At 38.0% G+C, this 131,670-nt stretch overlaps 6 protein-coding genes across 10 annotated transcripts; 2 read left to right on the forward strand and 4 right to left on the reverse strand.

Moving 5' to 3' along the window:
* The first annotated feature begins 253 nt into the window (after positions 1-253).
* Positions 254-49,612, forward strand: wdfy4 (WDFY family member 4). Of its 4 annotated transcripts, none has more exons than XM_017464088.3 (62): positions 265-550; positions 1,109-1,356; positions 2,600-2,711; positions 3,560-3,666; positions 4,154-4,288; positions 4,378-4,567; positions 7,808-7,997; positions 9,335-9,495; positions 10,266-10,727; positions 10,807-10,908; positions 11,483-11,673; positions 12,493-13,091; positions 15,123-15,213; positions 15,453-15,667; positions 15,778-15,881; positions 15,982-16,216; positions 16,347-16,423; positions 16,641-16,859; positions 16,995-17,173; positions 17,286-17,517; positions 17,666-17,814; positions 17,902-18,013; positions 18,110-18,300; positions 18,812-18,964; positions 19,083-19,156; positions 19,367-19,528; positions 20,208-20,299; positions 20,427-20,523; positions 20,606-20,808; positions 21,007-21,173; positions 21,692-21,811; positions 21,923-22,084; positions 22,215-22,382; positions 22,781-22,907; positions 23,153-23,304; positions 23,388-23,626; positions 24,526-24,647; positions 24,763-24,954; positions 25,128-25,231; positions 27,498-27,575; positions 27,719-27,910; positions 28,077-28,164; positions 29,491-29,663; positions 31,019-31,167; positions 31,794-31,914; positions 32,052-32,137; positions 32,234-32,296; positions 35,969-36,011; positions 36,119-36,238; positions 36,370-36,487; positions 36,650-36,759; positions 37,605-37,758; positions 40,250-40,341; positions 41,366-41,578; positions 41,975-42,107; positions 42,793-42,950; positions 43,051-43,209; positions 44,138-44,317; positions 45,662-45,844; positions 46,322-46,418; positions 47,154-47,274; positions 48,210-49,612. In XM_017464088.3, the coding sequence occupies exons 2-62, from the start codon at positions 1,129-1,131 to the stop codon at positions 48,274-48,276; spliced, it is 9,513 nt and encodes a 3,170-aa protein (XP_017319577.1). In that variant the 5' UTR covers positions 265-550; positions 1,109-1,128; the 3' UTR covers positions 48,277-49,612. The 4 variants fall into 4 exon arrangements, 3 of the variants coding, with proteins under 3 accessions (XP_017319577.1, XP_017319576.1, XP_017319578.1); XM_017464087.3 differs by having other exon boundaries at positions 266-550; positions 988-1,356; XM_017464089.3 differs by having other exon boundaries at positions 266-550; positions 988-1,356; positions 17,693-17,814.
* lrrc18a (leucine rich repeat containing 18a) lies at positions 32,724-35,015 on the reverse strand. Its single transcript, XM_017464093.3, has 2 exons — positions 34,731-35,015; positions 32,724-33,597 (listed from the first exon to the last, which is right to left on the reverse strand). The coding sequence occupies exon 2, from the start codon at positions 33,589-33,591 to the stop codon at positions 32,833-32,835; it is 759 nt and encodes a 252-aa protein (XP_017319582.1). The 5' UTR covers positions 33,592-33,597; positions 34,731-35,015; the 3' UTR covers positions 32,724-32,832.
* vstm4a (V-set and transmembrane domain containing 4a) lies at positions 48,637-61,756 on the reverse strand. Its single transcript, XM_017464092.3, has 8 exons — positions 61,228-61,756; positions 59,648-60,043; positions 55,827-55,880; positions 54,493-54,600; positions 54,295-54,328; positions 54,010-54,128; positions 53,445-53,509; positions 48,637-52,290 (listed from the first exon to the last, which is right to left on the reverse strand). The coding sequence occupies exons 1-8, from the start codon at positions 61,277-61,279 to the stop codon at positions 52,129-52,131; spliced, it is 990 nt and encodes a 329-aa protein (XP_017319581.1). The 5' UTR covers positions 61,280-61,756; the 3' UTR covers positions 48,637-52,128.
* A 7,077-nt stretch (positions 61,757-68,833) lies between these two features.
* Positions 68,834-81,411, forward strand: LOC108263861 (uncharacterized). Of its 2 annotated transcripts, XM_017465064.3 has the most exons (3): positions 68,834-69,133; positions 69,288-69,339; positions 70,766-81,411. In XM_017465064.3, exon 3 carries the CDS (start codon positions 70,889-70,891, stop codon positions 80,309-80,311), a length of 9,423 nt encoding a protein of 3,140 aa, XP_017320553.2. In that variant the 5' UTR covers positions 68,834-69,133; positions 69,288-69,339; positions 70,766-70,888; the 3' UTR covers positions 80,312-81,411. The 2 variants fall into 2 exon arrangements, with proteins under 2 accessions (XP_017320553.2, XP_017320551.2); XM_017465062.3 differs by having other exon boundaries at positions 68,834-69,339.
* A 1,617-nt stretch (positions 81,412-83,028) lies between these two features.
* drgx (dorsal root ganglia homeobox) lies at positions 83,029-91,200 on the reverse strand. The gene is made up of 7 exons (XM_017463217.3): positions 90,916-91,200; positions 90,593-90,698; positions 89,524-89,624; positions 89,117-89,218; positions 86,835-87,004; positions 86,612-86,724; positions 83,029-85,993 (listed from the first exon to the last, which is right to left on the reverse strand). The coding sequence occupies exons 2-7, from the start codon at positions 90,648-90,650 to the stop codon at positions 85,665-85,667; spliced, it is 873 nt and encodes a 290-aa protein (XP_017318706.2). The 5' UTR covers positions 90,651-90,698; positions 90,916-91,200; the 3' UTR covers positions 83,029-85,664.
* Positions 91,201-92,973: 1,773 nt separating this feature from the next.
* ercc6 (excision repair cross-complementation group 6) lies at positions 92,974-111,666 on the reverse strand. The gene is made up of 20 exons (XM_017464762.3): positions 111,549-111,666; positions 110,683-111,096; positions 109,261-109,381; positions 109,005-109,113; positions 106,386-107,073; positions 105,254-105,385; positions 104,681-104,839; positions 103,419-103,554; positions 101,704-101,874; positions 101,029-101,205; positions 98,784-98,900; positions 98,543-98,638; positions 97,477-97,695; positions 96,640-96,750; positions 96,423-96,542; positions 96,188-96,282; positions 95,553-95,698; positions 94,568-95,276; positions 94,258-94,336; positions 92,974-94,167 (listed from the first exon to the last, which is right to left on the reverse strand). Exons 2-20 carry the CDS (start codon positions 111,084-111,086, stop codon positions 93,727-93,729), a joined length of 4,230 nt encoding a protein of 1,409 aa, XP_017320251.1. The 5' UTR covers positions 111,087-111,096; positions 111,549-111,666; the 3' UTR covers positions 92,974-93,726.
* Between the last annotated feature and the right edge of the window lie 20,004 nt (positions 111,667-131,670).

The following is a 131,670-nucleotide window of genomic DNA, read 5'->3' on the forward strand; positions in this document are numbered from 1 at the left end:
GTTTGGGGCTCTCTCTCTCTCTCTCTCTCTCTCTCTCTCTCTCTCTCTCTCTCTCTCTCTCTCTCTCTATATATATATATATATATATATATATATATATATATATATATATATATTTATGTATATATATATATATATATTTATGTATATATGTGTGTGTGGGTGTGTGTATGTGTGTGGGTGTATATATATATGTATGTATGTATGTGTGTGTGTGTGTGTGTGTGTGTGTGTGTGTGTGTATGTATATAGGAATCTTCATTTGAGCCTAAAAATCTGGAGTCAACTGCAGAAAAACACGAGATCTTCACTTCTCATTTTTTTCTCCTAGTCTAGGAAGTGAGGCACATGACCATGTGCAGCTGATGTAAGAGTTTCTCTTTGTGCAAAGTTCAAGCCCCCAGTGCAGATTATTAACTGGCAGACAAGAGGTAGGTTCCTGACAGACATGTCTCAGCTGGCTTCTTATTAAGAGCTCAGATACAGAAGACTCCTTGCTTCTGTTGGACTATCCTGAAGGCAAAAGGCGATGCCTCCCACCAAAGAACAGGTAAGTTACAGAAACCTTTTAGAAGCTTTGGTAGAACCAGCTGCAAATGATCTGTATGGTAACAGTACAGTGCATATTGCCTGGCATGTGCATGTGATCTGTCTCATTTAGCTGGTGTGGAATGAGGTATACAACCCTACCCTGCCAGTTCTGCTGTGGCATGCGGAGGTAGAATTAGAGAAATCATAAACAAGGAACGTCAGAATGACTATAAAAGGCATATATTTCCAGCATGTGCTAAAACTGGGCATACTGTGGGAGTTCTCTATAGCTGCTGTTAATGAAGATCTTTTTTAGTGAAAATTATCCTCCATTCAGCATAAGAAGCATGCAACATTACAGGAATAATTGTCATCTTGTGAAATGAGGATTAACAAACAATGGTGCCTACAGTGTTAGGTTGTGTAATAATGTTTTTTTTTTGCGCTGTTCTCTAGGGGGAATGAATACTTCTTGAGTGTTTCTCTAAGCCTCCTCAGACAGAGGTTATTAACTCTTCAAACAGGAAGCAGTTTACAGAAGGAGTTGTTTGTATATGTGATCCTGTGACCTGTTCAGTGAAGGAAGCTGGTGGAGATATGGAGAGGATCAATAAGGAGACTGGAGAGTTGAGTGCCTCAGGGGAATGTATAGAGAGCATAGAGCTGAAGAGTGATGAACCTCAGATGGAGCCTGGGGATGAGGAAGACTCATGCACAGGACTGGATGCAGCCACGGCTCTTGAAGACCAACTCCTAGAGCTAGCCAAAGCATCAGCAGAACAGCGAGAGGAGCAACTCCTCCTTCTTCTGCCCATATTTATACAGGTAACACAACATCACACTAAGAGATGGAGAAGGTAATCTGATTACACACATCAGCTAAGAAATCCTTCCACTTTGTGAACTTTGGATTTAACATGACCTCCATAACAATATATTGTAAATAAAGCATAATCCAGTATTGATTGGATGTAACAACCCCGACCCTCATAAAAGCAAACATCCACTCAGATCATACAAATATTTCCTCTGTCTAAACCAGGGGTGTCCAATCTTATCCGCAAAGGACCGGTGTGGGTGCAGGTTTTCATTCCAACCAAGCAGGAGCCATACCTGATTCCACCTGTTTAATCAGTTGATCTTGGCTTTCAATAGACTCAGATGTGGTTTCTGCTTGGCTGGAATGAAAACCTGCACCCACACCGGCCCTTTCCGGATAAGATTGGACACCCCTGGTCTAAACTCTGGGTGTAAATGATCTTGTGAGCACCACTGATATGCCTTATTAACACTGATAAATGCTGAAGACTTTTAGTAATGTGCCCATAATATAGGGGTTAATGAACATCAGTAGTACTGGATTCTGCACAGAGAGTGCATGTATGGGCTTTAAGCTCCACTGAAGGAACACTTCTTTTGGAGAAGTCATGTGAAATCATTGATGGAAGTTGTTCATACAGTACTTGTGCTCATGTAATAGAGAAATGAAAGATCCATCTGTGTTTCATGGCTTGAATGCTTCTGCTGTTCCCTCTAAAATGAAAAAGTATTCTCCGGAAGTGCTAGGTTATGATTCCCCGAAGAGACAATAGTTTTAAGGTTTAAGATCAGGATAATTGGGCAACACTTACCCGTAATGAGGAATAATTTTGCTATATTATTCACTTTACGTGAAGCATTCAACTGTGTAAACATTTAGAATGTTTTTATTAATGTAATTATTCATAAATATTACAGTTGCTTTCTAATTATGCGCAGACCATTGTTAGTTATAAAGTGCAGTATACCATGTGGCTATTCATTATAATGAATCACAACATGATTATAAGTTGTCAAAGAAGTACTTTTAACACATTATTAAAGCTTTATGAGCCATTATTAGAGTTTATAAAAATGCTTACAAGGAATAATAACCAACTTAACCGTATGAACGTGAGCTTCATAGAAAGTGGAAATCGTTTTTTTGACATGACATGTTCATATGCTTCATATGCATTTTCATATACTGTATGTATTTTCACCAGGGTCCTCAGTAAAATTAATGTAAAGTGTTTGTGCTGTCTGTAAGGTGTATGAAAGCAATAGACCCACTGAGGACCTGGATCTCCAGAGTTTGGCTACTCAAGTCACAGAGACGCTGGTGTTTCACATACAGAAGAGAGTGGCAGAAAAACCTGCAGGTACCCTCAGGCTGCTTCCTTCAGCAGAGTTAGTCCTGATTAACTGTGTTTCAGCTCATCGTCACGCATGTGTTAGAGTGGGTGGGATTGAGGATGTTTATAGCATATCAGAAGAGTAACTGAAAGTAGGTGTTGGTTTATTTACAGAGAAAAGAGCTGCTTCTCTTTTTCATGAAGATAAGACTGTAAAATTTGTTCTCTACACAATCCTGAATTATACGATTGAACAAAGAGCATTCACTGTTCATGTTGATGTGCAAATTTCCATTCGTGTATATTACATAGTAGTATCCGTCAATTCAATTATGTGCAAATATGTGAGTTTTATTTTACAGTTTCCTCCCAAATTGTTTTATTCACTGTAAATCAGGGTGTCAGATTCCAGTCCTGGAGGGTTACAGCTCTAGAGTAATTTGCATTTTTTAGTTATCTAATGGGCGGTGGTGGCTCAATGTTTCAAGCCGTGGGTTACTGATCAGGCGGTTGAGGTTCAAGCTCTAGCACTGCCAAACTGCCATGTTTGGCCCTTGAGCAAGGCCCTTAATCCTCTCTGCTCTAGGGGTGCTATATCGTGGCTGACCCTGTGCTCTGACACCAACTTCCTATTTCACTGTGCTTCTTCTTCTTCTTCTTCTTCTTCTTCTTCTTCTTCTTCTTCTTGATGCAGCTAATTCAGTCCATGAATGCCTTCACAATCAGCTAGTGAGTGAAAAATGAATGAATACTAAATTAAAGTATTGTGACCTTGTAACACAGGAGTCTCACACTTTTGCTCTAAATTATAATATATTTTATAAAGTATAAAAAGGATTTACTCTCTATATTGTGTCTAATTTTGTTTCCAATAGAACAAGCACGAGCTGAGCTGGAGCAGTTTTTTCAACAGGCAGAACATGGCAGATGTAAAGGATGGCTGCTGTTGAAGGCCATATCTATTTTGTCTACCAGTGATGCTGTAAGTACTGTATACATCAGTGTTGGCTGAAATTTAGTGCTGGAGTTTAGTGCTGGAGTTAGCTCATGATAAGCCATGCCACATGACTAACCAGCATATGACAAGTTTCCTTCACTCACATTACCTTGTGTTCACCATGTTGCCCTTTAGTGGGAGATTATTTTTAATTCGGTCAGGGGTTTCTGGGAAAGTTAGTGGGGAGGTGTTAATAATTTAAAGCGATTAAAAAGGAGGTTCGAGAGATATTATATCACTGAAATATATAGGCAAGGTTTGAAAAGGAAAAGGTTTGTCCCAGTAGTCAGTAACCAGATAATTTTCAGATGTTGGTATTTTGTTCTCGCTGTAATTATCTGCAAGCAGTGAATAAAAAAATGCTGCATATATTGTTTAATGAAATTTAAAAAAAAAGGTTTTTATCTGACTGAAGTCAGAAATACTGTATTTTAGTTAAACAGCATAACTGATAATAGTTGGTTTTCCACAGGGAGTGAATGCAGCAATTGTCACTGGACTAGCTTCTGCTTTAGTGAAGTGCCTGTATCTGTTTGTAGCCCTTTCTGCCAAAAAAGCCAGCGATCAGGAGGATGACAAGTGCTCGTTCCAGGACGTATTAATTCAGGTAAATCAGTCCTGATCTTATAATAGCAAGCACATTGTGTATTTTTAATACAACATTTGAGCTTAGCATGCATGTGTGGTGCGCTTCAGGTGATCCTGCAGCTGTGCAGACAGGTGCGGTTTGTGGAACAGCTGGTGGAAACAGAGGAGCTGCAGTGTTTGATCATTGCTCTCACCTCCCTGTGGGACCAGTGTAGCTCCTCATGGAGGAGGCAGGTTTCCCGCGTGCTCAGGGCTGTATCAGCAGTCCAGGTTCCAAACACAGTTCCAGCACTGCAAGGTCAGTTCTCCTCCCCTATACACACATGTGCACTCACACATGCACAAACAATCTCATACACACATATACACACACAAGCACACTCACAGGCCACAAACTTGTAGACTTTTCTTTGTAGTTAATGCAGAGTGTGTGCTTGCTGAATTGTTTAAACACCCACACATTTTCACTTGTTGTGTCTTTGGGGGCTAATTATATTTCCATTATCTAATCTCTGAATAGATATAGGTTTTTGTTTTTTGTTTCTGTGTAGATTTGCATAGATTTTCATCCATCTGTGTGCTGCGAGCATCTTAATATTATTAGATTCAAAGTTTTCCAAACAAAGTAAGCTTTTTATCTGTAGAGGTCTAGAAAAATATTCCTGTTTTTCAGTTGTATATAGATGAATAGGACCACAGTCTCTCAAAACGACTATGTTAATTTGCCTTCACATGATGCTCAAATGATAAATAACTTAAATCAGCAACTTCACTGATTAAATGACGTCTGTTTGTGATCATATGCTTCCAGAGTCTATTTGATGTGCTCTCATTGCTAATTTGATATTTTGAAGGGAGTTTGTGTTTTATAGTCAGCAATTCCTTGTACTAAGTGAGAGATTTAAAACATTGGCATAAACATGGATAATGTTTACACGTGCATAGACAAATGCAGTATATACAGTATGTCTATGAACGGCACCATAAAGTGTTATCAAAGAGTGTTATGTCAGTAAAAGAAAGGTTACTTGGATGCTATTGCAAGACCAAGATTGACAAAAGCAGTCTATATGACAGCCAACGTCTACTGGAATTAGCCCTATATATATACAGTATATCACAAAAGTTGATTATATCTTTTCATGTGACAACACTGAAGAAATGACACTTTGCTACAATGTAAAGTGTACAGCTTGTGTAACAGTGTAAATTTGCTGTCCCCTCAAAATAACTAATCACACAGCCATTAATGTCTAAACCGCTGGCTACAAAAGTGAGTACACCCCTAAATGGCAAATTGGGCCCAATTAGCCATTTTCCCTCCCTGGTGTCATGTGATTTGTTAGTGTTACAAGGTCTCAGGTGTGAATGGGGAGCAGGTGTGTTAAATTTGGTGTCATCGCTCTCACACTCCCTCATACTGGTCACTGGAAATTCAACATGGCACCTCATGGCAAAGAACTCTCTGAGGATCTGAAAAAAAGAATTGTTGCTCTACATGAAGATGGCCTAGGCTATAAGAAGATCGCCAAGACCCTGACACTGAGCTGCAGCACGGTGGCCAAGACCATACAGCGGTTTAACAGGACAGGTTCCACTCAGAACAGGCCTCGCCATGGTCGACCAAAGAAATTGAGTGCACGTGCTCAGCGTCATATCCAGAGGTTGTCTTTTGGAAATAGAAGCATGAGTGCTGCCAGCATTGCTGCAGAGGTTGCGGGGGTGGGGGGTCAGCCTATCAGTGCACAGACCATACGCCACTACTGCATCACACTGCATGGCTGTTGTCCCAGAAAGAAGCCTGTTCTAAAGATGATGCACAAGAAAGCCCACAAACAGTTTGCTGAAGACAAGCAGACTAAGGTAATGGATTACTGGAACCATGTCCTGTGGTCTGATGAGACCAAGATAAACTTATTTGGTTCAGATGGTGACAAGCATGTGGTGGGAGTGTCATGATCTGGGTCTGCATGAGTGCTGCTGACACTGGGGAGCTACAGTTCATTGAGGGAACAATGAATGCCAACATGTACTGTGACATACTGAAGCAGAGCATGATTCCCTCCCGTCGGAGACTGGGCCACAGGGCAGTATTCCAGCATGATAACGACCCCAAACACACCTCCAAGATGACCACTGCCTTGCTAAAGAAGATGAGGGTGAAGATGATGGACTGGCCAAGCATATCTCCAGACCTAAACCCTATTGAGCATCTGTGGGGCATCCTCAAATGGAAGGTGGAGGAGCACAAGGTCTTTACCATCCACCAGCTCTGTGATGTCGTCATGGAGGAGTGGAAGAGGACTCCAGTGGCAACCTGTGAATCTCTGGTCAATTCCATGCCCAAGAGGGTTAAGGCAGTGCTGGAAAATAATGGTGGCCATGCAACATATTAACACTTTGGGCCCAATTTAGACATTTTCACTTAGGGGTGTACTCACTTTTGTTCCCAGCGGTTTAGACATTAATGGCTGTGTGTTGAGTTATTTTGAGGGGACAGCAAATGTACACTGTTACACAAGCTGTACACTCACTACTTTACATTGTAGCAAAGTGTCATTTCTTCAGTGTTGTCACATGAAAAGATACAATCAAATATTTACAAAAATGTGAGGGGTGTACTCACTTTTGTGAGATACTGTATATTTATGTACTCTAAAGTGTTATTATATACCCTAAAGTCTTACCAAACAAGGTAAATGATGGATACTGTATATATTGTTTTCAACAAAGCCATTTGTTACCATTGCCTTATTTGGGTATACTTTACTTCAGGGTATTGTTGATGCATCTATGTTTACTATGTCATATGTCATATATGTAGACTTTTTTATGTTAAGTTTATAGCACCCAAGTGACAATGATTTTTGATGATGTAACATTATCTTAATAATAATCTCATTTGCATTTTTAAAAAAATCCTGTAAGTAGTAAAGTAAAATTACACTCACTTCACCTAAGGGTCAGAGAAATTATGCTATGATCATGGTGTCAAAACATCACCATGGGTATTAATAAAAAAAAAGTCCTGTGTAACGATTGTCACTGTTAAAACCTTCACTGTGTAACAGCATTATACAATGTCATGCAGCAGATTTTCATGTTGCTGTTCCTACCAAGTTTGGAGCTCACACAGTGCATATTTATAATTTTTTCCTCATTGCTTAGATTTTCCGTTCAAGCTATCACTTCCTTATCATCATCATCATCATCGTCATCATCATCATCATCATGTGACATGGACATACCATAGATACAAACTGAGATACAAGATTAGTTTTCATGACATTCTAATGAAAGTGAGCCTGAAAAGCATCAGAACACAACCTTATGTCACCAAAATTTTTGCCCTATGTCATGAAAATATCAAAATTGGCAAAAGCAGTCTTTCTGTTCGCTAATGCTTACTGGAATATATTGTTATAAAGGTTTATGTCGGTTTATACAAGTGTTCGTGAAGGGGCTTTGTGGTTATCACGTGGCCAGTCATATGAAAACTGAGCATGTGTAAAGTGTTACCCATTGTTTTCCTGTGTAGCTAAGAACTGTGTGAAGATCTGCATTCAGAATATGCTGAAAATGAGCGAGCACGTCCATGGGCTGATTCTAGCTGAGGTTGCTGTGAATGTGTTCAGCTTTGTGAAGGACTCATACCCAAACAACCCTGCACTTTTTGAGGAGTTTGAGAACAATGATGGCTACACAGTCCTCCAGGCCATTATGGAACGGTTTGTCTCATTCCACTTCTTATAGATTCAATTCAATTCAATTTTATTTGTATAGTGCTCTTAACAATAGACATTGTCACAAAACAGCTTTAAAGAAATATATAAATTCTAAATATACATGATACATTTATAAGTTTATCAAGCTAGAGGTGATGGTGGCAAGGAAAAAAGCCCTGAGACAACGTGAGGAAGGAACCTTGAGAGGAACCAGACTCAAAAGGGAACCTATCCTCATCTGGGTGACACCAGATGAGGATGCAAGTGCAATTACAGTGCAATTATAAATAAATCCCTTGTGTAACTGTGCACTACATGGTCAACAAGTGCAATTATGTAACCAAGAAATTCATTATAGTTTTCACATGAAGTCTATTTTGTTGAAGTTATCAGTTTTTCACTGATGGAGACTTGAGTGCAAAACTGTTTGCGGCAATCATAGCTATCATAGCAATTGTAGTCCTAAACTATCGTAGCAAAGCTGTTCGTATCAACTGCGGTCCAAATCCATCTTCATGGATTTTTTAAGTGGTGCCATCCTCAGTAATCTCATTGATCTTTAGGCTGTCCATGTGGGGCCATCCTCAGCAGCAGTGAATGATTTCCAAGTGATGAGAACTCCAACCAGAAGTTGGGCATCAGGATGGATCAGGGAGGTCTGGGTCAGATAGAGGGCAACATTCTTTTAGAACAACCAAATAACCAATCTGTGAAGAAAAAAAAAAAAAAACATGATGCATTTAAATTTGTGAAATGACACATTGTAATTTGATTTGGGATTATCTCCATCCAAGAAAGTCCTCTCAGGAATAGAGCAGCTGCTATAAGAAAGGGCTCTAAAGGAAAAGTCAGGGCTTTCCATCCACCACAGTCTTCCACTCTCACTTTGTCTTACCAGCTCCTCTGAATACCACTGTGTTAAATAATAAAAGAGGTCATAATGAGATCATTGGTAAATTGAACTCAATCTCATTATGTTGGCCATTTTTCTGACTCTGAGTGTCAAATCATTCTCAATGAGGTTACTGCAGGATGAGACCTCCCACTACCACGGGACGTGGCCATTTACACAGCCATGTTCACAGTCACAGGGCACTAGATAAACATTGCATTTAACGTTTCATAATGTGAACGTTACTCTTTGCACCCAAACAGCATTTGCATAGATTTCAAGGTTGATTATAAATAAATAAACAAAATTCACTTTGACTTTTATTATTTCTACAAGCATAATGAAATACAGGCTTTTAAACAACACTATGAAAAAATATAGCGCTATTATGGCCTTTTTTTTTTTTTTTTTTTTTTTTTTTTAAAGCTGTTCTTTCCTTCTTTTACAGGTGTGAGGAGGAAACGTCAGAGGAGGACTTTTCTCCAGTGCAAGATCTCCTGGGTCTCATAGCCTCATTCACTTTATTTGGCAAAGCTGAGTTAAAGGTGGCCCTCTGTGTCAACAACCCCCAGCCACCAGGCTTTAAATTTGACCCACCTTTGATCACAGGTATGGACGCACCACAGATCCTGAACACGCCACTACATCTCCCTACCATCACCTCCCATTAACAGAAAGGCAAAGGTAATTATGTCCAACATGATGAAGTAGAACCCTCCTCACTAACCTACTTATGATGCCCCACATCCATTCTCTTCCTCCATACCACAATGCACCATTCATCACCAAGCAGAGCACCTCACTCCAGAGAGAATCAAACATGGCCCCCCCCTTTTTTTTTTAGTTTGATTCCATTTGGCCCTGATGTGATTTTAATTAAGGGTGAAATTAAATCTTATTACCCCTCCACTTATATATTTATTTACCCTTAACATCAGTGCATTTTGTGGTGTGGAAAAAAGCAGACTTTTTCATTTTATTTATTTATTTATTTGTTTATTTATTAACTTTTGACAGGATTATATACACACTTGTTTACAGACCTCCATAATGTTTCTTCGCATGTACAAAATAACATAGTTTCAGTCAATCTATGAGGTGTAATTTGATTTACATGCAGAATTTCCTGTGTATACAGGCCCAAAGGTGTTTGCAATGTCATGACACTCTCTGAGTAGATGTAAATCACTTTCTGACTGTACCCAAATAGCATTTATACATAGTAATAACATTACATCTTTTGAAAGCAAAGGCAACAGCGTGGTAAGATGCTGCTTTTGTGACATTCTCCGACACAGGGCTGCACAAACATTATGAATTTCATTCTTAAGAATTAAGCCTTAATAATTGTGTTTTTTTCCTTTTCTTTTCTTTTCCAGGAACAGCAGTGAAGAACCTCCGAGCTTTTCAGATCCTTCAGTCCTCTTTCTTGCGTTCAGGCAGTGCGCTGACCTGCAGTCAAATCTTGTGCACAATCCACACAATTTGGTCGTGGGACAAAGCCAACTTCTTCCTGCTGGAGTGGACACTGCAGTGTCTGGCCCAGCTGGCTGATAGTACATGGCAGAAGCCAGCAACTGTGCACAGCTTCTTTTTTAAGCTTCTAGAGACTGTGGTCTTTCAGCTATCCTATATTCCTCACGATACATTGCGGAAGGTGCAGGCTGTGCTAAAGGAGGGATCATCTCAGGCTTTTAGCATGGCTGCTCTGAAGTGTTTCCATGGCATGGTGATGAGCAGTAGCCTGCTGTCTGACGTTCTGAGTGATGGTGGGTTGATGGATCTGCTGTTGGTGGAGCTCAGACGGCGAGCCAAGATCCTGAGGAAGGCTAACATTTCAGGTGAAGCCTATAACGTGTAGGTTAACGTGTACGATTGTTAAAGTCCTCAGTGCTGATCTGTTATTTCCTTTGTGTATAGTGACTAAGGGGGAACTGAGAATGGAAGACTGTGAGAGGCAGCTCACCACCAATATGCTAAATGTAGTCGCTGCTCTGGCAATGAGATCCATCAGAAATTCAGGTATCCTGAAATATGTTTCGTAATGTTATGAGGTTGTTGATTTGGATAGGGTCATAGGCATGTTTTTGTCTTACATGGCACAGGCAAAATAGTTTGAATTTGGCACTGCAGCAGCTGAATGCAACATGGTTATGAATGAAGGAAGACTCAAGGGTGGGTGCTCAGCATAAGACTACTATTGTGGGCAATCCAGGAGTCATAGACAGTGTTCATGGTGGGAGACAAAAGTAGGCAATCCATAATCAATAAACAAGGCAAACAGGCAAAGGTCAAAACCAGGGAGTGCAAAGAACCAGGACTAGAAAAACAACGCTTGGATTTAAAGATACAAATATGCATGATGAGACTTCAGAGCAATGTATACATAGACAAACTAATCGATAAGACAAAAAAACAAGGACAGGACAAGGGTAGACACAGAACTAGAACAAAAACCAAAGCAAGTATGAGCCGTAGGAACTACGGAAGAAAAGGGAAATCTAGACAAAGAAAGCAAATCTACTGAATATCCCAAGTTCAGACGATATGCATGCAAATGAATAATTAAATATTCTTCTTCTCGTCACTATATCAGTGTTTATACGGGACTCTGGGATGATTCCCTACATAAAGATCTTCCTGGATGATGAAATGTACCGCAGTCCAACTCTGTGTATCCTGGAGCAGTTGTCTGAGATGAACCCAGAGGAATACATGAGCACCACTATAGGAGCTCTCTGCTCTTCCACTGAGACTGAACTGCAACTCAAACAAGACCTGCTGCGTGTATGGCTTTTACATTATTTACATTATTATCCCTCTGCGTTGTCAAGCCATTTTGTCCTCCTCTCCAGTCTCATTCACTTTCCCACATTTATACTCATAGAGAGTGTGAAATGTTTGTGTCCAGAATTGAGCTCAAAGTTTAGGGACTACATCCAGACAGTTTTTCTTTCTAATTGTAACAAATTATAATAAGTTTAGAGCATAATAGGTGTGAGAATTTATTACCATAGCCTTTGGGACTCTGATTGCATTACAGCTAAATTCAGATTGATTTGCTAATATACATTTTGCTGTTAACTTGAGCTCGATTTGATTAGGATCGCAGCCCAGCAGTGTGACACACTGGAAATTATGAGCAATATCAGATCAGGGAATGTGAAAGCAATCCAATTAAATGTAACCGAATTAACCAGTTACTATATATCCATATTTTACATTCAAGCACAAGAATACAAACTTACAGACTATTATAGTGTAACTATGTGAAGACGGATAATAATTCGATTCACCCTGACCATGGTGTGAAAAGTGTTAAAGCTATTCATATTACTTGTACCAGTGCTAATTGGTTTTGGCTTGGCTTTATGGCACATTAGCTCCTTGATGTATTAGGTGTAAACTGAATAAGCCTAAATCGATTTGGAATTATTCACATACTTTATCACTGTATTTTAAACACATCTCAGTTCCGGCTATTGACCTATCTGGAGAAAACGTAACTAAATTTCTATAACATTTGTGATCACAAGACAACATTTGCTTGAGCAAACTGCATCTTTTTTTTTTACTGATATCCATATATCTCTTTCTTATTCCCAGTCAATCCTGAAAGTACTTGACAACTCAAACAGCTGGAATGCTTTCCGCACAGCTGGTGGCTTCACCAGTCTACTCTCCATGCTGGTGGACATGGAGGGTGCTTTGCTGCAGCAGCCGGCAGGTGTGTGGGCTTCTCTTAGTCACCAAGGACTGATGGAGCTGCTGCTGCTTACACTGCACACAATGGCCATGGCTGTGCACCTGCATCCTGTCAACGCTCACTTCTTCCACATCACCAACCTCTATGAGAGGATGGCCGAGGCCCTGCTGCAGATCGGCTGCTTCCTTGGTGGTGCACCAGTCGATTTAGACACAACCAAAGACTACAGGACTTTCCAGGATTTTTTGAAGTTGACTGAAAGTTCTGGATGTCCCCTTCCTGCACCAATGCATGACTGCATAAGAGTACTGGACTTCCTGGAGCAGTTTGGGACAGGGATCAGCAGGGCTACAGATTTGTGCACTGAGCTAAAGGAGTCTACAGAGATTGAGGAGAATCAGCAGGAGGTCACGAGCCACAAGACAGGGGAGGATGACTTTCAGGGGCAGATCAGAAAAGCAGCTCTCTCTATCTCGTCTGTGACTGTAGAGTCAGGGAGGTAGGGGCTATCTATTGCTTTCATGATATTTACATTTGCATTTATTCATTTAGCAGATGCTTTTATCCAAAGCGATTTACATATGAAAGAATACAAGCAAAGCAATATATCGAGCAGAGAACAATACAAGTAGTGCTCCCATACAAGATCTATTAATTGAGTTCTAGAAGAAGCAAAGTGCGCAGAGTAGAGGTGTAAGTGCCAGAGTAAGGTGTTTTTTTGTTTGTTTGTTTGTTTGTTTTGTTTTTTTTAATGGGTTGGTTGGGTGTTCACGGAAGAGGTGGGTCTTTAGCTGTTTCTTGAAGATGGTGACACATTCTGAGGTCCGGATTGAGGTTGGAAGTTCATTCCACCACTGAGGGACAAATAGTGTGAAGGTTCTGGAAAGGGACCTTGAGCCACGCTGAGTAGGCACTACTAAGCGTCTGTCATTATAGTCGATATGCTTCATCATCCCACATATTGCAGTAGAAGAAGTAGAAATTCTGAGGTTGCAGATTTGGATAGCGGGCAGAGTGCCATGGTTGTGCGGCTCTAGTGTAGTACCAGATGACTAATGTCACTACCAGCTCTTTGTACTGTCTGACGAAGCACTTCAGGTTGCCAAGGGGTTTCATCATGGCACTTTTGTTTTCCATCCCCCTCCTCCATCCCCCTACAACAGTAATCTAGTGAAAGAGCACACATATGTTACTACCCTTTGTAAGACTTATATTTGAAAAGTTCCTACATTGGGCCTTCATAACACATCACATGAATCATTTAGAAAGTATTGCCACAAGATTTATGCAAAGCTTATATATATTTGGGCATCAAAAAGAGAACAAAGAAGGACTTATAATTATCATCGTGTAGTGACTGTTTGAGACTGTCTACTGTGCATTTTTATCCTGATCTTGCAAGCTATTATTTTGTTTTTACTAACAGCACTTTATACACTTCTGTGAAGCATCAGTTTAATTTGCATGTATTTAGCTGACGTGAATAAGTGAAGTAGTAGAAGGTATGCAGTGCTTCATAACAGTGTTATAAATGCAAAACTGATGACCACTTTAGTCTGAGTGTATTTGGCTAAAACATGGGTTTGCACAGGACCTTAAATTACTTAACATTTCTTGAATTTAGCTTTATTTTTATTTTTTATTTGAAAATGTGTAATTTTTTTGTTCAACATTGCTTCAAAGTACATAAAATTATAATCAGGTATGAATTCTCATTTCATGTGCCCTGTGCACAATTTTCAATACTAAACACTCAATTTTCAAATGATCAACAGCAATGACAATGAGTATTTTTGTCTGTTCTGGTAATCCAACTGAAATCTGAACTAGCTACATAACATAAAGGAGCTTAGCAATAGTCACTGTCATACTGACACCGGCCTTTTGCAGTGTTTTTCCTCCACTGAAATTTTTGTGGCGGCCACCACAGTAAAATTTCAGACCCCTTCAGTTAAAAAATGGGGAAATTCTTAGTTCCCTTTCATGTAATATATGGACAATAGTAGTGTTTCAGTTGCTGTTTACTTGCAGCGAACTCCAAAACAAAGCAACAGCTAAAAAATGTATCTGAGTAGAGCTAGATAGTTTGCTAAAATCCGATTTATTTTTCAGTAATTAGCTGGATAATGCTAGCTAACAAACTAGTGTACCATTACATTAATTTTCATGTTACACCAGGTTTGTTATTATTTCACAGAATAGTAGCATGCTACAAAACAATGACACAAAATAAAACTGTTGTTAGCTTGTTCAATAATGTCAAGTTTATTTTTTTATTAGTAAGGTAGCAAACTAGTGTTAGATATTGGTTGTATTGGTTTTCATGTCTATATTATTATTATTATTATTTTAATTATTTTTTTTTTTAATGGAGGCTAAAATACACTTCTGTTGGTCACTCTGGATAAGAGAGTCTTGCAAATCTTGCAAATGTTCACACTAATGGAATAATATTTGGGTTTGAATTGAAACTTCAAAGTTTTTTTTTAGCATTACTGAAAAGATTGATGAGAAATTTATCTCTGTTCAGGTTTTCATGTGATCATACAATACTGCACCCTGGAGCAGTTAAGGTCATCATGTCTTTACTGCCTCATATCTACTGCCCCAGTAACCCTCAGGTTAGTAATTGTAATATTTATTAAAAATGTACGAGAAAATCGTAGCCTAGTTGTACTGGATCCGATTTATTGACTGGAAGGTTATGATATCGGAATGACAAGACTATTTCTTTCGATAAAAGCACTTGCCAAATGAATAAATGTACATGCAAATATAATCACCCAGCCTTAAGCTAGAATAACCACGCCTGAAGTTGTACAGACATGCTATTCTCTTCTTTTTGGGCTTTCCCCTACAGCTGTCTGTTGAGATTCAGTTAGCTGTGGCCCATCATGTGCAGTCTCTGGTGAAGTCTGAGCGGAACAGGCAGATCATGTGCGAGTCCGGCATGCTGGAAACCCTGCTGAGTCACTGCAGGGACATCCTCAGTAACAGCACACACTCTCTGCATCTGCCTGTGGTGCGCATCCTGGAAAAACTTGCTTCTCAGTCTATAGACCATAAGTCCCTCAGGTTGGTCTAAGAGTGCTTTAGAAAGTGCAGAGTACAGTATGTTCAAGGGTTAAAATTCTCTTACATCCTTTATATCTCATTTATTTGCTGTACTTGTTTTTTTATTCCAGACAGTTCCTGTGTTTACAAGCTCCTCTTACATGTAGTACTGAAAAGTGTATTTCTTCCCCTGTCTCAGAGGATGACCCACCACAACAAAATCCTCTCTCTAATGGTACATGATATTAAAGATTTCCCTTTTAGTTCCTGTAGTAGTCTTATCGTAGATTTTAGGTCGGCTAACTGGCTTAAATTTTGTATTTTATTTATTCCAGGACACTGTGCTAACCATGGCATTGAAGAGGGTGAAAAGACAAGCTCTGAAAAGAAAAGATGGACTCCAAAAAGGAGCTTTAGTTTACTGAACACTGCATCAACTAGTAGGACACCTGTTCCTCTTCACCAGATTATTAGCCTTGTTTCAATAACGTCACCGCGGAGCTTCCGGCCTCACAAAGTGTCTGTTTCGCCATCGTTTGTGGAGTTTGACATGACTGACAGTGGATATGGGTGGGTTCCAGCACCCTCCAATCTCAAATCATTGGACGTGTTGGAGTCTTATTTATTTGATAACTAAAATGGGCCTTCCTACATCTATGTATATGTTCCACAATGATCATGGCTTTTTCTATATTTTCAGGTGTCTCTTTCTGCCATCTCTTGCCACAGTGAAAGGCGTCAGTGCTGACAACATCCCCACAGGAGGCATCGGTGGTGGTGAGAAGTGATGTTTTGTTCCTCCCCTAGATCAGCATTCTTTTGAATTCCAAAATTCAACACAAACCCAGAGCGTAACATGGATCCTATCCAAATTTAACCAGGATTTCAAACAATCTGAAATAAGTCTAAGCTTTCTTGGGTTAAGCATGTCATCAGAAACATGTCAACCAAACTGGAAAGCCCAGTGATCACCTCTGTTGTGTTTGCTTCTCAGACTGCCGAGGTTTTCCTCCCTCTGCTGGTCTGTCTTTCTCCTGCTGGTTTCTGATCAGCAGATTCAGCTCAGCCTGTGACTCCCACCCGGTGCGTTTGCTAACAGTGGTGCGCCACATGTCCCGTGCTGAGCAACACTTCAGCTGCCTGTCAGTCAGCATCTCCTCCTCTGATGGCTGCCTGGTAATCACCACTGAGGAGGAGGCTTACCAGTTCTTAGGTGATAACTCACTTTTCTTACATTATTGTGAAAATTAGCGACATCAGAGAAGCCTTCATCGTGATGTCATAGCTGTCAGAGTCTTACCACTCAGATTTGAATTAGATTATGCTCATAATAATGTTTGGTTCACAGACATGATGGAGCCAATGTCAGGGACACCGACTGCCCTGCCAACTACTGTGCGCTTTAAGTGCTCCAAACAGCTGATGCCAGGTTTATGGCATCACCTTGTTGTTACTATGGCCAAAGACATTAAAAAGAGCTGCAAAGTAACCGCTTATCTGAATGGAGAGGTGATTGGGATATCGAAGGTTTGTAGAAATGTTGCAGTTACGTGTTCATTCTGTTGTCTTTTTTTATTATTTATTTACTATTTGATTTGTTAATGAATTACGTTTCAGTATATGGCCTTTCTTTTGATAGATGCGGTATATTCAACCATTCCCGGGTTCGTGCATTGCAATGGATGCATCAGCGGTCATTGATGTGTGTGGAATTATTGGCACTCCCCCTATATGGAAGCAGCATGCAGCTCTGATCTGGCGTGTCGGTCCTACATATTTGTTTGAGGAGGTCCTGAGCTCTGTTTCTGTAGAGAGAATGTATGCACAAGGTACTAGGTACCTAGGCAGCTACCTTGCAATCGATGCTCAAGGTGTGTAAAAAGTAGCTTTTTGTAATATCTGCTGATTTTCTCTTCGAGTGTGAAACTGTATTTATTATTTTTATTAATATAATTATTTTATTGTGCCATTGCGGTGAAGAACATACATAATGGTGTATGTGGTCATGTCTTTTATCAGCTAATGGAAAAATACCATTTTCTCCAGTGAGGTTAGTTCCTCCAGAGAGGATCTCGTTCGGGATAAACCCAGCAGTGTCTACTGTCACTACTGTAGCAGAGATCAGAGATCAGTTCAACGAGGTCGACTGCCGGCTGATTGCCAAAGAGGTGCTGCTATTTGATAAATTCTGGCATCATTTAAATGATACTTTATGAAGATTGTTAATAACAGAAATATGATGTATTAACTTCTAGATAGGCATTCCATCACGGGATAACTCCACTCCTGTCTTTCTGGCACGAAATATCAGTCAGCACCTCAGTGGAACTGCTAGAACTATCGGGGCTGCCCTGGTTGGACATTTCGGTGAGAGTGTATACTACTAGTGCTTACTAATATGATCTTCAAGTACAGTCATTACCTGATTTTACTTTTCTTTATATTTATTAACTTGCCTTGCAGGAGTGAGGACGTTTACATCAAACACCGCATCCAGTAGTTTTCAGTACATTGGAGGGCCTGCAGTTGTTCTCAGCCTGGTTGCAATGGCGACAGATGATAGTTCTCTCTATGCAGCTGTCAAAGTTCTGCTATCTGTATTAGACACAAATCCAGTTATGAAACAAGAGATGAAACGCATCAGTGGCTATAAGGTACCTCACAAAGACATGATAATGTTGTTGAGGATTGAAAATAAATAAAAAAATAACAACCTGACAGCTATCATAAAATAAGACAACTAACTTCCAAATTGTCATTTGCTTTTCAACTGCTTCCAATAAGAGCTACTATCTTTTCTTAACCCTCTCATTTATTCCAGAGCCGTTTTTTGGTTTGTTGCCTTGTCTTAAATCTGCTGCAATTAGTGCAATTATTTTTCCTATCATTTGAGAAGCTCCCCCAATAAAAAAATAAATAAATAAATATGCTAAAGCCCTTTGCCATATTGTGCTTAATTGTTGATATGCAAAATATTGAAAAAAGTCTCGTTATTATGTTGAAAGTGCTAAAATGGCTGCATTTCACTTGAAAACGTGCACTATGAAACAAAAATAAGGTGCACAGGCTTTTATTTTTTAAGGCAAGCAAAGCAAATTAACTATATTTACTGTATATTACCTGTATTTTAATTCAGTTTGTAATAGTCAGTTTGACCTTCTGCAGCTCTTTGCCTTCCTCCTGAAAATGAAGGCTCACCTAATCAGTTGCAGGACCTTCCAGCTGATTTTGGCTATAGTGGGCACAGTGGAGTTGGGAACAGGGAATGTGCATGTCCATGACCTTACTGCTCTTCAGGGAATCCTTTGTAACTTTGAGGTATCTTTATGTTTCTCTTTGTTAGATTTTGTGAATCGATCTATTTAAGATCTGTATTCGATTCCCTTGCGCATAGGAATGAATATTAAACTCTCCCAATTCATTTGTCTTACTTTAGGTCTGGCAGAAGGCTCCAGAAAGTCTTGATCTATCTGTTTTAAACCATTTTGTTGATATCCTGAGCTCGTCAAGGTATGTTTCCCTGACATATACAGTCCCTGTATGCAGACTTGTCAGGCATATATGATTGATTCTTAGGGTACAGAGTACTGTTTCACTTCCTCTTTTCACTAATGCACAACTAATAAACAGGAAACATGGTTTAGCACTGTGCCAGGGCTTGACATTTGACTTGATATGATTAAACCATCATCATATGACAGATGTGTAAATCTTTTCCAGTGGAGATCCACGGAACGCAGAGGCCATACACAGTCTCAATCTGATGATGAAGCTGCTTTGCTTGTTGCAGGATCCCACCGTGACTCACAGAAAAGTCACTGTCATTTGCACCATAATCACATGTCTGTTACAAAAACACTTCAACCCCAAAGACATTCACAGGTATGAAAACAGTCTATTTGAAGGCTTAAAAGCTGTTTGCGAATTTGTAAATGGACAGAAAATTTAAAAGTATTAAAACTGTTTCATGTATTTGAAAACATTGATTCCAGGCTTTTGAGCACTTCCATCAAAAAGTGAAAGCACAGTGCAGTTGGCTTAAATTTGATACATAATCAGTATATTACAAGACTCTGAATTCCAAATCCTGAACATTTGTAGTACTCAATAATATTGGGCCTAATTTATCATGCTTTATATGAAATAATTTGATTCATAATTCATTCACAGGAGCATTTACACAAGAAATGTGGTGTTCGTTAGAATCCAGTTAGTTCAGAAAAACATTCATAGCCTAAGTGATCTCCTAAGTTTGTATAAATTACATAGTATACGGAAACTCACTAAAGTAAACCTTGTTTGATTGGCTTGACATCATATAGCTAGTATGAATTACTGCAAATTTATATACAGTTTATGGTATAAAAGGAAGGAATTGAAAGGAAGCAATCCAAAACACAAGTTAACACAAATAAGATTTTGTCCTGAATTTAGGACAAAACAAAAGGCATCCGACAAAAGGATACTAAACACGAGTACAAAGGAAATCAGAAATACTGAAACAGAATTAATGCTTTTAAAAATGTCACATTCTAGACTGATGTTGTGTTTGTTCCTCCAGGCTTGGACTTTTCTTAATTCATACACTGTTGCCCCCAACTGTCAATGAGAAGACAGCTTTTCCTTTTGAAATTTGTGAAGATCAGTCTCAAGGTAAGTGCCATCAAATGTAAATCTGACATGCCATTATGATATTGCTTTTTCAAGAATATGTTGTTCAGTATTGAAGTCAACGTGTTTTTCTTTTGATTTGTAATGATTTGTCTGAACTTCTGTCTAGCCCTGAGCCAAACACCTGGAAGAACCATCTGGATCAGGAACCAGCTGCTTGAGGTGCTGTCTTCACTAATCATCTCTGACACACCTCTTCCTAACAAGTGAGTGTGCAGCATTTAGGACTTGTTAACATCATCTTTATAAGTGAATCGTGTTCGTCTAATGTGCTTGTGTGTCTTGCAGTGAACAGGAGGACATGTTCTCCATACTGGGCTCGGACTGGTTCTTCCTCTTCCTACAGGGACACATCCACTCCAGCACAATGCTATTGGTTCTTAAGATGCTTGTCCACTTTCTGTCACATCAGAACATACGGGCCAAGTTCAAAGAAGCTGTATCTTCAGGAACACTAGTGGAAAACCTACATGTACCGCTAGGCATCACAGGTACGACCTAACATTGACCGCAAATAACTGCATCAAACCACTAGACAGTAACAAACAGCTACTTTTCTTTTCCGCTTTGTTGCTTTGTCTCAGTGCTGAAATGTAAGTCGGTCAGTCATGTTTGCAATCACCAAAAAACATGAAGTGGATTTAGCATTAATATTGTGTTCTTTGCTGATGTGACACCATTTTCCTCAGATAACTTACAGATGCGCTCCTGGTCATATGGGTGTTTGAGTGGCACATTTCCAGGCTTTACTGTGCTGACCAGCCTGCTGCTCAATCATATCAGCCTTCCACAGATATATAGAGTGTTTGCTGCACTGCTTTTTGGAAAATCAGACTTCCATGTACCTGATGGACAGGTAACTGTTGAAACGAAGTGGTTTTTATGTAACAATGCCATACATATACATTAATATGTATATAATATGTGTTCAGTGAGGATGAGGTCAGGGCTCTGTGCAGGACACTCCAACCTTGGCAAGCCATGTCTTCATGGAGCTTGCTATGTGTACATGGGCATTGTCAAGCTGGAGAAGGTTTGGGCCTCCTTAGTTCCAGTGAAGGGAAATTATAATGCTACAGCATTCAAATAGATCTTATACAGTTGTGTGCTTCCAACTTTGTGGCAACAGTCTGGGGAAGAACCACATGTGGGTGTTATGGTCAGGTGTCCTTTTTTTTTTTCTCCTGATGATTTGTGTTGTTGCAGAATACACCCACATTTATTCATTAACATACTGGAATTTATTTGTGATTTTTGTAGAAGAGAGTTACATTTTCTACTTCTTTTTTCATTTAAAAGACTTGGGGGACGCGAACATCTCCACTCAGCTGTAAATTATACAGTTGGTTTTATTTTCCTCCATTTTGAATCCAGGTGGATCTTGACAGCATGCTCCAGAGCGTGATTGACGGCTCTGCTAATGAAAAGGGAGTCCACCTGTGCACAGAGGCAGCCTGTGTCCTTATTGAACTGGTCAAGATGATCATTTGTAAGGTGTGAAAGGCCAATACTTTTTTTTATAGATCGAATAAACTCTGTATTGCAAATGGATGTTGTATATACTTAACTATTCTCACACTTATGTGCTTTTATTTGTCTAAAAAGCCTATAACAGGAAGTGAAGATAGCTGGGATGTCCAGTACCCAGGAAGTGTGATGCAGTTCCTCTGTTTGGTCCACAGCAACTTTCCAAGAGATGCTCTGTGGGCCTCTTCTGACTTCCTCAACTGCCTGGCCAGTGCAGTTTTCCCCACTGAAATCACTGAGGTGAGACACAAGGACTGTGCACCTTCCAGGCTTATTGCACACTGAATTAGGATGCAGTGAAAAAAACTTTATGGACTGAGGTAATGTAACTAAGTCAGTTAATGGATTAATATACTATTTGCATACCCAGAACGCTGCAGGTCCTCAGAGTAATGAAGACGTTGAGGACACATCAGCTCCTCGCCTGTCTCACCCTGCGAGGAAGCAGGTGTGTGACTTCATCCGCATCCTGTTGATGGATAGCCTCATAAACATTCCTGCCAAAGACCAGCATCACCCCTTCATCCAGCTGCTGGAGGTGAGCAGAGACAGCTATCAGAGTCCTACACAGACTCATGCCAATTTATTATTCAAGTTGTGAATTCAAATGCAAGATCAAATGAATAAATAATTGTTTTGTTTATTTGTTTTTAATTTATGAAATTGTATAGTTGAATTTCTTTGCTTGGAGTTCATATGAATTTTTACATTCATAAGTAAATGGTTTTCTAGCTTCTGGCTCAGTGTGTAAACCCTTTTGTCCATAAGGTGCCACTCTTTGCCCAGTTTTCAGGGATATCTGCACCTCAGTAGACTAAGGTGACATTGTGATTAAAAACAATGGGGATTGACTTAGCAAATACTGTGTTAAAGTGGTAAATGTCAGTCCGCGTGTATTTTTGTATTTGTTTCACTACTCTACTGGTGTATTTTCAGTTCTCTCCAGAAAACGTTTGTCATGAGCAGAAGCAAAGCTTTCAGAGTGAGCTGTTAGAGTTTCTGATGGACATTATCCACATAACAGGGCAGGAAGGGGGTCAGTCTACACATGTAGCCAGAGATGGTAAAGTCTTTGATATATTTTATGTCAGGCTTTTATACTTTCTTGATTTAAATCTATACTCTTTACTTGCATTTCTTATACAGACTTTTTATTACCCTTTAATAATAGAATTTAAAATATTGCCAGTCATCGTTTATTTTTATTTTTTCAGTTTTGTCTTTTTTATGAATCTATAACTTGTCATTATATACAGTACAAACTACAAACTGTTCTTCAAAAGCTCTTTATTTGGATTGTAATTTCAGATTCATCCAAATACAGCTCAGAGGGGAAGTTCACCATACTGTCTGAGAATGTCGCTTTCTTCAGTAAGATGCTGGTGGAGAAGCTCTATAATGGCATGTTTGTGGTGGATCCAGAAAATCTGTTGGTGTTTGTAGTAGAGCAGATAGCTGTGGTGCGTTCATTATCTGATGCTGACCTGATTTCTGATTCCTGCAGACTGTTGCAACATTTAATGAAATCCCTTGTCTCTGGCAGGCGTTGGAGACAAGGCAGCATCAGCACGAGGCCACAGTCCCTATCCTATACAAGAGCTTGAACAGGGCAGTGCTGTACTTCCTGTCCCGTCCCAGGCAGGCCCCAGCTGAGAAAGAGCTTATCCTCAGGACCCTCCATGTGCTGCAGCAGCATTGGGATATCATCATGGCCACCTACAATGCCAGCGTCCACTTTATCAGCTGCCTGCTGCACTGCCTTCTGCTCATCCGCTCAGGAAGGTCAACCAATTTCCATGCTAGTCTTATCACAGGCAGACAAACAACAAGAAATATTTACCAAAAGTATCTAAATAATATAAAAAATTAAGTTATAAGTGAACATTAGCGGTCACTTGTATTGTATTGTATTATACTCCAATGGTTCTATAGCAATGATAATAAGTAAGGAATAAAACACAATGAAGTGTGCTGGTATAGGAAAATAATCAACAAGATTGTGTGACGTTAATTTTTCTCCAACAGCAACATATCTTGAATTGTTTTTTCCTCTTATACCACAGCAATTTACAAACAATAACCTTTTTTTTTTTACTATTAAAGAATGGCACATTGTATTTGTTATTCGTTTATTGTTACATCATTTGGAGCATAGAAACAAGTTAGTTCCTGTTATTGGTTGTGTTATAACATCCATCATTCCCTCACTTTGAAGTTTAGTTAAAGAATAAAAATGCAGCTTGTCACGTTACGGATAAACCATCCTGAAGACTTTCCAGTGTAAGAAAACAGCTTTGCCTCTGACTGTTACAAAGAGCTGACACTGGAGACTCCTTCCAAAATGTTAAATAAACATCTCCTTACAGAAAGCTTCATTATATCAACAAATGCACACATTTATTATGTTTATATGGCGCATCAGCCATACAATTCCTTATAGAGGTTGTTACTATGGAAATGGTCAAGTATGAGCACTTTAATATAAACCCGTGATTTGTCTCACAGCCGGAACTACAATAAGAGCTGTGCTATTAAAAAAAAAATCAACACCTTTTGACCAATCAGCATTGAGATTTCAACAGCACCGTGGTGTCAAGGGCAATAATATTAAAAATAAAATTTAATGACTGCAACAGATAATTAAAGTCAATGTTGACAGTAGTGTTATTCTCCTCTCACAGTTTTCCAGAGGGATTCGGGTGTGAAATGCACAAAAAACCGTCTAGAAAACTCTGGCGACATCTTTTCCCCCACAAGAATAACCAAATGATGGCCCCAGTTGACATCCCGAGTTCAGCAGAGGGTGAGTTGGGCTTTTTCCTTATAATAGATCAACTGCTTTCTGCCCAGATGAGTCATTCTGAATAAGTTTTGTGTATTTTTCTTTGTTTGTTTGTTTTTTATTGTTACTTGTGTAGTGGAGTCAGAGCTGTTGAAGCTTGTGGAAAGCACATGGGATAAAGTCATGCAGGAGAGACGACACTCACTAGAGGAGGCCTATAAGATTGACCTTTCAGCCAAGCAGGCAGGAAAGGAGACCCTGGTCTCTATGAGTGATGTGAGCCCTCTATGGGAGGAGATAGCCATGAAATCCTGGCAGGTTTTTATAGGTCAGTGTTTCTCCCTACTTAACTAAACACCTTTTAGTAACATGCTTTTAGATGTTACAGATGTTTTCATCTGTTTTAGATAAAATAAGGGAATGATCAATTTTTTGAGGCACCATAATGACAATAGACCAGTGAAGCTGCTCAATGTTTTAGATTAACCTGTCTCTCTTCAGACTCTCAGAAGAAGAAGCTGAATATTGGCCAGAGAAAAATAAGTATTCTTATCAGTCGCTCACCTCAGAGGACACCTGAAAAGGACCCAGACTCTAATGTGGAGGTAGGATACACCCGTTTAGCTCTTTTTATAATCTGATCAAACAGGTTCTAGAGATTTTGTGGACCCAGATGTTACCTGAATGAGCAGGTTACACGTTATTAGGTGAGAACTTGTGTACAGGTACTTAGCCCAGTGACACTGTGCCCTACCACCTTGCCAGCAGTCTCAGCCTAGCCTGTGGCACTGTCTCAATCCGTCTTCGAAATCAATTTGGATCATTACAGCTGAGTACACCTCAGTGGGCAATGTAATTGATATTTGTTAATTTTTTCCACGGGAACAGTCGGTAGAACATTACGTTTGCCGGTGAAGGTTAAAGACGCTGTTATTGTTGTTTTTCCCCCTGAAACTCGGCCCACATCATTAGTCCCCACTGTTGAAGACGTCGCCATCTGGAAAAGGATGCACAGAGATATTACTCAAGCACAAGGCATGAAATTACCGTTTCTGTGCAACTGCTGGCGCCTCCGTCTTCACCTCAAAAACAGGGGGGGTAATTATAGGCAGTCACAATCTGATGAAAACATTATTCATTTTGTGTTATACTTTATCATATCAACTCCTGACAGCCTATCAACTGCTTTGATGAATTGTTCCTCTCAGAAAATGTACCGCGAGGAATTTGGGCAAAGAGTCATTTCATTTTGAGTCTATATGTCACGCTAGTATGAAACGAACAAAAAAAGTTATATGAATTGATATAGTTTTCTTGTTACAATTTGGTAACAGCCTTATCCTATATGAAGCCATACAATGTTTTGATTTGACAAATCATCTAGCATCTATTTCGACTTAGCATCATTATATGTTAGTGTGATTTTGAATAATGTCTTCAAATGAATTTTTATATATATATATATGTATATATTCAAGAGTCTAAAAGTTCCAGAAAATTGTAGGACGTCTCTCGGACATGCTCAGTGATATCCATGTCACTTCCTCCTTGCAGCACAGCTCCACCTTTTCTCTCAATTAATGTCAGAAATTTCCTGGCAGTATAATTATATCTTCCTAACAGAACGATAATTAACATGGTCTAATGATCAAGTTAAGTTTATTACACATTCAGCAGTGTCTCGGAATGAAGCTGACATTATGTTATGTTATCAAGGTGATGTTTTTTTTTCCTGGAAAATAATTAAAATGTAAATCAGTATGATGATAATTGCAGAGGGGTTGCTATTTAATGTGGCACGTTTAAGAGGCCAATAAGTTTCTGTTCTTGGTAAATAGGGTAATTAATGCTATATATTACTTTTGATTCTCTAAATAAAGGAATACGATTAGATGATTCAGTGTTTATCTGTGAAAATGAAGCTATAATTGCTTCTATGAATTTAACTTTGCAACACTTCCTAATCCTCCTGTCCATTTGGAACAATGGTGTGATTTTTCTTTTCTTGCTAATATTGTGACTATAGTAATAGAGTAGTTTAAAGGTTTGATGTTAGTGGTTTAATTCTCTTCAATTGTGTGTTTTATGATTTTATTATTATTATTTTTTTTTTTTGCAATTTATTTAATGCAAAGAATATTATTTGATCAGATTTTAGGAAACGGAATTGTTTAAAATTGTAAATGTTTATTCTCTAAAGGCTGGTTTGCTTTTGCTGCACTTTCTAGTCAGACGTCTATTAATAGATTTATTTGGCATTTTAAAATACAGTGTTGAGGTTTATTGTAAGATGGTCCACATGTGTTTATCCCCAAAGAAGCCCCTTTTCTTAAAGTTGTTGCTTGCACTGTGTTGGTTTTGCCTGAAGGATGCATCGTTGTATCAAGTTAAGCGGCGAAGGATGCAGGGTTCAGTACCCATCTCTGAGGAGGAGTTAACTCGCTTCCTGAGTCAGGCTTTACAATAAGGTCTCGTAGTTTCTTACAGAGGAGACCACTGTGATGATTAACTTGATGACTCTTTAAGTAAATATTAGCCTGAATGCATTAATGATATTGTACACAGGCCTCCTGAAGGGCTAATGCCAATCAGTGTAATATATCAGCTGGGCACATGTTGTGGCACAGGGCCAGCGGCCACTTCACACTGTGCTGATATTATACTTTAACTTAATTACTACACACTGAGAACACACGATTGCATTTGGAGCCGGGGTTATTGTAGGTTTCAGTAGCCACTAGCTTGTTTGCATGATGAATGCAGTTTATGAAATGTAATTGTTAACTGCATACATACAAAATAGCTTCCTGAATGTGTAATTTACAAAAGAATAAGTCCTTATCCTTTTAAAAAAAATCTTTTTCCCCAAAGACATTTCTGGAAGACATAGAAGTACATCGAAAGATCGGTGAAGAGATGTTCGAGACCTTGTTGAAGAATTACATGCAGGTTTGGCAGAATTTGTCTTAAGATTATATGAATTAGAGTTCATAACATGAATATAGAATTTATAGTACACTTGGGAAGAAGATTAAAATCAGCATGCTGCTCACTTGGAATCACTGATGATTGGGTTGTTGTGTCCTGTGCAGGCGCTTCACTGTGAGAATGAGCTAATGGCTGCTCGGTGGCTGAGGATAGAGCAGGACTTGCTTCGTGAGAGGGGGATGTTTGGCCCTGGTCCAGGAGTCTTCATCAACCAGGGCTGGGTGCAGGATGCAGCTGAGGGGCCCAACCGCACCAGACTCCGCATTCGCAGGAAGGCAGCGAGGCGCTCTAAGAAGGTCAGCGGTTGTTAATGACCCCAATATTAAGTTCTATTTGGAGTACATACTGTACCTACATGCTGTTACTTGCTTTATATCTTATGATTTATGATTTATATCTATATTAGGCTGTACATACAGTATATAACATGCCTTCATCTACAACATTACCTTCCTATTACAGCTTCCATGCCTAATGCCAGGACAGTATATGAAACACAGCACCGTAGACGAGAGCAGAGGTGTGGCAGAGTTCGGCATTGCAGATGCAGGTATCAGGATGCTTTTAACCGCCATGTTCCATTCACTATTTAGCACTTCATGTCCCGCTGACCCAGACCATAACATTTCAAGTTTATCATATAGTAATCCAGCTCTCAAACGAATTATAAAATTCACATTGTATTTTTCTTCAAACTATTTATTAGAAACAGATGAGCCATATCCATGGAAACAGGCAGCTTGAGGATCTTAATGACAAGTTCCCTGCACAGTGCAAATATAGGAACCTTGGATTTGGAATTAAATAAGCAAAATGTTTGCCTGTTTTACAATGTATTTCAAAAATGTTCAAAATTGAAAGGTGAGTGTAGCAAGAAAACATATGGTATATGTGAATATTACAACTGAGTTGTTCAGGAGATATGAAGGAGGTTTGAGGAAGTTGTAAAGGTCAAGCTTCGACATACAAATTATTTATTTAACCTTTATTTAATCACAAAGTCCCTTGAGGTTAAATCTCTTTTTTGAGGGAGAACAAGAAGGCAGGCCATTACAGAGTAACAAACTTAAAAGTCAAGCACACAAAAATAGACATAAAAATACAGACAAAAATAAAAAATAAAACATATCATACAAAATCCAGCTCATGAATAGCAATTACCCTCTTTAGTTACACTTTTTTCTTTTTTATTTATTAGAGCTTTAAACTCATCGTAACAAAGTGATAAAGCTGCAATGTATTCTGAGGATTATTCCATGGTAATAACCAGGGCGCAAAATAAGCAAAAGCCTTTCTTTCAAGTTCTGAACACATCATGGGTACCCTATAGAGCAACCACCTAGAAGAGCGAGAATCATAACTGCTGCTATGAGAGAATGTATATCACTTATTCACTTTCAGAAAGGGAACCTCAAACTTTTGACCTGTTAACATTTTGTTTTTCACTATTAACATCTTAATATGAATATCTTAGCATACACTAATTTTTAATTACACATGACTGATGTGAAAGAATGACTGTGAAATCTATCTTAGTGTAGTGTAAATGACTTGCTATAAATTCAGGTTCTCTGTATTGCTGCAGTATGCTGTGTTTTGGACTCAACTGTAAGAAATAGAGCTACGAAGATGAAAGATCAATGTGACAATAAATATTTTTTGTTTGTGTGTTTGTTTTATGTTTACCAAGACTAGATCTTACTTAAAACCTTTCTTTTATCTTGTTATGCTTTGTCAACTATGGTCAATATTCTTGGGACCCTAGAGCATAATTTGTATTTTAAAAGACAAATTGAAGAAATTTTCTCTCTCTCTCCCTCTCTCCCTCTCTCCCTCTCTCTCTCTCTCTCTCTCTCTTTCTCTATCTCTATGTCAGAGCTTAGGATTCTGAGTGAGTCAGGCAGGGAGGCTGAGAAGATGCCTAACCTGGACTGTGAGCATCTAACCTTCTTCCCCTCACTGACTGAGGTCTCGAGTCCTACTGAAGATATTTCTGAGGAATGCATGGAGTCACAGCTCATAATACAGCAGCTGGCTCCCAATGAGGAGGTGAGAGCCAACAACACACACTGCACCTGACCCCTATTTAGCTTCCAGTCCCACGTGTAAAGGGGCTCCACTTTATTTAGTACGTTTGTGTGAGCATCATTACGCCTACACACATGAAGCTGTGTGGTCCCACTGACAGGGTAAAGTGAAGAGTGAGCTCTTGACAGAAGTATTAATAAGAAGCTGTAGGGGGTGATGTTAGACCTCACGTTTTTATTTGAGGGTGTCGAATCCTGCTGTGCTGTTTGTCAGATGAATAGTTTGTTCCACGCTTATTAATCTTCATGCACTGCTAACGACTCAAAATCACAGTTATTGAAAAATGTTCATTAGCTGGTGTGCACATGGAAAGAAACTGACACAAGAACGAATAAGATGTCAGGTGATGTGTTGCTTGAATCTCTTTTATTTGTGGCTTTAAACAGCACCCTAGATGAATGGATTCTATAAATGTGAATATCACTTTAAGCTAGTTGTTTAACCAGTAACGTTAAAATATGCCTTTTGGGTCACGTGGACTCTTCAGAATCACATCATAGGTCAGAACTGATTCTGTTTTTAGTTTCTGAGACTAACCACCAGGTGCATCGTGTATTGAAACTAGGCTTTAATCAATTAGTGTTTTGCTATTCTGTGTATGTCATTGATTAATTCTAGTAATAAACAGTGGGGCCCTCTGCTTGGCGCTGAGGGGGTGCTGGCATGGAGAGGATATCTTCTGATTTGATTTGTATTAATTGAGGAGCGGCTGCTGCTGCAGCAGAGCCCCATATGTTTTGGAGACCCACGTCCCAAGGGCCCGGAGCTGCCGAGCCGCCGCTGAGGCCAGGTGCGAACGCATGGTGTGAAATGAAGGGAGACAATAAAATTAGCCGTGCATAATCACAGGACAATGCCTGCAGTGCTTCGACCCCTTTTCCCAAACACACTCGTCATCCATGCTTTTAGTTTCTTGCTTTGTTTCGCCACCATGTTGTTGTAGATAATGAAGTGGTAACAGCGATCAATCAGGCAGAGGGCTGTTCCTGTTTGACACCCTCGCCCTAGAGCAAGGGTTTAGAGGCAAGTGCTGCAGACTTTATCCTCCTCAATTAAACAGCTAGCTTAAAAGAGGTGTTCACATTAACATTATTCATTCATTCAGTGCACTCATGCCTTTCATAGATGCAACAACAGTCCATACACTACTGCTCACCCAGCCCATCAGTTTAACAGTTTGCTTAAAAGAGGTTTAAAACATTTACTCTAATGTACTGTATGTGCGCCTGTCTTAGATTCAAAACAATCCTCCGAGCATAGATAGGAAAGCATGTGATATTTCTAAAACCCTAAGCACTGTGTTTCTCCTGTCGCAGATCAAAGTCAAGCAGTGTGTTGCGGTTGTTAGTGGCCATATGCTAGTGGAGGGAGTATTATTATTTGGGAAGGCAGATCTCTATGTGTGTGAGGGCTTCACACTCACCTCCAGTGGGGATGTGTGCTGTGGAAATCACCATCCCACCAGGTAAAGCTCTTCTCCGACTCCTACTCCTTCTCAGCTTTACTGATTTTCAGATCTACTCTGATTTTCATTTCTTTTATCCCCCCAAACATTTTCACCTCATTTATTCTATTCTACTCTTTTCCCCCCGAATACCTATTATATTACACTATTTGAGTGCAAGTCAGCATTTATTAGCTGACTTTATTATTAGATTTTATTTAGACTTTTTTTATTAGTTATTCAATTTATTAGCATGCTCAAAACTTTGCACCTCCCCATTGTCATGCTCTAGTTAATTTATTTGAATATGCATAGTTAAACTTTTTAATGGCTTAAACAGTCAACCCCTACTTTTACTTTATAAGGCTTTAAAACAAGTTTGAACAAAAACATCTGTAAAACACGCATTATACTATATATTGAGGGTTTCTTTATATTGAAAGACGGGTGTGCAAACATTTGCATTCAACTGCAGCTTCACTTTTTGTGAACTCAGCAATTAAAAGCTACGATAATAAAAAATGTGGTGCTATTTGTTGCTGTTGTTTTCATTCATTTCAGTTGAAAAGATTAATGATCATTATTAGCAGTTGTTCCGATGTATGTTTTCACAGATAATTTTTTTTGATGTTTTCTGTGCGTTCCAGTGTGAGAGACTCGTTTATCTGTGGCATGCTGAAAAAGGAACAGAGCTCAGTAAACCCAGCTTGCAGACGCTGGTCATACGAGGACATTAAAGAGGCTCGTTTTATGCGTTTTCTTCTTGAGGTCAGATTTAACAAAGATTCTCTTTAAGCTTGTTTGTTAAGAGGGAATTAGTTCTGGTGTTTCTTTTTCTCAGATGCCTATATTGTTCAAATTTCTGTGCAGTATATTCGTATTAGTTTTTTTTCTATAACCCTTAGGAAAACGCAATTGAAATCTTCATGAAGAAAGGTGCTTCAGTGTTTCTGGTGTTTGTAAACAAAGACCATGTCAGTGCTTTTAAAAGGTGGGAACTGTGAGTGTGTATACCAGTCGATGAGTAAGAGAGGTTAGACAGGGCAAAGCCAGATTGATCTCTCTTGTGTTTGTGTTCTTTCCCTAGGTTATGCTCTGTAGTGCCTTCATTAAAGGGAAGAGGGGTGACGGAGGCCGTGCATAATGTTAGGTAAGTGTCCCTGTGCTTGTGTGTCAACATCTCTCCCAAAGCTGCCTTTTCAAAACCAAAGACAGATTGAGAGGAGACAGCTCGTGTCTAAAGGCTTCTGGGAAAGAAAGACATTGCATACACATTGTTAATGAGTGACAGAAATGCTCTCAATCCTCAATCCCCCAACCAATCTGATGAAACACACCAGTAACTGCCGCCTGCAGAATTAAAACTTCCTCCAATTGAAACCTGCTTCTGTTACTTCATGTGAATGTGAACTCATTCCCGTAATGTGACAATATATCGTCTACCCCATTCTTGTTTTATTTTATGTAGAATACATATAAGGTGTTTTGTTTCACATTGAACTCAGTGAGGTCAAAGGTTTACTTCTAAACAACTAATAATATATTTCTTTATAAATGAACTGCATTCACTGTATTCATGGGTTGTGGATAGTGTATTTTTAATTTAGTCATAAAATGTCAAAATAAAATGCAACATAGCCAACATTATGCCATTTAGTTGCTTTAGTAAATAGAGCAGCATGAAGTCTAGTGCCACAGCTCCTGATTGCTCCGTGCCACTGAATTCGGTGTGATCAGCCCTGAAAATCTACCTCTCCTTTGATACTGATCTGAAAGCTGTTTTCTTTCCTGTCTCTGCCTTTCCTCCCTACATTTCTCCAGACAAAGCTTACACAGATCTTCCTCCCTAACCAAATACAGGCCGGCAGTTGCTTTTGTGTCTTTGGCGTCTCTCTGAGCATAGGCTATGGGGTTGCGTTTGGTGTTGATTTTTTTCAGGTTGGGCAGCGTGCGGATGCATTCGGGAAGCACAGTGAGCATGTTGTCAAACAAGCCCAGCTCTCTCAGGTTGGTCAGAGCAGCCATAGTGGGTGGAAGAACGGTGAGTCGGTTCATACCCAGGTTGAGCGTCTGCAGGTTCCTCAGGTTTCCAATGTCAGCGGGTAAACCGTCTGAGTCCAGGCTGTTGTTGCACAGGTTGAGGTGACACAGAGACTCCAGCTGTCCGATGCTTTTCGGCAGTTGCTCAATGTAGTTGCTGTGCAGATCAAGCCAGAGCACGCCAATGAACTGGCCAATGAAATCTGGAATGCTCTTCAGCTGATTGCGGCTCAGGTCCACCTCCTCCAGGTCAGTCAGTTTCAGGAGACATTTTGGAAAGGTGTCAATACCCATGTTGCTGAGATCGAGACGCCGTTTTCCCTCGGGTGTCACCTTGAGGGCTTTCTTGGCCATTTTCAGGGTGATTTTTTTGCCCTTTGATCCACCCTTCTTCCCTTTAGCCATGGTGCTCTGTGAACACAGATTAATGGTTAAGCTTTTTTCATGTTGCAATCAACCCGTTTAAGTCGTAACCTGATCTGTGGAATTGTTATCTCAGGATCTGATATCTTTAACTAAACATGCACAGCTTAATGACAAAGCATCTCGGCTATTTACATAAGGGTGGTGGTATCGTGTAGACCCCGAGGCAGTTTTGGGGGAATGAAGGGTCTTTTGGGGAATGAACAGAGTGTAATGTTTACACTCCAGCTCACTCACCCATCTCAGCCTTAAGGGATCTCTTAAAATCATACTGCACTGTAATTGAGGCTAATACCGGATTGCAGTGAGGACAAGAGCAATGAATGTAAAATCTGGAGAGGGGGAGACTGTTGCTGGTGAGGGTGGGAGCTGCTTGTGTTACAGCTGATTGATCCAGGGTGGCTTTTACAGACTGAACGGTTGTGTGTAGAGTCAAATCAGTGCTTTGATAAATGACACTTGGGGAAGTGATTTAAAAATGCGCACCTCACAACTCCTATTAAAGAAGAGTGGCTGCATTGTAAGCCCTTCGGGCCCTTTCATGACTCATTAATCATATTCAAGTGCATATAGATACAAGGCTAATATGGTTTAGCTTGTTTTTATTCCATTTTCTGTACGAGTCCTTTGCATCCAAACATGTGCAATTATGTAGAGATGACCAATAGTATGATTTATCTTCATGCATTATACTTTGGCAAGTCAACCAAGCTGAATATCGGATTTCATTTATATCTTTACACACTTCCTTGATATATTGAATGTAATAGGACCTTTAACATCATTTTAAAGTAGATCATTTAAGGTAATCTTACGGATGGGTGAGGAATGTGCTGGAATTTACTGTAGGTTTATTACATCCTCAGTGATGGCTGATGATGATAATATAAATATTATGACGATATAATTTAGTGATATAATAAAATGTTCAATGACAAAGTATATAAAGTAAAGTGTTTAGAATAGAAGTGAATAGAAGCATGATTACACTACTCCAACATCTGATTATGTGCTCAAATAAATTCATAACAATTTCCTTTCTTTTGCGTTAAACCAACATCTCCGTTCAGTTTGTTGCTTTGTAGCATCACACAATAATTAGCGAATATTTCACTACTTACCAATTTTATACAGCGTTTCTTTGTAAATGTTGTCGGGTAAGAACTGGACTGCTGACTGCTGTTAATCCTTGGTTGTATTACAGTCAATCAGCCATTCTTGTCCGGCATTAGTTCACCTCATCCCAAAGAGGGAATACTTAGTTGTTTCTTTAACTTATGAGTTTTAAATGAGCGTCACATATCCAGCTGAAAGAGCAAGTAGAGAATCTTCAGACAAGCTTCGGATAAAAACGAAACTGCCTCCTCACTCAACCGTGGCAGGAGGGCAAAAGCAGCTTTGTCCTGTTTAACTTTGCTGCTAAGCAACACATGCTCGAAGTGCTGAGTATTTATTGTCCTTTTACTGGCTACAGTCAACAGAGAGAAAGGAAAAGAAATGCTGCATTAGCATTTGAATGTTTCAGTATATACTTGTGTTCAATAATGCCTTTGAACCAATGAGTAAAGAACTTTGTTTCCAGTATCCGGCCACAGTGATACTTTATATGATTTTAGCTAGTCTAAGAGTAGTGTGGAATGTACTTTTCTAAGGCTGTAGAAGATCCTACTTGCATATTATTTTCACTCAATGTCCTTTAACAGCATTTATGTGTATGCAGAATCCTTGAAAGTTCCGCATGTTGAGATACCTATTTAAAGAGTCCGAAATATACATGGTGTCCCAAAAGTCTCCATACATAGTGAACTATGTATACCAGCACCACATCGGTTGTACCTTGGTTAGTGCATGTTCTCATTCTCATGAGAACATGAGAATCATTCAATATGTTCTTATTTTGTCTTCCAAAATGTTTCATACTTTATATACATCATGTAATGCTAGTCTCTAAATTAGTTTCTGTCTATTCTAAGTTAGGTTCTATCAGTTCTACATTCATGCTGGTAAATTTTTCCAAAAACTGTCACCAGTTGATTGTTATATCAAAAGTCCCATAGATGGCACCATTTGCTACGGCAGGTTTCTGTGAAATATCAGAACGCTTACCTTTTCCCAGGCAGCTCTTATTGCTCCGCAATGTAGAACCTCTCTGAACACAGAAGTCTCTGTTTTCTGGGCCTGTTCCCATTCAACCCCAATATGAATGTTCTCACCACACCAGAACTCTTACTTTTCAATATCAGAGTGTGGTTTATTTATTTTATATATATATATATATATATATATATATATATATATATATATATATATATATATATATATATATATAAGATGGTCCTTGTGTTTTGTTTTGGTACAGAAAGACAGCAGCACTTGACAAGACGGTTATTGCTAAATGGCAGGTAATGTATGTGCAGTTTGTCCCAAACCGCAGTATAGCATTACTGAGAATCGTGTGTTATTCTGTTCCATGCAGTGTGTTGACTGTACCTGACCACTTTTTAAACAGAAAGGAGAAATGAATAACTTTGAATACCTCATGCATTTGAACACACTCGCTGGACGGACGTACAATGATTTGATGCAGTATCCAGTGTTCCCATGGATCATTGCTGACTATGAATCAGAGGTACCTTTTTTTTTTTTTCATTTGTTGCTATTTATTTGTTTATCTAAACACATTTTTTCCCACCTGTAGCAACCTTGTGCTTTATGTTGTGTTTAATTTGATCTTTTTTAAAATTTTCTTCTGCTTGTTAGACACTGGATTTGTCATCACCGACATCATTCAGGGATTTGTCCAAACCAATGGGTGCTCAGAATGAGAAAAGGAGAGAGAAATTTATCCAACGATATAATGAAGTAGACAGTAATGATGGTAAGATTTCATTTGTATCATTGTTCACCAGTTAAATGAGTTTCAACTATTCTGCCGACTTGCTCCGAAACATCTTTGAAATTTAATTTCATTACGAGCTGATGAGCTGATTATAACAGTAATTATGATTCATGCTGGAAGTGATGCTTATGGCTGTTGCAGGTGAGCTGTCTGCACAATGTCATTACTGCACACACTATTCCTCAGGCATCATAGTGGCATCTTACCTTGTGAGAATGGAGCCTTTCTCTCAGACCTTCCTCTCTCTGCAGGTAATCACTTGCATACTGAATTCCCAGGGAGAAATTCTATCTCTTTAGTTTCCTCCTTCCTGACACTCTTGGGAGCTTTACACGACCTTTTACATTTAGTTGTAGTATTGAGCAAATTATTTCCTTCTTAAATGAAGCGAAATTCTAGAGCTTCACTGTGTGCGTACTTTATTATGAAATGCAATTTCACAAATGAGCTTCCTAAATGAATGGTGCGCCATTATTATATTATTTATTTCTTTGCCTTGTTGGGATTTGTAAGAACTGTATTGTTTTTGAAAAAGTGAATTAAAGTGAGAATTTTAATATATATGCAAATAAATTTGCTCATATCATAGGCATACAAAACTACATTTTGTTATTTAAAAATATCTTATTTATAGGGCAGGAATCAATTGATTAAAATAAAATGTCATGCATATTTAATATTCAGTATAACACAATACAAATATTAGGGTGACGCTCCACAATGATATTTTCCGCACATGAACAGCTTTCTTCTGTACAGTAATAATCATAACAAGATTTGGGGCACTAACTGCATTTACTATGTACAGTATTTATTGCTTTCATTCAATGAGGATAATCGTTTTATTGCAAATTACATACATTTCCACAAGGAATTAAACTCACGGAAAAGCCTCAGTCAACTCTGATGAATTTGTCATGTTTGTTTCTGGGCTGTATCTTTCTAGACACCCGTTGTTATGAAGCAGCACACAATAGCTTTTGGATACAGTACTGTTTTGCTTCCACCATGGTGGCCTTGCTGCTTAGTTGTTTCTACCTTGGCTGAGATGTAAATGGCTGTTTTTTGATGATGCTCTTGATATGGGATTGTGCAGGGCGGCTCGTTTGATGTGCCTGAGAGAATGTTCTACAGCATGCAGAAGGAGTGGGAGTCAGCCTCCAAAGACAACATGAGCGATGTGAGAGAGATCATTCCAGAATTCTTCTACCTGCCAGACTTCCTTATCAACTCAAACAACTTTGAGTTTGGTGAGACTTTGATTTTGGCATTTACATTATTAGCTTATACATCAAAATTCACCGATCAGCCATAACATTAAAGCCACTGGCAGGTGACATGAATAACATTGATGATCTTGTTGCAGTGGCACCTGTCAAGGGGTGGGATATACAGCCCCAATTCCAAAAAAGTTGGGACGTTGTGTAACATGTAAATAAAAGTAAATAAAAACAGAATGCAATGATTTGCAAATCCCATAAACCCATATGTTATTCACAATACAACATGGAAAAAAAATTCTTAAAATGGTACATTTCCTCAGTTTAAACATTTGATATGAGATTTATGAGATTTGCAAATCATTGCATTCTGTTTTTATTTACATTTGTTTACATTTAACACAGTGTCCCACCTTTTTTGGAATTGGGGTTGTATTAGGCCGCAAATGAACAGTCAGTTCTCGATGTTGATGTGTTGCAATCAGGAAAAATTAGTAAGCATAAGGATGTGAGCAACTTTGACAAGGGCCAAATTGTGATGCATGGACGACTGGGTCAGAGCATCTCCAAAACAGCAGTTCTTGTGGGGGTGTTCCCGATATGCAGTGGTTAGTACCTACCAAAAGTGGGCCAAGGAATGACAACCGGTAAGCACATTTTGACTATTTAATTAATGTAATGGTGAAAAAAATGGCCAAAAATTGGCTTCGGCCAAAAATTTTCATTTCGGTGCATCCCTAACAACCGGTGTACCGGTGACAGGGTCATGGGTGCCCAAGGCTCACTGATGCACGTGGGGAGCAAAGGCCAGCCCGTCTGGTCTGATCCCACAGAAGAGCTACTTTAGACAAAGAGTTCAAGGTGTTGACTCGGCCTCCAAATTCTCCAGATCTCAATCCAATCGAGCATCTATAAGATGTGCTGGACAAACAAGTCCAATCCATGGAGGCTCCACCTCACAACTTACAGGACTTAAAGGATCTGCTATTAATGTCTTGGTGCCAAATACCACAGCACACCTTCAGAGGTCTTGTGGAATCCATGCCTCGACGGATCAGAACTGTTTTGGTGGCACAAATGGTACCTACACGATATTAAGCAGGTGGTTTTAATGATATGGCTGATCGATGTATGTAAGGTGTAGGTGTGATGTATATCAGGGATCCATCGTAACATTGATCTAGACCTAATACTTTTTTTGAGGTATCGATCAGGTACCATACTCATTGAATAAATGCTCCAAAATCCAGTACCCTATGCTAGTATGTGATGTAAGTCTAGTATATGTTGCTGCACTGATGAACAGAAGACATGAAATGGCATCAATCTGGTTACATTTTGCGATTAATAATCAAAGCAAAGCAGATTGCAAACTGTTCTCTGCGGAAATATCAAGATGAGGTGCTTACAAACAGAAGCGAAAGGTGCCATGAGCATAAGATAGCATGGAGCATGCAGAGAAACTGCCACACATGAGACAGAACACTTCAGTTGTGCGAGCACTGAGACCTGCACACTTGCCAGGGTCTGCAAATGTGTTCCCACTGCTCTCCATTCTCAGGTCATCCACCCAGTCACTATCTATTAAAGATACGGTTTAAATGCCATAACATATTTAACATAAAACTCAACATGAGGAGGTCATTGCTAGTGGCGCATGAGAGCAGCCAACATAAACAGAGCTAAATAATACATCCAGTGACACCTCTGTTTGCTTAATACTAACTAGGTTACTCATTTCAATATCTGTATCAGTTTCAATATCAACAAGCACCAGAAAACATCTACTTGTACTTGGTATGAAAAGAAAAGTGTTGATTCATCCATAAAATAAAGAATTATACAGTAATAGTGGTAATGTGTAATACCTGCCAAACTTCATCATCATCTTGAGCACTTTAACTTTGCTGAGACCTTGCCTTTGGAGCTCAGCCTAGAAACAGAAAAATATATGTATAATGCATTATGTATTATCTTATGTAATTATCTAGACCAGGGGTTCTCAAAGCTTTTGTAGCCAAGGCCCTTAATTCTAAATTACTTTAACACCTAACCCCCCCCCCCCCCCCCCCCCCCCATGGTAAAGATTTATTTTTCTTTGAACACTACTTTAATGTATACAATAACATTCTGCCTATTTATTAGAATCATAGAGCTTTTTACTCCTGAACTTTCCAGTGAGACAAAATGTTATGTTAGACACATTAGATTAAGTTCATATTATTTAGGATTACTTGTTTTTGACTTATTGAATTTTGGATTTAACCTATGCTATTCAAGGTACCAGTCAAACAGACTAATAACTATAAGAACTTAATAATAAATGTAATAGTTTTGACATACAGCTGTGATTACCACGGTAACAAAATAAAATAAAACATCAACGACCCCCAGTCTATGCTTCCTATTTTCCATTTTGAGAACCATTAATCTAGACTTTATATATTTTTTGTCATAGAAGCACATTTGTGATGTTAGTTACACTTTGGGTGAAATGTTTCCATTATATTTTTCATTTCAGGTTGCATGCAGGATGGAACGTCTCTGGGGGATGTTGTGTTGCCACCTTGGGCCAAAGGAGATCCTCAGGAGTTCATTCGCATGCACAGAGAAGTTAGTAGCCTTGCTCAGTAGACTGTTAAGCCTGTCATAGTTATAGAGCCTACAAACAAACAGCTTCTGCCCTTCAGTACCATCTCTTTTCTGCTTATAGAGGCTGTCACCAGTGGGTATGCTCAGTCACCATTTGGCATCGTTATTTTGTATAACCACCCTTTGACATTTATATCCTGCTGGATGCATTTGGAAAGAGTTAAATGTGTCTGGCTCTGCTTTGCTTTGTGCTGTTCCGGAGATAATAGGCACTTGTTGAGTTTATCAAGGAAGCCCCATTACTCTACTTAACGCCATTGTCATTACATGATAACAGGGCCAATTCAGAGCAACCACAATATCTGCAGTCTCTCATAACTCCATTACTGTAGCTTGCAGCTTATTGGAATGAATGCTTTCCTTCTGTCCTTGCAATGCCTGCAGGCATATAAGAGCCAGGCTTTATCAGCTCCCAATCTACTGAGCAATATTCGTATCATTTCCAGTTCACACAAAATGAGTTATTTTGTCTGCTTGTTTTCCTTCATATGCAAATGAACTAAAGACAATATAGAAAACTTCCACCACTGAGATCTGTTGTTATAGTTGGCTGTTACTACTGGTTGCCCCCCCATATTTACAATAGCCTTATTAGAGCTGCTTTGGCCCTCGTGCCCTTCTTAAAGTTTCACCAACATACAAATATAAGCAGCAACAAAATGAGGTTTTCAGCCCTTAATTTTTTTTCCGTGGTTTTTAAGATCGAATGTTCTGAATGTGATCGCAATTTCAAACGCAATCACATTTTAATTTCTCGCCTTTATAATTGTCAATGTATAAAAAGTGCCTGTTGTGCAAGCTTTTCCCTAAATATATTTTAAACACATTTAAAGTTGTAATATGTTTATTGAAGGCCTTACCATTAGTCAGCAAAAGTTATTATTGTATACTTAGGATTACAATTCTGGCTCTATATTGTTTTCATGATTCTTGGATAATATAGGCACTGATTTGATGTGTTTTTTTGTTTTGTTTTTTAAACCAGGCATTAGAGAGCGACTATGTGAGTGCAAATCTTCACCTGTGGATCGATCTGATTTTTGGCTATAAACAGCAGGGTCCAGCTGCAGTGGAGGCCCTCAATGTCTTTCACCCTTATTTCTACACAGACAAGCACGATGCTGAGAGCATGAGGAACCCGTTAAAGAAAAGCACAGTCCTCGGCTACATCAGCAACTTTGGTCAAATTCCCAAACAGGTGCTCAGTGGCAACCTGATTAACATTTCAGGCACTTTAAACATTATGACAAGATGAACACACATATTACACACACGTATTATCTCAGACGCAATAGTCATGTTATTTGTCAGTCATGTCAGTTGCCAGTTTGTCCAGTTATTTGCCACATCTCACTGAATACAAGAACAAATGTATTATTTTTTACATGTTAATATAAACCTTATTCTGTTTGAATTTAGTCATTACTTTCATTTAGAATTTTGACTAATCTGTATTTAGGAAACAAGCTGTTAGTTAGTGTAATTGTTAATGTAGAACTTAGCAATAATCAGTCCATTAAAGTTTCCTTGACTGTGAACAAGTTCATTTACCTAAACAAAATGATTACTAAGATAATAAATGTTTATTTGGCAGCTTTTCACAAAGCCTCACCCAAGCCGTATTGTACACAAGAGCTCTACAACCAAAGAGATGACTGGAACCAATCACATCACTCCGTTTTTCTTTAAACTGGACAAACTGAAGCCATCAGTCCAGCCTTTAAAAGGTACCGAGATGCTCTCACATATTTTGCGGCTTTGTCAGAAAAACATGCAGCACTGTGTCTCAGAAATACCCTCATTTAATCACTCTTAGCCACCTTATTATTTTATCCCACCCTCAATTATTTTTTTACAAGATGGGGCCATGTCCGCTGGGAGCGATAGGAGCTGCAGGGAAGAAGATGCTGGCTAGACTGTTCATGGGCTAATTTTCTCAGGCAGAGGGGCAGCAGCTTATTCTATTTGTTAGGCGCATCTTGATGATGCTGCCACTGAGGCTTATTTAATAATCTGAATATCCCAAAAGGCTCTGTTTGGAAAATGAGATGAAAACACTCTCTCTATCTCTCTCTCTCTCTCTCTCTCTCTCTCTCTCTCTCTCTCTCTCTCTCTCTCTCTCTCTATCTCGCGCTCTCTCTATCTCTGTGTAACTCTCATCGTCTCTGCTTCTCATTTCATTTTATCAGTGTGATAAAGTATCAAGAAGAATAACTCTGTGTCTCTATTCCTGTGTATTTAGATTAGATTACTAAGCATGTAACATTGCAGACACAAATTTATATGACTCAGAAAGTATCCAGAATGGAGGTAGAATTTAGATAACAGATGTATTTCGGTTGAACAATGTGTTGTGTACCATAACAATGAGCTGTTATAAACATACTGATGCCTTTATGTGTGCTTGCTTAGAGCTGATTCATGGACCTGTCGGTCAAATCATTTGTGGAGAGAGAGATTTGTTGGCTGTGGTGAAGAACAAGTTGCTCATGCCGCCTCTCTGGAATACTTACTTCTGCTGGGGTTACTATGACAACACATGCTCATTTGGCAATTACACAACCGAGAAGGTGTTTATACACGTCATTCAATTACTCTCTTATTTATTAGTGTGTCATATGACTGACTGAATTTCTGGAAGTGTATCATGACTTGTATTGTGTGTATCAGGACTTTGGAGTGTGGGAAGGTCTGTCGGACTGGGGAGAGGCCGTGTGTGCTGCCTGTCCCAACAGTAATGTCATCATCACAGCTGGGAGCAGCACAGTGGTGTGTGTGTGGGATGTTTCCATCAGTAAGGACAAGCTCAAGTACATGAGACTCAAAGAGGTCAGGCACCCCATTAAGCATAAACACATGTTGATTCCAAGAAATGATGAAAAAGTGTATCATGGGTTATTTGTATCTTGTTCAAACACATGGGCTGGATTTGAAATTGTAATACCACTAGGGACTAGTTTATGAATTATCTACTGAAAAATAAATATTCGTAAACTTCCCTATTCAAATAACGTGAACACAAAAAAAAGACGCTAATAGTCTATAGTCTGTATACAGATGCTAGTTTAAATGGTTGTGTAAACAGTTTAAACACCAACCATACACTGTTAATGTTTATCTGAAAATCATTTAACAGGTGTGCTCATGACAGTCATGTGACAGGTTGTTAACAGTCGAGAGATCAGGTCTATTCAACTAAAATGTGTAAAGGTCTCGTTTCATAAAATTCCTTTCCTACGAAGGTCTGGAAACGCAACTAATATGACTGAATGAGGACAAGTTACCTTTTAATGCTTAACTATTAATGATTAGTATAAATTAGATTAGTATAAATTTAGCCTTCAGCTAAATAAATGACATAAATGCCTGTGATTAGAGGATCTGCTACAGAATTCACACAGGTTTTGAAAACTAGATTCACTAAACTACAGGCAAGTTTTTCATACATGTATTAGCTCTGCTACAGTATTTTGCAAGTGCTCAGTGAAAATACTGGTGAAATACTTTGTTGGGTTCACATTCAGAACACGGTCTGTAAGTTAACAACTCCTGCTATGGACTGTTACTTGACTGTTTGGAGAGTGTTTAATGTTATTTAGGATGCTCCATTTAGATTTGTTATATATATATATATATATATATATATATATATATATATATATATATATATATATATATATATATTTATATATACATATGTGTGTGTGTGTGTGTGTGTGTGTGTGTGTGTGTGTGTGTGTTTCCATCTCACTCACAGGCCCTCTACGGACACACAGACACAGTGACCTGTGTAGTGGTGTCCGAGACCCACAGTGTTATAATTAGCGGCTCTCAGGACCAGACATGTATCTTATGGGACCTGGAGGACCTCAACTACATCACTCAGCTCCCTGCACACTCATCCAGTGTTACTGCCTTAGCCATCAACGATCTCACTGTAAGTTTACATATAATATTGTGCAAAAGGTACATGCAAAGAAATGCTGTAGCGCAAAGATGGCTTCAAAAGTAATGAAATTTAATGTTTCTGCATTAAAAAAGTACTATAAAGAGCAGTACACAGTAATAAATGAAACAAAGTAAACAATTAGTGTAAAGACCCTTTGCTTAAAAAAAATTGCAGTCTCAGGTACAGTGTGTGCAGTTTTATAAGGAAATTAGCTGGTAAGTTTTACTTTTATGCAGAACCAGCCACGGTTCTTCTGGAGACTTTGACTGTCACACTTGTTTCTTATTTTTGCAGCCTTCATTATGTTTTTGTCTGAAAAGTAGTCTCTTACATAATATGCTGCTTTCTTTGCTGACATAGACAGTAATGTTTAGAAATCTAAAATGTTTTTGTACTGGCTGAATAATGTAAAAGCCATAAAATAAAAATATTGTTTGTACTAAAAAAAAAAAAAAAAGGGTTCCTGAGACTTCTGCACAGTATTGTTATCCTGGGGCTTTCCTCACTGCTTATCTTATCTTCCCATCTGCCCTTTTGTTCTCTTATCCCACCTCCATCTGTCTAGTCTCTTCTGATATTTATTTAACTGTTTCGCCTTTTGCACTCTGTAGTCACTGGGAAATAGCATGGCAGGTTCAGGCCACAGTGCTGGGTGGCTCAGTTTCTGTGCTGAGTGATGTGCAGTGATACTCTTTCAGCTCTGTTGCCTGCTGCCAGAACTGTCCAGTATGATGAGGAAGGGGAGGCCACATCCTTCCCTCCTCACTGGGGCCAAAGCCTCCACAGTCCTCTAACTTTTGCACATCTGGTTAATCCAAAGGTGTACAGAAAACGATTGAATTCTGATCAACTACGAGTCAAAAGTTTATTATTATTATTATTATTATTATTATTATTATTATTATTATTATTATTCTCTTACAGACATTCTGATAAAGGCTTATGGTTGAAATCTTAAAGTAAACATCTTTTTACCTTTTTTAGGTGTGGGGGAGGGGAAACGCCTCATGAAGTTGATTGGTGTGCTTCATACTGTTGTGAATATAAGCTATAAAATAAAAATAAAAGTTTTATTTAACAGTTTTCTTGGCCTAACTTGCATAACTCCTCGTGCGTTATTTCATGGTGTTATTGTCATGATTATTATTCTAAAATTATAATAAATAATGAATGTAGTAAAAACGAATGTGCAGGGATGTCTAAGCTTTTGACTGGTATGAATCATGGACTCTTTGAAATGTATCATTTGCATCAGCTTCCCTCTGTAATGGGAATAGTTCAAACCTGCTACATGATTACATTCTAGTCCACTATTTTCTTTCTGTCCCTCAGGGTGAGATTGTGTCATGTTCAGGGACAAATCTGTACCTGTGGACAATGAAAGGCCAGCTGCTAGCCTCTGTAAACACCCCGTATGGGCCGGAGGGCAGTATCCTGTGTTGCTGCTTCACACAGAAGTATGAGTGGGACCCACGCAATGTCATTATTACTGGCTGTGCAGATGGTATTGTTAGGGTGAGTGTCCTACAATTTAAACCACTCTTACCGTGGATATACACTTTTCTGCTTTAGGCGTTATCGATGTTTAGACCATATCATTATTTTAAATGAGCAATAATAAGAAAATGAGCAATAAAAGGAAATAGTTCTCATACAAGTAAATCCTGTGTATAGGTAATAAATCATTCCTCAAAGGCTTTGTCTGTTTAATAGTAAGGCAATGCAGCTGCAAAATATTCAAATATGATGACTGTGGTATTGAAGAATGCCTCGGTGGCTGGTATGTGGAGTCCCAAGGAAGCAGTGATAGTAACATATGCTCACTTTAGATGAGCTAAGAGCAGTTATTAAATCAAAATGGTTTCTAAATTAGGCATCAAATTGGAGCACAGACCTGTGCTACATCAATGGCCCCCCAATTTGATTTATGATTATAGCCTCTATTGCTTTTGATTTTTTTTTTTCTTCATTAGCTGTGTGGCTCTCTTGCAGATATGGAAGACTGAATATACAAAGGTACAATTACCTGGACATGAGGAGTATTCAGCGTCTCGGGGGGATGCTGTATCCCTGTCTGCAGAGGACACAGGTAACACTAATACACTTCACCTTAACAGCAACGTCGAACAAGAGCCTGGATTTTCTCGAATTCTTAGTTGCCTCAGGCTGTGCTGGATTAGATTGGTTGGTTATAAGACTACCATTTCAACCATAAGCTTCCCTAATGCATCTAATGCGCCTTTCTATGGAAACAATATAACAAAAATTGTCTTGTAGTATTGGGAAATGAAACACTATTATCTGCTAAAAATGTTTGGATTTTTTTTTCATATCAAGTAATGCTTGAAATGAAATAGCAGGAACAAAACACGACTTGTCATTCAAACACATTGTTTGTAAATCCAATTACATCGTATCTACTCTTAAGTGTCATGGCTGAGACTCGGCTGGAAGTTTGACTTGGAGGGATCCAGAGAAAAGTTCATAATTGTGCGCTGTTTCGTGCGAGCCATTAGGGCTAGCTGCAAGGAATTATGGGGCAAAGTTATTAAACATACAGCCGGTAAACACTGATGAGCAATTTCGCTGATGTAGGCATGCAATTTAGAAAGCAATAATACCCAAATCCAATTTGGTGCACATTGGTTACAGCACAGCGTCAGAGCATATAAGTATCACAACACACAAATTAAATTGGGGGGAACTCTTTGTAACAGTGAACGCTTTATATTAGATGTATTTTTCTCAATTTAACAACATGCTGACCATTAATAAAAGCAGCGAGTTGTTTCTCACTCTTCGGGTTGTTGTGTGCTTCTCTCAGAGCGCACCAGGACGAGGTGGGAGAGACACCTGGTGCTGTGCCGAGAACTGAACCGGAGTCAGATCATCACCCGTCGCCGCTACAAAAACAATCCTGCTGTCACTGCTCTAGCCATATCCAGGTATATAATCCAGATGTTCACACAGATAAAAATAAGTCCTGGTCTGAGGGCTCAATTACTGCATTTCCGCCAGTAAAGTTGTTTATTATAGCTTGTCTGAGTCTAGATGGATGGATGGATGGATGGATGGACGGATGGATGGATGGATTTTATTGATCCCCAAGGGGAAATTTGGGAACTGAAAAAAATGAAGAATTGCTAATACTGTAATTTAATTCAACTGTATTTGTGTAGTGCTTTTAACAGAAGATATTGTCACAAGCTGCTTTACAGATGTCTGGATATAGATTTAGATCCCTAATAAGCAAGCCACAATGGCAGGCTGTAAAGGCCACAAAGAGAGAATTTTTATTATTTCGATTATTATTTTTATTATTATCTTATTATGATATTTTTTTATCATGTTATCATCCATCCATCCATTTACCGATTATCCTGCACAGGGTTACAGGGACCCTGGAGCTTATCCCAGGAAACTCAGGGCACAAAGGCAGGGGACAGCCTGGACGGTGTTTCAACCCAACGCAGGGCACACACACATGCACACACTACAGACAATTTGGAAATGCCAGTTAGCCTACAATGCATGTCTTTAGATTGGGGGAAAGAACCAGGTTACCAGGCGGAGAACCCTGAAGCACAGGGAGAACATGCGCAAACTCCTCCACAAACAAACATGCTAACCACTAAGCCACCATTCCCCCAAATTATCATATAATATTCAAATATTAATTATTATTAAGTCTTATTATAATAGGGCACAAAGTTCAGCGACAAAGCATACGACTGAATGATTACCCACTACTGGCTCTTTATTCTATTAAATCTGTCCCTCTCTCTTTCTCTGTGTGATTTGTATGTGTGTGTGTGTGTGTGTATGTGTGTGTGTGTGTGTGTGTGTGTGTGTGTGTGTGTGTGTGTGTGTGTAATGGCAGGACTCATGGTACACTACTGGTAGGTGATGCCTGGGGCAGGGTGTTCAGCTGGACCTCTGAGGACTGAAGACAGGCAACCGAACATCAATCATGCCCCGATATACAGCACGCCATTCATCTGGGACTGCCGCACCACTGCTGACTCCAGAGATCTGCACAGCGCCTGCCGTGTTTGAGGGATGACGCATAGTTTCTTGGACTCACTGAGGCATTCTTGCTCAAGCCAGAAACAGAACACTGCTTATTTAAGAAATGAAGGATGCTGCAGATTTTGCGTGTGTGTGTTTTATTTTTTTCAATTTGAGCCGCAGTACAGATCATTTTTATTGTAGGGTCTGTTTCGCCTCCTTTTTCCTAAATGAAGCCAAGTGATGTTTATTTTAGAAACATTGGCCTGTAGGAATTTTATGGGCAGCTGCGTCCCAGGCCTGTATTATCTTAGCTGTAGATTGTTTTTCTTTCACGCTATTTTTTTTTTCATATGTCTTGATGGCTCATGTGATCATTTTGTACAATCTGGATCCTGCTCACACTCCGCATCACAATCCAGGTGGTACAAAATAACGACGATCTATTGTGTTCATCTCTAGCATGTAAATATATGTGGATTCAATGAATATTTTGTGCAACAGTTAATCAGATATTTCTGTTTTGCTTGGCGTTTTCTTGTGCCTAGTGAAAAGTAAGTTGCTTTTTATACAAGCAGCTTTTACAGAACTGGAGTGACTCACCCGTCCCAGCTTGAGAGTGTGTTCTCTGCCACTAACAGAAAAGGTTATGGTGTTTGAGATTTTTTTTTCAACCCCCTTTATTTTGTGGTCTACAGGAATACTTAGCAAGCACTTTTGTTATGCATGCTCATAGATCTACAAACTCACAAATTTACTTGTGTTACTGACCAGTATTGCTGTTTATTTTTGATGAGAGATACATATTTGTATTTGGTATTAAATAAAAACAGACTGAAATTACAAAGAAATGTTTCCTTTTAGATTTTTAACATATACAAAAAAAACTTTTAAATGTGAAATGTGCATGCTATGATTGTGCAACATTTTGCAGAGAGTAAGACTTTTTTTTTCTTCAATGTATTTCTAAGCTTCAGCAAAATATTTTGGCTGGGATTTAATCGCCTTTCTCAGACAACCTGTCTGCTGCTCAAGTCTTAATGAATTTATATTTAAATCACATAACCAGAAGCACGGACAATCACAATAGTCATTCTCAGAATCAGTGCACTGTGTTAGTTACATTTTTTTTTTTTTTTGAAGAACCTCATCCACATTTTATCAAAATGATCATTTAAATTGATTACTAAAGATGTATTACTAATGCTGAAATATGAAGGAACCCAGCTGATTTGCACTCTGTATAAAAAATAAATAAATTTTTCCATCCTCACAGCTCCAGGCTCGCGTGTTCGATCCTGAGCTTGGGTTACTGTCTGTCCATAGGTTTCTTCTGGGTTCTTCTGTTGTAAGTTGGTATATTGGCTACACAAAACATTGCCTATAGATGTGAAAGTGTGTGTGATTGTATGTGTGAATGGTGTACTGTAATGGATGAGTGTGTTCCCGCCTCATAACCAGTGTTCCCAGGATCGGCTCTGGATTCACTGCACCCAGAGTAAAGCATTACTAAAGATGAGTCAAATGAATGAGTAAAATATTCTTTAAATCCATAACAAAAAGTCTAAGATACAAAACTAAAATTAGCCTGTAACTGCCATGTGCTTGATTTCTCAGTGTATGACTCAACATTACTTTTCCTTTGGTCTCTGTTGTATGATGTAGATTTGGAGTCTGAAATTGTTGCTTACTTTGTAATACTGTGGATTTTCCCCTTTTTACACTCATGCTCTGTTCCTCATCGGCAGCTATAGGAGAGGGCAGAGATGAGCCGTGATTATTCGGAGCTGACGATGCTCCCATTAGGCCATGCGCCACATACCTCCCTGAGGAAGAGGGTTAATTGTTGCTTTACTCCCAACCTTTTGAGATTGCATCCTCCTAATGGTTGTCATTAAGCAGTCTAAAACGCCCAGAGAACGCGAGTGGGAGAGGAGCCACTGTGTGCAATAGGATCGTAGCATCAACATAACAGGAAGCTTCAATCCATGATACTTTAGGGTGTGTCAGTTCATTAGTAGACATTAAGGTGCAGGTGGGAGGTATAGATTAGTGTGAACATTTGGTTTTATAGCTGTGCAATTCTTATCTAGCATGTTGGAAAGAGATGGATGTGGCTTCATTATGTCAACTTTCGCACAGTGATAGAATCAAACTTCATCCACAAGAAGTTTTCTGATTTTACAAAACAAAAGAAAAAGGCTTAGTGGGCATCTGGAGTTCATTTAAATAAAAGAGGATGCCGTTTATAGCAACACAACAGATTTGAGTGCAGATGAAAGGTTTTTTGTGCATTTCATGCTTTGTTGTTGTTGTTTTTGCATGTTGAAGTCTATCTTCATTTTGTGGTTTTCTCTATTGTGGATCTGCTTGGCTCCAGTCTCTGTCCTGCAATTTCCACATGGAATAACTTCATATAAAGAGACATGTTGGCCCCACTTTCACCTTACTCTGTGAGAAATAAACACAAAGTCATCATTCTTTTCATGATAGTTGTTGAACTCTGTGTATACCTTGTGCTTAAGACTAATCCCCAAAGCTTCTCTCTGTGTCACTGTGGAGTCCTCCTGTAAGGAGGGCAATAGTACTACAGAATAATTATCATGATCTGTCCTCTCTCTCTCTCTCTCTCTCTCTCTCTCTCTCTCATCCTGCTCAGGTCTCTCTGCTAGCCTACCAGTGTAGCTGCTCATTAATATGCACTGTGACCACAGCCAAGAGATGGGGGGTCGCTCTCTTTAACCTTTGTGTGAGTGGCTAATTGTGCTAAGTGGAGGAGCTTAATAGACTGGAAAATAATCATCATATATCTCATGGAGAGAGTCAAATGACCTTCTCAAAAGACAATAGCTATCTCAGTTTTAATACGTCAGTGGTTTTATGATATTAAAATGTCAAACCATTTGGGCACTTCTGAATAATTAAATCAAATAAATTATAGCATCTAGGCAGAACCATCTTGTAGTCTAACCCAATTATAATGCACTGTAAAACTAATTATTAACCATGATCACAATTAGTTTAATTTGAATAAATGTAACCATTAGCGGGTTCATCATAGTCACTGACTCTGAGCTGTACAGAAGAGACACACTCACGCTCGTCTCACCTCAAACACCGAATTACAGCAGGCCTGAGAGTGAACTAAGGCCTGCACAGATAGAGCTGTTATTCACAAGCTAAGAATTGTGGTTCCTTTTATCCCTACTATGCTATAGACAGAACTCAATCATGCAAGAGGGGCAGAAACAATGAATAAACTGCCCCAGAGTGTACTAACAAACATGAATGTTGTATATGTTGATGGTGGACTTACTTAAATGTTCTGTGGGTTGCATTAGTCCCTGTGTGAGGCTTGGTGTTTTATGTGAGATGGAATTGCTTCCTATTTATGAATCTATAACTTGCAAATCAGTGAACTGCAATCATTTTAATGTTCACAGGACCCTGATGACTTAGGTTATAACAAAAAAAATACATATTTTATTACTTTTTTTTTTTTTTTTACACAATTCTAAAATCAGAATTAAATATGTGTATTGGATTAAAATCCAACAGTAAAGCAATATTTTCTCTCTGTTTAAAAAAAGAATAGCTATATATAGACAGGCAATTGGTGAATGTACCAAATTAGAAAACATTGTGAATGTACAAATGCCAGATGCTCGGACATTGTGCCTTTATACTTATAATGCAGCATCAGTTAATGCAGCATCAGTTAATCACATGAACAATGCCAAAAGCAACAGTATATCATAAATAATTCTGGTACAAAACAGTTTCAACTGAATTTACACTTGCTTTTCCACAAAGAGGATCTGGGCGTATACAGTTCCTGTGCAGTGTGCATTGGTCTCCAGCTGTGCAGTTCCTGAGCTGTTTCTTTTAGCCTCAGGCACTCGCTTGACCAACTCCAGTTCGGCGTATGTCAGACTGTCATCTGCCACCCGTGGCTTCAGGACAGGAAGAACAGAGAGAGAGAAAAGAAGCAGGGCGTTTCAGTGTGGTAAAGACTACTGTATGCGGTCAGGGTCTGGAATTGCATTTGGTAATCTTGGAATACATAGACACATCAACATGAAATTACAGATCCAACTTTAGGATTGGTTTGTCTGGGAAAAAAAATGTTGCTTGTGTCTTGGAAAAAGTTTTAGTTTTGTCACAAATCTATAGTTATGAAGTTATAAAAGTAATAGTATAATAATAATGTCATTTATATTTATTCTTGCACAATAGAAGTTGCTATTTCGTTTTTTATATAGTTTATATGTAGTTTATATAGTCTGTACATTGGTTTATTTTATTTTATTTATTTATTTTGCTTTGTTTTTCTTATTTCAATTACAGAGGTACAAAGGAAGAATTTGTCTGTACAGTACAGCTGTCTATTCCATACAGTATGACAAATAAAGTCTGGAAGTGTAATCTAAATTTAAAATAAATAATAATAAAATAAATAGTGAGCACTGCATATAATTTAATCTTGTTTTGTGTGTGTGTGTGTGTGTGTTCCATAATGTCCATACAATTATTCACTCACATAAGTAACTATAGTCACATTTAATTAAAAAAATTTTTTTATAACAGCACATCACCACATATTTAATTTCAATATCCTGTCAATTAAACCAGGTGCAGTTTGAAATATATTCTTTCTTAGAGATGGGATTAAGTACTGCACAATAATTCTCATTTGCCTCTGCTCTTTCCTCTGATTTTAATCTTTCTGTAATAATTTTAGTGAAAGGTAATGCAATGAGAATCAAGCTCGCTAAATAAATAATTGTGTTTCAAAAAGCAATAAAGGTAAATGTAATTACAAGTCATGAAAATGGTGATACAGCAATATCAAAAACCAAAAACAATCATTTCTCCATTGCATATTGCGAGTAATAATTCAATTGACATAAAGATTAGGTATGCAAGGTTTTTAGAAAACAAATATTATACAATTTGGGAACAAAAAGGATTATGCACAGGAATTATTCAATTATTACCCAAGCAGGAGCATAAACCCTCATGAAACTATATTAAAATTGCTTCATTTCTTTCATTGTCATACTGTGTAAATGAATGACTGGTATAAAGTAAATAAAACACAACCTACCATGTGTGCTTTTCTAGGTTGGACTTTTAAAAGTTTGGTCCTGTGTGGCTTATTTGGAACAGGAGCTGTAAAAAAAATAATTAAAAATAAATAAATAAATAAATACATAAATAAATAAATAAATAAATAAATAAAAAAAAATGATAGAGTGTAAAAAGACTGTATTTCCAAATTCAAAAGATGAAAATGAATGTTGACAGATTGACTTGATTAATGTAAGCTGTACACACGATCTAAGATGTTCATAGTTTAACCTCAGTCAACAGTTTCTCTTCTCAGATGATGTGATGCCACGAGGCTTAAGCAAACATTACATTAACACCCAGTAAATCACTTCCCTGCTACTGCAATAAAATAAGCCACAGACTACATACTGTACTTGTGATAATATGTATTAATATCAGAAAATACTGCAAAGTTAATGCCAAAACTGGTGTTAAGGAAAACAGATTATGATTAAAAGCCATATGATTTAATGCTTAAGGCTTAATGTTTAAGGGCTGCCAGAGTTTAGGTCTCATGTCTGTTATTTTAGGATCAGCAGGGTTTATTCTGGAAGTCGTACCTTTCACTGGTACCACTGGTGGTTGTGCAGCGATGTCTTTGGGTGGTGCTTTATGTCTTTTCTCTTTCCTGTGCATTCCAGGAGATGAGCTCGCAACACTGGTCACTGTCTCCCCAGAGCTACAGTACATTTCAACATTGTTTTTTTTTAAAAAAGAAAGAGATATGTTAAACGTGGCATTATTTACACACACACACACACACACACACACACACACACACACACACACACACACACACACAAAATAAATAAATAAATAAATAAATAAATAAAATTATGCCTTACCTGCTCTCTGGGCATTTCATCAAATAGAATCTGGCTGAATAGATAGAAAAATGTATTTAGATAAAGTTAGATCAATTCTCATCATAATGGTTATAGTGAAGTTTGCTATTAAACATTTGCAGTTTAATCTGATTAACAGGAAAATAGTGAACCAAATGAGTGGTGTCTGTTTAGAAGGCAGAAATAAAATCTCATCACCTTTTCGTCTTTGTTTATGCTGCATGTACTGACATGTAATTTTCACAATAAAAAGCACGGTAGAAATCAGACCCACAGAGCAGATCAGCACTGCACACAGATAAACATCTGAAAAATCACAGAAAAGCGGCGTCAGAATGAGCACATGCTCAAATGGTGCTTTTTTTCTTCTTCTTCTTTTTTTTTTTTTTTTGGAGTGTCTATTTACACTAACCACAAATAGATGCAGATATTTACGCCACAAAAGGTTCAGATAAGTTTGTGTAGTAGATAATCAGGGGAAGAGAACACATTTAAAAGTTTTGACATTACACATTAATTATTTATTATTTTACTCAACATAGTTCAAACATTAAAAACTATTTAAATGGTGTGAACGATAAGAATGCATAAGAAGGAATACGATCAGACGTTAGCTGTTTGTGTTGTCAGTATGTGAACATGTTAGGCATGTTCTCCTTATTTAAGTAATATTCTCATAAAGATGCCACAGAGATCAATTTATATCCCCCCCCCAGTTTCTTTACAAATTAAATGTCATCTGGATTGTTATTCTGAGCGACAGTTTTAAGCTTTGTAACTTAAAGTGACCTTTAATATGGATTTTTTTCCCCTTTCCTCCTGTAAACACTTTTATGAGACAGAAGGGAAGTAAAAATAAAAGTCTATAATATTCTTACATATCAGTTATTTTATTTTGTATAAAATGAGCTGAGTTTTTATGCAAAAAGGACCGTTTCATATTCTCATTAAAAAAAGCATCTGATTTCTGTTTAAAGTTCAACTGAATCTAATCTTACTCATTAAACTAGTTGTGAATAGTGTCTTATCCTTTTTCATTTTCACTTCTGATGTTTTAATGATTTAGGAAACAATGGTTTTATAGAGAACTCAACTCTTTCAAACAACACTGTGTAGAATCATAACACTAAATTATACATTTAAGCACGCTTGATATACTGTATTCACACATCATTCACCGTTTTTTAAATTGTGTTCTAAAAGTCTTTGGCTGCATTATTGTGATTTTTTGCTAAATGAATGTGTAATACTTTGCTTTTGTTGCAAAGGATAGGAAACAGGAGAGCACTCTGTGTTCCCCTGCAATCCTGCAAGTGCTTTCATATAAGGGTGGAGAGTGATCCCATGGGAAAGGGCTGGCCAAAAAACTGGGCCAATGAAGAGCTGCTTTTGGAGATTTGTCTTCTTTTCCCATTAATGACACTGTGAGGAATCGTCTATTACTTTCTGATGATGGAGATATGCTCCAGACTATAATACATACAATATGTTTATAGGATCACTGTTTATTTAAATTAGAAATCACTCCATACCTTGAAACCAGCGCCAGATGTTATCAGTGCTCTCAGGGATTCCTATGTAGTGCACTAGAATCATAAAGGGAGAAACAGGGTTAATAAATACGAAGAGAGCCACACCTCCCTGTAACACGTTTGCTTTTGATTGGATTAAACTCTTAAAGTTGCCTCCAATGTGCAATAAAATAAAAATCCCACTATTACACCAAACCGCAATCATTTTTAATGATAGATGATTGTGAATATGCATTTACAGGGAATATTTATCATATTAGGGCATATACTGAAGCACAAATCAAAAATCAAATTCAACCATGCACGATAGAGTTCAGAAATCTTCAGTAACCTAAGTAATTATAAACATAGACTGCATTTAAAAATATTTTTTATGCCACATTATGGAAAGATTATGTTGTCCTTTACAAACTATAGGACATCTGTGTATGTTTCAATTCAATTCAAATTAATTCAAGAACTGAAGAAGTTCTTAAAAAGTGATTTCTACTAAATTTAGCACTATATATTTCTACAATTTCCATTTTTTGAGTCATAAATGGTATGGTTTCTATTGCTTAATAATATTTTTTAACACAGTGCTGTGGAATTAGCTCAGAAGGTGACAGCTGCAAGGTTTATATTAATGCACTCATTCTAATATGTTATCGCTTTTCTAACACTGTACACAAGGACTTGTATACCAGACTCTCCACATGAACAAATGCTTCAGCGCATGAATTTCAGACTCATTGATTTGGAGGATTTTTTGTGAGGAGACTTTTATGCAATCTTTTTGGAAGGAGTCTCCAGTGCTGTGTAAAGACAAAGATAAAGCTGTATCTTTATGTGAATTGTACATGGGAATGTTTTCAGGAAGGAGGGTTAAGTTTACTCTAACATGACAAGCTGCATTTTGGGGGATTATTAACAAAAATAATGCGCTTATTAACAAAAAATAATGTTATCCTTGGTGAACAGCTTTGGTATTAGAAAAATAAAACAATTAGACATGTGCGTCTTAGTGGCTTAGTGGTTAGCACGTTTGCTTTGCACCTCCGGGGATGGGGGTTCAAATCCTGCCTCCACTCTCTCTGCATGGAGTTTACATGCTCTCCCCATGTACACTGGTTTCCTCCATCAGTTCAAAGACATGTGTTGTAGGCTGGTTGGCATTTGGCATTTTGCCTTGCAATGGGTTACCACATTGTCCAGGGTGGCCCCCACCTTGTGCCCCAAGTTCCCTGGGATAGTCTCCAAGCTCCCCTGTAGCCTGATAAGCTGTATGGAAAATGGATGGATGGATAGGCATGTGCTGTTGGAAAATAGAAATAATTTTTGGGTGGTGAAACCATTTTTCTTATAACAGCATGCTCTATCATGTTGTTTAGTCCTTACTTTAACCACTCATCTTCCCAAACAAATTTGTTTTCTATGCATGGTTGGAGATTGCAAGGGTTGCAGATTTATGCTTGATGATTCTCCAGTAAGATCAGGCCAAGCTCATTTAGAGTATATTTAAAAATCTGCTTTAATCACCTTTCTCTGGCCCTGAGACTTAGGCTTTCAATAATCTACTATGATAGTATACATTATTAAATTACAATATTAAGGAGTACTAAGTATTAAGTAGATACTTGTATTTGATTTGACCCAAGTCATTTTTTAATGTTAATGTTCATTTCAATTTGAGGGAAAAAGAATTTAATGCATAAATGGATTATTGCTAAGGGTAATATGATTCCTATTACAGTAATACTATTAATGTATATTGCATGAACCCATTGAGATTTGCTATATATTTCTCCATAAAAATCTCATGAGCCTTACACCACATTATTTTATAATAGAAATCAATATTTGTTCACATGGACTTTATTATGATTATAACATGTGAAATGTAAGAAGAAGGGAAGAGGCAAAAAAGAGTGAGACTCTGTCTTTCTTCTTAAGGCCTTAAAACAGCATGATAAAGCCTTTATTGGCTTCTGGTCCTGCTTTATCCTTCTCTTTCTCTGCTCTGTTGTCTAATGGAACTAGGTGTGCATCTTTCTTCGTGGCCCATGTGCTGCTCATTAACACTGGCTTCTACCAGACTTGCGTTAATAACAGGCCCCATACGGGTACATGAGTCCACATGTGATCTGTATTTGCTGCTTGAAGAGAAGCTGTAAAGCCTGCCCAAATGCCAAGTTTAAGTTGTTTTTCCACTGGCACTGCAGAAAAGTAATGAAAGCACATTCTTTAAAAATGTGTATTCGGATCTAAAACATAAACATGGAGAATGTTAAAAGAAAACTAGATTTGCTTGTGCTGTGCTTTTGCTTCTGAAGTGCATGAACATAAGTGTACTCAGTTGAAGCAGAATACTTATTGCTCTGTGCTGCAGCTCTGATCTGCATTTAGAAAACATCTCAGCTGGATGCTGTTGCTGTTTTTCTATATCTTTAACAGCTCAAATTCCCTATTCTGGGGTGAACCCAGACCTCCATATCCTTCCTTATTACCTCACAGTGTTTGTTGTTTTTGTATCTCAAAGCTCAGTGCATATGGGAAATCTGTGGTTGTCCATATGTGTTACTAGCAAAACCACAAAATGTCTGCTGTTTGCATTTTCTACAGTGTAAATATATAGAGCCTTGATAAAAGTGCATAAATCAGTCTGTGGAGTTCTGCTTGCCTCAATCTATTAAGAGGAATTTATTTTATAGCTTTTTGCATAGACTATGCAGTAAGGACACATGAACTGGCTGGCTAATGCCTTAATTTGCATAATAAAAGTAAGGATTATCTCAGAGAAATGAAAGAAATGTCATGTCATATTCAACAAAGAAAGAAAGAAAGCTATACAGTATAATAATTAGTACCAAATTGTCTTTTTTTGGCCTCAACTTTAGACAATCACTTCTTATCAGCTGAATGTTTTTTCTAATATGTGAATAAAGCATACGGGACCTCTCACTCTTACCCTTGGAGCAACAGCGGAAAACCGACACAGCCAGAGTAAATGTTTTTTTGGCGCATGCTTGCCAATATCCCCCACTCTGTCTTTAGAACATGTCCAAATCCCTCACATTTACAGCCCTGGGCTCCAGTTGTACCGGCATCAAACCCATTTCTAGACTAAATGATGTATATGCAAAGAATGGGATCCCAAAACTTATATATGAACTAAAGCTAATATATGAGGTAAAGCTTAAAATTAATTTAAAAGTATGTTTATAAAAAAGTGATGCCCTGTTTTTCCTATCCACATTATTTTTTAGGAGATATGCTCAATGACAACTTTAATTTAGACTGGAATTATTGGCATATCATTTCATCAAACTGTATATAGAATGCTAAATTGGGTTTCTAGACAATAAAGAGTAAGGAGCAGTAAACAGTAGTAAATGAAATAAAGTCAATATTTGGTGTGCCAAAAAAATCAAAATCAAAATAGTAGTCTCCGGTACAATTAGTGCAGTTTTATAAGGAAATGGGCTGTAAGTTTTATTGAGCATCTTGCAGAACCAGCCACGGTTCTTCTGGAGACTTTGACTGACTCGCTTCTTATTTTTGCAGAAAAATCCAACAGTCTTCATTGTATTTTTTGTTTAAAAAAAAGCATACATAATATGGTGCTTTCTTTCTGACATACAAACATTTTTCTGTAACATTTAATTTTGTGCTGGAAAACTAATGTTTGTGAATCTAAGATGTTTTTTGTACTGACTTGATAATGTAGAAGTCATAAAATAAAAAATCTATAACAAAGTTTGTATTAAAAAATACAGTGCATAAAACGTTTGTACAGTGCTAAATGCATGCATAATAACAGTATCATTAAAAATAGCCTTTACCTTGTAGCTCCATGGTCCCTGTGCCATTTGCCGAGGCCCTCCACTTGTTTCTGTGTTTGCGTATCTCTTGCACTTTACAGCTGTAGTTGCCTCTGTCTTCCCTGGAAACATTGAGGATCAGCAGGCTGTATATCTGTCCTTCCACCTCCTCCCACAGGTGAAATTTGGTCTGAGAAAAGCTTAGGCTGTAGTTCCCATAGTACTTAGCCTTCTTGAAATTCATCTTCACCACCAGTCGCTCATCCTCAGGCTTCGGGAAGTAGAGCCAGCGCAGAACCAGCACGCTGCTGCTCCTCTTCTTTTGAGAGACCAGGCATGACACGGTAATATTTTCTCCCTCCAGACACATAGTAACTGGTCCAGGGGTCACCGTCACATTCAGAGCCTCAGCCAACTCTTAGGGGAAAATAGAATAAAAAACCTGTGCTTAGAATAGTTATGCATGGTTAGCAGACGGTTTTAATTCCCCTCATCCAGATTTTAATACTGTAGAAAAGCACTGTGTAAATAGTTAATGTTAGCACCACAAAGATAAATATGCAATAATTAGCACTGATTAGGAAATGGTAATGACATGTGGGAATGCACAGTCCTACTTATTTTCCCACATTTTAATATATAATGATTACAGTGATTGCTGCTTGAACATTAAGTAGGCAAGGCTTAATGAAATCTGCAAATATCTTTGAGAACCTCTAATATACAAACTCTGATTGAGAGGTTAGTGTGTGTGTGTGTGTGTGTGTGTGTGTGTGTGTGTGTGTGTGTGTGTGTGTGTGTGTGTGGTTTAGGATCTAGATTGCATTACTTTTTACAAGAAAAATAAATACTGTACATAAATAAATAAATAAATAAATAAATAAATAAATAAATAAATAAATAAATAGCTGTAGATTTATCAGTGATTTTCTCTTTGTCCGGTCCAGTGGCCTACAAAAACATTTGGCGCGTGTCCAGGCTCAACATGTCCCAGAAACTACAGGTGGAAAACATTTGCCTGCCTTCTTGAACCAGAGAGCATAGAACACATTGAGAAGATTGGATGCAGCTGTTGGAATTTTTTTGTTGCATTAAAGTTTGGTCCACAGTACCCAGATCTGTAACTGGTTAGCCATGGCATTGTTTTCAGCATAAAAACCACATCACACAAGACCACCATTTTAACATCAACGATTGGTCCTATTTCACAAGAAACCTCACAGAAGTTGACAGTCCCGAAGTATCCTGCTCGACTCTCCTGCAAAAGTTTTTCAACTAACATGCTAGAACTTTGACAGTACTCAGTGACACTCCGTGATATTTCTGTACAGTAGTTCTAACAAAAACTAAAAACAAAATGGGTTTCAATTATGGTCTAAACCACATCACTGAATCGCATCATATTAGCACTAAAAAAAACTATTTCATCCTCTGGATATTTATTCGACAGCAACTTCTGTATAAGTTTCACAAAGACTTTAAACTTTGTCAAACTTTCTTACAGATGTTGCTTTTCTCCATTCAACATTCTCACTCTCATTGCTAATGTAAAGATTCTTTCATTTTGCATGAACATGCAAAATGCAAACAAACAAGCTTACCTCCAATCAAAGCCCTAGTCAGGAGAACCATCACAACGGAGGAGAGTTTCATTTCGCAGACCAGAATGCTCCATACACCCAGCTAAACAGCCAGAAAAAGTAAATGTGCATATAGTTCTCCTCTTTTTTCACTCCTTTTCTCTTTCTCACTGTGTGTGTTTCTGTGTGTATAATACCGAACAGTGCAAGCTCTGTTCCTAGTTAGAAACACCCCTCTTCCTGACTCTTTCTTTTCTCTGGCTCTCTCTTTTGCTCTCTCCCTTAATCACTCCCCTCTCCAGTAAAGTATTTGTAGGAAATGTCATTTCCTGAGAGGAGCTTGTGAAGCAACATAAATTTCCAGATGAGGCCAGGTTCTCAGAAGTGCCTAGATAATGACTGAAGACGGTGGGCTGCGTCTTCACAATATTTCTTTTGTGTAGGAAGCCACAAGTGTACACTCTTAACCCTGAAGAATCGGTCATTCGTGTGTAGTGAGGTTCAGCAGTGTGGTAAGGCTCAGAACGATGAAGTTCATTACACCGCTGACACTGAACAGGATTTATGGAAGCACTTGTATTCTGGTGTATGAGGAATGTATCGGCTTTCCCTGGCATTCTTCCTGTGTCCTACGCCTACAGTGCTTGTCCACCAGTCACTGTGGTTAGACGCATGACCATTTATTGGGCAATGCAATGTGCTGAGCTGGTGCTTTCCATGACGGTGGAGTGCTGCCACGGGGAAAACACAAAATGCTTATGTATAGAAACACAGCAAGAAATTAGAATTTACCAGGTTTCAGGCTGGTACTTTCAGGGTAAAGCAACCCCAGAGCATACGTTTGAGCAAGAAAATGCAAGACTGTGTCTCATTTGAGGGACATGTCTGCCAGCAGGGAAAATTTGGCAGCACTGAAAGTTAATCATAACCCAAATGTTTCCCCATGTTAATCATTTGACAGGCGCGTGATAAGCCATTCTACAGCATGGAACATGGAAATGGAGGAAAAACTGTTAGGGATGTGATGGGATTTTTAAATCACAGGGAATATGAGCTTCAAAAAGCAAGACTACATAAATTCAAGTGCCCTATGCTATTCCTTAACAGATTTGTAACAACAATATAAGGTTTTCATATGAACAAATACAAATAAAACCAGACATATCTCTTACTGAAGAATATGTTGAGAGGAAACCCTGACTATACATTTCTGATTTAATCCAACAAAGTATTGAGAGAGAGAGAGAGAGAGAGAGAGAGAGAGAGAGAGAGAGAGAGAGAGAGAGAGGACAGATCATGATAATTATTCTGTAGTAATATTGCCCTCCTTACAGGAGGACTCCACAGTGACACCATCTGGTTAGCATTAACAAGAATGAAGAGGTTTCAATACATAGACATAGACAAGAGCGTGAAGCATTAATGGATAGAGGAAAATATTATAAGTAGTTAAAATTTATGATCAAGTCATCACTTGTAAATATAATAAGACACATCAATTGATTCTTTCACTTATTCAATTAAAGCCTAAGACATTGGCCACCTGCAGATCTGATGCCTGCAGTAAAAGCTAGCATTTCATATGAATGCAGATTAAAAGAGCTCATGGCGAGAGGCTTTCCGTCAATGAGTAAACGACTTGTTAATGTAATACACAAGTCAGCGGGAGATACAACAAAATAACAGATGGGCATCTTATCTCAGCTATATCTCAGTATGCTTCACACACCTCATCACCGCACTCAGGGCCGTCCATCCAAGGTTGAGGATGGTTAAGCTCTGGACTAGGCTCCAGGGACACTTGTTGTAGCTTTTATTTGGAAGTTGAGGATCAGGGGAAATCAAAGCAAATGCACTTTCATACGTTCAGAATATGTGTCATCCTGTGGGTGCACTTCACTCTTGTTAAACTCATGTGGGCCACTCGCACAGCAACAAAAAACCCTCTTCCATTAAATCACTCAGTTTACTTGTTTATTGGCTCTGCCATTAGGGCAAATTATTCTCACTCAATTGGCTTTGCAATTATAATGGAAGTTGTGTGAAAGGTGATTGTATGAGTATTGTCATACTCTGGCAAAATATCTTGTGGAAATTGAGATGTCTGAAAACTGAGATTGTTTGCGTGAATATCCATGCCCTATCCATGGCTCCAGTTTAATATTATTATCAGATTATAAGAATAAAATGATACAAATGATGACTCTATTTAAATAGAGTTGAACTAAGAACAATGTTGGCTGAGTGGTTAGGTCTTTGGTCTATTTGAGTGGACGGGTGTGAGTTCAAATCCTAGTACCGCCAAGCTGCCAGTTTTGGATCCTTGAACATGGCCCCTAAGCCTCAACTGCTCAACTTTAATCCTCTCAATAGTAAGTAGCTTTAGGTAGAAACACCAGACAAATGAATAAATGTACATACAGAACAAAATTATTCACATTATTTGGAAGCCTCAGGCTCAGGTATTTATGTACACTGCTGATTTCTTCTGCATTCTCTGTATGTCTCATACTAAATTGTTTCACAATTTAAAACATAATCTAAGATAAAACAAAGGCAACCTGAGTAAACACAAAATATAGTTTTTAAATGACAATGTAATTTACTGAAGCAAAAAATTTATCCAATACCAGCTGGGCCTGTATTTGCGCTGTTCAATCAAATCAACACTTACATAGAACTTTTTCAACTGCATGAAGTTGGTTAAAGGGTCTTAACCAGTAACACACAATCCAAAATTGAAAGAAATTCCAGAAATAATTCTGAAGAAGGTGATTGAAATACATCAGTCTGGGAAGGGTTACAAAGCTATTTAAAAGGCTCTGGGACTCCAAAGGACCACAGTGAGAGCCATAATCTCCAAATGGAAAAACTCGGCACAGTAGTGAACCTTCCCGGAAGTGGCCAACCTTCCACAATTTCTCCAGGAGCACAGCAACGACTCATCCAGCAAGTCACAAAAGAGCAAAGGACATCAAAGGCCTGCAAGCCTCTCTTGCATCAATAAAGGTCAGTGTTCATGTCCACTATCAGAAAGACACTGGGCAAAAATAGAAGAAGAGTGGCGAGGTGAAAACCACTGCTAACACAGAAGAACATTAAGGCTCATCTGAATTTTGCCAAAACACACCTTAATGATCCTGAAATCTTTTGGGAGAATGTTCTGTCTACAGAATTCCACAAAAAGATCATCATACCTATGGTCAAGCATGGTGGTTGCGGTGTGATGGTGTGAGGATGCGTTGCTGCTTCAGGACCTGGGCAACTTGCAATAATTGAGGGAAACATGAATTCTGCTCTCTACCAGAAAATCCTAAAGGAGAATTTCTGGTCTTCAGTCAGTGAGTTGAAACTCAAGCGCAACTGGATTATGCAGCATGACAACAATTCAAAGCAGGAGTCAGTTCTAGTCCTCTAGAACTAAGTGAAAGACTGATCTCCAGTTTTCTGAAGCGTTTGGCTGCAGCTACTGCTGCTAAGGGTGGTACAACCAGGTTTTTTTTTTTTTTTTTTTTTTGGGGGGGGGGGGGGGGGGGGTTTAATTAGGGGGTAATTTGTTTTTCACATTGGTGATAGGTGTTGGATAACCTTTTTTTTTTTTCAATAGATAAATAAATAAATAAATAAATAACTGTATTGTGTGTTTATTCAGGTTGCCTTAGTTTTATGTTGTATTTCATATGAAGATCTAAAACTATTTTTATGAGATATAAACAAAACCAGATGAAGTCAGGAACTGCAGATAAATGTATGGTTTTAGCAATATAATCATTAAACTTGCAAGTAACGTAGCAAAGCAATATTTAACCATAAATTAGAAGCAAAATCTATTCAGTTTAATTGTATTAGTACAACACAATAGACATTGTCACAAAGCAGCTTTAAAGAAATACATATCTAGATTTAGATCCTGATTAAGAAAGCCAGAGACGATTGTGGAAGCAAAAAAATACCTGAGGAGACATGAGAACAAATCCAGATCAAAAGAGAACCCATTCACTTTTTGGTTGATACCACTCCTGATCAAATTAGTGTGGAAAACTCTTGTGCCAGCCAATGCACAACTACTATATCATTGTGTAACACAGTGTAACATACACCATTCAGCCATAACATTAAAACCACTGAGAGGTGAAGTGAATAACATTGATTATCTTGTTACAATGCACCTGTCAAGCGGTGAGATATATCAGGCAGCAAGTGAACAGTCAGTTCACAAAGTTGATGTGTTGGAAGCTGGAAAAATGCACATGGATCTGACAGACAATGACCAGGGCCAAATTGTGATGGCTAGATGACTGGGTCAGAGCATCTTCAAAATGGCAGATCTTGTGGGGTGTTCCTGGTATGCAGTGGTTACATACCAGAAGTTGTCAAAGGAAGGACAATCGGTGAACCTGGGTCATGGTTGCCCAAGGCTCATTGACGTTCTGATGTTATGCTGGGAAACACTGGGTCCTGTAATTCATGCGGATGTTACTCTGACATGTACCACTGACCTAAACATTGTTGCAGACCAAGTATACCCCTTCATGACAACAGTATTCCCTAATTGCAGTGGCCTCTTTCTGCCACACTGAAATTATTGTTCAGGAATTATTTGAGGAACATGACAAAGAATTCAAGATATTGACATGGCCTCCAAATTCCCCAGATCTCAATCTGTGGGTTGTGCTGTACAAACAAGTCCGAGCCCTGGAGGCCTCACCTCGCAAATTACATGACTGAAAGGATCTGCTGCTAACGTCTTGGTGCCAGATACCAAAGCACACCTTCACAGGTCTTGTGAAGTTCATGCCTCAATGTGTCAGAGCTATTTTGATGGCACAAGTGGGACATACTCAGTGTTAGGCAGGTGGTTTCAATGTTATGGTTCGGGGTATATTAGTTTGAATATAGGATAGCATTGCCATACCATATCATATCGTAAATTGATTCACAGAAATCAAACCTGGAAAAAGGGAGAACCAGAAGACTAGACACGCTGTAATAACACAACAAAGACAAACAATAAGATACTTTGGTCAGGGTTGATTGGGAGCAGAAGTAAGAAAAACAAAGAGTAGTAGAAGAGCTGGTGATATTCTTTCCAGTCACTGCAATACTTTAATGCAGGAAGACATAATTCCGTTCTCCCAGGAGAAAGTAATATAGCCCAAGCTTTATTTAAGAGAAGGCGGGGTTTGATTAACAAGTCATGCACTGACTGATATCCCTGATGAAATCAATATTTGTTAGCAATACTGACTTTATTTGAAACAGCCAGCATTAATCTGTCTCAACGGCTTTTAGCAGATGAGCTCTGCAAATATGCAAATGTAGTAAATATGGGATGATTTAAATACTTGTTATGAACTGTGCTAATTATTAACATTTCATAAAGCTTAGAGAAGCAGTGCTCAGTCACTGCAGTGGGTTGTTTCGGTGCGGGGAAAGTGGAGATCTCGGTAGCTGTGCCTCTGCAATTGTAATTTTCTGTGGAAAAAAGAGAGAGGGAAAAAAACTGATATTGACTATTTGGTCAATATCAAATTGTTTCCATGTTGGTAATTTCATTAAAGTGGCATCATAGTTATTAAATTCTCACAGAATGTAATTATAATGCAATGAATCTCATTCCGCACATGGTGTTGGCAGAATTTAGCAGTGGCCCAGACATACAGTAAACACTGAATAAATCCCCTGACTGTCAAAGACTGCAAGGTGTTGTGCAGGATGAGTAATAAATACCTACAGTAACTGTTGTGCTGGATGGCTCAACAAACTCCCACAACATTTCTTATGATTCAATTGTTAAGTGGTGATGAAAGGATAATTATATTACAATTAAACAGGTTGCAGTTGTGCTTTGACCTTACAAATGCATTTTAAATGGAGAATTACTGGTATGGGAAGTAAAGCGTATCCCAAGTTCCTTAAGACTAGATTCAGACACATAGATTTTACATGACTGCAATCAGATGCCTAGTCAATGCTCTTTTCTGTGTTTTTTTTTTTTTTTTTTTTTTTTTTTTTTTTAATACCTAAAATTCAATCTCTTGTATGTTAAAGCAAGCCAGAAACAAAGAAAGAAATAAAGTTGCTCCTGCTCTTTATGTTATGGGATATTCTATGGCAGGGGTTCTCAGACTATTTTGTAGACATGGCACCATTTAACTGTTAAAATAAATTCTATGGACAGATTCATTCCATGAACAATATTTAAATGGGTACATTAACATGTTGTCTATTTGTTAGATCCATAAATATTTCTAATACTGAATGCTCCACTGACACAACACATTAGGTCAGTTCAATCTGCTTATTTTTTTTTTTTTATTAGTTATTGAGCATTGGATTAAATTCATTCAGTTCAATTGGCTAATAACTATAATAAATAGAACAATGAATATAATAACTTTAATAGCAGTGAGTTGTGATTTTCATTGCTGCAACTACATGGAACCCTTAGCTATGCTTCAAAGACCCTGGAGGGTCCTGCATTTGAGAACTATAATTCTGTGCTATATTCATATAACTTTAATGCATGATTTGTATACTTTGCTGAAAAAGTGGAAAACAGCACTTTTTTCACTGTATTTTGGACTCCTTGACCTTTCTGGCCCTTTTACTGAATTGTCTCTGAGGTATAACTAACTAATACACATTGAATATTTTACAGTCATGTAAATCTTTTCTTTGTTGGAAAGGCCAATACTAAGCCTTTTTCAGTGGATAATATTATGCAACTATAAATGAAGCCCCCCGAATTGTGTACAGACTAAAAAAGAGGGGAAAATGTGAGGGTGGAGCATACAGTGAAAAAAAAACAAAGTCATAAAAATCCTCTGCAAAGGTCACAAAAGACGGTAAATATGTTAATCCACCTCCCACCTTATTCATGTTAAAAAAAAACTCTTTCATTCTGACAAGTCATTAACACGGTGTATCTTTTCCATTGAGTATGAAGAATGCTAGGTTGTGTTTTTGTCACTGAGAAACAGCCCTGAGGCGATCCAGAGGCAAGAAGAGCACTGAGCGAGAGGAGGCAGTGGGGAAGCTACTGCTTTTACAAGAACAGAGCAGTAAAGAGCAGGGGGGACGGCTATGGTGAATAATGGCCGATCCTGCTGTTCTCACTGTCCATATGTGAGTGTCCATCACTCACAGGCAGCCAGCATTTAACTGCAGCCAGGCCTCCTGGGAAAGTTTCCTCTGTACCCTATTCCTATTATAGCAGTGACTTGGTGTAAAGCAAGACTGGCTTGATGTTAGGGGCCATTTGTAAATGAACTGGTTAGGGGGAGATGGCTTGAAGATTCGCTCTCCCACTGCGTTGTGATTCTTTTATTACTCTGAGGTAAATGACCAGAGAGAGATAAAGATTAATAAGAGTATCTTTTTTCCCATCTGAATTATGCACTGACCAAATCTGAAAAGGTCAATAATTGAGGAACTTATATAGGTTCAGTGAAATTATGTTATTTTGCAGTGTAATGCAATTACCAGATGCACAGTTGTGTTTAACACTTCGTCTACAATTTGTTAACAAGTCTAAAGCACTTCACTGTCCTAGAAAAAAAGTAAGTGAAGCAACAGGCTATTTTTATCCCTGGGCAAATGTGTCCAAGCTGAGTAACCTGCTAACCACCACAACAACTTCAACAAGAGGATATTTATTTTGATCCTAACATTATCGCCACTTCAATGAGTTTACAATTTTTAAAAGCCAAAATGAGGTAAAACTGAAAAGGTTTGAGCATGACACTGAGCTGAGAAGCATGTTTATTTCATTACTTTGTCACTTGACACCAAATGGTCAGCCTTCAGCCTGTGTTACTCACTCAGCTCGGGGGACTCGCTCTCTGAAGTCACTGCTATTTCAGTGTATTTTCTACCACTGTACCTTGGCTACAGCCATGCCTCTATTAGAGCAGGGGTCTTAATCGTAAGTTTGCTTTGCTTCTCTTTTTTGTTTTCTTTCAGGACTGAACCATAAAAAAGTGTTGCTATAATGTGAAGTGCTAGATTTTAACAGAAAGCCATTCCAGCAAAACTGTGGAATCTCAGTATGACCTGGATTTTTGCTGATTGTATTCTAGTCTAGAAGAATTGGAAACAATTTAACTACAGCATGGAATCCAAGGCCAAACGGTAAGCAAAGTGATCATTTCACATGTTTTTGCTGCTTTTTTGCTTTTGATATTCATGTTTATATATATATATATATATATATATATATATATATATATATATATATATATATATATATATATATATATATATATAAAACTAATTAGAAAATGTATTCACCTTACAAATACCGACATCAAACAAATCAATGTTTCTGATATGGTTTTGGTGGCTAATTAATTCTGCTATTATAAAGCACAATCTTCATATTATTTACTTTAGATATAGCATTGATAAATAGGCATGTATCATCAATAAAGTATGGCTTCAAGATATCATATTCTATCAGAGAATTGTATAGGTTCATAATACCTGACATACAAGCAAATACAGAGCAATCAGACATTTTTGGTGCTGGGAAAGGCTCATGATTTTGTTTTTGTGAGAAAACAATATTTTTGATAGGGTGCTTGGTGGCATTTTCATTACAATATCCCAATGTCAATATAGCATTCGTGATTGAGATTAATTTGTCTTTTTTTCTCTTTTTCCCCTTTTGATCAGTACTGTATGTGGTTTAACTGAATGCATTTGTAACTGAATATGATATGGCGGTGCATGTTCCTTAGTGGCCGTCAGAGCCAAGTGATAAAAGAAGATTTTAGAGGAGTTATTCTGGGTCATGTATGAGGACTGTGCAGCAGCTGCAAAATTAATGGAAAATAACAATGACATGTATATATAGCTATTACTAGGTAAAATATCCTGTGAAATAACCTGCGAATTTCATAAGACACGTGCACATTAATCTAATGATGTAATTTTAATGAATACTGTATGTAAAAATAAACAGAAAGAGAGATGTAGGGCTTTTATAATTTCTCTGTGACTTTGCAGTGATATATGTCTAATATGTCTAATAACTAACTAATAACTTTAAGAGATGACTAAATATACACTTACAACGTCCAAAATGTATTTTTATGCATTCAAAATAAATTCAACTTAAATATAAAATGATTACATAAGCATTAAGTTACATAAGGATTTTTTTTTTTAACTGAATTTGTAAATAGTTTCTTAACTACTCAGTAATACTTGACATATAGCATTTATGCTTAATCCTTAATTGAAAATGGAAAGCATCTTGCTACTCTAAAAATAATTCATGTGATGTAAGTTACACTCTTTCTTGTGCATAGCAACAGCATGTCTCTATTAACCGCATGTCATGAAGGTCATTACTGAGAATCATACTGAAGCATGAAAACAATGTTTTATGAGCCCTGTAACACATTGTTTAGCATGCATGAAACACCAAAAGAAATATTCAGAATTCACTCCTGAGCAGAGTTAATGTTTTAATACCCTTTTCCTTAAAAATCTGTATTCTGTTTGGTACTGTCTTGTGCCACACTTTTGAAACTACTGTTTGCTTCTGTTGCAGGAAAGAGGCTCAACCTCTTCACCTTTTGGAAGGTGGACTGTTTAAAAGCAAGACTACATAAGTAGGCAATCTGAGAGACCGATAGAAGCAACTGTGTCCGGCTCATGTGAGCAAGTATTTGAAATGAGCTCTCTGGAAAAGCGCCAAGCAAATCGGCGGGGAAGCACACATGGCCCTCGCAAGTTCTCTAATGGCATCAGTGACACATCGAGTGTGGGAAGCTTCATGGATGAAACAGACAGGGAGGTAAGCAGCCTCACTGATCGAGCCTTCAGGAGCTTGTGTATTGGAGAAGATGCCATCTACAATGATTTGGAGGTTTCCTCCCCTGCTGATCTGCACAAAGCCTGTGCTCAAGAAAGCCTGCAAAATAAAGATTTAAGGACAACCTGCTGTGGCATACAGTATGAGGAGGCAGAGAAAAAAAACGAGGTGGCCTCAACATTCCAGCATTCCTTTGTGGACGTAGCACAAGAGCATATTCTCAGAGATGAGACTTTGTCTTATAAAAGCAATGGCTCTATGGAAGCGATGTGGCAACAGAAGAGAAGCACTTCCAGAGCAGACAAATCAGCTCTGCTAAGTATTGAGAGAGAACTGTCCGAGTTCTCTTTTGGTTACCATTCGAATTTTAAGTCAGGCCCATCACAGTCTTATGGAAATCATTTTCATGCAGTGGGACGGGTGAACACAGCAACATCCTCAAAAACAAAGCTCAAGGCTCTAAACACCACTAACTTTTTCTTCCACAGTGAATTCAGTCCTTTCCAGTTGTGGAAGGATTATAACAGGTTCCCTTTTGAAAGGGTGGAACCAACAGGGTTGGTGTCAGCCACTGAATTTCCTAGGTGGTATGATTCTCCACTCTACAAAGAACTCACAGCTACACACAGGATTTCAAATGCTGCAGGAGAAGGCAGGCAGTTTACACAAAGAAAATTTGAGAATGTTGCTGCCTCTCAGCGCTCTAGATCCACTGTAATCCAAAAAGCCTCAGCCATAGAGAAGAGATGTGAATCTGAAATGCTATCGAACTGCCCCCCATGGAAAAATAATAACTTTGTGAGAAACAAACTGTCAAGCAACAGGCCCTCCACAGTCTCACCATCCAATGAGAAAGTACACAGGCCGGATTCTAGCCTGCTTTATCATAATAGACATACATATGAAATTCAACACAAAGTAGGGAAAGTGGGCAGCAGTGAAATGTCCAATAGAACGACTCCATTCAACATTACTCAACTTCTGACACCTGTAATTCCTGGAAGGCAGGAAACAGAAACATCAGAGATTCTGCAATTTGCACATACTCCCTTGATTTCTGAGTGTGACAGTGACCTGAAACCACAGTCTGATGCAAAACAACTGCGTGATAGCTACAAATCCAAAGCATCAAGTCTACTGTTCAACCTTAAAGACAACAGAAAACGAGTCAAGAGCACGTACAGTCCTACAAAATTTAAAGGTTTAGAGATATCAGATCGGAATAAACAACCATCAAAGCTAGAAGGTCGTGAATCCAGACTTTCAGAAGCATCAGGATCAAAAGTGTCCATTCAGGAGCATTCTACAGCTCTTGGCACTTGGGAACTTTGTAACTCGGTTCAACCAAATTATGAGCTTTCCTTATTCCAAACTGCAGAACACAAACAGCATGCTGATAAATCACATAACAATATAAACTTAATGTCTCAGTATGGCACTACAAACTGTAATATCCCTTATTTAGGCTCACAGAACAACCATCATGATCATCTTACTAACAGAGAACGTGAGCATTATGAGTTATCAACAAATTCAGGACTTGGTAATAGTGGTGGGAGCCCAGTGGGTCACATTAATCATGGTACAACTTTCTATAGGAGAGATGCAGATGCAGGCCATCAGAACTTTGTGAGAAACCCAAGTTCTGGATATATCAATAACCAGATGACTGAAGAAAACTGTTCTTGGAAAAGAACAGGACCTGTAAATATGGTGACCAAGGAAATGATTAATAATAATGTGATAAAAGATGAGCTGCCATATAAGGGAGAAATAGCTGCATTGATAGAAATGGACAAACAGAGGAAAGCCACCGATAAACAATATTTACCTTCAGCCAATGAGGGCTACACTATGAGAAAAGAGATGTGCATAAATAAAGTGAATGAGAATGTAAATGGGAGTTGGCTTCCAAAAGACAAACAGATTCAGGACACAAAAAGCTCTTTCCAGACATATGCTAATAAACATTTCTCAAACAATCATACAAATACATCTGCAATATCTCAAAATTTGTATGAATTTCAACATAATGGTCTGCAGAAAAAGCAATCTCCTCATAAAGAGGTAAACCTGACAAGGGGATCAGAAATTACAAGACATGAAAAAGCTGAATTATGTCTTCCGAGACACATGAGACATGCTACAAGTGATAGAGAGACTGAAAAAGATTATAGTCAGAGAACACAATTTTTGCAATCAATGGAGGAGAAATATCGATATAATGAAGAATCTGATGCTTATCAGCCATACAAGTACGAGTCAAACAAACAGTGGCACATTGCAACAACTGAAAACAGACACAACAAAGGTGAAGAGTGCATGTCAAGACAAGTGCAGCAATCTGAAATGAAAGTAGAACAACCAGGTGAATCAAATTATATACACTCCTTATCAAGGACATCTTGTATTCAGCAGCAAAGCACAGCATATTCAGCAAGAACAAGCCAAAGAAATTTGATAACAGAGGACAGAGCCAAAACTGAACAACACAAGCCAACCTATTCTATTGACCCCAGTCAGATATATCACAAGCAGGGCGATATGAATACAGACCTTAACATACTAAATACTCAAAGAACTTGGCAAAATAACAACAATCAACAAACAAGAGGGGACAGATTTAACATTAATGACATTCTTTCTGTCAGAGACAATGAACAAGCAAAAAGAGTCAGAGAAAATAAACACAGTTTAAATGGCAGAGTTGGTGACCCAAATAAATTAGAACATCTAACTTCTCCAGTCACAGCTGATGAAGCAGAGGACTTAGAAGGTAAAACAGAACCATCTAAAGTTCAGTCACAGTTACAGCAAGATGGAAATTCCCATTGCAAACATGAAAATACAAATGTATCATACGGCTATGTCAGAAACGAGTCACATATTGCAAATGACGTGAAAGAGAGGACAGGAAAAGACATATTTATAAGTAACGAGAATGATAAAATTACACTAAGAGCGCTTTCATACAAAGAAAAAGGACAAACCAAACAAGAGATACTCACCTCAAAATTAAAAGCACATGCTCAGAAGGAGATATCGGCAATTAAAGAAAAAGGCCTTGCTAAACATGCTATTCCATCAAGAAATCCAGTAAAGCCAAGTATAGCTGTAAGCAATGAAAAGGGACAAATAAACCAGGAAATTCTGTCACTGAAGAAAGAAATTACTGCAGAAAAACTTAATCATATTTTTCAGAACATTACTTATTCAGGTGTTCCCTTATACAAAGAACAAAGAAATCAAGGCAAGGATGAGCCAAAATATGAATCTCTTACAGCAGAAAAAGTGGAATTACCTACAAGAGACATGGGCTCTGAGATAAACAAAGTTGCTACAGAGAAAGAAAGGACAAAGATTCAAATGATAAAACCTCAAGAGGAAAAGTTTACAGAGGCAGACAAGAAAAACTATGAAGTCCAGAAATTTGTTAAAAATGATGTTCACCAGCCAAACATGCAATCCAGAGAAAATCAACTTAGCAAACCTAGCAAAGACAATGAGAAAGAGCGATCTACAAATGATACAATTCCAGCCAAATGTTTCTCAAACTCTCCAACTCTCAAGGTTTTCAGTAATGAGGAATCTGTTGTCAAGAAGGAAGATAAGACCTCATCTAACCTGCTCACAACTTCAAATAACACAAAGTACTTAACATTTAAAGCGAATGGCAATGACAGTCCAAAAAATGAGGTCTTGGTAAAATCAGCAACTACCCATCTTACACTGTACAACATTTCAGGGGAAGCTATAGCCCTTGAATGCTCTGTTAACAAAGCAAAAGAACAGCTGTCAAATGTTAACATAGATAAACCTACTGATGATAGTAATACAGCTTCTCTTAAATGCTTTGACTTGGCAGAAACAACCAAAGGAAAGAACAACACAAGCAAAGAAAAGCCTTTAATACTACCAAATGCAAGACAGCTTGAAATTGATACTAGGCAAGACAAAACTCCAACAGATTGGATGAAAGACAAAGTAACTGCGTTTGAGGTGTCAGCGGAATTTACAGAACCCAAAACTACTTTTCCTTATAAACAAATGGCAAATACTGAACAAGAAAGGGAAGATCTTCAAAGTGGAGATGGTGGAATCAGTGAAAATCAGACAGTGCTTTCTGAAAGTTCACCAAAGGCCAGTAATCAAGAGTATTGTAAGCCAAATGCAGAACCCCAAGAAAAGGAAACGTGGCAAGCAAAACAAGCCATGCAACCAGAGGCCTTCCAAACATCTAAAACGAATGAAGATGTTTTTTTTCAGCAACCTCAGAATACTGATTTTGATGCATTGAAGACATTGCAAAATACACATGCTAACAAAGAATTGCGATATCCAACAACTTTAAGATTAAATAAGGCAGTAAATATGCAACTTGATTCTTCAGAGGAGAACAAATATTCTCTGCAGCAAGAACCAAAAACAAAGAAGCTGCACTTTGAAAACAGTGAAGTTCAAGAATCAGTGTCTCAATTAAAGTTAAAAATTAGACATAAAAACCAAAATCAGCAAATTATAAGGGATAAAGAAGTAACTGAAAACAACAATCAACAACAAGACAGTGAACGAGCTCCAGACACTAAACATCTTAACCAAAAGGCAAAGGATTTCCATGAACATATAGAAACTACACCAACAGAAAATAAACAGTCCAATAATGACATAAGAACATATAGCAGTAATGGCTCAAAGTCCCCAGGCATTGAGCATTCAGAAGAGAAGCTTTCCATGCCAATAATTACTATAGACTGTAAAGATCAACATCTCAGTAGCCACCCTGCTCCAGACAAAACTGCTGACATTACAAATCCAGTATCTGAAACCCATGTCATTCACATTACTAGCAAGGAAGACAGTTCACCAATGGATGAGCCTGTAATATACAGTATATGTGTTTCAAGCACAGCAGAAGCTGTTTCAGAGGATGAACCTATAATCTATAGCATTTCTGTATCAGGCATGTCTGATGCTTCCATGACAACTGGTCTAGAAAACCTAGAAAAAACTCCAAACCAGCTTTCAATAGAGCAAGGAGAGAAAGATGACAAAGAAACAATCCGCAATAAAAATAAAGAAAGTGACTTCCTTGAAAGTAAAGAGGATAGTAAAGAGGTAAAATTGCTTTTAAATAACAATATGGCAGAACAAGAAACTGTGGTAAGAAAATATGATTCTCCTATAAGCAAAGATAAACTTGATTATTATGGATCAACAGAGCTGGACAATATTAGCTCATCTTATGAAAGTCTCTTGGCCAAATATGGGCTTTCTAATGGAGATACAATTCATGTGGAGACAGATCAAAAAGAGCAGGATAAAAATCAAGGAGATGAAAAGGAAGAATCTACCCATAATACTTTACAAAAAATACAGGATAATACGATGGATACTGACCATATGCCTGTTAAGAAAATGTTGCCATCAGCTGATTTCACTAAAAAGCATTCTCCAGGATCCAGAAAACCAAAGTCTCCAGAAGCCTCCCCTAAACGTTTGAGAAATGTTGAGGAAAACCTTGAGCAACATGTTACTCACTCAGAGCAAGAGCATCAGACAGCTAATGGAGGAGGCACACAAAGAGCTGGTGGAATTGTGTACTCTGATAGAAACATTAAACAGGATGTTTTGGCAAAACAAAAAATCCTTATGTCAAAGGTTGTACCAGTTTGTGAAGACATTGTGGATACTCAGTTAGCAAAGCAAATCGTGGCAAATGGAAATGTTCAACTGAAGGAAAACAAGCAAGTCAGACAGAAAGTACAAACAATGGAGACAGGACTGAAAGAAAATGACGATGATGTTGTTAGCAAAAGTACTGAGGTGGTACAAGTGAAATGTGAGAATGATACACAACATACAGCTGGATTTAATTCTGCTAATATCATCAATAAGTCACACAATCACTCATGTGATGACTCACCACAACTCAGCTATAAAATCTCTACAAATGATTGTCAGATCATGATTAAAACCCAAGACACAGGAGTATATTCGGTTCAGAACAGTGAGAATGCAGTCAATCAAGCACATAATACAAAAAGCCCCATACTGCAATACAGGACACAAGAAGAATGTGCAAGTGATACCCTCAAGCAAGTAAGCAAAGAATGTCTTCAAACTGGAGATAACAAGGCTTTACAAAACAATAGAAAAGAGTTGGTCTGCAAAAGTGAATACCCAGAACCTGAGCAAGTCAAATTCATGACAAGCAATGAAGTAAAAATCAATAGGGTGATTGTTTCACAGAAAGAAATTTCAACCTTCACTAATGAAGAGACCAAAGAGAGTGGCAATGTTAATCAGAATCCAATCAAACATGCTTTTCCTTCTGGAAAGAGAGATCAGCGTGTATTTACAGGGGCAGATGTTCTACTGGAAGATAAAGAAGTGGATAAAAATGACATAGAGATCCAAATAAAGGCAGATACTGTATGTACCAAAGGTGCTGTGCCACCTAATAATGTAAGTGCTCAAAATGCAGTATCTGCAAAAGTCACAGGAACAAAAGTATCATCTGCTCCGGGCGTGACAGAGGATGACTTAGAAAGACTTGAAAATGAGAAATGGAAAAGGGAACCAGTACAAAAAGAGAGAGAAATCATAAAAGATGAAATCACGACATTAAATAAAGAGCCCAAGCCAGCATCATCTGTAATTAAAGGTGACAAAGATGCAGAATGCGAATCCAGTAAGAGACATACAAATCTAAAAGAGGCAAAAGCTCAGCCCCAAGACAAAAAGGATGATCACTTTGAGAAACTGATTATTGATAAGACTAGAAAAAACAGTGGACAGAAAGAAATCAAGGCTGTCATTGGGGCATTTAAAGAAAGTAGTGATATCATTAGATGGGATATAGAAGGCAGTGGAACGGTTTTAGGAGACAAACATGATCAATTTAGTAATGTGTACAATCCTCAGAAAGATGCTCTTCTAGAAAGAAAGGGAAATACATATGATGGAAAACATATGTATGAGTCTAATCAAAACAGTCAATATCATGATACAGTGCTTACAAGAAAAGAGGGAACCTTCACTAAGACTGAGGTTACACAGAGGGAGAGGAAAACGACTAGGCCAGAAATATCAGCTTTAGCTGACTATGCAAGGCTGAGGGTTATCTCAGCTGAAGATGACACCATTACTGAAAAGGATTTACTTCAAAAAATGAACACATCTCAGAAGTATAATTTATCTGCTGTGGAGCCACAGAAGGCAAATTTCTCCATGTCTGTGGGAGGTACAGAGCAAAATAAACAGCTGTCTGTAAATAAGAAATCTGAGAATTTGAATGCAACAGCAATGCCTTTACAAGTCCCGGAACGACAAACCTACAAAATTACAGATGAAATACTTGCAGGACATAATCAGTGCTCACCCAGGAGTGAGATCATTGCTTATCCAAAACCTGGATCATTGGCTAAAAGCTCAGATGATAGATTATTTGCTGTAAAAGATACAGAAAGCACCAAAGAAAAGACATTAACCAACCACATGCAACCAAACACTAAAAAATATTTGACTGCACAAGACTATGGATATTCAAGAAGCCATGAAGTGTATCAACCCCAAAATCCTCGAGCTACTCATCCTGTACAAAGACAGATTGAGAGCAAAAATGACTCCAAGCTAAAACAGCCAGTTAATGCAAACATGCTGGAAAGGAAGGTTTATCCTCAAGTTAAAAATTCCCAATCTCTACCACAAGTGTCAATCGAAACTGAACTTAATAGTGCAAATAGACATGCAGATAACCAAATAAAGGAGGAAGTGAAAGATGAAGAAACAACAGAGGAGCTACAATACTACATTGTCAATACAATGGAAAGTGAGACAAAACCTAAAAATAATCCCGAACCACTTTCGTTAAGCCACAAAATTACTTCAAATAAAGACTTCACTGAAATTCATGCCACATCACCACGGTCCAACACTTCTTCTCCAGCCCTGGGGAAGTCCATCATGTTCAAAGTGAAAGATAACACAGGCAAAACTTCCTCAGTTACTAAAACTGTTAGGCCACGCTTTCACAGATCATTCTCTGAGGAATTCAGAATTGGCTCCCCAGTTGACACCTGTTGTGGTTCAGAAAAAGACAAAGTTGAACATGATCATGAGAATGATCCGAAAGAGTCTGCTAGCTCTCCAGTTTTGCATGAGCAATCAGTAACTTCACATCGTGTTCCTAGAGCCAAAGAAATCCAAGCTCGAAACAAAATGTTGTCCCCAGGATTCATAGCACCAAAAGAACCAAGGAGCTACAACACAAAAAGCCACATGATTAAAGAGAATGAATCTCGATCTCTCATCAACACAGTGTCTGAGGATGTGGAGAGACTAGCTTCTAGCTCAGTAGTAATGACAGACAGTAGAGGTTTTTCCACTGAACATATTAGACATGCCTATACAAGGCCAGAATCTTCCTGTTATGAAAGACCAGAATCAGCCTGCTATGATAGACCTGAATCTGCCTGTAGTGATATAAGAGCAGCATGTAAGCCACCTGCAGTTCCTCCTAAAACGGAGAAAGCCCTTCGTCGTGCTAAAAGGCTCACAACCAGGAGAGTCAAGAAGGTAGAGGACAGGATGACGTCTGATACTCCAGTACAACCTGAGACCAAGTTCACCCGAACTGTCTCCAGCTTGCCTGCTTCACCTATGGTTCAAATGTCAACACCTCAATCAGTACAGGCCTCACCTCCAATATCACACTATCATGTTGAACCAAATTATGCTCCTCCTGCACCTAGCATTGTGGCTCATTCTTTCCCCATGACCCAAAGAAAGCTCTTACAGGATCCAAACTCTGGGCAAATCTTTATGGTGGACATGCCAGTTCAGGTCAAGACGAAGACATTTTTTGACCCTGAGACTGGAAAATATCTACAGCTCAATGTGCGACAGAAGACCCAGAGCACCTTGTCACAGCCAGCATCTGTGGAGGTGTTGGGTCACCCATATATGTTGTACCCTGGGTTTCTGCCCATGTCTATTTCTGTCCCATCCTTACCCTCCGTAAGGTCAACATCCCAGATGTCAGCACCAGCCACTCTCACAGAGGAGCCGAACCAGCTAAAAGCAAGTCATGAACCAAGTGATCAGGAGATTTTCAAACCAGAACGTCACAGAAATGTCCAACAGCACAATGGACCCGTTTGTAAGACACGTGAACAAACTGGCAGAGAAATTTTGCACACTGAAAATGTCCGAATGACTCCAAGACAAACACATATCATAACAATGAGTGAATTAGAGGACTTTGCAGCGGAGAATACCTGACTGGTGTACACATGAATAAATGTATATTTGACTTTGTGAATAAGAACTTATTTAAGGATTCATTAAATGCAAAAAAATATACCGTTTGAGAATGATTTTATGGTTTGATTTATAAGCTGCAATATTCTTTGCAGTTGTGCTATAAGAAAAGCAGTGCTATTTATTTTATAAAGGAGATATGCATTCCATTTTAGAAGTAATTTATAATCACATGTAAATTTCTCACAATTCTCCCTAGTCTTAAATGAGTCATGTTCATTCAAAGAGAAAATTTATAATATGACAGTGACATTTTGGTATTAACTAATTGCTTACCAGGTAGTCTCGGTTGTTTTGCGTAGACACATTGTACCACAAAAACAAAATAAGACTTCTCTTTTTGAGGAAAAAGGATGAAAACCATATAATATATAGAATTGATTAATAGTTTTTAACATTTTCTCACAATTTCAAGGTTTACATTGCAAAATTCAACAATTCAACTTGTATAGAAACCATTGTGAATGTTTAACCTTAGAATCATGAGTTTGTGGTTGTAGCTATTTCTGACTGTATTTGCATGAAATGCAACGAATACTCCCTAGTTCATTTGAATTTCTATGAACATGATTGGCTTAAGGCTTTAAAATGTGAGAGTTTCTTTTATACACTTACATTTGACTGGATTTCAGCATATGTCTGTTTTGTAAACTTCCTGCTAATTGAAACCGAAGCTTCTTAAGAGAGGATATATAAACTGAATAAAAATAAGATTTGCTCAGTTATTATGGTTACACCAGACATTGTGGTTACACAATTTTCTACACAATCATGGTCCACATTATTGATTAAAATGCCAATCCATTTTTATTTCAGATTCCTAAGCAATAAATTGTCTTTTAAGTTGAATGATTCATAGTGTTTTAGAGTTCATTCAATAAAAAGTACATAGGAATAAAATAATGTGATGTCACTCATAATGGTCTATTGCCATATAATTGTGTTACTATCACTAAAAATAAGTCATCTTTGTCATTTTATTGAAAATTATTTTTTCAATGAAAAGTTTTAAAAGGTTTATTTCTTGTAGTACCAAGTTATTAAAAGGAAAAAATAATGAATGTGTTTGCAGAGTATTTTTGTCATACGCAATACCACTAATTTTATAACAAACATGACATTACATTAACATTCATTATGACGTTAAAGCAGAAACTTTGGCTTCCACATTTTTTAAACTTCTTTTCACTGGGCTTAATATTCATTCTTTATCTATTACTGCTGGATTTGTTTGAGTGTTGAATGTTACAACATCTGCACAATGGACCACTCTAGTGGACTGAGCTAGTATTGTACCCTTTCAGATCACTTGCCATGATGAAATTAATAGTCATTTGTACAAGGCTATATTATAATAAATAATTTTGTACAATATAAATTCTGTCGAAACCTTTAGCTATGATGAATTTTTTATGGTCTGTTGTTATTTAAAATTCTGAGAATGTCGCATTCATAATTTATAATAGGCTGGTGTCAAGTTGCAAAATGAATACATACAAAATAACTAAGAAACTTTTCTTTAGTATATGCATGTAAAATATTTATTATCTAGCCTAGAAATGTACTGACTGCAATTACAAACACAAATTTATCTTATTATGTGATTGCGTTCAAAAGGTTTTGAGGTGTTTCCTTTTTATTTTTGAAGAAAGCACAGGGAAATAATAGGTCATTGTCAGATGCATTAACACACACACACACACACACACACACACACACACACACATATATATATATATATATATATATATATATATATATATATATATATATATATATATATATATATATATATATATATATATATATACATAATATATATATATATGTGTGTGTGTGTGTGTGTATATATATATATATATATATATATATATATATATATATATATATATATATATATATAACACAAATTAACCCAATTGATTGGATTATTGATCTTCTAATGCAGGAATGGACTTTTGTGGTACATACAAATGACCTTATCATAGCATGTGCAGCAGGCCTACATCTCAAAACTAACAGTGCTCCAGAGTTTGTATACAGCGTCACTAACAATGCATCATTAATGGAACAAAAAAAACCCATTAAGACTGACAAAACAGAATTTAAACCAAATGATTTTTGTTATAATTTTTTCTAGGTTTTGGCTACTCTCCAGCTAATTTAATATAACAATGCTTTTCAGAACGAATTAAGAGAATGTTGAAATGAATGTAATGGCACTGAATAATCAATAATCCACACAAACATGTAAATATTGCTAAAACCTCTCTTCAAAACGTACAACTTTTGAGTGTTTAACTCAGAGCAACTCATTTGTTTCAACAGAGCAATAACTAATTTAAAAGCAGATTATTATTAACAAATTTCTCATTTTCCACTCCTTTCTTAAATACTTACAAGGTTCCCAAAAAGGAAATGTCAGTTGATGCAAAGAGAAAATGTCAAGTTATCAGGCTGAGAACAAATTAAGCTACTATTAACTTAGTACCCTTAAAGGTTTTTACAAGGTTTATTTTAGTAGTTAAAGGTTCCACTTGGAGCCCATTCTAATAGAGAAATACTCAGTTGCAGGGTGCATACTCAGTTAGAGTTGTTATGGGTTATAGAGTTAACCTATTTGTATACATGTAAAAAGAGGACTGACCTTCAAAATTTACTATAACACTGAATCAATATTCCCAAGAACAAAATAATTTATTAATCTTTTTCTAACTAACCAATTTCAACACCAACAAACTGACCCAGTCAAGTCAATCTCAGTTGATAATAACACATTTAAATATAGTCTGTCTGTATCATTTCATAATGTATATATAATATTTAGAGTCACAGTACTGAGGCCTATGGACAATATAAAACAAACAGCATCAAAACAATATTAGAAAAGAAAATGTAAATAATAAATTGCAAGACAAGGTCAAAGCACACAATTAAAAATTAAATATTGTCTGTCTGAATTTCCTGTCTGTCTATATTGTGTGAACCACAAATTACACAGAAAGACGAAAGATGTCTCATTCTGTATGTATGTGTAAAACTTTGATCTGCTACTGAACAAGCCAGAATTGTATTAAATAAGGCCAGTATAGCTGAATTGAACTGCTACAAATGTAATTGAATAAACAGGTAACTGACAAGAATGGCTCTGTATGAAGAACCAAATGTTTAATATTTTACAGAAATATCAGAGCTCTAAGCTCAATACATAGATATCAAAATCTGCACACTGTATATTCCTCGAAAATCTTGACATTCAGAATGACTTTAATAACATTCTTCTTTAAAATGTGTAGTGTGGGTTGAACAATCCTAAACTAATCCAGAATTAAGTTTAAAGTCAACGCTATTTTCAACACTTAAACATTGAGCACACAAATTCACTTTGATATACAGTACATTTTAGAGAAATACAAGCATGCTCTGGCAGCACACAGCTCTTCTGACATTATCGAGCTCTGCCATGTCAGTAGGGTGTCGCGTCATGAATTATTAAGACAGTACTTTGTGATGATACATAATTCCATATCAATTATTCATGCTAATGTGTGTGTAGTTTACTTAATTGTGTTATTGACTATCAAAAGTAATTTCCTGAAAATCCTCAAGGACATGAATTTAATCAGTTTAAGTCCTTTTCAGATGCAGTCCTATTAAGTGATGTACATTCATGTGTCTGGCCCTTAATTAGTGATTTTCGATGGAGTTGAAGTGAAGAAAATAATGGAGTGAAGAAAATAATGATTGTCTACTGATGATACTATATGAAAGGATTGCACAAATGAGTAACATACTAATTTGACTTTTCTGTAACAATTCCCAAACTCTGACTCTTGTAGTACTGTGATTATGAATGCTAAAGTTGAACTCTGTCTTGGAAACATACCAGAGTGATCTTAATAAAGACAACTACCCAAATTTAATGATACTTTTCAAAAGACCACATGTCATACAGTGCCTTATTGTCCTTAACACTGCACCAATAACTGCATTTAAACTATATTGGTTTAGAACTTTATCATATCTAGAAAGCCCATATTTCCATAACATGCTTAAACACTACAGGCCAAAAGTTTGGAATTATCATTAAGTTATAATGAATAAACACATAGCTAACTAAACATCACGGGACCTCCATGAGTGGACAACTAGACAAAAAGTTTAGTTTTTATTTATTTATTTATTTATTTTATAGTAAACCCAATCAAATACCTCTGATTCAGACATTCAGATGCATCTGAACACTTGATTAATTCAGATGTGTTAAGAGTTTCTTATACATGCTTATATATGCTTGCTACCTTTGGCCTGTAGTGTATATGCTTAGTGTCAGAAATAGCTTATTAAAATATCTGTATGTATAACCAGCTTCAACCAAAAGTATCCTTATGGACTCAGCATGAAAGGCACCTCATGAACAGTAAAGCCTGTACATTTCACCATCCAAATAACCATCCACTCGTGCATCAAATGCAAAAGAGCCAGTGGTTTAGCGTAAACTAAATAAATAATAAGTCCAACCCTTGCTTCCGTTTTTTCAGCTCTACCTTTTGTATACAAGGAAGTCAATTAATAATTGATCACAGCCAGATGGTGTGCAATAGGCAACAGAAGACGTACATGAATGTCTACATGTTTAATTGTTTTACAGAGCATGTCAAAACAGGACCAGAGTGAGAACACTCACAGTCTGTCATTGCCTTGCAGATGTGATGACAACAAGAGTGTCACATCGCATGACCAGTCAGACAAAATTGCTTTTTACCAGATTAAGAAAACACAATAGATATACACTTGCATATTATTTCACATTAGGTCATTTATATTAGCGCATGGTGTATTTATATATATATATATATATAATTATTATTATTATTATTATTGTTACATTTTAGAAAAAAAATGTCCTTCACACAATGCAGCTCCTTATATCACCTGACGTCACAGTATACAAGGCAATATAAGTCTTACATCAAAGGGGCTGGAAAAATATATGAATTCACATTGGCAGCCAGGGTAAATTCATCCCACAAACAGTCTCTCCACCATTAAAACCATTTACAGTGCCAAAGGTATATAGACAATATATCATTCATAATAATAAGCAAAATGTAACAATGATAGATAAACAACAATTGAATAAATAGTTTGATGCACCCACACTCAAATTATAATACAATAGTATATAACACTGAACACCTTGCCCTGTTGTTTTGACTGCATGGGAGGAAAGGGGTAGCAGGCATTCATTATGAGATTGTAATTCCTTATGTCCAGGAGGGGGAGACGTGCTGTGATGGCAAAAATGACTCCCTTATTTCTTATCCGGGTTCTCCTTTGGGCAGTGCAGCTGCTTTTCAGGGGTAGTTCCCTGGGTTGGTAGCTTTGAGGAACCAGAGGCAGGACTGGACTCTTCCCCTCCTACTGCATTGGTGGTTTGAGTGAGACCAACAGAAACTCTGGCCCCTGGCCCTGGTACTGCCCCAAGTAGGTTGGCTGACTGCAGCAGAGCCTCAGAGTGTTCCCTGGCCTTCATGCGCAGAGCTGCCACGCTTGCTGTCCGGTTACTCTGGCACCCATAAGGAGGTAGGAAGGAGAGGCCCATAGGGTCAGGAACGCAACAAGAGCACAGGGGGCTTCCTGCTGTAATACACAACAAACAAACATGCATGTCAGAGGTGTAGGCCTAGATACACTACACATTATAAATACAGTAAAGATCTCAGAAGTAAAAGTCAAGCGGTAGGAATATGTTACCGAATATATTAAATCAATTAGAAAATATGTTAAAATCAATCGCAATCAATAAAATTAATCATTGATAGCTATTTTAAAAAGATACACAGCAGGTAACTACACCCTACACTATGCAATAAGGGTTTGTACTTAGGAATTTGCCAGTGTTTGATTTTATAGACAATAACCAAAAATCTAAGAATTTGTCTAATGCCAAAGTTATAAATATCCCAAAAAAATAATTTTTAAGCAAAATGTAAATACTTTTAGGAATATAGGACATAATACAATCATATAACAGTCCTTAAATAAATCATGTGATATTGTATGTGTACACTATATACAGTATACACAATGTTAATTTTGTTATTTTTAATTAGGCCTATATCTTATAGACAACTGCATATATATCCCTTCAGACCTGTCCTATCAGTTGCATATACATATTGTATTGTATTTACAGGTTATAGAATATTAACTGTATTAGTCATGATATGTATAACCATTTGAAACATCGTACTGTACCTTTCAAAGTTGCCACTTGTGACAAAGCTTGGGCATAAGTCGCAGTGTTGAGAAGAGTCCCAGGCAAACAGGATGGGAAAAAGGGCCCTCCAGGACCAACAGCTCTGTTAACACTGTACATGAAAAAAAGCACATGGAGTCAAACCTCATGTGAATTCAGTAACAGTATGTGTAATACATCAGAAATAGCATCATAGACTTTGTGGGTGGAAAATCAACACACTTCTGTTGTGCTTCCAGAGGTTCTTTTTTATTTCTGCTTTGATCCACAGGGGACTGGTTGAGGTTTCTGGCAGAAGGAGTTCCTTCACTCATTTGCTCCTTTGTGCCTTCCTGGTCCGAGCTGCCTCTCTCTGTTTTTCTCCACTTTGCTCTTCGGTTCTGAAACCACACCTGCACAAACAGCAGGGGATTTATTAACATAACCGTTACAGACTAATGAATAATTTTCTTGCTGAAAATGTATTTCTCTGCTTTTATAGCAAAATATAAAACACTGCGTATACATTTGTATACACTCTTAGAAAAAAGGTCTATTTAAGGGTTTATTGGTCCCCTAAAACGGTTCTACTTGGAATCCATTCTGTTAGCAATGCACTCTTGTAGGTTTGTATAAAAAACAATTAAGAGTTCTCCCAGAGGGATGACTGAAGAACACTTAATGGTTCTACATTTTCTGAGAGTGCTTTCCTTATGATTGCTGTCATAGTCCTTTAAGTGTCAGCCTTATATGAGTTGATGGTGACTTACTTCTAACTTTATGAACACAACTACCGAGCATATGCACCCAAGTTCTTGTATCTTAATTGAATGAAGGTCATTGCCTATAACAACATTTAATTGAGCAATTTTTCATTATCATTTTTTAATGACTTCCTACTGACAGTCTCCCTGCTTCTGAGAGGGAACTGTGATGAAGTCGTTTATTTCCCTATTTAGTGATTGTTTGACAACATCAGATTCGATTAAGGCTGCGCTCTCGAATGCATTAATCATATTTGAATAGGAAAGGGCTATAATGGAGTCATATCTCGACTGCCCGCCCAGCATTGTGCAAAGGTACAATGATGTCAGCAAACAAAAAGCCCTACACACTGAGCATTCATTCAGCATAATAGGAGGCAACATTTTACTGGCAGGACAACAATATTCAGAATGCAATTGTGGCAACATTATCTCACCCTTGCACCTTCCAGCTAGGAGTCATGATCCCCTAACACTGCATGCTCTATAATTGCACCATTAATCTCAATTTGCAGTTTGGTCTTAGTGCAACCAAAACCAATTGACACTTTCCAAAGGAGGAGGGGGGAGGAGGGAGGAGGGGTCGCCTGCAACCCTATACAACAAAAAGAAAATTTATTTCCTAATAATAATGTAAGCTTAATATCCCCGCATGCTGCAACTGATTCATGTTCAGATTTAATAATGCGAATCTGGTAATCCGATTAGAGAGGCAATAATTTGTTTACAGTCCCTAATTTACAGCAGCGAATGCCATTATGGCTTTGCCGTCGCCGGGTTTAAGCGATAGTAAAATGACCCTGGGGAACACAAGGCCAACTATTCCATCTCCTACAATTAGATCTAGGAAAGCCAATAGCAAATGTGGAACGTAGGAAATTGCATACGGGTATACGTGGATTTAATTACACCTAGACGAATTTATAACAAACATAATATGTGTACTAAGGCTGCAAAATACGTCTGGGGAAAGTTTCCAGATGCGCAGCACCTCAAGAAGAACATTTTGCTTTCAGCCACACACAGGCATTTCCGCTTTAAATCCTTCTCTCTCTCTCTCTCTCTCTCTCTCTCTCTCTCTCTCTCTCTCTGTGTGTGTGTGTGTTTTTTTTTTTTTTTTCTGAAGTAAACAAAAACACCTAAGTAATTTTCATACCTTGGAGACGCGGACAAATTAGTGGAGGACATTATCACTAGTTAATTATGAATGACCGATTAATCAACTTAATCTAATATTGCCCATTATGTTGATGTTATTAAAATACGCAGCGCAAATGACGGAGAGCTTTAATTTAGTGTCTTTGGCCAAACGTGCTTAGAGAACAATATGGGCGTTATATTTGTTTAGTGCTGACTGACATCATGCACTGTTAGGTAAAAACAAACAAACAAACAAACAAATAAATAAAAAGATACTTAACTCTATTTTTCCTTGTCGCTGGAGTGGTGCCCTTAAGGCTACCGTTAGTGTATTTTACCTTTTAGAAAGGTATACCAAGGAGTACCATTGTATACCGTCTTTCCAGGAGAAAGATACATAGTAAAGGTAAAGACAGCAGTACAACCCCAGAGAACAGGAAAGGTACAGTTTAGTACTATATTTCTGAGAGTGCACTAATTCCATAATGAAGTTTATTCCCATCACTAGTGTATCATTTCTAAATAACTAAAATGAAGTGGGGAATTGAGAACAAGAAGAGTATTATCATAGAGCTCTTATATGAAGTGTGTTGTCCCATAAGAGCTGGGAGCAGGTTTTACCTGGACACGGGCCTCTGTCAGATTAATCTTCATAGCCAGTTCTTCTCTTGTGAACACGTCCGGATAGTGAGTTTGGGCAAACACGGCTTCCAGTGCTTCTAACTGCAAAATAAATAATTTGTTTTATCAATGGTTATGAGTCATAATCACGATGTTGACTTTCCTAGAGGCAGAGCGGCCTGTTCTTTTAACCAGAAATCGTTTCCAACAGTCATAACTAATAAACTAAATATAGTTGGGGCTGTTACATCGATAAAGATGCCACAGAGCTTACTGTACAGTTTGTTTGTTTGTTTGTTTGTTTGTTTGTTTGTTTGTTTGTTTGTTTCAAATATCCATTCATGTCTAATTGTCTGAGCATGTTAAAAATCTAAATAGCTAAAACTCTAACCTGAGCTCATGGCTACCTGTTGTAAAGTGAAGGTTGTTCTGTTTCTGCGTTGTTTCCTCCTGAGAAAACCGTCATCGAAGTCTCCAGAGGCATGGCTCCCAAAGCCGTTTGAATTCACTGAAATTGTAGTTTAGAATTTAGTTGTTGTTGTTGCTTTTTTTTTTTAATAAAAAAAATAAAAACAATATACTATATGAAAAATCGTCAGCATATTTTTCAGCATGATTTTCGAATGATTACTTCAGTGAAATGGATTTGTTTATTTTTTATAGTTGTCTGTCTGGAGTCTTATAACTAGCTCGAAGACTGAAATGAGTGAATAAAATTGGTGAAAAAGACTAAAAGGCATGACATTGACCATCTGTGGCCAAGCAGACGGCACTAAAAAGGCCTTGACTGGAGGGCAAAACCGCTTCAAGTTGTGGGGAAAATGTTAAACGCGATACTGATTACTTTTATTCACATGAGTATGCACTGAATTAAATAATAATAATAATACTTTATATATATATATACATATATAATATATATATATATATATATATATATATATATATATATATATATATATATATATATACACACACACACACACACACACACACACACACACACACACACTCATTCTTGCATTCAAAGTCCAATGTCATGTTTCTACCTGGTTAGAACTTATATATATATATATATATATATATATATATATATATATATATATATATATATATATATAAGTTAAACAAATTGTGTACTGGGCCAGGGTCGCTGTATTTCTATAGTTAATACCCAATTCATAATGACATCAAAATAACATATTTTATATGTTAAATTATACCTATTATACCTATACCATTGCGTTGTTTATATAACTCCAACTGGCCACCAGTTAACACTGGAATTCATTTGGCCGTGGAAGTTTAAGTAAAGGTTTATTTGTAATGATAAAATAGAATAAATGTCTGATTATTATTTTTAAAGACAAAACATGGATGCAGGTCAGTTGAGGAAAAACGTGTTAACGCGAGTAAAACAGTGATTAAAATGTTTGTTTGTTTGTTTGTCTGTTTTTAAAAGTTTAAGGTACTCACAGGTATTAGTTCTGCAGCACTCCCCATCCAGCTGTGGGGGACAGTGGAAGTAAAACATCCTGCTTCACTGAGCTCGAAGAAATCCAGCCACGGAATATTCCAAGTGCTTGTGCCGTGAGAAAATAATAATAATAATAATAATAATAATAATAATAATAATAATAATAATAATAATAATAATAATAATAAAGGAAAAAACTGTTTTCAGTAGTACTGCGCTTTTAGAACTATTTGGATAATGTTTACGCGAAAGCTCTGAGAACAGAGGCTTAAAGCTGGCAGGCAGCTGTGTTTAATATTGCAATGAAAAGTAGTATTCGTACCTGCAGTAGGAGTTGTGGTGCGATCGGAGCCGTGAAGAAGAGTCTGAGTGAATACGGGTTCCTCCTGTTCACTTCCTCTCTCTCTCTCTCTCTCGCTCTCTTTCACTCTCACTCTGAACTACTCACTCGTGTCCCTGCTCTCGTCCGGCTCGCTATTGGACATCAGGATGAAGTGGCCACGTGTCTTTACTGTACAACAGTCCGCGGAATGTGTATGCGTTCCCCAGCTCGCCTTTATAATCTCACGCGTAATCGGACTTAACCTGATTATGTCTTGCTATGACTTCTGCGCTGACTGGTTTGGGACGGGGCACCAGCACGCGCGCCCAATGACACGGTCACGTGGTGCTGAACGTCACATCATTCTCTGCAGCGTCTCCCAGTTGCAGCGCGCGCGCGCCTCCAGCCCACTTCACCCGTCGCCCGGCGTTGCGCCTTGTTATTCCCACATCATAAACTCTCGCGCACTCAGTGCAGTTTTTGCACACAGTTGCTTTTTATATTAAAAAATCCAGATGACTGTTTTTTGGATTTTAAATTGGCTGTCAGTGCAATAATTGCTCGTTATATGGGTTAAGGGGTCCGCTTTGCGCGGTGATGCGCTCGTCGAGCGCCCGGACGTCCGCAGTTTGATTTTGTTCACAGCAAGGGGTCCGAGGATTGATTTGCCTCGCGCGCGTAAATGACGTGCACCGGGACCCTTTCAATTACTTTTAAGACGCGCGCGGGACAGAGGCAGATCCTCCGCATGTGGAAAATGAGGCTCCGAGTAGCAGCTGAAATTTTGCAGTCGAGGGCGGGATTGGACGAAATCACATAAACGGCAAAAAGAGGAAGTGTAATGGCGCATAATTGGTTCTCTAATAGCATTACCCAAGGATAATAGCCCGTTACGGCCCCCGTGCACGATGAAGCGCTTCCCTGGCGTAAAGCGTTTACGATATTAAAGGAGGGGAATATAATGATATTTTGGTTATTAAATGCGTGTAATTAATTTATGCACAGCTGAAAATAAAGTTGTTATTATGACCTCGGAAAAAAAAAGCACAAGAAAACTAGAAATAAAAAAACTGTACAACTTTAAAGTGGTAGGCTATGGCATGTGTTTGGTTTTCAGGAAATGTAAATATCCTAACAATTACTAAGCTGTTCATCTTTTTAATTCGATGTCATCAAGTTAAATCACTAATAGTAGTAGTAGTAGTAGTAGTAGTAGTAATAATATTAATAATAATATAAATAATAATAATAATAGCAGAACGTAATTATAAGTTATAATAAACAGAAGCAATCGTTCATATTATAATTATTATTCTTATTGTTATTATTAAATGAACCATATTACTCTTCCATAGTTAATGCTCCCCCCCCCCCCCCCCCTCTCCCTTTATATTTATAAGTCGAACGATTTTCAATACACATAGAAAAAGCCCCTAGTGTTTCATTAACACATACAGTGTTGAATTATTTCTCCCTCTTTATTTAAGTCATTTATATAAACAACTTCGGTCTTCATTCAATTCTGTATATTTTTTGCTGTAGGCTATATAATCTCAAAATCACTTGTCTAGCAATCCTAGTCATTTTGGGGAGGTGATCGTATTTTAAAAGTTTTGTTTTCCTCTGAAAATAAGATTACGTTTGCATTAGATGGAACAACGAATGAAAGAAATGATGCATTTATATTAATTGGAGAACATTTAGGAGCGTGGTGGAAAGCATATGAGCAGAGGGAAGTGAAGTGGTGTGGAGTTTTCAGCACCACGGTCAGCGGGATCTGAAGCCAAACTCTTATTGGTTTATGCAGTCTAAAAGATACCAGCAATCTAGGCTAATTAGGTGTAATTTTATATTAGGTTACCTGAGGATACATATCACTGAAAAGTATAAAAGGTATATGTTTCATCTCTCTAGGAGGACAAAAAAATATATAAATAAATAAATAAAATTCCAGAAATTGCCAGTATACAACTGTCAATAAATAACACCAGCAGTTAAACCAATGAGTTAACCAGAGGAATAGTCCAGAGGAACGTCATCATCATATACAGCATAATGTAATTGTGAGGAACTTCTTTTATATTTAAAAATGACAGTGATGACCATATTGATCTCATCTTACAAATATTTCATGATTATTCCATATCGAGGAAGATGCATTTGGAGGATCTTTCACCAACAGTGAATTCTAGAAAAAATAATTAAAAGGCAAAACATAAACCTACTTATATTTGGACCCATTTGAGTGGTTTTAATATAGCATTACATGATGCCTTACTTAACCAGCCAAATACAGCCACACAGAACACTGTTCTATATAAACAGCTGAATGATCAAGCTAACATTGGAATGTAGCACTAGAATTTGTTAAAACCAACAAGTACGTAAACAGTAAACAGCATTGCCACACCAAAAAAAACAAGAAAAGAGATTTAAATTACTCAATCAAGCATACAGTTGAGGGGAAAAATACAATGTTTTATACAGTCACAGTTATAGCCCATGTTTGTCCCTGAATGACATTTGTGCATTGCCAGTTATACACAACGTATTATCAAGTAAATCTCAGGTTTAACACAAAAAAGTACAGAAAAAGTGAACAAAATCTTGTCAAGTAAAGATATTTTAAAAGGTATGTTTTTATCAATCCCATATCATTAAACAACATGCTACATGACAGCAACATATATACTATACATTAACCATGAAAAATTACTGCATTTATCAAAGTGCAGAGTTCAGTCATACTGTACCACATATGGTAAGCATAAATTTAAGAAATCATTAAATATTATACATATTCAATTCATGTCATCTATACTCAGCTTTGAGTTTCCAACTCCCTTCTTGTCCAGGGAGCCTGTGGAAGTCACAGATGTTCCTAAGCAATTCTCTGAACACTGGAGTCTGAGTGGAGGTTAGTCTCGGAGTGAAATACTCCAGGATCTCCCGAGTGTTGGCTTGGCCATCAACCTGAGCCTGGAAGGCCACAAAGTTCCTCAAATCCACCAGCAGCTCATCATGCTCAGTAGCGGAAGCATGTGGAGTGGAAGACTGTGCTCTTTGCTCGTTATCATCTTCTTCTTCATTATGGCTCTGAGGTAAACTGACGTGATTCCTGGCCCTCATTCTGGCTAACAGTGAGGAGGAGGAGAGGGAGGTAGAAAGCGCCTCTTCTTCCACTCCCTCACCACTGAAGTGGGTAGTTGATCTTAGTTTCTTGATGCATGCTTTCTTTATGAACTCTGCATCCTAAATAAAAACACAACTTATTCGATTAAGCTAGATTAAATAGGTAACACTTAATAGGGTACACAAGACAATGTAGTTTTTTTTTTTTACCTTGCATTTCTCGCCTGCTTTTTGTGCTGTGTTTGAGGGCTGGTTGAGAAGAGAGTTCTTCTTCTGTCCAAATCGTTTTCTAAAACAGAAGTATACAAATTTTATACATTATATTATATTATACATATACATTATATATATATATATATATATATATATATATATATATATATATATATATATATATATATATATATATATATATATATATATATACACATTTTATTTACACACACACACACACACACACACACACACACAAGGAATAAAAAAAAGGCACATGATTCTGTAGCGGCTAAACCTAGCTTACCTGGCAGAGGTTGGTGTTGCTGTTGCAGATCCTCTGAATGGCAGTCTGCAGTGCTGTCTGGACACTTTCAGAGCTTTAAGGGCATCTTTAGCTACCCGGTTGGCCTCAGCTTCCACAAGGACATAGTCTGGGTTTGATGCCTCCATGATTGTGTCATGTTTCATAACACTGTGGATCCCAGACTTCCTGAAGAGTTTGGCGAGAACATAGTCGTCGTTCTTCTGCTCATCTTTTGTCTCCTTCTGATCCTCGTTGTCTTCTCTTTTATATCTCCTCTTCTTCACCAGGTGAGAGATACGATGACCCTCAAACCAGACGTCTTCGCCGTGCTTACGTTTTTTATGCTTGCGTTTATGCTTATCTGAGGGCTGGCTCGCAACGTCCGTCACGTCACAGTGCTTTTTCTTTTCCCTGTGTTTCTGAGGAGTGTTGGCAATAAAGAGATCTTGCTGATGACCGTTTGTTAATGAACCATCAGCAGAGTGTGATGTGGATGTAATGTTTAAAGAATCACTTTCCTTGTTGGAGTTACTGTTGGATAGGCCATTAAGAGTTGGAGTGTTTCTCTTTAAAGGCTCAGGTGAAGAGTTTTCTTTACACAGTAAAGATGACTGAGGTTTCTCTGGCTTTGATGACATCTGTTTTGGGTTTGATGGCGAACGATGAGGCGCCTTGTGTCTCTTTGGAATCTGTACATCTGAGCCAGTGCCTAAAAAGAGTAGTAGCATAAGTGAATTATTGTCAGTTTGTGAAATGTATGGTTTGGATTACAAATGAAATTACAAATGAAAGTTCAATTTTCAAAATATGATGAGTGATAAGTGATGCAATGAATAATAAAGTGACGGAATCTAATAAATATAACAAATGATACCTCGAAGTTACATTTTCAAGTAATCTCCAAAACGTGCTACATTCAAGATGGAACTGCTTATTGTCTTCATACAGAGAATCAACTCCTGGCTTTTTATCATTTCATTAATACCTGCAAATATTGCACTGGTCTCAGTTCCCTGGGAGCCGTCAGGACTGGTAAGGGTGAAGAGCTCGTAAATGTCATTGGACTTGAAAAAACGCCGCTGCTTTGGATCCTTGAGCACTCGGTTTGTGAGAAACTGCTTGAAGATTTGTCTATGGAATTAAACAAGAAAAGCAACATATTAGATTTTCAGTGAGATCTTTTACGACACATGCTAGACCCACATTTGAGTCATTTCAATAATGACTCAAATGATACTACTGATGGTAGAAGTATATCAGCTTGTAAATCAGCCACAAACTAATAAATTAATATATTAATAATATTATTTTATGTTGTCTGAGAACTCCCCATCTTCTCCTTTTTTAAAATCACATGATTATTTAGGATTGCCTTAAGTGGCCAATTTGCAAATTCTGTTTTAATACGTAATACAACCCATTTCAATTTCTGTCAATTAAACCATCTGCAAAGAGTAGCACAGAGGAATAGAAAGCAAAGTATTCTTATTATCAACTACTAGGCAAAAGAACCATTAGAAATAAAGCAATTATCTTAAAAAATTACAATAAAAAACAGGCTAAACCCAGCAGAAAAGTCTAAATGGCTTACTCAAACCTACATCATCACTAAGAACTAACCTGTGGTAAATCTTCTCTTCGATGGTCCCAGCGGTGAGCAGCCTGTACACAGTCACCTGCTGTTTCTGCCCTATTCTCCAAGCACGTTCCCGGGCCTAAAGACAAGACACAAGTACAGTCTAGAGACACTGTTTAATCAGAGCTCCTACTGAAAACATTCAATCAGCTGTAACAGCCATGGTGGATACATGCACTTTTTACCAAAACATTGCAAGTATGTTCAACTGTGGCAAACCTGAGTGTCTGTGCTAGGGTTCCAGTCCGGATCGTAGATAATTACTCTGTTCGCACCAGTCAAGTTGATCCCCAATCCTCCAACTTTGGTCGTCAAAAGGAAAATAAATATATCCTTGTTCTGCAGAAAATAGTTGATCGCAATTTCGAAGATAAAACAAGATCGCATGTATAGCTTAGAATACCACAGTAGGTACGAGCAATCAATAATCACTCACCTCATTGTACTGCGCTATGAGCGGCTGCCTAGACGCGATGGTGGTGGTGCCATCCATTTTGAGGCAGGTGTATCCATTTTCCCTGACAAACACCTCCAGGATCTCCAGCATCTGTGTGTGTGGGAGAAATGGTTTCAGACAGAGCATTGAGAACAGGATTAGTGCTAATAGGATTAAGGGAGATTAATATTACATGTACAGAAGTACCAACTGTGTGGGTTTTAGGTTCTCTCTGAAGCCAAATCTCATTTCTATTGAACAAAGACAGCTGGGTCCTGACAGACACCCTACAATGCAATAAGAGCTCATAATGAATTCTGTTAGAGAGGAAAATGACATAATAACTTTATTGGTGCTTTAGCTGCTTCTTCTTGAGACACGGCAAGTGCAGATTATCCATCATGTACAGGCTATATTCACATGTTTTTACTTAAAGTCATGTCCACAGAGGCAAACAATAAATGGGTGCTCTTAAAGGGATTTTGAAAACACAATGGCAAAATATTTCTCAATTGTGCAATCTTTTTAGTCCACCAACTTAATAAACGGACAATGTCATCAGAGCTATGCCACTATTTGAAAGGTGTTAATGTTGTGATTGGGAGTTGGTTGAAAATAATTCAGTAAGGTACCCTCCCTGTTCCTGTTCTATTGAAATAATATATTAAAAATAACTGGGGGAAAGAAATTTCATAGCATAGATATTCACACATCAGTATTTATTTCATGAGATCATATTTCTTTCAAAAGACTGTAGAAAGTTGTGGTCTTTTGTCATATCTCTCAGAAATTCTCTTTATTCAGTCTTTAATGTGCTGCTCTGCTTGAAACACTGACCTGTCTAGACTGAGTGAAGAGCAAGACTCTGTGTCCCTGTTTGAACCACAACCTGAGCAGAGACTCCACCACTATTAGCTTGCCCGAGCGCTTCCAGTAGCCAAAGTGCTCCTCCTCAGTCAGTTCCTCCGCAGGTATGCCCCTCAGCATGCGTGGCCCACCGGTGAACAGGTCTGGGTGGTTACAAATCTTCCTCAACGCTATCAAGCCAGAGAAAATCTGGACAATGAAAATAATACGGTTTCGCTTCATATTGATGGAAATAACAGAAAAAAAAAATCAGAAAATAGATTCCTTATGTCAAACACTACTCTCATGAAGCCTTTAATAAATTCAATTGATTTAATAAGGGTCATTGAGCAGGGTAAAGTCTCTTACTTCAGAGTGTTCAATGTTGCATTATATATGTGGGTTAATGGACTACAGTGACCACAAAAAATGGGGTTTGTAAACTGCACTAAAGTTGCACAGCTTTCACTTCCGCTCACATTTAGAGCTCTGTGATGAATTGCTTATTTGGAAAAAAAAATATTTATTACCGTGTAGATAAAAGTAAAGAATTGTGGAGTTGTTGATCGTATAAACACACAATATATTTGAGAATCTGTCAGTTTTTGCATTGTGTGAATGTAATTAATATATTGGGAAAACCTTAAACAGGTTATAATAATAGATATGTATAGTTGTGATGAAGTAAGAAATAGTAGATATATCTGCAAATAAAATTAGGAATTTAAAAGCGGAAGGACCGCTACATTTGAGAAAGTGAAGCAAAGGTACAGCCATTTTGCTAGAGAGTAAAGTGAATAATGAATAAGGCTTTCTTATTCCAGGAAACAAATGAACAATGAATGAACATAGTACCCCATCTGGAAACGTTTATTTATTTGAGTACTACATCTATGGATAGTCTACACTAATCCATCTCTAAGTTATCAATAGTTAATCAGTAGCTTGCTATCTATGGCTACAGTTATAAGCCATTTTCAACAATAAAACGTCCTACATTCGAATTTTTCACACAATCTTAGGACCACTTGACTTCACTGCCAAGGTGAAAAAATACCTGCATATCTCCGTTCAGAATCTGATACACTTCCTTGGAATCCAAAAAGTTCTGATAGACTTGCCGCTGTTCTTCAGTTAATCTACAGAACAGTACCTGAAAAAAAATATACATATGCATATTACACAACTGCAACAATTAGTCAGGTTGCCGAAGTCAGATTTATCTGAAAATGCCTTTTTGAAGGCAGACTGGTGTCATATGTACATGTGTAAGACACTAGCATTGTTTGTATGCAGACCTGCTCATTTTTGTCTGGTAATGAGAGATTGGCCTTTACATCTGCCTTCATCCTCCTCAGCAGGTACGGATTGATGCTGTCGCGCAAGACACAGGCACATTTATAGGCTGTCTGCACCTGAAGAGACAAGCAGAGGAAAAAATATCAACAACCTCCTGAAATACTTTTCCTGAACCTTGATGATCATAACTTCAGCAGGACTGACAGAAGTTTTTGAAAACTACAAGTTTTCAATTTCATCGAACCTATCCGAATTCAACTGCCTTTTCTTGGATGCAGAAAAGATTCACTTTAAATAAGGGCAAACAAGTCACACTTTATGAAGTTCTAGCAGAGCAGTGTGTCCTGAGGCATGTCAGCAGCAGCAGCAGCAGCCCCCCCTCTTCCTTTCAGCAGATTGACACATTAAAGATTCATAAGAGTGCTGCTGGACTCCAGAGGGGGCCCAAACGCTTTTATCAATAATGTTCTCCTGATCCAGTGTTAGGCCAAATGCCATTTAGCAGTAATTTAAAGGGATCCGCAGATCAAAAGGAAGCCAGCAGTCGGCCCACAACACTGCAGGGCACACAATAAGCCTGGATTAGAGCCCACTCGAGAAAACAAAAGAGAGCACCATGGAGAGGGAAGAAGAAAAGACTGAGGGGAGGACAGTGCGATTAGATGAATGAGAGCATGTGTAGGGTGGGACAGCATATGCTACAGTAATGGAGCTTATGGAAAAGGCTCAAGGCATCATGTACACCTCTCATCGCTGATTAACTCAGCAGCAATATCAGTCCTGACATATGGATACTCAGAGGAAATTGCTAAATTATATTAAGTAAATTACTACCATTTACTTACAGTATTTTTATTGTGTATTATTTTTTAAAATCTTTTATTGGGTAAATAAATATAATTCTCTATCAGCGAAAATAAATAGCATGCTTATAAAATTGAGATTTATGAGTATACAATGATGCAAAACTTTTTATGTAAATACATAAAGGTATATGATATCAATCATACGATCATTTCTATTTTTGGTAATGGAAGCATTAGGAGTTGAACCCTTTCAACAAAGAACAAATGTATATGGTTAAAGAATTAATAAACATGCATCCATATAGCTTTCATGACACTTAAACATCCTTGGTCTGGATTCTAAACACTATATTTTTGTCTGTTTTAATTAATTAACTCAGGTTAATGATTTTCAGTACAGGCAGTTGATGAAACGGTGAAGGCCATAAAATGCTCCTCATTAAAATCAGAGGATTTATTGCAACAGAAATGAAAATGTATACAGCAGAGTACAGGGGAAAAAAATAATTTTAAAAATATTATATATATTTATTATTTTTATAATATAAATATTATATGTGTGTGTGTGTATATATATATATATATATATATATATATATATATATATATATATATACACACACACACACACACACATACACACACACACACACACTCTTGCATTCCAGCTCCAATGTCATGTTTCCACCTGGTTAGAACAAAGACATGGTTAATTCTGGTCCTTTCAGAGGATCTATAAAATCAGGCAGACCTATTAAATTGGTTTAGATATAGTGTTTGTATTGATGGCTATGGAATTTAGTCTAACAAATAACGTTGAAATAGCTCATAATAATTTACCAGAGGGTGTTATCAAAATAAGTCCAAATGCAATGTTACATTTGATCAGTAGGGTTCCATTTCCTTTGTTTCAGTTCAGTTCCAGAACAGTTAAGTATTATTATATTTCCAGCTTTTCTTTTTGTTCCTTGAAACAGTCTGAAGCCCTGGTATAGCTTGACCATCTATTTACATTAAAAAGCCATTCATGTTAGAGGAATAAGACTATGATTTTTATTAGCATTAAGTTTAAGCTTATGTATATGATGTAGGCTCAAGTTTAAATCATGTGAGTCACTGTTTTACCCTTCCTATTATGTTATGGGTCAATTTGACCCATTTCCACATTCAAGATATCTGAAATACTGGTTAATCTCTCTTTTTCTTTTTGAATTTTTTTTTACTTTTCTCATTTAGGGTCATAAACTTGGATGAAAATATTTCTTCTTATGGCTTGTCTCGGACATAATAAAGGTTTACTGTTTTAAGACGTTCTTTGCTATTTTTTTTTGTGTGTGTATTTAAACTGTAGAAGTCTTTGTGACCCATGACATAAAGGATGAAACTTTTTCCCCCCAACATAATAGGAGGGTTAAAGTGTGCATCAGCTCAGCCTCACCTGCACAGGAGAGGCATTAGAATAGCCCCCCATGGTGATAGGCACTGAGAACTGCTCCATGAAGACAGGAAGTGTCCCCAGTTTCCCGGGGAACACAAAGTCAAAAAGGGACCAAAGTTCCTTCAGGTTATTCTGCATTGGTGAGCCAGAGAGGATGAACCGATGAGGGGTCCGGAACTGAGGAAGAAAACAGAGACACTGATCAAATTGAAATAATATGAAGCATTCTTTCAAAAACAGATTGTACAAGCAAAGATGTGGACTGAGAAAATTTTTGGAGCCTCATTGGTACAAGTATGCCGTTATTAATCAGAAAATGATTTGACAATCAAAACTCTTCATGATACATTAGTTCTAGAAGCACCATTAGCTTCAGTTTATTCAATATTAAATCGAAACAATGTGGAATTTCCAATGGACTTTTTAATACAGTAATCCATAAGGCTACAGCACACATAAATTAATTAAGAAGTGGATGGCAGTAAAATAAGATATCTATGCAAGGTAAGCTGATATTCCAGACTACAACTAAGACGATAGAGTGAATGCTTTAATCGGAGCTAAAGATTCCGTTAAGCTAAATAACACAGTTTGCTTATATACCTCCGTCGCCTCATCTGAACACTAAATCTGTAGCTTTATAGTTCATACGAAGTGAAATAAAGGCACGGTTACCTGCTTGCATGCAACAGTCACGCCTGCATTTGGGTTCCTGATTTTGTGGCCCTCATCCAAGATGATGTAATGCCAGTCGTATTTCTGAATGTAATCCTGCATAATGCGTACATATGAGTAAGACGTAATGAGGATCCCGTGGCTAGCGGCTATCTCAGGGATGAGCTTCTCCTGAAAAACATGACAAAATGTTTATGATTATGACGCTGCTTAGAAAAATGTGTCCAGTTACATTCATACATTATAGTAGGTCACTTGCACTAGGCTCCCGTCTTTATAACATGCTGGAGTCCATGTCCACCTCCAGAATTCACACCAAAAGCCTCAAGTGAATTCCAATTAAAAGCGCAGCAGCCATGTAACCTCTTGTTTTTCCCCCCTTTTCACTTTGCAGCCAATTAATAAGGTACATCTGTTCTGAGGCAGTGTTAGCCTGAGCATGAAAACGCTGTCATTAGGCACAAACGCAGCACAACTAAAACCCCTCCTCCCCACACCCCCAACTCCTGAGACCAATCCTCCTCCTAGAGGGCAAAGCGTGGATTGCCAGGCAACAGCCCCCATTAATCACTGTGTCAGGCAGGGAGACGGGGAGAGTAGAGAAGAGCATTCAGAGTAAACACTTCACAGCAGCCCTATAGCAGCTCCAGCTACCTTAGCCTTAATTAATTTAACATTTCCTTGGAGCCAGATCTACTCCACACTAGGATATCTGTTTACGGGAGGAAAAACACCATGCTGGCATAAATACAGTAAATCAAAGCTGCACTGCTTCATCTCAGTCTTGTTGTCATGTTAGGCTTTGGTGTGGGAAAGTTTACGAACATTTCAGGGGAGCTTTTTCATATATTGCACAAAACATATCATCAACTCTCACTGAGGGCCGATTATGCTGTTATTAAAAATAACCCAATCCTTTACAAAATGTTCCACTTTTTTTTCCTTCCATTTTAACTGGTTATATTACTTGCACTACATTTACATATATTCATTTGGCAGATGTTTTTATCCAAAAAGACTCACAAGTGAGGCAGAATATGGGCTCTTGACTGGCGCAACAGATAATCGGTTGCTCAATCATTACAACAATGCCACAGCCATCCATGGCTAGGAGCCATAAGAGCAAAATTGGCAGTGCTCTCTGGGTGGGATGGATGGCATTACTCGCTCCCCTGTCAATCAGAACACCACTAGCTAATTGTGGGCGCCTGGGAGCTCACATACGCAGAAGAGTGCAGTTAGTGCCTTCCTACGAGTGAGTTCAGCTGCCTTGTGACGTATTGAACAGACACAGTGGCTGGAGGACTCGCGTGCTAGTCTTCACCCTACCTGTTTGGTAGCTGGCATGTGATAGTGGAATGCTAGCAGGTGGATGGAAATTGGCAAAAGGCTGACTTGTGAGAAAAATGGGGTAAAAATACAACAAAAAAGTAAGTGAGGCAAGAATTAAGTAAGTTGATGTAACCCCAACTCCCAAACTGGCATGTAACCCATTTTGAAAACCCTATCACGCACAAAAAATGAGAAAAAGTCTACTTATTTATTTATTTAACCTCATGCTTTTTTTAGGCTTAAAAAATCATCCTGCTAACAGCAAATTGATGGCCATCTCTGACAGGTGGAATCTACCAAAGATTCACAATAAGATTCACAATTGGCTAAAGCCTACACATGGACCTCATAGCTGGACTCCTGGATAATACTTTATGATGCACCTTCTTATTATTAAAGGAACCCGTTTCATGGAGAACTGCTACACGGAATGGAGGCCACCAGGTATGGAACTCCTTCACCCACTGATGCATGACTGTGGCTGGGCATACGATGACTGTGGGCCCCAATCCAGCATACCTGCACATATACAAAGCCATCAGAAATATTTACCACACAAGAGCGATATTTTTTTTTTTATGGTGGTTATGGAAATTTGCATAAAAATGCCACATATGTCCCGAATGGTATGTAGGAAAAATTAGGAGTAGGAGAATAAATTCAGTCAAGTGATTAATTAATTAATTAATGTGTAGACGACAATAACACTGCATACAACAGCAAGGACTGGTCAAATGAACACACCTTAGCAGTTTATTGAGAGCACGAGGTAAATGAAGTTTCTAAATTCAGGTGAGATTCTTATTCAAAGGCTAAACAACAAACAAAAAAAAACCCCTGAAGGGCTGACATTTCCAATCAACGTTAAGAGAAAATGGTGAGGAAAAATTATTCTGCAGCACATTTAAACGAAATGAGGAGGTCATGAACTCTGAGTTGAAGCTAGGCCAAGATAATGTTCCCTTTGAGCGTTCGCCAATGGAGATGAATCGACAAAATGCACTAAATGGCTCTAGGAGCCTTACAGCATATGATATGATATTCCGGATCACGGCAGCCATTGATATTGAGCCATAATTGAGTTTGCAAAACAATCAATTTGTGGATGGACGACGCCAGACATAGTAGTATTGACTAGGAATGAGGCCCCCACCCTAAGCAAACACGGTGCTGAAAAACAAAAAGGCACTGCTTTAAACGTATTTAATTATGTGTTTCATGTTTAATTTCCCTCCCTGCCCCTCCCCTACAGTTACTCTCATTTCACGTCCTTGTTCTTCCTTTGATGTCGCCACTAAGAGAATTAGAGGGATATCATAATTGAAACGTCTTTAATAATTCACACCAAACCTCTCTCCACCAGCAATCCAGCTGCTGAAATATTCATTGCAATCAAGACTTTCCAGTCTGGAGGGATGGGGTGAGGGTGGGCGTGGTGTAAGATAGTGTGCGCTTGTGTACGTTTTACAAAGAAAGCCTGGGAGAATAGACATCTGAGAGTTAGGATTACAGAGTTACAAATAATTCAATTATTTTCCTAAGTTCTAAGTATGACTATTGTGGCCAGTGAATGTGTATGTATGTGTGTATGTGTGTGAGAGACCACAGGAGCATTTAAGGGGTTTGGACACGTGTGGTCTCTTGCCTGTAATTGGAGCCACGTGTCTTCAACTTGCTGTAGCTCAGGCCTGCCAGGAAAGCTATTACTTGGATGGTCTTGCCAAGGCCCATCTCATCTCCCAGAATGCCTCCTGCCTGCTGGCAGTGCAGTTCCCACATCCACCTGACACCTGTCTGCTGATACCTGGACAACAAAAGCAGGCATGTAGTACAAAACGCCAGGCCAGCACAACACAAACAACACACCTGATCAATTAATCATAGGGCCATTATCTCCATTGATTCTAAATAAATGGCCTGTAAGTGTTGCCCAATTGATTTGTTGTAAAACACAATACAATAACTGAGGCTTCCTGTTGTAAGCTTAAACTCTAAACATACACAACCATAAATCTATCTACCAGAAATCTGCTTTCCATGAACTAGTTTTCTTTACAGAGCTTACACATAATCCTATCAAATAAATAAGTCATTTTAATAAAAAATAAATAAAAGAAAATCAATCATGGCTCTCAAAAGCTGATACTCTGCATACTGCCTAAACAAATACAGGTCAGTATATACAGAATAAAATAAAGTGTAACTCCCATTTCCTCACTTGAAGAGTTTCTTCCAAAGAAATCCGGGCACCTTAAAACCTTCATCAAACTCAGCATCACTCTCTTCAAACTCGTCCTCCCCTGCTTGCCTCTTCTGCTCTTTCTCTTGGAGTCTCTGCCTCTTCCAATTCCTGCAGGAGGACAGTCAGTGTGTTACCGGAAATAGCTCTCGCGCTGATTTGACATAATGTCCAATCTAGGTTTTGATTAGCCAAATGAGTCTGACACGACCGAAACGATTCGACGCATTCTTAATTTGACTCAGCAAGCACTGTTTATTTAACCACCTCTGGGAAACTTGGTTTAACATGGTGAAGTACTGTATGGGCAGGTAGTTTTAATTTCCTTTCCTGACAAAGAGAGAAAGAGGGGGAGAGAGAGAGAGAGAGAGAGAGAGAGAGAGAGAGAGAGAGAGAGAGAGGCCACTGCACTGCCTTAGTTAGCTCCCTCGCCATCATTCTTGCTGGGCAGCTTTAATTGAACCACTTCTGGCTGCAGGGATACGGCAGTTAGTGGCAGTGTCATCATCGAAGCAAATTAAGATTGATACAGACAATTAGGAGTTTGAGCTCCCCAAGAAAGGTGTGCAGAAAGGAGTGAAAGGGGAAAAAAAAATCCATCTTCATTTGGACCTGGCCCTGTCACTCCACAATGAAACTGTTCCCTTTATCTGGGGCTTCCGAGACTGCACTTGTAATTAAGTCAAGACTAAGCATTGGTTCAGTTAATTACGCTTTTTTCCCCCCCTTCCTCCTTCACTCCACACGGTCACACAGCGCCAACAAACTGCCAATGTGTATCTGCATTCACTTCCAAATCACAAAAAAGTACAGAAAACAGTCACTGTGCCAACTCAATTTCTTACTATAAATACGAATTCTAAATCTTGTTAGGTTTGGTACCATCTATTTTCACATTAGCATATATTTTCACATTGTGGAATAAATACATGCCCATTATAATGAGAAGCCTATGAATGGACTCTTAGTTGAGGAACAGCTGCCAGATTATCGATTCCAGCACTCGTAATAAGCAAATGATGGTCACATGAATCCTTAACTGAATTTTTTTGTTTGTGACAAACAATAAACTTTCTAAAATATTAACACAGACCAGGCAATTAGGCCTTACCGAATTCTTTTCCTGTAGGATTCAATATCCCCATCGTCTTTGTGTTTCTTCACCTTGACTTTTCTCTCCGCGTCCTCGTCCTCAGAACTGCTAGGAAGGTATTCCTCGCTTCCGTCTTCTTTTTTTGACTTCTTGGTTTTAGCTTCCTTCTTCTTATACGGCTTAAGTTCATATTCTTCATTTTCATCCAGCCAGAACTCGTCATCTCGCTCTGGTTCCTCGGGATCCATAAGCTCATCACTAGGCACGTACTCGGAACCCTCGCTGTCTGTGCCGTCATCCCTGTAGCCCTTCTGTCTGGCCTGGGGAAATGCTTTCTCTGTTTTAGGCCTTGCTTTGGGGTGAGCCTTTAGAGCAGTCCTTTGGAGTTTCCGCATCCGTTTCTGCAGTTTCTTTTCTTGCTTGGAGGACGCCTTGTTATTTGGGGCGCCTGCAGAGGAACTCCTGGAAACTGTCCTCTTCTTCTTTGGTGTTGGTTTCTTTCTTCTCTCTGCCATAATGGCTTGGTCAGCGAGGTACTTGTCGAAGCCAGAGTTTTCGCTCAGCATCACCTTGCGTGGTTCCTTCTTCTCTTGCTTTTGAGGGATGCGTGTGCCAAAAGGCGTCATTTGACCTGTGCGGATGAGCTCTTCCCACTCCGTCTCCTGAGCAGGCATGAGCATGCTGCCCTGTGTGGATGGGCCTGCCTCTGACACACACACACACACACACACATACACAGTTAATAAAGATACATAGTTATGTGACCCTGCAGCCTACTTGTTTCTGTACATCATTTTATTGTTCAAAGTGTTTTTCAACTGAAGGAAACTGGAAGGTAGAAAAAGTTTGGAAGAAACTTTAGTATCATATCATTGGCACTGCAAGGGAAGGAATGTCAAGGCCACAGATCTGTATCACTCTCTGTTCTGTTGTGGCCTTTCAAATTGAATATACTTTAGTGAAAATAGAGAACATCATAAATCATCTTCCCCATGATTGTGGTTGTGTGTACTGAACCGGACTGAGAGATTAAAGACTCAGAAAACCTTTGCAGGTGTTTTCAGTTAATTAGCTGATTAGAGCTCTTCTCAGGTCAACATTTCTGTATTATAAATTCTTTATTTGAATATTTTGAGATGCTGGATTTTTGATTTCCGTGAGCTGTAACCTGTAATCATCAAGATTAAAGCAAAAAAAAAAAAAAAAAAAAAAAACCCAAGAAATATTTCACTTTATGTGTAATGAATCTAGAATATATGAAAGTTCCACTTTTTTAAATAAAATTACGAAAAAAAAAATGAACTTTTCCACAATATTTGAATTTTTAAATTTTTTGTCCTGTATACAGGACAAAATGGGTGGGACAAAATGGGACCAGAATGATTATTTCTGCATATAAAAAACTGACTGTATTAAAACCAGCACATAAATGTTACATCAGTTCTGATTTTGCCACGGCCGGAAGAAGCCTCACTGGCTGAAATTGTTGATTCTGTGACCGGTCATTACTGGTACCGTGATAGCCCAGCGCTCCTCAAAGCATAAGAAATGAAAGCAATGACACTGTGATTAGATGTGAGCAAATGCAGGATAATGAGCCTGGGATCCAAATTACTTTAACCTAACTGTGTGCTTGTTTATATTCACAGTTCACACTGCATTGTTCCTTTTTAGTCTTGAGATGAAATGAACAGAGCAGCCAGATTTGGTGAGTCTCCAATGATTGTGCAGTGATTAGTAATCAAATCTGTGATAACTTCATGATCAACATGGACCATCTTTATGAGCTGTGGATCTCTCAGTGGCAGTACATGTTTCTGAGTGTGGAAGTTAGTGTGTGCGTGTCTTTTCTGTCTCACTGCTGCCACCTTTCGCTAGTGTTAATAGTTTGACACAACTCTGAAGCACACCTAAATACTTGCTCATTTATAAGTACATCTAAAGGTTAAAGACTTTTTGCACATTGTTCCCATTCCACTCTTAGACCCAAGTGTAGGAATAAACTTTCTGATTTAAAAGAATTTGTTGACCAATACTTTAATCAGAGTTGCTTTGCACGTACTGGCCCAGCTCACTATTTTATACCTGCCATTGATTGAGAGTATGTTATTCAATAATGAATCCCCAGGACCTTAGCAGTCTCTCCAGGATATAGCGATATAGCGACTGCAGAAATGAACGTAAAATCAAGCAAACTCTGCAATATTCGGTGGAGCTTGCAATTTTTCTAAATTACCGCCGATTTTCTGCAGATTTGGGCCTAGACGTGTCATGTGACGTCATCACAACGCGCACTCAGCCAAAACCCACTTCGATTCACGTGCATTGAACATGAGTACTAAAAGGTCTCATCACTTTGAAAGAACGAGTAAAACAATTTCATGCAATTGCCATTTTACCAATGCAAATAGTTCTCCGAAAAAAAAGCACAAAATCTCTGCAAGTTGCACAGCAATGTTTGGGGGGGAAATGCAGCAAAATCAAGCATTTTTGGCCACAGCCATCACAAAAAAAAAAAAACCCTGAAATGCGAAATCCTGTGCGACTGCCTAGGGTTGCCATACAGTACCTTAATGCTCCCCTGAAAAGCACTGGACATAGTCCAACAGTATACACAAGGCTGTATTTCATTCTCACCTGTGTCATCCTCAGTCAATAACTCTGCCTCGAGCTTCTGTATATCCTCTCCACTCAAAACGGCCTGTAACCGCCTCTGCTTGGCTCGGATCTTTTTTAACTGCTTCTCCTATAAACGATAAAAAGATTCCACAACTTACCAACATGCTGATACAGATCTCTACGCTTGTTTTATCGTCGCCAGACCTAAAACGTCATTGTGTGATAGATTACACATGGTCGTGCCTTTTGTGGAAAGTGTTAAAAACTTAATTACCTTGTTTTCCTTTTGCCTTTTGACAGAGTCGATTTTCCGGCTGATGTCCTTGCTGGAGGCGGCATGAGGAGCGAGCTGCTCTAATATCTTGTTGATGTGTTTTAGAGCACTTGTGCATGACCTAACCAGATGCAACAGAACAACGTAAATAGTTGGTATGTAAGCAGAATAAAGCCTGGGGAATTGCTTTAAAATATTAAGAGGCCATAGTAGGTCAGGTCCATCCATTTACTAAATATATGAACAAAATAACACCATGGCGCTGATGCTATAGGTGTGAATATAAATATTCATGCCAAATTATATGAATTTTAAGACAAGTCTTAAATAATGGTGCTCTGAAACCAGGTTTTTGTAATCAAAGTTCTAAATATCCTTCAAAAACCAGTACTGACTTTCTCTTAGTGTGTTTTCACTCTTGGTTCACTTCAGCCTATTAAAGTGGACTTTCAACCTGGTCCATATGTGAATGCTCCAAATGAGCTCGGATCATCTCAAGACGTGGTTCTTTTCAAGTCTACTATATGGGTTTAGTTGTTGACGCTTTATGAATGTAAAGTGTACTCAGTGCATTTCTCGAAATCCTCGAAAAGATCCAAAAGGTTTCTTCTACATTGCTTATGTGCTGTTTCAGCTGAGCTTAGTTCAATCATTTAAACCACGGCCGTGCCGAGCAGCTGTGCGCCAGCTCTCCTCGACATTTGGAGTGAGCATTATATAAGGAACCATATAGTTAAAACACTAGTTTTCTGTGTTTTAACTGTGTTTTAAGTGTTTTCTGAGTAAAAAGTGAATGGGGGATCAGCAAGACTCCTAATACGATGCTGAAACAAGCTAAAGAAAATGACACAAAGGTACATGCGAGCTGACACCGACTGAGACAGTCAGTATTTAAACACCGAGTGCACATTCAAGGCTAGAGACAGTATGAATGAAAAAAACTAGGAATGAGTTCTTATTGTCTCAGTCCACATAAACAGGGCTATATGAAATGTGAAAGCACCTTTTTGCAAAACATAACTGACATGATTATATGTTTATCCTGTTTTATGCTTTTTTTTCCCCCCTCATTTTCTATATGCCGTAGTTAAAATATAATCTGATACTGATTTTGGTGCTACACTTTCAAGTATTCCTTCCCCAAAGGATCCGGAGCCCATCCTGGGAACAATGGGCGTGAGATGGGAATACTCCCTGGATGGGACACCAGTCCATCACAGGGCACCATGCACACACACTCATTCACACCTACAGAGAATTTTGCACAGCCAAATCCACCTACTGGCATGTTTTAGGAGGCAGGAAGAAACCAGAGAGCTCAGGATCAAACCTGGGACCTTGGAATTTTAGGTCTCCGGGACAGCGTAAATAACTACATGGCGGACACTAAATTCCCTGGCGGCTCTTTGACACTGTCCATACCTGACATCATCCAGAACGGATTCGTATTCTTTCTCTGCATCGGCCCTCGCCGTGGCCATAGTGGCCTGCTGGAAGGCTCGGTCCACCTGCTGCAGGACTCCTTGCTCCAGAACATCTTGATCATAGACGTCCACTCCCAAACCCTGGAGCTCGGCTGCTTGATCGTTCCGAGCCACCGCCTGGATCTCCTGACGGTTGATATGGAGCAGGGATTTCCTGGAGTTTTCAGGCCCAGCATTACCAGGGCAGGCTGTAGCAGCTGGCTCTTCCTGACTGCTCTCAGGGATGGAGCGTCCACTCGAGGCCCTGCTGGACCCATTGTCCTCTTTCTCTCCTGGTGTTAGAGCACTCACTGGACTGGACAATGCAGGACAGTCTGGTTCCTCATTGTTGTCTATAGGCATATTAATGTAGCTAGAAACGAGGATGGGAACATCAGAATTGACAGAGATACAACATGAAGGCTGTCTAAATGTCATCACGCAGGAAATAGACAGAGACACGTGTCACAGTTTTTTCTAGCCAAGTGTGCAGAACCAGACTGTCCAGTACCAGCAGGTGTTGACTTTGGGTTTGTAAAAACTGCTCATGTAACAAGCTAACTAATTACAAATTGAAATGTAATTTAATTTTAATTTAAATGTATCCTAACCACACTGTGACAGAACCGTGTCCAAGCTAACTTTAACACAATAACACAAAGTGTCATTTCGAGCTCTACTCAGTGTCCTATTGTCTGCTAGCCACCAACATTGTTATTGCTAACTAGCTACCTGACAAGCAGCTGATATTCAGACACGGTTCTTTACTACACGTTCTCTCTATATTAAGTCAACGATGGAAAAATTATCCAAACAAGAACGAACCTTCCAAACGGTCTGTTTCTGTTCAAAAATTTATTCGTTTACAGTTACATCCATTTCAATTCGCTTTCTCTACAAGTGTACTACTCACAGCACGTATACTGCTTACACAATTAAACACGTAAGGTGTTGTGAAGGGAGAAATAATAAGTTCCAGTTCCAGTTCCGGTAAATAGTCAAAATAAAAGTCCCTGCTCTCTTTTCTTTTCGACAGCTGAAACACAGATTTTGCTAAATAAAACTGGCCAAATACGCCAGGTTATATCTACAAATTAGGACACTCTTGTAAATATCACTACAGCTCATTAATGTTTACTTATTACTTAGTCATTTCTTTATTTGAACTAGAGCTGTGATGTGTCGCTCATGAATGATTCGTTCATTTTGAATGAATCTTTACTATGATTCGGGAAGTATGAGTTGTCTCAGAGAGTGATTCATTTGAGTACGGGTACGGATAACAAACAAAGAGAGAGAGAGAGAGAGAGAGAGAGAGAGAGAGAGAGAGATTTTAATTAAATTACTTGAAAAAAATATCCGTTCATTTTGCTTGAACGAGATTCGAAGATCCGAGTCAGTAAAATCATCCGAACTTCCCATCACTACACTAGCGGGTCCCAACCCCAAAAGACGCAACATGACCACAGATAGTCTGAACTACTCGTTTATTACGGTATATTCACCTCGTGGCTAGTCATGGTAATTCCGGCTCTTTTCAGATCATTTGACACAGCTCAGTGATAGGAGCCGACTCTTTCGGCTCACAATGACTTACTGCCATTTCTTCCTTTCAGTTTGCGAACTTGTGATTGTCCTTCTTTGCATTTTATCTTGCTCTACCTTGTAATTAAAATGCTCAATTATTATTATATATTTACATGTTATACAAAATATATTTGAATAATCGTTCAATGAGCAAGTATATACAATATAAACGTGCGTTGACATGCAGTCAGTGTATATATATTGTCACAACGTTTATCCTTAAAGTAATCGTTTTTTTTATTTATTTATTCATCCTGAAACTATATATCCAACATTTATCCTTAAAACTAATCGTCTCCCCTATAATTGAGTACATAAATAAACAACATTAACAATAGTGCAGACTCCTATCATCCCTGGTGAAAAACAAACACAAAAATAGAAACCATCACAGAAATCTTAATGGTTTCCACTACAAATACTATTACAAACCATCAACTGTTAACCATTAAAACCACTAGACATAATATGCCACCAATAGAAGGCAACACATTACCAGTAGAGACCCACAGGGACCATTACGGTTTCTCTTATAACCAATACAATTGCCATTACAGGTGCATCTAAAAATTTGAATATAGTGGAAAAGTTCTTTTTTTCCCCCCACAATTTAATTCAAAAAGTGGATCTTTAATATATTCTAGATTCATTACACAAAAAGTGAAATATTTCAAACCTTTCTGTGTTTTTTAATCTTGATGATTACAGTCTTACAGCTCACAGAAATCAAAAACCCTGTATCTCACAATATTATAATTAAAAACAATTATAATACAGTATTTATAATATGTATTTCATATATGTAGTTATATTGTTCTTTAAGACGTTCAGCAAAACACCCGCTGTCTAACGATGCTTTCAGGACTGGTATCAAATGTAACATCTAGTCCAAGTTATAAACCACCTCTAGATGGCAGAAATGACCTGTTGTGTTGTCTTGCAGCTGCTCCATGTTCAAAAAGTGGCAGTTTTCTTTCTGTTCTCATTCTGCCTCCCTGTCACTCAGGATCATTCAGCAAAACCCCACCCATGTTTCTGTGCTGTCGCAATAACTTTGGAGAATTTAGCTTAAAAAAAAAAAACAACACCACAACTTTTAATGATAAATTATTCAGTTTCACTTTCACGCACTTAAAGAAAGATTTAAAGGTTTATTGGGCTGGTTAAAGGTTGTTTAAATAGTTCTACCTGAAACCTGTTCTGATAGGGAAACACTCGGTTTGGGGGTTCGACAGAGCATTGTTATATAAAACCAGGACAAAATGGCAAAATATGGCTCTTCTTATTTCTTTTGTTCATGTAATACTAGGCTACAGTCACCTGTGTTGTTTGTAGAACATTTTATAAAGGCATACATGACAAACATCAAGAATAAAAATAGAAATAAAAAATACAACATGAAATGTCAAATGTCCACCCCAGTGTTAGGTTTTATAGCTGATCTACAGCCTCATAAGGGATGTACTTTTTATTTTGTGAAATGGAATTAACACACAGTTGAGGAAGTGTTGAGTGATATTTCCATCCTTTAACTGAAGTCATCTTGACCTCACTTGTGGATGTTTTCGCTACACTGATTCTTTCACTGGCCAATTTGTCGATTTTATAGAATTGTTTTAATTGTGCACAGACATGGCATGAATGAGATCTGTTACTAAAAATGTTCTATTGTCCTAAAAATTTGTATTGTGAGGTATATGTTCAGATTCTGTCATTTTACAAAATAACTCAGAGACCAGTAAAATAATAGGTATATACTTCACATCTAGATAAAATATTTAAAGTTCAGTGTCACTGCATGGCTCTGCAATGGAACAGCATTCTATCCAGTATTCCTGCCTCATGTCCAGTGTTCCTGGGATAGGCTCTGGATATACCGTGACCTTGACAAGGATGAAGTGGTTACAGAGAGTGAGTAATTGAGTGCTTGTCTGCACAGTTACTATGTATGTATGTATGTATGTATGTATATATGTATGTATGTATGTATGTATTTATGTATGTATGTATGTATGTACTATTATTATTATTATTATTATTATTATTATTATTATTATTACCTGCATGTCCTGCTCACAAAGACATCTGGACATTATTTGAGGCCAGCGTTCGTTCCTCCACAGTGTGTGCATCTTTAGGTTAGGTTGCCTTAGACCCTGCAATGATGCAATTAATTAACCTGTCAGCTCTTTCCGCCCATTTGTAGTTTTAACCCCTGAAGTGAAGTCATATCAGAGTTAGCATTACTTCATTCTGGGGCCGCTCATTGATTAATCTGTGACCCACTGAGAGTGTCTAACAGTCCATAAATATCGGTAACTCATTTTTATCTATGAAGAGTAGAACCAGAACTGCAGTTAGTTGTTATTTATTCATTCTCAATACAGAATGGAGGCTGGCCACAGTAAAGAACACTATAAATATAAGACCCAAATAAAGTCATATTCACATAGCTCTCGTGCATCCAAAACTAAAGCAGCTGTATGTTGCATTTTGAAAATCCCCATCTGCTGATAAATGTTTTTTTAAAATTCCTTTTGCAGGAATCTCTGGTTTACCAGGTATTAAGTAATCTTCCTGGTATAAGTTGATTTATCACCCCCTAGATGATGCAGGAATCAAGTGATAGCCTGTTTTAAATCAAAGTATATAATCAGATATTATTGCTCAAGTTCAGACTGCATCAGAGCTCTACAGGCTGTTTGTTCTTTTTGTTCTCTTTACAACAGCAGCTTGATAGTTCATTACTTTTATCTGTTCTGCATCACTCCTTTTCGTTAAATTGCTTTGAGGTTGGAGGAGTGATCATAATATTTATATCTGAATGCACAGATGAAGATAAAGATATACACATGAAATATAAGGGAAGATGAGGTAAACGCTCTCAAAGGTGGGAATTGAGTTGAAGTGGCAGTTACAGTGCAAGTCTCTGCAGGCTGCTTGCTAAGTGATACGGTTCAGCTGAAGGTAATGTTCTTTGGTGTTGTTGGAGCAGTCAAGTGGAACGTGTTTGCTCATATGAACATAGGAGCCAGCAATGAATTAGTCCAGAAGGTATTGTGTTCTTAATGTCATTTTTTTTCAATCAAAGGCTTGTCTATTGAATTTTAAAAATATATATCTATATAAAAAAAAACTACCTCCGCATCATATTACTCACTAGAATGAGCCATGTTTTAATAGTGTTTTATATAGTGTTTATTTTCTTCTAATAATTTTATCCCACTCTGAATCTTGTTAACATGTGGTAGGAAAGAACGTTTAGGGCCTAGACCTAAAAAAAAAAAAAAAAAAGCATGCACTTCATTTTTCATAATAGAGCATTGTGTTATATTTCAGGTGAACTTTATTTACAGTGTGTTTGAGAAAGCAGACACTGTTCAGTTTCCACTTGGTTATGGTACTTTTACACAGTTGTACCACACCAATGCTCCTCAGAGACTAATATTTCCACTCTTTAGCCATTCAGATCCTGGTTTCTGAGAGTTTTTTGTTAGTGGGTCAGCCATATCAGTTGCAGGCAATAACATTTGTAGTGGTCTAGTTACTTACCACAGTGATTAAATGAAGAAAATAATAATAATAATAAAATAAATAAAGATATGAACTCTGTAATGTGTATTTATAAATGTACACCAGAGTGCAGGATTACAGTAATAATGTTTGAGAGGAGGTAAATGTCTACGTGTGTGAAGCCGAAGGTTTCTTCAACAAAATGGCAAAGAGTCTTAGGGACATGCAAAGAAATGCTGTAGAGCAAGGATGACTTCAAAAATAATTCAATGAAATGTGTCTATATTGAAAAAACAATATAAAGAGCAGTAAACAGTAATAAATGTAACAAAGTCAATAATAAAAACCTTTGCTTTAAAAAAAATTAGTAGTCTTAGGAAGAATTAGTGCAGTTTTATAAGGAAATTAGCTGATACGTTTTATTGAGCATCTTGCAGAACCGGCCACAGTTCCTCTGGAGGCTTGCTTCTTGTTTTTGCAGCAAAATCCAGCAGCCTTCATTGTTTTTTTTTTGTTTGTTTTTTTGTCTGAAAAGTGGTCTCCTACGTAATATGCTAAAAATATGCTAAAAATAAAAATATTAGTATAAGTAAAAATAGGGTGCCTAAAATTTTTGCACAGTGCTCTATATTTCATGCAGGTGGAATGTACTGATTTCACAGTCTCTGCCTCATCCATGGTGAGTGCTGTATATTACTGTCATAGCTACAGTCTTGGACAAATAAAAGGTTCCATCTTAAGGGAACTCATAAAGAATCTATATTGGAGCCATTCATCATTTCAGAAATGCTTTTTACAGAACCATCAACTACTAAGTAAATCAGAAATATTATTATGTGTTGATTAAATTTACATCAAATCCTCTGTTGTTCTATTGTTTGGTTCTACATAGAACATTTAAAGAGGAATGAACCACAGTGAAGCTTAAGGGGTTTTCTTTTTTCAGATAGGACCAGTTTAGAAAACTGAGAAATATCATACCCTATCCAAACCCGTCTTAAGAACGTTTTTTTTTCCTAAGAGGTTTGAACATACTCACACGTTCAGTTGCCTCTTTATCCTGGTCAGGGTCACAATGAGTCTTAAGAGTCTATCCCGGGAACATTGGTCCCGAGGCGAAAACGCACCCTGAATGGGACACCAGTCCATCTCTGGGTTGTCAGGCTTGAACAGTTTATTAACATTATTGTTGCAATGTGTTGATGAGTGATCTTCTCTTTCATACACCTGAATATTATAAAAATGGCATTATACACTATACTGTATGGCCAAAAGTATATCAACACCTGACCATCACACCCATATGTGGGTCACAAACTGTTGCCATAAAGTTCGGAACACACATTTGTCTAGAATGCCTTTATATACTGTAGAATTACAATTTCCTTTCACTGAAACTAAATGGCCCAAACCTGTTCCAGCATGACAATGCCCCTGTGCACAAAGCGACGTCCATGAAAACATGGTTTGCCAAGGTTGGAGTGGAAGAACTTTAGTGGCCTGCACAGATCCCTGGCCTCATCTCCACTGAACACCTTTGAGATAAACTGGAATGCAGACTGCACACCAAGTTTCCTCGCCCTGCACCAATGCCCAACCTCATTAATGCTCTTGTGGCTAAATGAGCACAAACCCCCACAGCTATGTTCCAAGATCTAGTGGAAAGCCTTCCCAGAAGAGTGGAGGCTGTTATAACAGAAAAGCTTGGACCAATTCTGTTTTAATGCCCATAGTTTTGCAATAGCCACATATGGCGTGATGGTTAGGTGTCCACATACTTTTGGACTTATAGTGTAAAATAACAGGCTTTCTCTCACATCCCTATTCTAATGCTAGTTCCTAGTATTCTCAATATGGTTGTAATTACACTTCACCTCCAGCTATATCAGAATGCTTCTGCATATGGTTCAGGTGAACAGTTAGGCATGCCTTTGACCATGATTAACGGCGTGGGTCTTTGCAACATATCTGGCTTGGAATCTTCTTGTCCATTCCCCATCCAGTGCTGTGCTAAATATACAGAACACCTGCAAGCCATTTGATAAAAGGAAGGTCCATTTGATCCTTCTCTGAGCTGGCACTTCTATCAATATTGCTAATGGAGCAGGGAGGTCTTGTGGCTGCTGGTGTTTTGCACCTGTGTTGAACAACCATACACCCTCTCTGTAGACTTGTGTCTTTCTCCCGCTGATGTTCTGATGATTTGGATCCTGTACTGTACAAACAGTGCACAATTGCTCAGCTTATTGGATTGGTGCCACCATATGTCTTCACCTCGGCAGTATTTTAAAATGTAACATATGACTCCCAGAGCTCTGTAACACTTATCAAATCATAGCCATGTTATTGCTACCTCACTGCTCTGTGTCCCAGTGGAGTATGAAAGTTCATGAAACATGAGTGAAAGCAGCTGTAGTCTAAATAGCTATTAGCCCAATGACTAGACATCTACCCCAGGCAGTAAAACGTGGTGTCTGTAGCCATGTACGAGTGCGTGCTAAAATATGCTGTGTGTGCATCAGTGGTACAGACAATCCCACTCACGGACATGACTATGAGGGTTAGAGTTACCAATTTGAAGGAGCTTGTTCCTGGCTGATTAATAGCCAAAGAAATGAGTGAACAGTCACAACACAAGCATGTCTTAATCTGCCATCTGAAGCCTGGTTGATATTGAGCAGTCTGCATGCTTCAGCTCTTAGTAAAATAGAGAGCTCTTTGTTCCCTGTAAAGGCAATGATATGGGATGGCAAGTTCTTTAAAATCCTAATGGAAGACAAGTGATCCTCAGCACAGAGTGTCGTAACATGAATTTTCCTGCTGAATGCATTTTCATTCATGGAAGAAATTGGACAGGATGAGAGAAAATGTACAAACGTCTAATGAAATTATAAATCATAAAGGACTCATGTAAGTCCAAATGCTTTGAAGTGTAGCTACAAGAGAAATTTAGAGTTCTGTGGTTCCAGATAGATTTTGGAGATATTAGCCTTTTTAGATTCAGAAACATGAGGAGCATATGGTCCTAACTCATTCCAAGTGTCTAGAGAATTAGAGTGAGAAGGTAAAGTCGCATCCTCAACCTTCTCATAAAACAGGTCAAAAGCTTTACGTTAAATTCATGTTTTCCAGACCTTAGACTGACCCAGTGGGCACACACTATTCCTGCAGGAAATCTGTTTTTATTTATTGTTCCTCTCCCTTCTGAGTATTCCTCTTTGTTTTCATCTCCTTCTATGAGAATTTAGTCTTGGCAGTATTAAGTAACCATCTTCCATCCCTGTATACCCAGGCCATTTTATTTTTTACCCATGCATTTAATTTTCTGCTGGAGTGACAAGATATAACGATTAATCATGAATAATCTTTTGCTTTTGCCACATACAGGAAGAAGGGATTTAGGTTTATCCAGCTTTTAGCTTGCATTATTGTTCATTATTAGTCTTCTTTGAAGACATTCTTTATAAATAAGACAACTGGAGCCCAGTGGTAGCATTTAAACTGATAACATATTATTCCCCCAAGGTCAGTTTGTTTGCAGCAGGCTCCATTGTTTCAAATGCAGAGATGATCAACTGCTCAGCATAATTGCTGAATTCCTGCTGATGAAAAGAGTTTACAGTATGTTCAGTTCACGTTTGTTCCTTAGTTTATTTTTTTGAATTACTTTTTTTGGCAAAATCCTCTGGCATATTAGGAAATGCACTGACTTTCTTTAATAGGCAGGAAAGCCTGGATTTATCCAAATGTGTTTTGCTTCATATAAACACCAACTAATACTTTGATTCCTAGGGAATACTTTTAATACATTTACAAAAGTGCACGGGTCTGTGCATTTTATTGTTGAAACTTGAAGTTTACTGTTGAAATTTGATAATGAAGTTTTATCTCTTAAATTGATAATGAGAATAAATCTAGGCCAGTAGTAAATATAGGGAGTAATATATGAGTGGATAGAGTAGTTATAATGTTTTGGTTCTCGAAATCTTGTAATCCTATAGCCCAGGCCCTGGAAGCCTGAGGTTCTGAAGCTCTTTAATGGCAAGATTACCAAAATCAATAGAATGAGGTAAAAGTAGGTTGTGTTTACAGTCCTTTGTTTTTTGTTGCAAGCACACTGTGCATGCTTGTGCTTCCATTTTTTACCAGCAGTAAGTGTTTTTGTGTGGGTTATTTTTGTATGTTTATAGTCATTGTTTGATGGTTTAGATAGGGTGTGGGTCAAGTGCAGCACCTGATCACTTTTGAAGTATGTGTTGCTCTTGTTGGTGGAATAAAAAAAAAAAAAAAACGTTTTCTCCTTCACAAATGTATGGCTTTTAAATTTTTTCACATCTGTAATTAATCAATTTATCTATAATAATGCTTTATCCTGATCAGGGCTGGGGCAGGAAGCGATAGTACACACTATATGGACCACCAGTCCATTCCAGGGCAACGTTCACACATACATTCACATCTAGGGGTGATTTAATTAAATCCACCTACCAGCATGTTTTTGAGAGGTGAGAGGAAATCCACAAGGACCTGGGTGGAACATGCACAGAAACCCCACACAGAGAGTAATCCGAGCTCAGGAGCTGGGAGGTGGCAACACTACCCGCTGCCCCACCGTGCTGCCCACATGAATTTTTACTTAAACTTAAAGCGATTCAAAATAAAATTAGTAGTTCATATACAGTACTGTGCAAAAGTCTTACACTCATGCAAAGAAATGCTGTAGAGCAAAGATGCCTTCAAAATTACAAAATTAAATGAAAACTGGTTCTTGCAGAACCAGTCACGGTTCTTCTGGAGACTTTGACTGTCCCACTTGCTTCTTATTTTTGCAGCAAAATAAAGCAGCTTTCATTATCTTTTTTGTCTGAAAAGTGTCTTTTACGTAATATAATGCTTTCTTTACTGACATACAAACATTTTTCTGTAACATCTCATTTTGTGCTAGAAAACTAATATTTGGGAATCTAAAATGTTTTTTGTACTGACTCGATAATGTAGAGGTCATAAAATAACAAATCTATAACAAAGTTTGTACAAAAGAAAATAGGGTGCCTAAAACGTCTGCACAGTACTGTATATGTATATTACTCTTTCCATAAGCAGAACTATGTGGTCCATATGCTAGTATGCTAAACATTTAATGTTACGTGACGCCAACTTCAAGCAATTACAACATTTATTATTATATTTATGGGGATAATTAGCATTTTACACTAAGAAGGAGGAGTGAAAAATGTGTTGTTGGGTTGAATAGCATTTGCTTTATAGATGTGTGCACTTGGTTCCTGGCCAACATCTTAGCAGTCCATTATTTCTAATGAGACAGTCGTGTGTGGCATTGTCCTTTACAAGTCTGGTGACTGAATCAGCAAAAGTATGATGTCTCCATAAAGATCCCACTTAGGGGCAGGAAGCAGGGTTGTGTGAGGTTCAGCAGGCAGGAACACCGTGTTAGCCGGGGTTTAGTGCTCCCACTTACTTTCACATCCTCTTTTACTGAATAGTGATTGTGTTGTTTGGGAAAAACAAACTGATATAGCAAAGTTTAACAGCTGGTCAGTTCATTTGTCCTGGGCTTTGTTTTAATTTTCTCAACAGACAAACTATCTCAACAGTACTATTAACATATTGCAGTTATCCACTTTAAAATTCATAACATTTATTTCTCAAAGCTTTGCTTTTATGTTTGTGATTTGTTCTGGTTATCTGATGTTTATTCAGTCTCCAGCCATTTGGTGCATTACAGCATTTATTATTGCCTCAAATATCTTTTTGTGTGCAGATATCCTAAAACACTGTTACAGTTCCTCCACTTATAAAGCAGCCAGTGGCAAGGAACCGAAATGCTTGACTGGGCTTCAGATTCGGGGGACACACCATGTCCTTGGCCTCAAGAGGTCGGTCAGGGCCAGGGAAAGGACACAGGATTGGTTGACTGAGCCTTGTGCTCATGGGGTACCATTAATCTTCTAGTCTTTTTTCCTGTGTCAGCTGCTGGAACCATACATTTGTTCCAGTGTCTGGATGAGGCTGAAGAGGTACAGAGTGGGGCGGTTTTTTTCAACTGGTGAAGGAGATCAACATCAGGCCCCTACAGATGATTATGTTGATGTGTTCCAGAGCCAAATCATTCACATATCCTAGGCTTTGTACCAATTGGACAGGGAAAAAGCCTGCACAAAAGTAGTTTATGTTTCCTGCAGGCCTATGATTGCATGCTCTGAAATTTAGAAATGTAATTTACATTGAAAGGTTGGCGCACGCTTAGAGTCTAAAGTCTGTTCTGTCTCTATAGATTTTAGAAAAACAAAGTAGCATGCCCTTCTTGGCCTGTTGGAAATAGACACTGCACTTGAGAAGCATTTGTCCCTGTTAGAATGGCATTAAGCCTACTGTAAATGTAACCTTTTCCTGTACTTAGTACCTCTTTGGGAATTGGTCGATGCTCATTATGTTATCATCTTGACATAAGTACATATTTCTCTACCCAAGTGGTGAACTACAGTAGTGATATCACATTTTTCCACTGAATGGTGATATTTTACTTTCATTGCAATTCTATCTTTGTTTTGAGTTTTCATTCATTTACACAGTGTATCAGGATATGTTTTGTGTTCCAATTTTTTTCTATCTGTATCTGTGTTTGGACTTAAATCCAAAATGGAAATGAACCCCAGAAGGGGTTTTGGGGGGAATTAAATACGAACCCTACTACTCTGCTTCCAGAAACACTACTTGTAAAAAAACATTTACTCAAGTAACAGTAAAAGTAATAATGTTAATAATTACTTGAGTAAGAGTAATAAAGTATCCAATGAGAAGACTAGTCAAGTAGAAAGTTACTAGTAACTACGGATCTAATTAAAATTAAGGGAAAATCCTGAAACTCAGACTCCATGGAGAACTGTAAGTCACACCTCTCCTTGAAAGTCTGTCTGTTCTGTTTATATGATATAAAACCTTGGTTCAAGATGATGCAGCATATCCCAGTCCTGTGAGGCATACAATGACACACAACCTGTCATTTTCAACACAAAATCTCTCACAAAAAACAAACATTTCCACAACAGTTGACTGTCTTTCTTTTCTCAACATGTTAACAACACAAACTTGTCAGCATCTGCATTTAAACAAGACAACAGAGAACAAAATAACAGACTATGGAACAGAACAGAAGAGAAAATGTGTGTAGAGAGAGAGTGAGTGTTTGTGTGTTTTAGTATGTTTGTCAGTGTGTGTGAGTCTGCACGCATCTGTGGATGTCCTGCCTCCGATGACACGCTCACTTCTTCCCCCTCTCCCGGATTTAGCCGCTAAAAAAGTGAGCGGTTGTTACATCCGCATTCAGACCACAGCAGTGTATGGCAAGACTCACGACCTCATTATACGTGATATAAATTAATTATTAAAATTACATATATTCATTAACATTTAACAGTAATGGAGGAACGTCACCGAATGTAGCGAAGTAAAAGTACATTTCAGTGATTATAAATTTACTTGAGTAAGAGCAAGTATGGCCAGTTAAACCTATTTTTAAAAGTTTTTTTTTTTTTTTTTTAAAACTTACTCAAGTAAATGTAACGATGTAAATGTTTCTGACAGTACCTCAACCTCAGCTACATCACCCAAGTTTATAATTGATCTCAACTAGAGATGTACTCAGGACTGTTTTTTTTTTTTTAAATTCCGCTCATACAATTATTATTTTTGTGTGTACACGCCCACAACATTTTTGAACAATTTTAGTCGGTTATTTTTCCCAAAATATATCTCAGTATCCTAATTTAAACAATGACCTTGACCAGGCAGATACTAAGGATGAGTGAATGAACCTTGTAAATGCATCATGCCATGACTCACATTCAAGCCTTCTTTGTCCTGCAAGCTTCATGTTTGACTGCTTGTTCATGCCCACAAGCTTCATATCTGACCGCTGCCTGCTTGAAAGTAAAGACGTGCGTCCCACAGGATCCCAGTCTGATGAAGAAAAAACAAAAAGTGCACCTCCTATTCATATCTGTATTTGTATCTGTTTAGAAATAATTATCTGTCCTTCCAAATATTATTGCTATATATTTGCTCAGTCAGTGCAAATGGAAGCCATTAAGAGGATTAGTTATAAGTTTAGACTTACTCAAGTTCATTATCTTTTAATTATCATCATTTTATTATCAAAATATATCTGATCTTCCGATTTCTTTTTCTATTACATATAAGGGGAGTTGTGAAAATGTTCACACTTTATACAGACCTCAAAAAAGAACATTTATTGGTTTTAGTGAACACATCATTAATTTCTGATTATAACCCGTGTAATGGCCTCAGGCAGAAATATAGTGTTCTTGCTCTTATTTAAGCAGCTAGAAGAACAGTTATGCAATAAGAAGTTGGGACACTGGCGTGTTCTGGGGGAAAAAAAGGAATGATAAAAAAAAGTTGTATTTAATGATAAATTTGCAGATTGTTGCAGCTAGAGCTGTAAGGGTTGAAAGTGTCTCTTAAATCTGAAAAGTTCACTGAACTAAAAGGGTGTAAAAATGCATGAATGCAGCTATGAATAACCAGCAAGCTCTGACACAAACCAGAGGTCTGAGATTGTAAATAATAGTTGCTCAGGAGTCAAGCAAACAACATTGGGGTTATGTAACATCCATTGTTACAACATAACAAGAAGATAACCCTTACTGACCATGAAAAAATATGGGAATAAATTGTTTAGGGCAGTACTTAAGACAAGCTCAACAAATTTGACAGCAATTTCTACTAAATAATTAAATTTCTTCCAGTCTTGCAGACCGCCCAGTGTCAGGCAGTGTTGCCAGGTGGTTGAGTTTTGATGGAATGCATCAGAGTTGAATAAATAATTACTTTTTAAACAAGCAAAGTCAAAGTATATTTAAACTAAATTATGCCTGGTGTATTGTTTGCATGCTGGAAGAGAAGGATTGGCTTGGCATTGTAGAATGGCATGTTCTTGGCTGTGTTTCATTATATCTCCTGTTTTTACTGGGAAGTGACCAAGTTGTCATCAGTCAGCACCTGGCACTGATGCCAGTCAGGTGGAGAAGGGTCACTAGAAACACCATATGGGGCTGAATTTTTAGCTGGTGTTGTTTCCTCTTCCCAAGATCATGCTTTTCATGATTGCATCAGCTCATTTTGATAATATTAATCTTGACTTTGGGCTTTATGTCAGCATGTTTATCTAACTTTTAGGGATGTGACATCTATCTTATTTTAATATTCAGCTATTTATAACAGATAATGGTTAATGAATGCGTAATCAGATAACCACTAAGAGAAGGAAAATGTGTGAAAGGGTTGAAATGTGACATAATCAAGCATAATGGTTCCACAGCAATTAATCTGTCCTCATGCCGGCTGTGACATACATGTGTACATGTTTGTTGTATACAATACAGAGAAATAATGAAAAATACTAAACTCACAGCAAAATTTTCTCTGGATACCAACTCAATAGTTCAGTCTGTATGCTAGGAATGAAAATCTCATTGCCACTGGATTAACAACATTTATGTGATCACAGCGGTAACACCATTGTAATAATTTCTCACTGCATTTACAGTGGTGCTTGAAAGATTTTGAGCACTTCAGAATTGTCTATATTCCTGCAAAAATATGACCTAAAACATCATCAGATTGATTTCAGAGAACCCAATTAAACAAATGTGATACAAATATTATACTTGGTCACTTATGTATTGAGGAAAATGATCCAATATTACACATGTAAGTGGCAAATGTATGTGGACCTTTGCTTTCAGTATCTGGTGTGGCCCTCTTCTGCAGCAATAACTGCAACTAAACGTTTCCAGTGTCTGTTGAACAGTCTTGCACATCGGCTTGGAGGAATTTTAGCCCATTCCTCAGTACAGAACAGCTTCAACTCTGGGATGCTGGTGGGTTTCCTCATTGATGGCAAGTCATCCTGGTCCAGATGAAGCAAAACAGGCCCAAACCATGATACTCCCACCACCATGTTTCACAGATAGGATAAGGTTCTTATGCTGGAATGCAGTGTTTTCCTTTCTCCAAACACAATGCTTCTCATTTAAACCAAAAAGTTCTATTTTGATCTCATCCATCCACAAAACATTTTTCCAATAACCTTCTGGCTTGTCCACGTGATCTTGACCACTGCAGGCAGACAGCAATATTCTTTTTGGAGAGCAGGGGTTTTCTCCTTGCAACCCTGCCATGCAAACCATTGTTGTTCAGTGTTCTCCTGATGGTGGACTCATGAACATTAATGTTAGCCAATGTAAGAGTGGCCTTCAGTTGCTTAGAAATTGAGAAAAGTTTGAAAAAGTATTGGCCCCCTGTGAACAAGTATTTGCGCTGATCCTGATTTCTTCTGTTGTTGTGCATCTCTCATATTAAATTATTTCAGAAATGAAATCAAAATCTAAGATAAAAGTAGTGAACTTTCCCAGAATTCCTCCAAGAGCACAGCAACTATTCATCCAACAAGTCACAAAAGAGCCAAAGACAATGTCAAAGGACCTACAGGCCTCTCTTGCATCAACACTGTTCATGCATCAACATTGTTCATGACTCTACTATCAGAAAGACACTGGGCAAAAAATGGCTTCCATGGAAGAGGGGTGAGGTGAAAACTACTGCTAACCCAGAAGAACGTTAAGGCTTGTCTGAATTTTGCAAAACACACCTTGATGATCCTCAAACCTTTTCGTAGAATGTTCTGTGGATTGATGAGTCGAAGATGGAACTGTTTGGAAGACAGGTGTCCCATTACATCTGCCGTAAACCAACCAGAGAATTCCACAAAATGAACATCATATCCATGTTCAAGCATGGTGGTGGAAGTGTGATGGTGTGGGGATGCTTTGCTGTTTCAGGGCCTGGGCAACTTGTAATAATTGAGGGAAACATGAATTCTGCTCTCTACTAGAAAAATCCTAAAGACGAACGCTCTGTGTTCAGTCCGTAAGTTGAAACTCAAGTGCAACTGGCAAAACAATGATCCAAAGCATAGAAGTAAATCCTAGTCTTAAGCACTATTCAGACAGGACAGTTAAAATTCTTATCACTCGACCTCTGTGATTGCATGTACAGATTCGGATGGGACTAACATCTCCATATTTATTACAGAGGTGGGAGTGTCTGTTTTGTACATCTGGGCAATTCAGAAGATCACGTGCTCTGGATGCGTGCATTGTGTGCCTAAGTACTTTTAAGTTTAAAAAGTAAAATTTCTTAATTTACTGATTTGATTGTAATTTAAAATTTGATTTACTTTATAATAGTTAATTTAATTAATAAAACTTAATTTAATTTAAAAACTCTATCAATTTTGACAATAAACCTGATTTCAATGGGGGTTGAATAATTTTGATTGCAACTGTAATTGAGTGCAGAAATGAAGGTGAGTAATCCCCTGACACTGATATTTATGTGAGTTGACTCTTCTTGTTGATTTTATTTTTTTATTTCCAGGTATCAAAAACACTTACATCCTTACGGAATTACACACAGCAACGGTAGTTCACGTTGGCTAAAACACAAGGAAAATTGTTGTGAAAAAATATTATCGCAATCACAGGCATTGTCATTCAGACGGGATTAGATTTCTCATCGGATCACTGAGTTAGCTGAAAAACAGTAGATAATTTGCTCTGGACTTTTTACAGAGGTTGTGTGAGAAAAACACAGACTTGGCAGATTCAGACAAGATTAAAATCACGAAGTACATCTGTGAAACACAAATTTCTCTAACGTTCACCTGGAAAACTAGTCCAGTCCGAATAGTGCTCTAGAAGTAAAATAAAGACAGATCTCCAGTTATCAGAAGCGTTTGGTTGCAGTTATTTCTGCTAATGGTGACACAACCTGTGTTTAATCAGGTTGCCTTTGTTTTATGTTATATTTCTTTTGAAGATCTAAAACTATTTAATATGAGATATACACAAAAACAGAAGGATCAGGGCAAATACTTTTTCACAGCACTGTACATGTTTTACTCTTAGAGTGATCTTTGTTGGTCGACCACTCCTGGGGAGGGTAACAATGGCCTTGAACTTCCTCCATTTGTATATAATCTGTCTGACTGTGGATTGGTGGAGTCCAAATTCTGAGGTCCTCAAAATCCAATTATAATTATTTTTGTTTCATTTGTTTGGGTTCTCTTTGTCTACATTTATGAAAATCCGATAATGTTTTATTTCATATTTATGCAGAAATATAGAACATTCTTATATACAAAATATACTAACTTTCAAGCACCACTGTATTTGCATGTTATACTTACTAAGCCAGTGAGTGATAACGAGTGATAAAGAGTGCTCCATATTAGAGGAGAGTCAAGTGTAAAATGAAAATAGTAGTCAAGTGTAAAATTGGCTTAATCTGCAACCCAAGGTTCCTAAACTGTCTCAAATGTAGTTTAATATTTAAAGGAATTATATTAAATGTTCACGGTCGCCTCTCACCTCCAGGGTTGGGGGTTCGATTCCCGCCCCTGCCCTGTGTGTGCAGAGTTTGAATGTTCTCCCCGTGCTGCCGGGGTTTCCTCCGGGTACTCCGGTTTCCTCCCCCAGTCCAAAGACATGCATTGTAGGCTTATTGGCATGTCCAAAGTGTCCGTAGTGTATGAATGGGTATGTGAATATGTATGTGAGTGTGCCCTGTGATGGATTGGCACCCTGTCCAGGGTGTACCTCGCCTTTTGCCCGACGCTTCCTAGGATATGCTCCAGGTTCCCCGCAACCCTGTAGAATAAGTGGTAGAGAAAATGGATAGATGGATATTAAATGTTATTTTAAATATAAGGTTTCTCTTCTATTCCACAAGCTTCATATCTGATATCTGCCTGCTCGCATCCACATGTAGAGTATAAAACACACTCTCCTGAGAATATTTTAGTCCTTATGCGTACCTCTGACTTGCACACTATGATCATGCTGTTCTCTGCATAAAATATTCCCAGATGTGGCTTTTCTTTTTCATGTTCGCTCATGTGGATGTGGGGCATAATGAATACCCAAATAGTGATTACATTACCCGAATACTGGTGAAAACCCGTTACCCATGTATTTCAATACCTGACTACACCCGTAGTAATTTGAGGTTTTTAGGTATTTTGATATTGTATATGTATTTCATTACTCACAAGGGAGCTCTCTTGCTTCATCTGGGGTTTTTTGTTTTGTTAAATATAATGGGGTGTAACGGACTGTTGTCCAAAATGTTTAGTATTAAGCTTAGACATGTTGGACAAAGGTTAGACATAAGGAATCTAGTAGGATTTATTTAGCCTTTCAGTGGAGGTTATGAAAAACTTATTCTGAGTTTTTTCCATAACAGGACCCTTAACAAAGACTCAAAGTGACATAGGATTTATACAACAAAAATGTCCATATGAAGACCAAGGTGAATTATATACTGTACATATGAATTATAACAAGTGAACAGATTGTTAAAAAAATTGATTAATATTAGCAATTAGCCACTTCTGGCACTTTTCCATTGCACGGTACGGCTCGACTCGACTCGACTCTACTTGCTTTGTGTCTAGTTATCCAGTTTAGCGCACTGTATCAGGAGAACACAATCTATCACAGTGTCTATGCAGTAAATATTATTTTAGTCATTGTTGCAAAATAAGTGTAATGCTATCTGTGTTTGAAAATATTGCATGCTGAAAATTCCACAAGCACATTTATTTTTCTTCTGATCCAAGAACTGATCTTTGGACAGACTTTCAATGGTATGAAATGCTATAGTACTTTTCCACTCTACCTGAGAGAGGTGAGCTGGTCATGTCAGTGAGAGGTGATATATGTTGGAGACACATTTCCTTTATTGGTTTCCCACAAGACACTGCTGATGTCTTACATATGACACATTCAGATGTTTTGCCACAAGGGATGCAGCACCTTTTGCAAAATGTCTATGGAGGAGCTTTGGAGGATTTGTTCCACTCTTAGTAAAAATGACCCTTTTGTTAGTTCACTTGCTCTTTAGAGAAGTGCTTGGATGAAATATGTAGGACATATGGTTAGTTAGGTCCTCTGTTGTTTTTTGGATGTTATGTTTGTCTGAATGTGGTACAGTTTCACTGTGAAATTGTAGATACCACCTAAGAAGGGAGAAGGCAGTAAATCATGTGATATCACATCCCTGTGATTAACCTCTTAAACTCCCAGGATTCCAGGTGGATCCGGGTTTATGTTCCTGTCTTGTACCTACATACCTTTCCGATTAGTTTCATTGAAGTCACTGAATAATTCATAGTAGCTACTGAATAATATGATAAATAAAATGAATAAATGAGTAAATGCCAAGAGTTTTAGGGCAATACTGATTTTACTGCTCATCCCCATATTACTTTATAGTGTCTTCACAGTATATAATGAATGGCAGTTAAAATATTTGTTCTGAATATTAATGCCAATCCGCATTTGCTACTTGCTTTGATGTATCATTTTGACTAAGCTCATAAAGATCTTTTATGTGTGTGTATTACATACATACACTCACCAGCCGCTTTAATAGAAACACCTGTATACCTGCTCATTCATGCAATTATCTAATCAGCCAACCTTATGGCAATGGCACAATGTAAAAACAAATAAACATGCAGATACAGGTCAAAAACTTCACATCACACATCAGAAATTCGCAAAAATGTGGCATGGTTGTTGGTGCCAGATGGGCTGGTTTGAGTATTTCAGAAACTGCTGGTCTCCTGGGATTTTCACACTCAACAGTCTCTACAGTTTACATAGAACAGTGCAAAAACAAGATTGGAAAAAAGATCAGGTGATGTTTTCCCCCAAATCTTTATCTGCCCAGTTTCAGTGAATCTGTGCCCAGTGTAGTCTCATATTCCTATGGGAAGACAAACAACTCAAAAGCTGGTCCAAACTGAGCTACTCAGAAGAACTGCACAGTGTGGACCAAATACCTGCGCGACACACTGGGTAGCGTGGCGCGAACCACTGAAGAGCACAGTGCGGACCAATTGACATGCACGACTCACTGGACAGCGACAAGGGGCATGGACAGCACAGCGCAAATTCATTTGAATTATTCCTAAAAAATTCTACTCTAAAATATTACGCTACTGCTGTGAAAGTTCCTTTAACAGATTACAAACAGGGCTAGGAGAATATTTGAAGCTATTTAAATAGTCCTAAAATTCTTAATGGTATTGACAAAGTCCTTGAAAGAAACAATAATAGACCCACAGCAGAGAACAGTTTATGAACAGAAGAAAACTTCAGACTTCAGAGGTCTCACTGAAGTGTATTCATATTCAGATTGTTTATCTTTAAAGAGCAGGAACATGTAACTATAAGCCTATTTACATGGCTGTAAGTAATTAAAGGATTATCTATTTAGTCTCTCCCGGTTTATTTTGCACTGTAAAGCTCAGTGGCTCACGCAGATCTCATGGCTCATGCTTGGAGATCCAAACTGGTCCGCTCAACATGGTTAAAATGCCCCCAACGCTGCGCTGTCCAGTGGGTCACACATATCAATTGGTCCACTATAACTAATCTTCTGAGTAGCTCAGTTTGGACCAGCTTTTGAGTTGTTTGGCTTCCCATAGATTCCTGTTCCTGGCTGACAGGAGTGAAATCAAATGTGGTCTACTGTTGTTATAACCCATCCCCCTCAAGTTTTGACATATTGGGTGCTCCTCTGACCTCTGTCTTCAACAAGCCGTTTCCGCCCAAAGAACTGCCACTCACTGGATGTTTTTTGTTTTGAACACCATTCTATGTTAACTCTGGAGACTTTTGTGGGGAAACCTGGCTGATTGGATAATTGAGTAACTGAGCCGGGGTGTATATGTTCT

The sequence above is a fragment of the Ictalurus punctatus genome, chromosome 3 (genome assembly GCF_001660625.3).
Source record: "Ictalurus punctatus breed USDA103 chromosome 3, Coco_2.0, whole genome shotgun sequence".
Taxonomy (NCBI): domain Eukaryota; kingdom Metazoa; phylum Chordata; class Actinopteri; order Siluriformes; family Ictaluridae; genus Ictalurus; species Ictalurus punctatus.

Coding starts and splice junctions, on each gene's coding strand:
- wdfy4 (XM_017464088.3), top strand. CDS start 1,129: ATGGAGAGGATCAATAAGGAGACTGGAGAGTTGAGTGCCTCAGGGGAA. Junction 15,214..15,452: donor ACTGCCCCAGTAACCCTCAG/GTTAGTAATTGT, acceptor TTTCCCCTACAG/CTGTCTGTTGAGATTCAGTT. Junction 29,664..31,018: donor AGCTGGCTCCCAATGAGGAG/GTGAGAGCCAAC, acceptor CTCCTGTCGCAG/ATCAAAGTCAAGCAGTGTGT.
- lrrc18a (XM_017464093.3), bottom strand. CDS start 33,591: ATGGCTAAAGGGAAGAAGGGTGGATCAAAGGGCAAAAAAATCACCCTG.
- vstm4a (XM_017464092.3), bottom strand. CDS start 61,279: ATGAAACTCTCCTCCGTTGTGATGGTTCTCCTGACTAGGGCTTTGATT. Junction 55,881..59,647: donor AGGGACCATGGAGCTACAAG/GTAAAGGCTATT, acceptor TTATGATTCTAG/TGCACTACATAGGAATCCCT. Junction 54,129..54,294: donor ATGAAATGCCCAGAGAGCAG/GTAAGGCATAAT, acceptor AATGTACTGTAG/CTCTGGGGAGACAGTGACCA.
- LOC108263861 (XM_017465062.3), top strand. CDS start 70,889: ATGAGCTCTCTGGAAAAGCGCCAAGCAAATCGGCGGGGAAGCACACAT.
- drgx (XM_017463217.3), bottom strand. CDS start 90,650: ATGTTTTACTTCCACTGTCCCCCACAGCTGGATGGGGAGTGCTGCAGA. Junction 89,625..90,592: donor GTGCTGCAGAACTAATACCT/GTGAGTACCTTA, acceptor CTACAATTTCAG/TGAATTCAAACGGCTTTGGG. Junction 86,725..86,834: donor CCTCTGGAAGCACAACAGAA/GTGTGTTGATTT, acceptor TTTCATGTACAG/TGTTAACAGAGCTGTTGGTC.
- ercc6 (XM_017464762.3), bottom strand. CDS start 111,086: ATGCCTATAGACAACAATGAGGAACCAGACTGTCCTGCATTGTCCAGT. Junction 109,114..109,260: donor AAAGGCAAAAGGAAAACAAG/GTAATTAAGTTT, acceptor TATCGTTTATAG/GAGAAGCAGTTAAAAAAGAT. Junction 105,386..106,385: donor TCCTACAGGAAAAGAATTCG/GTAAGGCCTAAT, acceptor GTCCTCCTGCAG/GAATTGGAAGAGGCAGAGAC.